We start from the raw sequence: 144,179 nt of genomic DNA on the forward strand, positions 1-144,179 counted from the left end.
AGTTCATATAATTGTATTTTTGTAGATTATTGTCTTAAACTATCCCTAATGGAGGCTTTACAACGAGCCTACCGACATATTGCTGATATCAATTGAATTAATCATGTACGTAACAGTAAACATCACTGCTTAACAGATTTCATGCAGACACAGTGTCTCTACATTTATTTGTGTTGCATTACCTTAGGTAATAAAAGATGGATGCGGCCTTAAAGCTAATTCTACATAAATGAATCTCCATAGTTATTGCTGTTGTATTATTAACCTTTGCGGGAAACAACGGCGCTGTTTCTTTTATTTGCTTTTTGTTTTGCTTCAGTTTGTTGTTGCTTGGAAACTAAACTAAATGAAACGAGGCGAAGTATAAAGAAATGATATAAAAATGAAACACTCCCTTTTTTATAACGAAAATTAATCATAAATGGTTTGCTATGAAGAAATAAGTCATTAATGTGCCATATATTAAAAACATTATAATCTAGTGGTGTTAATTATGCAGACAATAATCTTTTATTACTGTTTTATATGAGCAATTGTGTAAAATTTTCGTTTCTATGAAGAAACAGATTTAAGAATACGTAGTAAAGTGTTTGAGGATGGAAAATTTAAATATGTAATTCAAGTAAAATCTTTAAACATTCAATTTAGCCGTATTGTTCCGTGTACATGCTACAATAGAAATGAATTGCACATTCGGTACTTTGAATATTTGTTTTGCTTCTGATTTTTATAAAACAAGAGATGAGAATCGAGATGCTTTAGAGATGAAAACCACAAAGTATATGATTTATTAATAAACCATTAAGCAGATCAAGTGTACCTCGCACATCTTAAGTCATATTTGAATCCATCACAAATTAAGTTTGTCGTTGGTTTATTGTATCAACTTACTGTATTACATTAGGACGAAACTACAGCATGATAGATCTTACATTTATAATCGGATTTATTTTTCATGATAAAAATGACAGCCCTTGGCGTGTAACATGTGTGCATGAATGTTTCCGATACTACGCAATTAACAGCCACCTTTATGTTAATTTCTCTAAACAAAACGATCTTCTTTTTCTTCTAAAATGTCAGAAACACTTTTTGAGTGAATAACAAAATAGTGATAACATCTAATGCTAGAAAAACATACTACTTGTATGAGTTGTTTTCATGGAATATCAATCAAAACTTTACAACTAACAAGGTTTAAATGATACAACCTAACGATCAAAATAATAAATGTTTACACTGTGTATGCGCTGCAGCACACTTATGATACTGTATCGTATAATGTCTGTAAATGTACCACAATGAACAATGAATTCAAACTGCACGAATTCACAACAAGTAAGTTCAAGTATAAAATAAACACCGCATCGTACTGTCACGTCGTCATCATTATTTTTGCGTTATCATCATTATTGTCGCGTCATCATTATCGCACCATCGTCTTCCGGATTTACAAGTAAAGCAGTACAAATGGACGAGTTAATACAAACTCATTTTGAAAGAGGTCATGCGTTCAAAGAAATACTAGTTTTATTGAAATCGGATATGGTTGAGGGTTGTTTGTTTTGTTCAAAATCATATTTCCCTGCTGAATCCACATGTATCCTTCAGCATGGACCAACTGAAAAAGTGAGATATTAAGTTGTCCCAGATCGATTCGACTCCCCTGAAATGTTGACAGTAAGCTGCTGTGGCAATTCAAGACGGAATGTGCTCGTGGAGTAATGACAAATATTTACATAATAATGGAATTTAGATAAAAATAAAGTCCTTAATACTTTTTCTGATATTGCAAAGGATATTTACGCGTGTCAAGACAATTTTCGTCAGAATTTGAAATTGTGAATTTTAGATTCCTGAAGAACAGACGTATAGGTCAACGGTCCAAGCCAAAACATATCGCAAATTTCGAGCACCTATGAGAACAAGCGATTCTATACGGTAATCAATAATTCGATGATCTAGATCAATATAGACCGTCGCTTGCCTTAGCAATGCATGCGAAACCTGTTTTTGTTTTGTAAAGATTTTGTGTTTTTTTTAAAAAAAAAATAAAAAAAAAATACGTGCATAATTGATTTTGTGAATCGCGTGTTTTGAAAGCAACGTAACATAAAATAATACTTGGCAGCTTGCATTTTAATTATGATGGTATTATTATAAATTATAACTTTTTGCAAGGTTGACATTTGGCAGGCAGTTACTTATAATTCTGTTTATGTTATTTTGTTACAATTCGGTTACAAAAACACTCTTTTATCTCTACATCCTTCTGTTAAAAAACAAGCATAGCCTTTTTAGAATTGTTTTTTTTTTTTTTTTTTAAACAAACAATTTTTTTATAACAGTTCGGGATTTGCGCCCTACATTAAATAAATTAAATGGTGATTTATTGTCAATAAAATGAGCGAATTTAATCATTAAATTATTATATTTGTGAAGTTTAACTTTGAAAGATGTTGACAAATAACCAAAGATGTTTCATACGAAATTTAAGCACTCTTCATGATAATTGTATAAAAACAGCCTAAAATGTTCGGTCTTGGCCACGTATCAGTAGTTTTGTATTTAAATTTTGTTAAATAAGAAAAATCATGCATTGAATTTTCTGAAAGAAAAAAAATCAAACAAGTTGGTATGATATCATGGCGTGTATATGCCAAACATTTGGCCAAGTGTTTAATGTATATGTACCATCTGAAATAGGAGTGCAGAAGCATTTGATTAATGAACATTATATTTCAAACATTATAGTACGTTCATAGACAAGGAATCTCAAAACATTTGTTATCATAAATTGGCTTAAATTTTAAAAATGTTCAATCCTTAAGATTGTTTTATTTGTCAATAATTTACTGTAACACCCTGCACAAATCGAAATACCTTCGGGGGAATCAAGTTTTGCGTTTATATGGCATGATATGCCCACTGGGGCAAATTAGTCCCATCTCTATATTTTGGGCAAATTCACACCCGAGGAAAAGTGCGGGCATATAGATTAAATCGTGTTCAAATGTTCTAGTCATACCTGCTCAAGTAAGATGTGCATGGTAACCCCTTAACGTCCGTTCGCACGTGCATTTTTTTTACAATGGAAAAAAAATTAATAGATATTGGTTGAACTTAAATTGTCATTTAATGATCAAAATGACATTATCAAAAACACTGGAGAATACTTATAGATATTAGAGTTCTTAATGATTGAAACTAGTTGATATTGATTTTAAAGGCCTTAATATGATTACTTATTTCACTAAATGAAAAATGGCATCAAGCAATAAAGCAAGTTGACAATTGAAATATTACTGCAGATTATTTGTTTGGAACAAAAGATAACGAATAGTGGGAAAATTGAAATTATACCATATTCAGATAGGAAATTTATCATACATTATTACGATTTCCTTCCTTTTATTTCGTTATTTTGCATGATCATAATGAGTTGTACAAATAGCAGACGGGTTTTTTTATACCAGAGTTACAAACGGTTATGTTATATTGATAGTCCAATGTAACTCGTAGCTGTTTTGTCCGCAACCATAACACAATTTAGTGTTTAAGTATGAAATAATGATTCAGTAATGCTTTTCGGTAAAATATGGAGTTTTATCAGTGAAAGTTTCAATCAATTGTGTGTTTTTTTCCATTTACAAAAACTGACTACTTCAATTTTGAACAAGTAAAATAAGTAAAATCAATCAATCAGATTGCATCTGTTTGACACAGATTGTTTTACATAACTTAACCTTTATAAGGGAAAAGGCAAAACCATGTTTGAAGCGTCGTTTTTAGCTGAATGATTGATTATTGGGTTTTGTACAAAACATAAAATGTTCAAACATAAATTCGATGTCAAATCAAATGTATATTATCTTTTCAAACTATCTGACTTTTAATACGAACTTTCCGAACAATTAACACAACAAACAGCTTATAAGTGCAAATTACACCGATCCGCTAGTGCCAGCTCATTGTTACATGCCTTATTTCTTTTGATCAACACATGCCTGTGAATCAAAATATGGTTATAAAATCTCAGACCATTAGCTACGTTCCATATTTATAGTTTTTGAAGCCGAATGGTCTGTGACTTCAAAAAGAGGCTGAATATGCTGGATCTACTTGAACTGCCTGTATTGTTTTCATTTTCACCGCGTTGTTTATCTCCGTATACCGGATATTATCATTCTCCAAAATACACAGTAGTTACGTTAAGCCAATGTTATTTAAGGAGAAACGTTTAGTATGCCTGAAGAGCTATATCCCAGTATATGGTGTTGGAGGTCGTGGAGCAATATATTTCAGTGTCATTTTGCATGTAAATTGGTCGATTTATTAAAGAATATATAGGAAATATATTTATTGGTGTCTGACCTATAAACTAAGATACCCTACCACAGGTCAAATCATACTGGAGTCTGTTTTTCCTCCCATCTTGAACACGACCCGTCTACAATGAATAAGACTGATCTCAGACAGAAAATTTGTTTAATGTCCATGTTTCATGAACAAATTATCATAAAACAAATTCTACAACTTTGAACATTTTCTTTAATCAATTGTTTTTCACCATTGTTTTGTTGTTCAAAGAATATTTACACCTCAACTTCCATTCCTTAAATGAACTGCCTTTCGGTGAAAGCAACATCTTCGGATATGTTCGGATCGTAATTCTTTGCATAACAATATACATGAAAGCTATTGATCTTCTTATTGGTTGTTTTGTGTCTGCAGGTCCCGTAAAATATAGATCAACATTTTAAAAGGGTTATTTTATTGTATTTTAAATATATTGGTACCAGAAGTGTTTCAATTTTACGTTTTAAAGTGATTTCAAGTGGTTGATCTTTGCCCGTGTCATTGTGACGTCATTTGAGAAAGAAGTTTCCGGTTTATAGTCGGGTCGTTCTATTTACAGAATGGGTAAGAACGGATTACTGAAAGGTTTTCTTAAATGAAATGAAGTATTTTTTTAACAATTCTTGAAAGAAAAATTAAACTATTGATGTAAATGTAAGGAATGAATTGCAGGGTTGATGTCATTATCGGGGATATAAACGCAATTTGGTTGGTCAAAGTACGCGTGGAGTCCTTCGGACTCCACACACATTGACCAACCCAATTGCGTTCATACCCCGATAATGGCATCAACCCCGCAATTCATTCCTTAAAACATTCAGTAAATGGCGATACATGTAAGTTGGTCAATTTTTTCATGCCATGTGTATTACCTGTTAGACAGACAGACAGACGGACGGACGGAAGGACGGACGGACAGACAGACAGACAGACAGATAAAACATATCAACTTGTTAATGCGTAGTAACAAACGGTAATATACATACAAAACCTGCAAAACAAAAAAAAAGCAATTCAGTATTCCCGGGACTGATTTTATCAGTTCAGTTCTTTGTATTGTAGCATTTGTGAAAACATAATATAAGTACAAACGCAAGTAAAATGGAATTCTGTATATATATAAAGCTTATTGCACACATGGGACACCTGATTGCTTTTTACAGTAGACAATTTGCTGATATAAAGCTTGATACCATCTAAATATTGCTGATGTCAGTTGAATGAAACATGTCAATATCAGTAAACATCATAGATAAATTGTCTTCGTGCAGACGCAATGCCTCTTAATTTAAATGTATTGCAATACCTAAGGTTATACAATAGGGACGCAGGTTTAAAGAAAATCGTACATAAATGTCTACAAAATATGTTTTCAAAACCACTGGGAGGAATAAAGGCACCATACAAGCTATTGCTTTTTCAGCATATTTTTCAGTCTGTTTGAATTATCCTTTTTCCTTGAAGAATGGTTTTATCTATAAATAAAAGATAGCCAACACACTCTACTCCAAACAAATAAATATCGAAGTAAGGAAGTATGAAAAAAGAAAAGAAAACAACAACAACAACTTTTAATGAATTCAGGCAAGTATGCCTATAGCATACAAACAGTTTATGAGCCTTTTTCGCTAAAATCAATTAGTCATAATTAGTTTGCTATTAAAAAAGCCATAAATGTGTCAATTTGTAAAGCATTATACTTTATCATTCTAAGTTACCCCGGGAACAAACATTTTTTTCGGTCTTGAGTTAGCAATTGTGTAAGATTAATGAATCTATAAAGAAACAATTTTAAAATAGTTTTTGAGGAAAGAACATGCAAACAGTTATTAAGAAAATTAAAAATTAAACCTTAATTTTGTCATATTGTTCAATTTCACGTTCTAATTACATGCAATTGAACCAATTGACGTTGTTAATTCAATTCGCTTAATGCTTTAACCACCACCAGCCAATGATATGAAACTGGTTTACGCTTTGGCAAATGTATATTGATTGACCTATACTGAACCATTTCGTTATAATTAAGCAATCAAAACATTGAAATATGGAACACTGGTTCATCCTTCGACTGATTGAACGTCTAGTATATTATTTAAACCGTCCTTTTTAATGTTGAACAAGCTGGAGATATTGTGCGTTGATAATGGTTTACCTATCGTTGTATTAGGTGTAAGGAGGAGTTGACAGTGTTTCACCTATGATATCAGTCGTCGCTGGGGGCGTTGACAGTGTTTCACCTATCATTGCAGTTGCTACTGTGGGCGTTGATAGTGTTTCACCTATCATTGCAGTTGCTGTTAGGGGCGTTGATAGTGTAAACCTATCATTGCATTTGCTTCTAAGGGCCGTTGATAGTGTTAACCTATCATTGCATTTGCTGCTGGGGCCTTGACAGTATTTCAACTATCTTTTCAGTTTCTGTTGGGGCCGTTGACAGTTTTTCACCTTTCATTGCAATTACTGCTGGGGGCGTTGACTATGTTTCACCTATCGTTGCAGTTGCTGTCGGGGTCGTTGGCAATGTTTCACCTATCATTGCAATTACCACTGGAGTCGTTGACAAGGTTTTACCTAGACAAGCAGTTGCCGCTTGGGTCGTTGACAGTGTTTCACCTATCACTGCAGTTGCAACTTGTGGCGTTGACAGTGTTTCACCTATTGTTGCAGTTGCTGCTGGGGGCGTTGACAATGTTTCATCTATCATTGCAGTTGCTGCTTGGGTCGTAGACAGTGTTTAACCTATCACTGCAATTACTGATGTGGGCGTTGATAGTCTTTCAGCTATCATAGCAGTTGCTGCCGGGGGCGTTGACAGTGTTTCACCTATCATAGCAGTTACTGCTGGGGGCGTTGACAGTTTTTCACCTTTCATTGCAATTACTGCTGGGGGCGTTGACTTTGTTTCACCTATCGTTGCAGTTGCTGTCGGGGTCGTTGGCAATGTTTCACCTATCATTGCAATTACCACTGGAGTCGTTGACAAGGTTTTACCTAGACAAGCAGTTGCCGCTTGGGTCGTTGACAGTGTTTCACCTATCACTGCAGTTGCAACTTGTGGCGTTGACAGTGTTTCACCTATTGTTGCAGTTGCTGCTGGGAGCGTTGACAATGTTTCATCTATCATTGCAGTTGCTGCTTGGGTCGTAGACAGTGTTTAACCTATCACTGCAATTACTGATGTGGGCGTTGATAGTCTTTCAGCTATCATAGCAGTTGCTGCCGGGGGCGTTGACAGTGTTTCACCTATCATAGCAGTTACTGCTGGGGGCGTTGACAGTGTTTCACCTATCATTGCAGTTGCTGCTGGGGAAATTCTCAATGTTTCAGGTATCATTGCAGTTGCCGCTGGAGATGATGACAGTGTTTCATCTATCATTGCACTTACTGCTGTGGACGTTGAGAGTGTTTCACCTTTCATTGTAGTTTCTGCTGGAGGCGATGACAATGTTTCACCTATCGTAGCAATTACTGTTTGGGACGTTGACAATTTTTCACCTAAATAGCAGTTACTGCTAGGGCGTTGACAATGTTTCACTTATCGTAGAAGTTACTGAGGGGGCGTTGACAGTGTTACACCTATCGTAGCAGTTGGTGCTTGTGGCGTTGACGATGTTTAACCTATCACATCAGTTACTTGTTGGTCCGTTGACAGTTTTTCACCTATCGTAGCTGTTTTTGCTGGGGGCCTTTGACAGTGTTTCAACTATCATTGCAGTTGGTGCTGGCGCCGTTGACTGTGTTTCACCTATCATAGCAGTTACTATTTGGGACATTGACAATGTTTCACTTATCATAGCTGTTGCTGCTGGGGCCGTTGACTGTGTTTCACCTATCATTACAGCTGCTGTCGGGGTCGTTGATAATGTTTCGCCTATCATAGCAGTTGCTGCTGGGGCCGTTGACTCTGTTTCACCTATCATTGCAGTTGTTGTCAGTGTCGTTGATAATATTCCACCTCTCATAGCAGTTGCTGCTGGGGGCGTTGACAGTGTTTTACCTATCATTGCAGTTGCTACTGGGGTCGTTGACAATGTTTCACCTATCATTGCTGATGCTGTTGGGGACGTTGACAGTCTTTCGTTTATCATTGCAGTTGGTGCTGCTGGCGTTACCAGTGTTTTACACATTATAGCATTTGTAGCTGGGGGCTTTGACAGTTTTTACATAGCATTGCAGTTGCTGCTTGGGGCAGACAGATAGGCAGGCAAGCAGGGAGGCAGACAGGCTGGAAGGCAGGCAGGCATGCAGACATATGTAACATGTTGACTTCTTTGTGCGTAAAAACAAACGGATATATACATACAAAGCCAGCAAAACACAAAACAACACAGCTTTTCCGGGACATTATTGTATCAATTCCATTCTATCTTTGTATTGTAACAATTGTAAACACATTAAATAATGACAAACACAAGTAAAATGCCATAAAGTATGCAGCAATTTTATTGCAGAATTGGGACAACTGATCGCTTTTTCCTGTGGAGAATTTGCAGAAAATAAAGCTTAATGGATACTTTTGTCTTAGTGCTGATCTCAGTTGAATGAAACATTTCAATATCAGTAAACATCATGGATAAATTGTCTTCGTGCAGACGTTATGCTTCTTCATTAAAATGGATTGCAATACCTAAGGTTATACAATAGGGACGCAGGTTTAAAGAAAGTTGTACATAAATGTCTACAAAGTATGTTTTTAAACCACTGGAAGAAATAAAGGCGCCATACAAGCTATTGCTTTTTCAGCATATTTTTCAGTCTGTTTGAATTTTACTTTTTTTTGTTGCAGAATGGTATTATCTATAAATAAAAGATACCCAACACATACTCTACTCCAAACAAATACATATCGAAGTAAGGAAGTATGAAAATAGAAAAGAAAAAAACAACAACTTTTAATGCATTCATGCAATTATGCCTATAGCATACAAACAGTTTATCAGCATTTTTATGAGCATAATTAGTTTGCAGGCAGGGAGGCAGGGCAGGCAGGTGGGCAGGCATGCAGTCAGGCAGGCAGTCAGGCAGGCAGATAAGATATGTCAACTTGCGTAGTATCAAACAAGTATACACATACAAAGCCAGCAAAACACAAAACAACACAGTTTTTCCGGAACATTGTTTGATCAGTTTCATTCTATCTTTGTATTGTAACATTTGTGAAAAAATAATACATTGTATAAGGTCAAGCACATGTAAAATGAAATTCAGTATGCAGCAAGCCTATTAAACAATTGGGACATCTGATTGCTTTTTCCTGAGGAGAATTTGCGAAATAATGCTTAATGGGTACTATCTACATATTGCTGATGTCAGTTGAATGAAACATGTCAATATCAGTAAACATCATAGATAAATTGTTTTCGTGCAGACGTAATGCCTCTTCATTTAAGAGAATTGTAATACCTAAGATTATACAATAGTAACGCAGGTTCAAAGAAAATTGTACATAAATGTCTACAAAATATGTTTTGAACCACTGGGAGAAATAAAGGCGCCATACAAGCTACTGCTTTTGCAGTATATCTTGAAGATAGGCAACACATCCTCTACTCCAAACAAATACATATCGAAGTAAGGAAGTATGAAAATAGAAAAGAAAAAAACAACAACTTTTAATGCATTCATGCAATTATGACTATAGCATACAAACAGTGTATGAGCCTTTTCGCTAAAAACAATAAGTCATAATAATTTTGCTGTTGAAATATAAGCCATTAATGTGTCAATTATTAAAGCATTACACTTAATTATTCCAAATTACCCTAAGAAAAAACATTTTTATCCGGTCTGGAGTTAGCAATTGTGTAAGATTTATGATTCTATAAAGAAACAATTTAAAAAATGTTTTTGAGGAAAGAACATGCAAACATTTCATTCAGAAAATTAAAAATTAAACGTTTAATTTTGCCATATTGTTCAATTTCATGTTCTAATTACATGCTATTGAACTTGACAGTGTTTCATCTATCGTTGAAGATTGAATTATGAATGTTTTTTTATAAACTAAAAAACAACAAGGCAAACAATAGTATCTTCGAACACTCCCCCAATTTCAATACTTCTCAAATGTCTCCCTTTATCTGTATCATCATCTTATAATGATAACGCGAAAAAACGGCAGTGATAACGCGATAGTACGTAAGCGATAACGCGACAAAACGGCAATGACAACGCGATAGTACGTAAATGATAACGCGACAGAACAATAATGATAACGCGACAGAACGATAATGATAACGCGATAGTACGTAAATGATAACGCGACAAAACGGCAATGACAGCGCGATAGTACGTAAATGATAACGCGACAGAACAATAATGATAACGCGACAATACGATGATGATAAGGTAATTTCGTGTATTCATTACCGTACAATCGAGTATCGCGAGCGGTTTAACCAGTAAATATTTTGATAATATAAAATGTTTAGAAACACAAACAATAACTAGTAGACCGATAACAAAAAAGCAATCATGGAAGTCAATATTTGAAAGTATGAGATATCAAGGAATACTTTACTACCAATTAAAGTACATATTTACAGAATTGAGAAGTAAGCGTAAACACTTTTTATATGTTACTGTTTACCATTAAAAAAGTTGGCATTTGGTGTGAAATATCATCGTTGACCTGTTGTCATTGTTGATAAGTAATTCACAAAAGCAATCTAAAGAGGAACACACATACATTGACAATTACAGTGGATGACGTAATGAAGAGACGTATTTTATAATATACAGTGGAACCCCGATGGTTCGAACTCGATTGGCTCGAATATTTCGTAGAATTTTATTTCAAGGACCGATTTCTTTAACCTGAAGGTAACCATTCCCGCTTGGCTCGAATTTGGTTAAGGTTCATGGTATTTTCGCCGGTCCCTGGAAGTTCGAGCCAACGAAGTATGACTGCACAGTCGGAACCCGTTTGCTCAAAATCGCTTGGCTCGAATTTCTGGTTGCATCGAAATAGATGTAATGGTCCGATTTTTTTATACTTACGGTACACATTCCCGCTTGGCTCGATTTTTTCGAGGCTCGAGGTATTTTCGCCGGTCTCTTGGAGTTCGAGCAAACAGGGTTCGACTGTGCATGTATTTCTATACAAGTTTGACATTGTTTTGTATCGCGTTTCAGAACATCACATTTACAGGCAATGGCCCAACGGGATTAAGAAATCATTAACAAGATACTGAAAACTATTGTGTAAGTGTTCATGTTCAGTGACTGTCTCATAAAAGTAACTGTAGTATAATGAAACCTTTGAACATTAAGTTATGCACCAGTCAATTGTAACCACGGCACCCCCAGGTCCGGATGTATACCGGCGATAGCCGGGGAAATGGGTCATGCTTTTATCTACCAGGTGACCCGCAGTGCCGGGTGAATGCTGTGGTTTTGTATTCGCACCAAATATAGCGGGGAATGGGCCTTACCTAGGGTCCCTGGGGTGCGGGGACATTTGGCGGAGGTTTCATCAGCAGTTCTTTGGCGGGGATTTTGCCCGGGCTTGACTGGACCGTAAGTTAAATCCCCGCTATACCCCGGACCTTGGGGGGGGGGGCGTGGTTAAAATTGACTGGTGCATTAGATGTGGATGTCTTGTGGTCTAACATCATGTTGGGCATCATTTGAAAAAGTAATGTAACAAAAGGCAAAGAGTATGTACATTTGTCCGAAAATATATTTCCGATACAACCATTGCAGTTTTTCTGTTCATTTTCATTTTTAACAAAAGCTAAACGCCGATTTTACGACCTTTTTATGTCTTATTTAGCAAACTGGAAAGTTTTGTTTTGATGTTTGAAAAATTAAAATCGAAATGGAATGGACTTGGGGAAATATGCTGATAGAAAAGCCCCCCCCCCTTGTTGAAAATCTACCCCCCCTTATTTTCACCCCCGTTTTCTGTATTCCATTATTTTGTGGTGGCTACAAAACATTTAACACTTTGTGAAATCATACAAAGATACAAACATACAAACATACAAAGAAAATATGACAGCCGATACAGCCGAAATGTCAAAATACATATCAACTATATCGCATGACAGAAGGCTTGGAAAACGTTTCCGATGTTGTGAGTGGTGTGGTAAATACAGTAACATTGACTATCTCTTACTCGTTATGAAAAACTGTGTGTTCGAACATTCCGCGTGTCCAAGCTGTTTTGATAAATAAAACGGCGTTTGTCCTGCTTGTTGGATAAACCACCCGGCACAAAAAATGAATAGAAGAAACATAAAACGTTACTACAAAAGATTGAGTAAAATAAACAATAGTAACTCAGAAGGAAAAGATAATCTGACCAGAATCAAGCAAAGCGCAAGAGAATAGTTTAAGCACAACGTACTGAGATTTGCGTTCTTAAGACTTATGATAACATAAAATAAACATAAAAAAACGAATGCTTTAAAATTGCTTTTTATTGAATTTCGTAATATTCACTCGTAAGTGGCAAAGTAAAGTCATTCATGAAAAATCTTGAGTGTTTTCGTTGAATAGTTCCATACAGGTAGCTTCGTCTAAGGATTGCAGGTTGTCTGTTGGAGATTTCAAGCCCAAAACTTCGACTTCCAATGCCGTGTTATTTTGCTTAAGCTGATTGTTTTCCGCTGTCAGCTGTGACAGATTCAATTCAACTGTATTGAAGTTATGCAAATGTTCTAACTCAGTTGTTAAACGAGTTATTTCATATTGTTGTTCTGTGTTAGTTTGCTTTTGCCGATCGTTCTCTCTGATCAACCTAAACACCTTTTGCTGTAGTGCGCCATATTTCTTGCGATACTCAGTCGTTGCTAGTTTGTTTTGCAGAAACGTTTTTTCGATATTGTCAAGTATTGAGACTATATTTTTGAACGTAGACTCGTTTTTACTCGAGTTTACTGTCATTTTTTTTTTCGATTTATATTATGGAATGCGTTTTACTAGTGAATTATTTTATTCATATTATAAGGGCTGAAAATTTGGTACTGTTCATACAAAATCTAAAACAATTATGTCCAGTCAAGCACCGACACAGCAAACAACGCCTTGTGAGAACACCAGTGAAAACGAGCAAAAAAGCGATTATTTGCGAGATGTTGAAATCGAGTTTATGCAAGATGATAACCCAGACGACGCAGTTTGTAATATGAGAAATTGCTACGTTTTTGACGGTTACTGTTATGGTAGTGATAATTTTGAAGACATTGAGACCGTAGACGAGGAAGTTAAAATTGACGAAATTGAACCAAGCATTTTTGTGAGCGAAAAAAAGACATTAGTTTTTAATTCGCTCAAACATTTATGATACTTCATTAAGTGCTTTCCGAATGAAAAGGTTCAAACAATTGTTTTGATGTTTTAACTTTGAATAAATGCGTTGAAATGTATTTTGATTGTGTATTAAATCTCAATTGAAAAAAAATAGTAGCAAAGTAACATAGTAGCAAGCACTGTACCTAGCATTGTAGATTGCATGGTCCATGGCTTAAAATAATGCAATGAGTTGAACGAATATAGTTAATATAAAAAGCTTATTTTTTTCTTCTCATGTCATACTTGTCAAAATCTTCTGACCAAGTAATTACATTACACATTATGGGATTCAAGAGAACCATCAGATTATGTTTGAGGAAGCTGTGCAAAAGGTCTTCGCGTGACGGAACACCGAAAGAACTTGACAGTGTGCAGAGTCACACGTGTCCGAGACTGCATCCGTGTCTAATATGTTTCAACAAGGGGGAGGCTGAGAAAGCAGAACAGAAAGCCCCAAGTCATCTGTGTCCCGAACTGTACCCCTGTTTGGTGTGTTTGCAAGATTCGAGTGATGACAAAACGTGCTGCAACAAACTTAGCAGAGACTTAGAGATAAATGAGAACCACCAGGCACTTCGCCAGTTCTTCGCCAGGCGTGGGAGACAATTTGTGCCAAAACAGTGTTAACAATAAATTGAGTGATGAACAGACAATGAATAGTAACAAAATAAAATGTATGAACTGTTCGTGTTTTATTGTATTTATCTAAAGTAATCTATTTGGAATCCTTTAAGCCTTAAGAACAACTATGCTTGCTCATAGTTATCAAACGAGTAATGGTCATATAGTCATATATATGTGCAAATCGCTATGCATAACTCCTCAAAGATACACAGAATGTATCGTAAAATGCTACAAAGTTCGATACTTAAGCAAAATAAAACATGGAAAAAAGTAAAACAATCACAGACTAATGTTACGGTTTTCGGTACAAGCTATACTGAGCTGATTATTATAAGGGAAAGTGCCGTATTCACTTTGATACGGTTGAACCCATGTAAACAATACTCTTTGTGTGTAAAATTTTGGGATATTTTCTGTGTTTGAAGGTACGACTTTGGTAGTTATAGTTTCTATAATGTTTTCGCGATTGAATCAAGCCGGGTTTATGCATATACAAGAGATATAAATGATTTTACGAGGTTTTAAACATTTCCAATTTCAGAAAATATTTCTACTTTCGATTTCGTTTTTCTGAAAATGAACAAACATTTTATTTTTTCCTAATGTTTAATTTCATAAAACGATGCATAATACATAATTAAGATAATTTCAATTATTTTTAATGAGTGTATTTTCTTTATTTTCTTAACAGTTTAAAAAATAAATAAATAATGCAATTCATGGAATGATATGACGTGATATGAATGACGTCATATTGCAGAGTTCTCGCTGTGCGCTGGTCGGCCATCTTGAAAAAAATAATTGTGAAGGTCGTATTTCCAGCTATCCTGCGGTAAATATGACATGAATGTTTAAAAGTTTTATGCGAAATTGTGTTTAAATATATGATACATCATATTACCAACAAGTTTTGTCTATGTGTATTGAATTACGTAAAAACTTATGTCAAAAGAAATTGCTCCCAGCTCGTTTTAAAATGTTTCGAACATTCTCGAAGCCGATTTTAGAAACTTTAATTCTCGGCTAGATATGTTGAAAAACAAAGTAAGCAGTGTTAATTCATATCTCTTGTCTTGTTTATGTCACATTTTTAGTGATTTTAACTTTGTTTAGGGACCAAACTGACAGAAATAAGAAATGGCAAATTATTTTTTTTAAACCAGAGACGGCAGTTCAGATGCAGTCGTCCTGTGTGTCAGAAAGCTGGTGATCAAAATGGTTGAAGGCAGTACCCAAGAAAGTACATTTACAAGTAAGTAAAACCACTCAAAATTAATTCCATGAATTGAACTGTCATATCATAATCTCAGTGCTTAGTCTGTTTGTAAATATGCCTTGAATATTTTTTTATAAACTGATATTTTATCTAATAACAGACACTGTGTTTGATTTATTACACTGAACTGCTATTAGATAAATTTTCAGTTTGTGTTTGACATCCACCAATGCCATAAATGCACAATTTCGTTCCTGTTGTGTATGATTATTGATAAGAAATGTTGGAAACATTATACCCCCTGCATGTAAACAGTTTATCTGTTTCTGTTTGTATGTACGAAGTACTTTGTTTTCAGGATTATTTCAACATGATAGATGATCTGGATGAAATGTTCACTTGGCAATGCTTTTAAGAGAATGATTTTTTTTCTAAACTAGCAAGCAATATGTGCAGTTTTGTTGATAAAATGTTTTATTTCAGAATTGTGAGGAGTAACCTAGCCTATATTACCTGAAGCTCACCCAATATGCAGTGTTTTCTGCTCCGTAAATAGCAAGTAAGTAATTTCACCAAATTTCACCAGGAACAAATCTCAAAGTTGCAATGAATAGTAAAGTTAACTCATCTTGGTACTTTGATATATTTTAACACTGAACCAACATAATTTGATTTTGCTCTTTACATGAGTACTCATTTCACATTATGGTAGCAAAATTACAGATTTGTAACATTCAAATTGTGCTTCATTATGTGTTGCTAGAATGCTGTTTTTTCAGATTGTGGATAAATTGCATTTGCTTTGTTTTTTGTTGTTGTTGATATGATGCTTTTTCAGAGCTGTCTGCAGTAACCATGACCAAGCTCAAGCTGCATGCAGTGTTATTTTCTCTGGTGGTCAAAGAAAATGGAAAGCATTGTAAGATTTCTAGTTTTTTAGATATGTTAATATTCTCAAGTTTCTTATAACATGTTGCTACCATCAAAAATAAACTGAATAGAAGTAAATTTGCCAGTGTTCATTCTTAATGCTCATCTTGAAATTTTGTTTAACATATTTTGTAAAAGAGAATTAGTGAGGAGAAGCTTATATTGTTAAGTTTTATTGTATCTCATCTGGCAGGGAAAACAAGATCAGTTAAGATTCATTTTTTTGGTGGTAAACAAATTGAACAAGTATTGTTCTTATTTTACTCATTGAGGTTTTCATTTTTCAATAGAAATGTTTTGTTTTTGAGCTCTGTATGGCTGGTCTGACCTCAGTGGAAGTTGTTCGTTTAAATGGTTTCGGGACATTGAAGTAAAACAATACAAGGTAAAATACAAAGTGCTTATTCATTTTTGAACTTGTTCATCCAGTATTATATGGTAAAAAGTTTTTGAACTTGTTATAATGATGTTCAATGATCACTGAGTTGCGGCTTCTTTGAACAAACATCTGTTCACTTTATGTCCACAGTTTTTTGAGAAACAAACAGGGCATCTGTTTTCCCAGTTTGTAGATTTTCTCGTTTTGCTAAATGTCCCACCAAGAGTGAAGAGCTGCCTGTTTGCTTCATATTCCCAGTCCTCCTCGCTGATGATTTCTGAAGTCCTTACGCAGTCACCCCAGTCTTCAACCTCGGTTTGTTCAGGTGATGCTGTTTTTGAACTACAGTTCATAGTCATGTCATTGAAATTGTTCAGCTGCTCAAGTTCTGACTGCAACTCCGTTTTGAGCACAGCAAGTCTAGCCTCAAGAATGGCAATTCTTTTTAATTTTGCGGTTAATTCTCTTCATTTTGCTGAACATAAATTGCTGTAGGTTTACAAGTTTTTTAATGATATTAAATATGCATGACATTTAGCATTTGTCATACATTTCACTCTATTATTTGTCAAACCAAAAGATGAATGTCAAATTATTTACACATGCTGAGCAGTTTATCATAAATTTTACTCATTTTATTTGTCAAACCAAACGATGAATGTCAAATTATTTGAAGATGCTAAGCATTTATGATACATTTAACTCTTTTTTTGCCAAATCAAATGATAAATGACAAATCGACTCACAAATTTAAGCACACAAAGTGACGATGTACAAATAATTTAGGGTGACGAGCTTTTTGGTTACCTCGCCAACCAAACTCAAAATTCGTCGATTAACCTTCAAATTTTTAATTCGGTTGGGCGAACGAGCCAGAACCTCGTCACCCCAAAATATTTGTACATCGTCACTTTGTGTGCTTAATTTTGAGATTCAACTAAATCGTTCTAAAATCAATGTTAAAAAAGGTTCATAAGGCGGGTACTCAGTGTGAAAAAAAACTACATCGCTTAAACACAAATGCGCTTTGGTAGGTATATAGCTAAAACGCGAATGCGCTATGGTGAAAATCCAAAGTCAAAAATTTTGAAATGTCAAATAAATCATGATTTTAAGCATTTTTTAGTGTACTGCTCTGTCATTTGTAAATCAAAACTGAGAGATTGCTAAATCTGTTCTGAAATTAAGCATTTATCATTTTTGTAAAAATCCAATGTTATCAATGAAACCAAAATTTACCAGAGTAAACATTAATTTGCTATTGTATGTAAGATTGTTTCGTCTTTTACACTGTTCCATTTCATTTTTTTCAGATGTGATGCCATACACAGGGGTTCCGACAGAAGACAGCAGACAGAATTCGTCGATGTATTTGAAATGTCATTGTTTATTTGAAAAAAGTTACCTATCCACACTTTTTCGTTTTAAATTGCTGTTTGTATTATATGTGCGTTGTACCGTTGCTTTTTGTTTTATCAGTAATTCTCCAACACTTGTATTTCGTGTTTTACATGAACATTGAAAATTTAACATATAGTAAATAATTTCAAAAAAATCAAAATCAAATGGAGAAATACTGATTTATCTGCTTGCTTGTTTGTTTGTGCTGTCTTGCTTACCCCACTAACGCTGGTCTTGTTTGCTATTGTGAGTATTGTTGTTTGTTTTTTTGACCATCCAAAGTATTGTTCACGAAAGATAAACCATTTTTTTTCATAAAATTTGTTACATTTTGGTCTCTTTTTCTTTCACTGAAACCACAGTCAAACGGTTTTTCACCATAATTTTTTGATGAGAAACAACCAGACTTGGTCATGGCTGAAACCGAGGAACATTGTGATTGAACAAAATTTCAGCAGTAATGCTGCTTGTAATTCATAAATTTATTAAGCTTTGGTCTTGTCATATTGATAACGATATTGGTTGGAGCATAACTTGGGAAATGGTAAACATTTTGATAGTGTGCACATGTTACAAAACGAGCCGAGAAGTTTGATCTTCGACGGAGTTTGTTCTCCCGGCTTGGTAACAAGAGCAAAATGTGCACTACATTTTGAAATGTTTCATTTTAGCGAAATGCTGTTGACAAAATGATTTGTTTGCTCGTGCCAGCATGGGTCGACGAGATTCGTTTCTCACTGTCCTTTATGCGGCGGTTTAAGATGCAAGCCTGTTGTTTTGTCAATGTCTAAAGTTTAACTTGAATGAAAATTGAAATCAATATTGCAAGATCAAGCACTTTAAAAAAAATGTTAGTCAAAAGTGTTAGAATGTAGATGCGTAGTGAAATGTACTAGGTTCATTGCATTCATAGTTTGGTTTCGAAGTGTTAAACTTCATTCATCACAAACATTCCTCTTGAACGACCGAACATTGATATGTGGCAATGTTTTCGTTCAGCAAAATGATTTGGCAAAAGTAATTTAAAGGCTAGCATGAGTATGGAGATGTCGTTAGACCAGCTTAGTATTGGTGTAAGGAGGTGTACAGTGCCAATACTAGGAACCGCTCATGTTCACCATGTCACGCTACAGGCAATGAAAGATAGGGAGTGGCAACCTCTTTGTATCGCCGTGGTCCGACAGTCCACATAGTCTTTACAATGAGAGGGGAAACATAGGCAATCGGATGCTTCTTCCTAAGTATGCCTTGTCGAGTAACTGCCTTTGGCGTTGCCTTTATTTTCAAATTTGTGAACAAATAAAACTAGGTTAGGACCACATAATAGGGTTACGATGAAAATTAGGTTTCCCTTTTAATGTTTGAAGGTAACAGCCACTGGCGTTTTACTTCAAAAAATGGCTCGCAATACATATCACACGTACATTCAACATTTCAACATTTTGTCAGCAGCATTTTTCATTTTTCAAAAAAAATACTCAGATGTACAAAAATAATGCAAAAACATGAACAGCAAATTCACAAATTCTGCTGTGTTTAAATTTAAAAAAATAAACATGAGATTGTATGAAAAGCTTCAGAAAAATTATTTATTTTTATTTTCAAACAAGTGAATTCTGACATAAGCCATTTGTACAAAAATAATGCAACTCTGAATTGTAATTTCATGCTCTCAACAAAAAATATGCATCGAAAATTGTGAAAATCTAGAAGTTGACGAGAGATCTCAAGATTTCAAAAAACGAACTATAGGCTTTATTTCACACAATATTTCATGAAAAAAAAATCAAATCTTCATAATGTTCAAAATCTAGAAATTAACGAGGGATCTCAAGATTTCATAAAAAAGTTATAGGCACCATTTATTCAAAATTATAGTTTCATGCAACTCCTTCGAAAAAATAACAAATTTCAATAATGTGGACCCACGTCCATGTAGTACGAAGATAATGTTCTTGCTTCAAAATACTGAAACTAGCTCCGACATTAAATTTTCATATTCAATTTTTTTTTCAAACAATTGAGATATCACAATCATAAGCCATATTCACAAAAATAATGCGGCACAAAGTCCATGAAACCTGAAAAATTGATAATTTACTGAAACTGGCGTTCACACAAGATTTCACTAAAAAGTTAAAATCTTCATGATATCAACAATCATACATCACAAGAACTCTGAATGACATTTTTATGGTCTGAACATTCGAATATTTTGAAAATCTAAAAATTAACGTGGGATCTCAAGAAAAATCTTCATAATGTTTTAATTCAACAAATCAACATTTGCAGCAAATCTCACAAATCTCACAATCATAAGCCATATGCACAAAAAAGCACCAAGTCCATGAAACATGAAAAATTGATATCTTACTGAAACTGGCGTTCACAAAAGATCTCATGAAAAAAATAAAATATCTTCATAATGTTGAAAATCTAAAAGTTAACGAGAGATCTCAAGATTTCAAAAAATAATTATAGGCTTCATTTATTAAAAAAAATATAGGCTCATGCAAATCTCACAGATCTCACAATCATAAGCTATATGCACAAAAAAGCACCAAGTCCATGAAATATGAAAAATTGATATCTTACTGAAACTGGCGTTCACACAAGATCTCATGAAAAAAATAAAATCTTCATAATGATCAAATTCAACAAATCGACATTTGCAGCAAATCTCACAGATCTCACAATCATAAGCTATATGTACAAAAAGCACCAAGTCCATGAAACATGAAAAATTGATATCTTACTGAAACTGGCGTTCACATAAGATTTCATGAAAAAATTAATATCTTCAAAATGTTCAAATTTCACCAAGTCCATGAAACCTGAAAAAAAAAATGATATTTTGCTGAAACTGATTTCACATAATCTTCATAAAAAAAAACTACTTCATTCACAGATTTCAAAATCTTGAGCCATTTGTACAAAATAATGCGGAATCAAGTGATTATTATGAAACTACTTCATATGAGCGTATAAATAAAAGGGGTTTAAAAAATTGTCCTAACAATTTATGCACAATTATAATGCGTTGCGCATTAATTTTGGCCATCGGGTAGCTTTACATTTTTCAATATTCGTCATTCCAGTAGCAAGCTCTTAGCTCAGAAGTGCTGTTAGTCTGCTGGGAGCCCAAAGTGGGTTTGAACTTCTCAGATTTCTCCTCGCACTATGAACTTGGTGCATCAGAGATACAGAGAAAATATCTGAGAGGTTTTTTGACCTTCTGGTTTGAACATGAGAACCGTATGTCGCGATACATCATAGTTTTTCGCTCTTGAGTCTGGCCAACTCATGTTGTCGATCACTTTGACATCGCCTGACGAATACGATCATTCTCTGTGATAGCCATTAGATCATATGAAATTTAAAAGCGATTTTGGCAAGTGATTTGTTATTTGCGTCTGGTAGCATGAGCATAGAAGTATAGCTTCGACGAGATTTGTTTCTCATTGCTCAATATGCTACGGTCTTGGATGCAATGCAATGATTTTGTCAACTTCGCAAAAAAATATTTTGGCAAAAGTAAAATTTTAGAGGCTACCATGAGTATGGAGGTTTCGTTAGACCAGCTTAGTATTGGTGTAAGGCGAAGTACAGTACCAGTACTAGGAACCGCTCATGGTCATTATGTCGCGCTACAGGCAATGAAAAATAGGGAGTGGCAACCTCGATGTATCGCTGTTGTCCGACACTCCACATAGTCTTTACAAAGAGAGGGGAAAACACAAGCAATCGGATGCTTATTCCTAAGTGTGCCCTGTCGAGTAGTTGCCTTTAGCGCTGCCTCAGTTTTTCAAAATTCAAAATTCAATCGCTTCTTTGCTCATAAGGTGCGATACAAAAAAGGAAATACTTTCTGAGATCATAGTTATCATTTCCTGCCTGCAAGTAAAGCGAGCAAACTTGCCTCTATGTGCTTAAGAGGTGTGTTTGAAAGTGAACTCTGTAGCCTTCTCTTAGCTCAGAAGAGAAATAAGTCTATGAGTTTTCGAGCCTAGCTTGTGGTTTTGGGTACTTGAAGTTGATTGCATATTTCCAATCGTTCACTGGTCGATCTATGCGGCTGTAGCACTCGATTCTTGCTTCAGTATAGCCATTCATGTATCTGAGATCACTAGTTCGGCGTTGTGCCTACAACGAGTCAGCAATACCCCCGTTTGTTACACCCGAGTAGCCCAGCACTCTACATTATAGGTGTAACAAATTGTAGAAGGTCGCCTGGGAGACCTCTAATGGGTGCTGATTTTGCGTAGTGTATGACACTAGGAAAATAGGTTTCTGGTTCAGAGTTACCATTTTCCGATCTCGCTGATGCCGTGGGTAACCTGACCAATGCCAGTCACAAGTCTGGATGAAAAACAGGGAGTGACCACATTGGATAACAAAAATACTTTTCACATTGAATGATTGATATTATAACAAATGTAAACCTTTGCTTGTGTTTGATTTCATGAAAACAATCGTGTATAATTATGTATATTGATATGTTTGCAATGCTATGCGTGTTTGTACTTTGTTATCTGCTTACATTTTGAATAAAACTTAAACTGAAATTAGAAGCATTAGTTGTATATGAGAAATTTTCAATAGTTATGCAACGATTTAGTGAAACAAAATTTAAGCATCATGAAGACTTTCGTCTTTTTAAATGCTTCAAACTGGAATGATCACATCACTTTCACGAGAAAGCAATTTTTAAATTTCATCTCATGTTTTCAAAATCTTAAAACATAAATTAAAACTCATGTTTCCTTTGCATTATAATTTCAAGCTCTTATAACTCGAATATCAGTCATTTATTCATTCTTGAGTTGATGTCAAACATGTCAGATACAACGTTAAGCTTAATTAGCAATTTGGCAGATCGTGTAAAACACTGTGAATCTGACTTGCAGCAAATAAAGACATTCATTAGAACACGGAGTAGCAACGTGCTAAGAAAATGTCTTTCACTACTTCACAAATGTGTGAAAATATTGCAAAATACAGCGATTTCCATTAAACCTCCAAACAAGATGTGCAAACCGAAACAGAAGACCGGAGACCTATTGTCACAGGTTCAAAAGCTAAAAAATGACTTGAAAAATTTAAAAACAGACTTGAACAACATTTCATAGCGCTGTGGTAGGGAGAAAGAAGTTAACATTTTGGCTGACATGCGATTAGTATCCAAGATATTTCGTAAGACCACCACACTAGGAGACCTTCTCTGGCATCACCTCAGCATGAAAGAAGAAACGCGACAAGAGTTGCAACTACAAAACGATGAAAAAAACATTTGTCAAATTTGTGTTATGGACAAAAAGTGTATTGTGTTTACGCCTTGTGGACATTTGACTTGCCATGCATGTTCAATCAAAACTAGTAAATGCTATTTTTGCAGAACTGTTGTTATTGGAAAATATCAAATTTATGAATAAATTGTAAACAATTATATGTATTTTTACTTTCTGTTTATTTCATTTACATAGAAAGGTGAACTGTGTTAATCACTCAAACACTACCAGTTCTGATTTACACAGTTATGCTGTAGACAGCCACAATACGCTAGTTAGCTCAAATTTCTAACATTGGTTAGCAAAGTTGACGAATGCAAGTTCCAGGAAAATGTATACGCTTTTTAAAGCACTTCAAACTATTTAAACACACAGCGGTGACTGTACTATTCACACTTCACTTACTATGGCAAAACTATATACTGACATCGTTGGGTTTGCTGGACTACAGTACAATGATTATTTCAAAATGTTCTGTTGGGAATGTCAATTGTGTTGTGCTGGAGTCTTTACCGTAGAACTTTGTCAACGACATGAGCTTTTGAACATTTTCCCTCCAGCTGGCTACTTCCAAAACTGTTACAAATATGTGTGGTACTGTAATGATTGGAAGGCTGATGGAACGCCACCAAAAGTGCGAATGAGAAACTATTGTTTCTCATGCTTCTTCCACCGATATGACAATCTTGCAATCTTGGCCGGCTAACCCGACGTGGTTGAAATCAGCAAGATATTTCAATTTCGTTCAAACTTGTCATGATCAACGAATTTGTTTCATTTCATTTCGCCTGAAGCAAATAATGCACGAATTAGTATTTTTCTTTATAAATGACAAATTGACATTTACACGCTACAACATACATGCGAGAAATGTCAAATCAAAATCATGATGTTGATGGATTTGCTGGTTTGTCGTACAATTATTATGAAAAACATTCTGTTGGAAATGTCAACTATGCTATGCAAGGGTTTGGAACGTAGAGCCTTGTGAGCGTCATGAGCTAAGAGATATCTTCCCGGGGGATGGGTACTACAGAAATTGTTTCAAATACTGTACTGCATGCAAACGTATTTCTACTCCGCCTGAAGTCCTGATGAAAAACAATTGTTTGAAATGTTACTTCAACAATCGTAATCTTGGCCTGCTCACCTGACGTGGATGAAGAAAGTTTTCGATTGATTGTATACACATAACAATTATCTTGTTTCATAAAATAAATAAAATAAAAACTTGAAATAAATTGCTTTGTTTTTGTATCTGACAGCAAGACGCTCATTTGTTTTCTGATGATTTGTGATGTTGTTTTGACCTTGCGTAGGTGTACGAGCTAGGGTTAGCGATTTTCATTTTCATTTTCAATTTTCATTTTCAATTTTCATTTTCAATTTTCAATTTTCATTTTCTATTTTCATTTTCAATTTCAAATTTACCCTCGTGGGACTAAACACACTCACCGCCGATATCGGGTTGTATTATTTGACACGTGAATGTTTACTATATTTATTTATATATACATATCATCATAGGCTTGCTGAATGTTATTTGTATATTTCATATATGTATGTTTTTATTGAAAATGTGCTATGTACACGTCGTAATACATAATTGTATCTATCTGTATGTCTGTCTTATAACATTGTGTAGCGTACAAGTTTTGATTTAATTTTTAAAAAATGTTGTTGTTTTTCAAAAAAACCTCTTCATAAAAAACAATAAAAAAATAATTAACCGGGTATCCAATATTCGCAGATTAATTTTCATACCCTTCAAAGGTTTGATAACATTCGATTACATTTTTTAAATAAACTGATTTTTTTTTTGCAAAACAAACATTTTCATGTGATACAAAAATAAAATAGTTGACCAGGTATCCAAAGCTCACATATTCATTCAGAAGCTAATACCACAAATGTTCATACACTTGTTGTTATGAATGATCTCTTATCTCCTATCTTATGATCATTTTTAAAAAAAGGGTTTTCAGAAGTTTCCCTTTGTTTTATAATCGCGGTGTGTCACCTGCTTAAGTTAAGATTTACACAATTTGTCTTGTTCTAAAGCAAAATCCATAAAATGTCAAGGAAAATAAAATAATTATATTATAACAATTCAAGCTTGAATTGCCACGGCTAATTGTTTGTTCTTGTGCAGTCTTTTGCATAACAGATTACGATTAATAAATAAATTGTTTTGGGAAATCAACATTTTATGGCAGATTGATTGACACCGACTTAATCTTGCAATTTGGAAGAAAGCTCTATTATATGGAAACAGAGGAAATTATCAAATTGATTCTGTCTGAAAATAGTTGCCATTTAATTGCTTTTCTTACGGAACAAATATGTTTCTGAATGTCTGCTGCAGATATTGTGAGGTAATTTGTATTCTTTTCATTATCAGCAATTATTATGGAAAAGGTGACCATTTGATACAACTGCAATTTAATCACACATTTGTAACAATCGATGACATTATTTTTTATCACATACCCACTAGCCAATTGAAATATATAAAAAAACTACGGTAGTCTGTATTCCACTCCGGTGCAATACGTTAGTGTTCCACTCTGCTGACGTCACTTTATAGACGTATCATTGCGCGATATAACAATGACGTCATAAAAAATAGTACCTCTTTAAAATGACATTTATTATGAAAACATGTGTCTTATAAGTAATTTTACTAGTAATGTATATATTTATATGTTGTTTGATATTGGATATTTCCCAAAGACATGGTCTGAGGGTTTTATTGTACCATTACATAAAAAGGGAAATGTTAATGATGAAAATAATTATCGAGGGATAACATTGTTGAGCACCATTGGTAAATTATTTACGCGGATATTAAACAATAAGTTGACTGATTGGGCAGAACTATACAATGTGTATATCGAAGCACAGGCAGGTTTCAGGTCAAATATGGGAACTGTTGACAACATTTTTGTATTACATGGTATTATTAATCATATGTTAAACCAAGGTAAACGTTTATATTGTGCTTTTATAGACTACACAAAAGCTTTTGATTATATTGTAAGAGATAATCTTTGGTACAAACTAATTCAACTTGGAATTAGAGGTAAAATATTAAATATAGTTAAATCAATGTATGATAATGTCAAATCGAAAGTTAAACATAATAATTTATTAGGAGAAGGCTTTGACTGTAGGTTAGGTGTACGGCAAGGCGAAAGTTTGTCGCCCTTCCTATTTTCTATGTTTTTAAATGATTTAGAAGATGTTTATATACACAAAGGCCTAGATGGCATAGATGTTAATATGTTTAAAATATTTCTGATTTTATATGCTGATGATATAGTATTATTTGCAAATTCCGAAAATGAACTACAGTTAAGCTTAGATGCTTTGTTTGAATATTGTAATAGATGGAAACTCGTAGTTAATACTAATAAAACTAAAATTATGATATTTCATAAGGGTGGACGATTAAGGGGGGATATGAAGTTTTATTACAACAATGTTGAAATAGAAATTACAAACAAGTTTCCGTACCTTGGCATTGTGTTTAGCAATGGAGGATCGTTTTCTGATGCGCAAACAACATTAGCGGGTCAAGCACTTAAAGCGATATTTCAAATGAACAAATATCTTTATAAATTTACTAGCATATCAGTTAAACATAGACTTGATTTATTTGACAAACTTGTTGCGCCTATTTTAAATTATGCTGGGGAAGTTTGGGGATTTGCTCAAGGCAATCAAGTTGAACGAGTTCATTTACAATTCTGTAAACGTCTTCTCGGTGTAAAAAAGACGACACAAAATGACTTCATATATGGAGAGTTAGGGAGGCTTAGCTTTAAGACAATAAGATACATGAGTATAATTAAATACTGGGTGAAACTATTACATAGTAATGAAAGTAAATATTATAAAAAGGTTTATAACATGCTGAAAACAGATATGGAACAGCATCCAAACAAACCAAATTGGTGTTCACTCACAAAAGACCTACTTTGTAGTTTAGGCTTATATGATGCCTGGTTTTATCAAGAAATTGGAAATGTTAAGATATTTTTGTGTCTTGTTAAACAAAGGTTAAAAGATACTTTTATTCAAGATTGGCAAAGTAGATTAGACATGTCCAGTAGGGCTAGGTTTTTCAAAAATGTGTCAGAATTTAGATTTCAACCATATCTCAACATTTTAAATATTACTAAATTTAGAATGTCGGTGTCCAAATTGCGGCTATCCTCACATAGATTAAGCATTGAAACGGGACGATGGAATAGACCGCAATCAACGCCCCTAAATGAACGTAAATGCACTGTTTGTTCCTTATTAGAAGATGAATACCATTTTCTACTAGAGTGCACATTATTTAATGAACTACGAATGCTATTTATACCTAGGTATTATAGACAACATCCTAGTATGTACAAATTAATTGCGTTGATCAATACAGAAAATGAAACTATTTTAAAAAATCTGAGTATGTTTATATACAAGGCTTTCGAACTTAGAAATGTTGCATTATATCCAACATAAGTATGTGTGTGTGTTATATGTGTATATGTATGTGTGGGTGTTTATGTATATGTATATGCATATAAAATATGATCACATATATACCAGTAATTGTATTGTTAAAATTGTGGTTATTGTATGTTTTGGTATGTTAAATGTTGTCTGTAGTGCACGAAAGGTCATACATATGTATGACTATTTACACATGTTTTGTACTTGTCGTCATTTTTGTAAGATATTCGGCCACATGGGTCTATGATCTTCTGGTAAATAAATGATCTGTCTGTCTGTCTATATATATAAAAGGTTTATATGTACTGTGTTTTGATTCGAAGTGTAATTTTCGACTCTTGTTAATGTTTGGAGATTAAAATTACACACGGTTTGCGGCTCCTGATATCCAAATCTGCAAAAAAAAACAGTCAAGGCGAATACAACCTCTCGAATCGAAACGCAGTACTAATAACCCTATTATATTCAGTTTTCTTAATTTATTTTTTTCAACGAATTATAAGAAAATAACAACGTCGAAAACAAGTGCTTATCTTATTATTTTGTCAATTCTCTCAGTGTTAAAACGTATTAATACATTAAACAAACGTTGGTATTTCTCAAACTAGAGCAAGATTGAAATTAAATAACATTCATAATGAGTTCAATTTTCTTTAATGCACATACAAAATATATAACATTGTTACAACTAAATCCATTCAACTGCTCGTTAATTCTTAGCGAGTGATTCATATTTGATAAGACCTTGTCAAACCCCATTACTTTTTCCAATGAGCCATTAGCAGTAACGCTTAACGGAGGTGCATATAATGTTGGTATTATTTGAAAGTGTAGTGATTGTTTTATTATCAACTTAAATGGAAGGGAATATATAAGATACAGTTATTTACAAGTTCTTTATTTGAACTGAAATCGGACGCCAAATACAACTTACCCGGTAAAAAGCAATAATTATAACCGAATTTAAGTCCATGGCTCTCCAGAAAAGACATTTTTGTACACTTGTTATCGCCATAGAGTCAGAGAAACGCCATGTCAGCGAAATGCGAAAAGGGTCAGTGATAAGCCATCAAGAAAATAATACGCAATAATTTCAACGATACGCCATAATGTCAATGATAGGCCAAAATGTCAATGATACGACATAATCTCAATGATACGCCGTAATTTAATGATACGCCATAATATCAATTATATGGCATAAAGTCAATGAAATGCCATAAGTGCCAATGATACGCCATAAGTGCCAACGATACGCTATAAGTGTCAATGAAACGCCATAAGTGTCAATGATACGCCATAATCGTCAAAGATACGTCATAAGTGTCATTGATCCGCATTCAGTGTTAATGATACGTCATAAGTGTCAATGATCCGCCATAAGTGTCAATGATACGCCATAAGTGTCAATGATACGCCATAAGTGTCAATGATTCGCAATAAGTGTCAATGATACGCCATAAGTGTCAATGGTACGCCATAAGTGTAAATGATTTGCCATAAGTATCAATGATACGCCATAAAAGTGTCAATGATTCGCCATAAGTGTAAATGATCCGCCATAAGTGTCAATGATCCGCCATAAGTGTCAATGATTCGCCATAAGTGTCAATGATCCGCCATAAGTGTCAATGATACGCCATAAGTGTCAATGATTCGCCATAAGTGTCAATGATCCGCCATAAGTGTCAATGATACGCCAAAAGTGTCAATGATACGCCATAAGTGTCAATGATACGCCATAAGCGTCAATGATACGCCATAAGTGTCAATGATTATCCTTAATGTCAATGATACGCCATAATGTAAATGATACAAAGCCAACTACAAGGTCAAGTTCAGTAGGCAACATATTACCATAAACCCTGAATAAAGCCGCACGGCTAATGCGATATAAAGGGCTGTGAATTTTGCATAACGAGAGACATAAAATTCTATTGAGAAACGCAAATAATATTAAATTCCTAGTCTTGGATTTTCGATGAAACAACCCCTTACTAAAACTAACGTCCCTGTAAGTCATGACGTAGTTTTAATGGCCTCTGTACAGCACTAAACGACACGGAAACAGCGATAATCTGCCATGTTGGAGTAAACACCAATACACAGAATGTATGCATGACACATAACTCTAATACTGAATATCGTTACTTATTGCGAAGCGCAGATATTGATATTTCGGATCAAGCGCACATTGGGATGAAAAGTTTATCTCTCGCCCAATCCGTCTGAAAACGCTTTTGACGTAAACACATTTATTTGGTCGACAACATTTAACGTAAAAGCTTATCTGTCTACAGATGTTAAATGCATGGTATGCGCTGTATCATAGACATGTGTTTTTAAATTGCATGGTTTTTTGTACCAGTGTTTTACTCATGTAAATGAAAACAATGCGTCATATCCCCGCTTTAAAAGATAATAAAGAAATTCGGTTAACCGTATTTGTTAAATGAGCGCGTTGTCTTATGATCTGGAGTGTAGTATGTTTTCTTCGAATTTGTGTAATTTCATTAAATGTATCATTAGAAGAGTTAACTTTAGAACATGATGTACTTCGCTCAATGCTATCATGTTAACAATTATATATGCGTAAAGTACATTTTCCAATGCCCCTTGGATGTATAATTAATATGTTTATCGCTATGCTCGTTGTGCTATGTTTGAATGGATGACATGAGATTATTGAATAATCTTGAAACTTGAAACTTGTTAACCTAACTATCCTATAAATCTCCGATAATGAGCATCTGCTTCAAAGTATGTTCATCATGTTTTGAATCAACATTGTGTGAATGCATATTAATAACCATTTAAGCAGTTTAGGGTTCGCGATTATATTTTGTCTAATGGGCCAGCCTCTGTTTAAATCAACCGATTTACCGTATTAAGATCACTAACGGCTGCCATCTAAATTGCGGCAGATTTGGAATTACTTCAATTTACTTCAATGCACAAACGAATAAATAGAACACGGTTTGTATTTACATCCATTCAACTGTTCGTTTTCATTTCATCCATTCAAATGTCCGTTTATTGTATGCGAGTGTTTCATATTTGACAAAGACCTTGTTAAAACCCCTTACATTTTCCAATGTATTGAGTGATCGGCAATAATGCTTAGCGTAGTTGCTTGATGACCGCATTTAATGAAAATAAAGAAATTCGTTTATCCGTATCTGTTAAATGACCGCAATGTCTTATGATCTAGAGTGTAATGTGTTTTTTTAATGTTGTGTAATTTCATGAAATGTATAATAAGAAGAGTTAACTTTAGGATATAATGTACTTCTCTCTATGCTAATATGTTAACAATTATATATGCGTAAAGTACATGTTTCAATGCCCCTTAGATATATTTAGGTGTTTATCGCTATGCTCATTTAGTCATGGATGACATGAGGTTATTGAATACACTTGAAACTTGAAACTTGTTGACTTAAAATACCTTTATCATTTCGATTAAGGTTATCTGCTTGAAAGTGTGTTTATCATTTTTTTAATCAACATTGTGCGAATTACCATTTAAGCAGTTAAGTGTTCGCGATTATATTTTGTCTTATGGGCCGGCCTCTGTTTAAATCAACAGATTCACTTTATTAAGATCACTAACGGCTGACATCCGAATTGCGACAGATTTGGAATTTAAAAAATGTTTTCCCGTAAGACAAACATAATTTCAATCACTCTCTTCTCGGTTTCAGATCATTACATCCAGCACGAACAATTTCAACAGAATGCCTCCGTATGCCTGCCATTATAGTTTTATTCGGTAACAAAATATTTTACGAGGTCAGAAAGGCTTACGAAAAAAAAAAAAGAAGAATAATTCTATACAACAGATAATAATACTATTTTAGTACGCCAACTCGTAATGTTAAATGGTCCATAGATAAGAATATAATTGTGCGATTTTAAAATTAGGACATGAAAACAAAATAATTAGATTTGTGAAATCATTTAAGTTACTTACAAAAATAAGTTGAATATAAACTCAGGAGTTTAAGCTATAAGGTGGCTAGCAGCCTGCCTCAGCTTTTGTTAGATTGTTTTCTCTTTCAGAAAGAACTGCTTGATCTGAAAGGGGTTTAAGAATTTACGACCCTATTATCGAATTTCTTTTAATTATTGTGGCATAATGATAGCATTCGCTTCTGATTCAATAAATTGATTGATGTTTTTACAAATCAAATTAAAACTCAAATTACTTTTAATGTATTTTACGACGGCTGATGAAATGATAACAACAATCTAAAAGCGGTATTTATTCACAAACTAATTTCACAAACCACTTTTCGCTATTCACAAAGAAGATTCAGATATTATAGTGCAGTGGAATTAATCTTTACGGATTACTAGTACGATCATGTGAGTTTAAATTAAAGATGCACTCTTTCTTCCAAATAATATTTACCATAATTAATACTATCTTCTAAATTTACCGTAAAGGATAATTTGATATCGAAAACAATCGTTCTTTCATGAAGAATTCCGTGTCTTAGTACAACGGTAATTCTACCATATGAGACGATAGTTGATCACTGTAAATCTTTTAGCACTCACCAGCCATTTAATATTTCTGCCTTTTTAGCTATTAAATACACGATTACAATCTTATTATCAGTAATAAATGTTTTCCATAAATGCTTTATTTAGTAAGTAGTTGAATATGTATCACTTAAAATGTATGTTTGTTATACATGTGTATGTATTGATTTTGAATAAGAGTGTCACTTTAATTAATATACTTGACAACAACAACAGTAAATCGTTCTTGTTTCCACTGTATTTATTTTACAATGTAGCAAAGAGGGTTTTATTACAGGTTTTCCGGTAGTTAATTGAGATTTATCAGGGGAATTAAAATTATATAATTTTCAGCAATTAATATTTAAAACATTTTAACGCTAATTTATGATTGCTAAAGATGCACTCTGAGTTGAGGTTGGGGTTTCTAATGGCGTTTTATTTTCCTCCAACTTTGTTTCGGCCATGTATATTGTTCGTTTGTAACATTTTTTTCAATTTCCATCCTTGTTTGTCAATTACTCGAAACAAATGAACTCAACTCATACTTTTAAGAGAGTACTCATAAATTGTTTTAATATTTCAAAAATGTTGAATACATGTCGAAATCAATGGTTCTTATGAGGGATACCGAGTTTAATTTGAAAGAAATGAGCAAAAAACGCGGTATTTCTACCTTATGTGACTATAGTATATCACAGTAAATCTTTTAACATTCACCAATCATTTAATATTTTTGCGCTTTCTGCTTTTAGATACAAGGTGACAATCTTGTAATATGAAATTAATATTTTCCATAAATGCATTATTAAGTAAGTAGTTAAAATTGATGTTTGTTATACATGTGTATGTATTGATTTTGAATAAGAGTGTCACTTAAAAAAACACCAAATTGAAAATGAAATTCAATTTGAGACACTTTTAAATGATACCCACGGTTTTGGTCTTAAATTAGCTTTACTATTCACGGTAAAAGAACGTTAGTATCTTTATTAATTAGTTCCGTTTTATTTGAAATGGTAGTTTGGGTATAGGATACTAATTTAAACGCCAGAGGTGTTTTATAACAAATTTAATTGCACCGTAGTTAGAGGCTTGTTTGTTTTGTTTTATCTTCGCGCAAATATAGCGGGGAATGGGCCTTACCTAAGGTTCCCGGGGCGCGGGGGAATTTGGTGGAAATTGTGCCATCAGTTCGTCCCCGCAGGGCGGGGATTTTACCCGGGGTTGGCTGGATCGAAAGTCAAAGTCCCCGCTATTATCCGGACCTGGGGGGGGGCGTGGTTACAATTGACTGGTGCATTACATGAATTTCAATAGCTCTAAATAAACCTTTTATTTGTACCAGCATGGGAAAACCAAATTATGTGAATTCCGGGATAAACATATTCCAAGAGTTTGTTAGCATGTAATACGTGATGATACTGACAGCGTATCCCTGCTTAGTGCCCTAGTAAATCCCGGAAGACGAGCTACATTATTAGTGGCGTAATGCGGTTCATTAAACGTGAACATCTAGATTGACGATCAAACGTGTTTCCTGTAGAGTGATGTTGCAAGCAGTTTACTATTGAACAATTATTGTTATTATAAATAATGAAACACGATATTATTGTGTCAAATGATGTGAAAGGAGCAACCTTGTTGCAATCAATGTAATTTGTTCTGTAATTGTATTGCGACATTTACATTAGTATTCATTGTACGACAATGAGAAAATTCACATAATTATGTCATGCCAAATTTGCTTATGACATTTAAACACATGTCTCGGTGATTGTAGGTTTTTTGCGAATTAAATCAACAACAACAACAACAAAAACACAAAAACAACAGCAACAACAACAACAAAAATAACAACAACAACCGCAGCAAAAACAACAACAATAACTTCTAATGCGGTCAGGTAATTATACATATAACATACACATAGTTTACGAGCAGTCGAACAGTTTAGATATATTAACGTTAACGGCCCCGGTATGATAGATGTCGCAAATTTGTTTGCAATTTGTCAGAATGCTTAACTAGACTATGAAAATTCCTCGGATTGTGCTGGCGGTGAAAAAATGGTATAACCAGAACCAAAAAGGTTTTTAAGATTTATACAAGGTATATCATCTTTGTTACCACAAACATTATCACAAAAATGATGAATAAACAGGTGATACTAAAAGCCATCATGAATAGTTACGGCATACATAACACGAGCTGCACTGTTATTTTTTATCCGCCCGGTAGTTATGGGACGGCTAAGCCCCGCTTATTTGTAACCGTTCCTATATACGAGCTTATTTATCCGTACGGTATTTATGGGACGGTTAAGCCCCGCCTCCCTGTAACCGTTCCTTTATATCACTTTATTTATTCGCACGGTAGTTATGGAACGGTTATGCCCCCGCCTCCCTGTAACCGTTCCATTATGGGAGCTCCTTTATCCGCAGGGAAGTTATGGGATGTTTAAGCCCCGCCTCCTTATAACCGTTCCGATATGAAAGTTAATTTATCCGCATGGTATTTATTGAACGGTTAAGCCCGCCTACTTGTAATCGTTCCGATATGGGAGCTAATTTATTCGCAAAGTAGTTATTAAACGGTTAAGCCCCGCCTAATTGTAACCGTTCCGATATGGTAGTTAATTTATCCGCACGGTGGTTATGGAAAGGTTAAGCACCGCCTCCTTGCAACCGTTCCGATATGGGAGCTACTTTATACACACGGTAGTAATGGCACGGTTTAGCCCCACCTCCTCGTAACCGTTCCGACTTTGGAGCTACTTTATCCGCACGGGATTTATTGAACGGTTAAGACCCGCCTCCTCGTAACCGTTCCGACTTGGGAGCTAATTTATTCGCACGGGATATATTGAACGGTTAAGCCCCGCCTCCTTGCCACCGTTCCGATATGGGAGCTATTTTATCCGCACGGTAATTATTGAACGGCAAAGCCCCGCCTACTTGTAACCGTTCCGATATAAGAGTTATTATAAAGTCGAAAACGAGGAAAACAATCTCAAACACGGTACAATAGCTGTAAAAAATATACTGTATTGGAACTCCTGAAACAATTGTGAAGTAATATACATGTAATACAATTATTCTTAAAAACTGTCCTTTTAAGACATTGTATCCTTGAATCTGATGTAGCTAAAAGAGAGTGTATGTCTATTACATCATAGCAGTGCCGTTGATTTTGACACGCGAAGAGTAATATACCTCATACTGCGCAAACTTAATACAAGCACGCTTTTATATCACATCCGCCACCTCCTTGTCCATTCAAATGTCTGTCGTTCAAAACAATACGCACTCAAAATGTATATTCTGCAACCCCACGGGGAGAGGAGATTGGATTCATTCAAGGCGCTACAGAGATTTATAAAACACGGAACTACCTGGTTGGTATTCGCTGGTTGATTAACACATTGAGTACAATTGTACGACACATACTGATTTGATATTAAAGAAAACTTGATTACTATCTGACTATAATCAATAAAAAATGTGTTTGTACTAACTACTAACTAAATGATTCATAAACACATCGTAGTAGGTCATATTAAAAATAAAATAATATCATATCGAAAATAAGGGGTTAGGAGCTAAAAAGACAAAACGATGAATCCTTCCCTTCCCATCCCCAAATTATGGTTGGAGTAAGGCCGTTCAAACTGTATTATAATAGTAGCCTCTGACATATTTAATATATATGTATAACCAAATATTCTGATACTTGCTCTTTGGTTCGATGTGCTTTACGATGATAATGCAACTGAAAACGTAATCAAATATGTATATAGGAGTTCTTATAACCCACAAATCGGCTGGTGTCCCGGTCCAAATTATATTATACCTGATGTGTAAAACTTTCCCACGGTTTCCTCAATGTATCCTCAATGTTTTGCCGATAATCACTTGAAACTTGGTTATACAAATCGCTTTTATATTTAGCCCCAAGTCTTGGTACCATCCTGAAAAAAACATACCAGCCCCCGATATTAAAAAAACAACAACAAACACACACACACACACACACACGCGCACACACACGCGCACACGCGCGCGCGCACGCACACACACACATGAACAATAAATTAGTGTGACATCATATGTAGAATATAGACACCAGACCATTCCGGATCATTCCTAATTGATAAATATATTTCCACTGCAAAATGAGTTCAAATGAAACTTGGAACTTAAGTCTGTTTATCATGGGATTAACATAGAATGAATCATTTTCTGCTATCAAATGTCAAGAATACTAGAACAAAGTTTAAATCATGTTTTTTACTGATATTTCTCTGAAGTTGAAATTATTGTAAATGGAAATTAAATATAATCGCCAAGATCATTTATCAAATGAAATGTGTTTGGGCCTCTTTACGATCGGGAAGCCCAAAGCCTTTCCGTCCGCGGACGCTAAGCAAATAAACTATTTGACATGGCCTTGGTGTAATATCTCTTTTTACCATTTCTATTAAGTCGAGACACTAGTGTGGTTTAGACCTAATGATTCTCAGCACTTTGCACAAATATACGGGCTTGAATCGATTTGTGAGTGTGACTGCGCTATATAATATTATAGCATGCATCTTTATAATTAAGCCGTAGTACGACATACGAAGCTTAATTCCAGGTATATCTAAACCAATACGACCTCTAAATTCTAATTCTAGTTGAATTCAAGTATTTTTTCGTTTTAATTATCTCTAAAACTTCCACCAATATCTGGATAATTTAATAAATGTGCAAACTGTTCTTGAAACGCCTACTAAAGTTTGAAACTGTTTCCATATGTTCAGATTATATTTTACTGGCAAAACATCTGAGGATGTTTAGCGTTTTGATAAATGATCAAAGATGGTGAAAAGTATCATCGCCGTTTGTAATGGTTAAATATTATGTGTATGTACTTTAAAAAATAAATGGTTTGATGCGACGCAAACGCTTACACTAATTTATTTTTAGCTTTTAGTGATCTACATAATATTGTGTTTACTACTTTCTGCCACCTCAGATAAGTAGATCGAATAATTTAACCATGCTCGAAATTCTTATCTTGCCCACGGGCGGAGATAAAATGCCCGTATGGAACTTCTTTAATTGTCGCCACATTGTAATTACCTCGTTTGTGGAGACTGTCGTCTATAGCATAATGGAAACCTTGTCTTGTGGCAATATTTAGAACGTTTATTCATTATTTCTCGCTTCAAATGTCACCATAAATCAGTTTTCACGCACCTTTTAAGAAATAATGCTTTACTCTCCTTAGAACGATTTAAAGACCGATTTGACTATTAACATAATCTGAATCACTGCGCGCATAACCATAACTACCAAGAATTATCGTATATCCATACGCAATTATTTTCACTTAGCACAAAATAGTTCCAGCAAAAAAAAAAAATTTTACTTAATTTTGTTTTAGTGAGGTGGGAGAAAAAGCATCTACCATAGCCGCACGTGTAAGATAGGTTCATCCCGACCCTCTCACGGGGTGTTTTGCAAAACACCCTACGCTCGGGTCGGAATGAACCTATCTTACACTCTCGGCCATGGAAGATACTTATTTTCCAATATTCAGTCACTGTTAATATCTACCGCTTCACCTTATAAAATCAATAACGGCTGGCTGCTTATTTACTGAAATACCTGTATCGATAATCTTTAGAAATGCTTACCTCTCATTGCGCAAAATAAAATGTTGACAACTTAATACATATCAAAAATATAAACTGGTTGATTTAACTATACGCAACATGAAGAAAGGTCGCTGCGTTCCTAATTATATTTTTTCCAAACTGTTCTTGTAAAATTTAATATAAAACTCTGCGTGAACATTCCCAGGGGATCGCACCATTTTCTGGTGATAATCTTCACACAATACTAGACGGTAATTTCTAGGTGATAAACATGTCATCGGATGATTGTTGTCTATAAAATGGCACCAGCGAATGACATCTTTAATGGATTTCTTCAAAGAGTTATCGCTTCAATTGACGGAACTATCGTAGATGGAGCCATAATTTCTTATGCGCTTCACTATAAAGTGGTTTTCAGAATAGACATTTCTTGCAGAAAACAATATCTTTACATCAAACTGTGAAAGGCTGTAATGAAATCGGAAAGCTTTTTGTTGTTGTATTTTTTCAGCCTTGCTGACGACAGTGTGAGAAAATCGTGCAGGGACAGACAGTAATAATGAACGACCCTAATGTCGCGTTAAAAGTGACAATTTACTGTCCGGAGTGGTGAATTACAAGGAAAAAACGACAAATGATCTTCTGATGTTACTGATAAACATGAACACGAGTACAGTTCTAATTTAGAAACCGTAATCAGTGTATGTAACGGGATTAATTTGTCTAGATGGATTGGATTTGTGTCATAAGGATTTGACAAGAACTCGTTCTTCACAATTCATTAGGAAGCACGAATAGGACAACCTGTTACACATCAGAACATAATTACTTCTCACAAGAGGCGTATCAGACAATTATGACATCAAAAAGACTTTATTATTGTTCAAAGCACCTGTAAAAATAACAGACACTTACATTCTGGATTACCATGCATTTAAGTTTCCAAAACGTTCAGAATGTGTGTAACACAACAATAAACTCAAAGTAAACTGCTCTCGTTATTTCCCTGGGGTAATAATCCTAGGCGTGTGAGCTACAAGGAGTCTAGCTATGTTAACGGAAAACACTATGAGGTACCATTTGGGCCAGAAGTAGATTTTTAACAGTTGTAATGTTTAAAATATAGGTGTACCTCTATATTAAGAGGTGCCTGTTAGAAGATAGAAATACTCTTTTATCTTTATACCCTTAATAAAATGTGTATCACTATGTTATAAATAAGGATCTCCTTTGTATTTCAAAGTGAACCTCTATATTAAAGAGACACTCTTATTCAAAATCACTACATACACATGTATAACAAACATAAATTTTGAGTGATAACCCTTAAACTACTTACTAAATAATGCATTTTTGGAAATTCTGCATCTCTTTTTCAAATTAAACTCAGCATCCTTAATAAATAACATTGTTTTCGACATATATTTAACTGTTTTGGTATATTAAATCAACTATATTAATCATGGTAAAGCTTATTTGGGAGTAAGAGTGCATCTTTAAGAGGCGAAATATGTTCTCATACATATAAGTGCAGCACTAATTTCAAAAGGGCACCGTTATATTTAGACCTGATCTTTCTTCTTTGACTGTTGGCTTTTTTTTAATTAAACGATTGTTGACCCGAATGGTACCCCATAGTTGTACCAGATACTTAAAACAAAAACCATAAGCCGATTAGAGCTGCCAAGTATTCAATTTGTCTTTGTTAATGAGGACGCATACGCTAGGTATTATTATTTTCTCATGCAAATGTAAATGACTACCTCGAGAATTGCCTTGTAAGAGAATTGTAAAGAGGCTAGTGTTTATTAGTTTGTCATGAAGAAAGATGCCAAAACCATTATCGGGACGCGCTAACTGCGAAAGAAACAGGACTTGTCGTTAACTTCTTTCGCCGTTGCTATGGTCGAAGGGATTCCTTTTGTAACCTTAGACACTTAGTGAGAATATCTTGGCTAATGGATGACGGTCGTGAATTTCTCTACTCGCCTGGTGGGCTTCGATGGAATCAGATTATGAATATGATAAAACAAATGTAGCAAGCGGGACCCTATTTGTGAACGCGAACAGAGAATATTGGAATCGATTGGTTTTTGGATCATTTGCAGACAGTGGATTTGTCTGTTTTCTGGAAGAGTGTTATCTTTGTTCCTCTGATGGGTAGTCAAATGTGACTTGATGCGATTGTGATATAACATACTTACACACACTTTAAAACAGGAACGACGAAAATAATAATAAAAATGGAGTTTCAGTGATGAAAGGATATACATGTTTGTGACCGATATTCAGATTTCTTAACAAATCCCAATACGCTATTTTTATGTTTAACGTTGAACCTATAATATTGGAAAGGAACTTAGCGCGCTGATAAGAAGCATAGTTGTGAAGATATAATAAGCTCGGCCGCCTTAATAATTATTACGCCACATGTTACCAGAAATCATTATTTCTCCTCAACTATGCTTTAAAGCTGAAATAAGGTTGTTTTCTGTGCGATTTCCAATTCCTTTTCACTATAAAAGGGTATGCTTGTTAAATTCAAATTGACGTTGTACAAGAAACAGTGTTTGAAAAGGACTGGTAAAAGTTTGTTGTAATACCAACAATTTGTGCTGAAATATTTAAAACGTTTAATTTAAAACTATGAAAATTCATATGATATTAGCAACATTGCTTGCATATTTAACAGAAGCAATATTGGAAGAGAAAAGTTGTGATTTTGAAAATGGATTTTGTGAATTGACACCGAAAAACGGATTTAAAATTTACACAGCCGAAAATATAACGACGCCTGTATGTGGACGTATGTGCACACTTCTGCAAAGGACACAAGGTAAGGCATACCATATAATTAAATAAATAATTTAGATGGGTTTTCCACTGTTTACAGGGTCTAAAATTAGATATTTTACTTCATTTGTATTTTAATCCATTCAATTCAAAACAGCAGTGAATCGTTATCGGAAGCTTAGATAAATGATCTATTTTTCCTATCTATTTGAAAGTATGGCAGCGATTAAATTAGTTCAGGCTGGATTTTGAAAGAGATTTGATTAAAAAAGTATGTGTCTGTTGTTTTAATGCATTTAATCATACATATATATTAATAAAAAGTAAGAACATCTTAAAAATGTCGCCTACTCGAAATCTGTTGCATAATATCTTAAACCATGCTATTAATGTTCAAGCTTGCAGTTGTTTTTTTAATGTAATCAAGTTCTCTTACAGTAAGATGTTCGTTCACATTACAAAATTAATTTTTGCATCATTTTCAATTTAAGAATCATTTCTTACCAATTCCTTGTTAAATATACGACAATATATTGAATGTGTTTAACAAATGTGTACCATAGATATTGTTAAGTTTGGTGACTAAAAACCATTAAGCATATTTTCATCAAATAAAGTCTTTCAGAAATTTAGTGGAGGTTCATGAAACTCCGTTATAAACATGAAGCAAAAGTAATTTAAAATAGATGGAGACGTTTGCCTCTATACTAAGCAATATTAAATCATATTCTAATATTGCTTTGAATATATATACATTTCCTGGCATGTACTACAACTGTCTTAGAATATTTAAAGTACCGCAAGTATCAGAATATAACTGGCAATTGTACACCGGCAAAAGTTATTAAAAGCAATAAGTCACCAATGCATTAATTCTCCATTGAATTTGTCTCATGTAGAGAGGCTATGAATACAAATTAAATGTCACTTGCATTTCTTCTGATTCTGAGTAACATTAAAAAGTGTAAGTGCCCTTTGAAACGAATCGAAATTAGTGATAATTAACGCGAGTTCAACGGCAGTCAAGAACTAAAAGAAGTGAAATTCTCAGAGATAATTACTAGCTTGAAGACAGTATCTTTAATTAGCGTTTAGTGTTTCTACAAACTTCAAAGATATATTGAATCGCATTTTGTTTGTGTGTTTTACAAGCCAGAAGAAGCATGAGAATAACTGTCAGTTAGGCCGAAAAAAAATGTTTGTTTAGGGTAACCTTCCCAAAATTTCTAAGCAGGGTAGGTAGGGATTTTTTTTCAAAATCTGTCGTAAGTGTTTTCTTGCACATGGCAGTCTTTCCTACACAACTGTCATTGCCTGACTTTGTTTTATCATATAAACAATAATTCTGATTAAAATCTGCATTTATCCGCCCTTCGTAACTCTCTGTTCGCTAACAAATATTTTATTTTGCTCAGAAACGGAAAAAATAGTTAGGGTCGGCGCATTTATATAGGTAGGGTCGGGTTACCCGAAACAGACACATATTTGTTTTAGGCCTGATAAGAAAGTAAAGAATTCAATAAGGATAAATATATAGCAAGGATAAGTGTTTTATTTTCTGTGAAGTTAGATGACATAGAACATAATGTATGCCTCAGATTTGCATGGGAAGAGATTGACGCGCATACAATACCTAATGTTGAACTATAATATTTGTTTTCCTGGGTTTTCCCTGCAAAATTATATTATAGTTAATTAAAAATAACTCATTTTAACTTGACTGTGACGAATGCAGAAAGCTTATGTAATCTCCTTCGAGTCCTTTCCAAATGAGCAACCAGTTATGTGTTCTTGTTTGAAAGGCCATGAGAAAATACCCCTTGTTGGGATCAAGCCAACAATGGTAATAATAACATTAAAGCATTAAAGCTTCACTCTCACAGATTTACTGGTTTTAGAATTATTATTGTTTTGCGTAAATATCTGCAAACCAGTGATAAAAGACTGCTGACAAAAATATCAGAACGTAGATGTCCATATTTCCGTTCGAAAATTAATGTTTATGGCTTAAACCGTTACTAACGGTTTAAGAAAAATGCATAAAACATACATTTTTTAACTATATAATTTTTTGTCAGCAGTCTTATATTACTGGTGTCTATGAAGTTTCGAAAAAGTTGGCTCATTCCAAGACAAAATATAAAAAAGCTGTCAAATCGTTCAATCTGTGAGAGCGCAGCTTTAAACTTTTAAAAAAATCCGAACTTTAATATGCCGTTTACATTAAATTTAGCATTGATATTTAGTTTATTCTATGTCAATTTCACAAGGGTTGTAAAGAAAGCTATACATTAACTTAGGCTAAGCCACTCTTTTTAGCACGATGTTGCGAGAGAGTGTGGTCTTGTGTATAAGTATCCGGAGAAAACTCACCTGTCCGTCTCATTGACTACAAATCAAACTCACATGCTCGCTTCGACACGCAGGCCGGGAATCGAGCAAAGCCCACCTTTGTTAGTAGCGATTGTGCTAACAACTGCGTCGATCGGACATCCAAACATTAAAGATGCAATGTTGTTCCCAAATAAGATTTAACGTTTTAATTTCCAAAAAGGATGAATGAATGTCGAAAACAATGATTCTTATGAGGGATATCGAATTAAATCTTAATGAAATGAGCATAAAACACGGTATTTTTACCTTATGAGACTAGAGTAGACCACAGTAAATCATTTAGCACTCACCAATCATTTAATATGTTTGCGATTTCTGCTATTAAATACACGGTAACAATCGTGTTAGCAGTAATTAATATTTTCCATTATGCTTTATTTGTTAAGTAGTTAAAGGTTTATCAGTCAAAACTGATATTTGTAATACATTTGTTTGTATTGATTTTGAATATGAGGGTCACTAACATTTCTGAAAGCTAGACTTTAATAGCCGCTCAAACAAACTGTTATTATCATACCGTAACATATTTCCTAAGGGCCGTAATCCATCGATTTCTTATTATCTTATTTAACAGATGTAGCAAAAAATAAACAGAACAGAAAACTGTTCGTTAATTAATAGCTTGGCAATTCCGATATCCCAGGTGTTTCAGATAACATTTATTTTCGCAGATACCATAATTTTCATAAACATATGTCTTTTAAAATCGTATTCTAGATTGAAATTAAAACTTGACTGTACTGCGTAGTATGTCCATTAAGTTTAATATCCGTCTGATTTTTAGTTCATCTGAAAAATCTTAAAGGCCTAGTTTAAGAAATGGTTGGCATGACAATCCCCTGCTGTGGATCTCCTGCTAATTGCGCTGATGTCACAGTAGGGGCCAATTTCCTGTTTATTGGCTCAGGGCCATTTAGGGTCCATTTCTGTAATAAAACCTCCAAATATGCACAGCAGGATATTCAGATCGGAGATCTGATAGGACAATTAAGCAATTAGATTAAGATCAATACACAGGTTATATGTCGGAGGTCAAAATAATCTATCGGATTATAGAACCATATGCTACTATTTATTTACGTAATATTTACAGTTTTTCGGTCAATGCAACTACTGTATCACAACAAACCTCATTCATGTTAGTTGTATTTTTCAAAGTGTGAAGAATTCTTCGTTTTTACAATTCTTTTCATGTGACAAAAGTAAAAGAGCTGCATAGTGATATATTTGTATATTGTTAAGCCGTTTTAATGTTGAAAACTAGTTCCGTAATCAGACTAGCGAACCCTTTATGAAACTGTTCTTAACTAAAAGGTCTAGTTAAAGCATTCTATAAGTGCCCCCCCCCCCTCAAAAAACCCACAAAAAACACACACACACACACAAAATAAAACACAAATAAATGTGTACAGAACATAACCTCTATTCATTGATCTTAATCTACTTGCCTTGATCCCTCGTATCAGATTTCTGATCTGAATATCCTGCTGTGCAGTTTTGAAAGTTTTATTTTAGAAATTGAACCTAAATGGCCCTGAGCCAATAAACGAATACACAGGTAATGGACCCCTGCTGTGACACGAGCGCAATTAGCAAGAGATGCACAGCAGGGGATTATCATGCCAAACATTCCTTAAACTAGGCCTCTAAGGGGTTGTATTCAATATTCTACTTAAGTCAATCTTATGGTCATACATTATTGATTTCTTTTGTTCTATTGGTTAGTTATTTATAACGAGTAATCCGATTAGTTTCATTGTCTTAAATACATTTAAGCTAAATATTGAAAACCAGATCAATATTTGATTCTGACCGATATATCTCATTTGAGAAATGTGCAGAGGCATAATTCTGCCTCTAAGGCTATTGTTCATTCTTTCAAATCATTGCATAAATATCGTTAGGCATACAGAAAAATAATGTTTCATTATCAAATATTTATCGTATATAGTGTTAAGACAATACAAGTATCAAAATCACCGGTTCTAAACCAAGTATTTGGAAAACGTAATTGCTGTTTGTTAGCGAAATTTATTTCAGAACAGAAATTCAGGAGAAAATTACAAAACAGAAATTAACTATTAATATTTGATTGGCAATTAATCTTCTCAGGGCCACCGATGTTTCAAATTTTGTAGTCTTAAACTAACTGATCTGAACAGTTTGATGTTTAAATTCAGCAGTGGTGAATTGATTACACACCATGATCCCATTTCAAACTAACACAATTAGCCAGGAATTAGTTCAGGAAACTCCGCAATAGACGGGACTTATTAATAAACTAAACTAATTTCTCTCGGGAGCTTTACTTGAAATATTCTCGCTAGGGAATAGATGTATTATAATGTGACAGTCAATGTTATTATATTAATCAAACAGTGTTTTATTTCAAGAAACAATCACAATTTAATTTGATTTATTAAAAAATCGATCGATTTAATAGTTATAAAAATCTTAGAAAAAGATTGCCTTTTTCCACGTTAAGATTGATGGAGAATATTTAACTCAGATTTATTCAATTATAAAAAAACAATGAAATCTGACGAACAGAATGCCGTTTTTTTACATTCAGCTTGATAGAGTAAGAACATTTTAATCAGATTCATCAATATACTAGAACAAAAATTAAATCTTGGAAAACAAATGCCGATTTTCAACATTTAGATTGATCAAGTATGACCATTTTTTTATCATATTATTAAAATGTTTAAACAATGAAATCTTAGAAACAGAATGCAATTTTTTAAATTACTTTATAATTAGATGACCTGAGGGGACATATTTTGTAATTAAGAATCATAAAAAAAATCATTGGCTGAATATGTAGGTTTTGTTCTAAGAATGGTAGTGCATTAACATTGTCTATCGAATCTTCCTCTAGGAGTATCTGATGTGCTTGATATGTATATAATCAGGGTCGGTTTTCACTCACGTTTTTAGTTTGGGTTTCCGACTGCGGGTTCATTTTCGAAAGCTATACTTGAGTCCCCGTTCAAAAAATCTTGTTATTATTATAGTGCAACATATTTCCTAAGGGCCGTAATCCATCGATTTCTTATTATCTTATTTAACAGATGTAGCAAAAATTAAACAGAACAGAAAACTGTTCGTTAATTAATAGCTTGGCAATGCCGATATCCCACGTGTTTCAGATAACATATAATTTCGCAGATACCATAATTTTCATAAACACGTGTCGTTTCAAATCGTATTCTAGATTAAATTTGAAACTTTACTTGGCTTTTATGTCCATTAAGTTTAATATCCGTCTGACTTTAAGTTCATCTGAAAAATCAACTACTGCAGGAAGGAAAATTCTGCTTTTAAGTGATTTCTGAAAACATGCAATTTATGTTTCCATGGAAGTTTAGTGTAAAATAACACTTTTAACACATAAAGACCATTAACCAATGTTATAAATGTGTTTACCGCTTCATGGGTTGGAAAATAATGTCTTTTGTTTTGAAAAGCGGGGTTTTCAATTTGTCTGATTTTGTTTGACATAAGTACAGATATATAAAGTTATTGTTACATCTTCCTTAGAATCTTCCATAAACACTTAGACGAAGGTGCAGTTAACATGTCGAGAGGGGGAAACATGGCGTAGGTTGTTTGTCGAAGGTTAAAATAATCCATCGGAGTATAGAACAATAAGCTTTTATTTACTGATGTAATATTAACAGTTTCTCGGACAATAAAACTGCTGAATTACAACAAACCTTTTGTTAATTGTATTTTACAAAGAGTGAATAATTCTTCATTTTTACAATGCTTTTCAAGTGACACAAGAAATAGAGCTGTTTAGTGACTTATTTGTCAATTCTTAAACATTTTATCTTGTAAACCAATTACGTAGTTATACTAGCTTACCCTTTATTTAAATCTTCTTACTTGAGATCAATACTTGGTTCTGACCAATAAAAGTTTCATAGGCGACTATTTTTTTTATTTCATTTGAGAAATTTACGGGAGCACAATTCTGCTTCAAAGCCTATCGGTTCATTCTTTCAAAATCAAAAGTATTTGAATTAATATTGTTTCAGGCCTGCAGAGAAATAATGTTTAATTATTAAATATTTATCATAGATATTGAATAGAAAATATGAGCATCACAATCACCGATTCTAAACCAAGTATTTGGAAAACGTAATTGCTGTTTGTTAGCGAAATTTATTTCAGAACAGAAAATCAGGAGAAAATAACAAAACAAAAATTAATTATTATTATTTGATTGACAATTAATCTTTTCAGTACGACTGATGTTTCAAATTTTGTTGTCTTAAAATATCTAATCTGAACAGTTTGATGTTTGAATTCAACAGTGATGAAATGATTACAGACCACGATCCCATTTTTAATTAACGCAATTAGCCAGAAATCATTTCAGGGAAATTCGTAAAGACAGCACTTATTGATGAAATAAATTAATTTCTCTCAGGAGCTTTAATTGAAATGAACTCGCTAGTGAGTGGATGTATTATAAAGTGACATTCAGTATTATCATTTATCAGCCAGTGATGTTTTTCAAGAAACAATCCCCATTTAGATAGATTTATTAAAAAAAATAGTGTAATATCGTTATTAAAATCTTAGAAAAAGATTTAGATTGCCTTTTTCTACATTAAGATTGATGGAGTATATTTAACTAAGAATATTCAATTATAAAAGAATGAAATCTGACGAACAGAATGCCGCTGTTTCTACATTCAGGTTGATAGGGTATGAGCATTTTAATCAGATTCATCAGTATACTAGAAGAAAATGAGATCTTAGAAAACGAATGCAATTTTCTAAATCACGTTATAATTAGATGACCTGAGGTGACATTTTTTATGATTAAGAATCATAAAAAAATCATTGGCTGAATATGTAGGTTTTGTTCTAAGAATGGTAGTGCATTAACATTGTCTATCGAATCTTCCTCTGGGGGTATCGGATGTACTTGATTGGTAAATGATCAGGGTCCGTTTTCACTCACGTATTTAGTCTGGTTGTAAGACTGCGGCTCAGAAATGTTTCTATTGGAAATGAAATTGCTCTTGCAAAAGCAATAATACTTAAGTTTCCTGTTACGGTGAATAAGAACCTGTTCTTTAATCAGGCCCAAACTCTCTAGCTCACACTCGAGACGTTAGCATACACGGACCCAAGTCGGGACAAATTTGATTGTTTAATATACTGAGTGTAGCCTTGTTTCGTTTTGACAGTCTATGAGATTATTTGTAATTGTGTTTTAGCTATTCAAGATAATATTGGCAGCTGTAACTAACATGAAATGAAATATAGTGATTCCAATATGTATATGGAAATAAGCAATGCACTATATAATCTTTATTAATGTACATGTGTACACATATAAAGTAAACCAAATAATATCAGATTACTCCTAAATTATGTTTTAAATACTCGTATCACTATTTTTAATTACACATTTGAGGAAAAATCCTATTTTTGTGATTCTTACAATACGTCGGTATTAAACCGCCTGAATCCGGTGTACTATTCTCGTTTCATTACAAACGTGTGCCCTCTCTCAATCTGAAACCATATGGACTAAAATGTTAACGGGGGTCTTGGGGACGCCGCCATAAACCTTTGACGGGTTACGCAAAATACTAATTTCCAATGATTAATCGTTGCATATTAGGGTTTAATCTTAACAGCAATACTAGGGTGCAGGGCCTAGACGTTTTCGGCTGCACCCATCTGCTCTCATGGGGACCAACATGTAAACCCTTTTTCCTTTTTTATATTTCAATGACTTAGATAATCCTTTTTTCTTCTTTTTCTTAAAAGCTAATTACATAAAATAGAAAAAAAAATATATATATACATGGCTGTTTAAACCTAAAGATTCTCCAATTTGACACTTTCCTTACACTTTTTGTCAATATACGTCACAACAATGGTTCGTCACAGCCTGATACAATGAGCCCATTCCGCCATAAGCAATATGTCCTTTTCTGCAGCATCTGCCCTTTTGAAACCTTGCAAACACCATACAGTCTGTGAAATGCTTCGGGGAATCAATACAACGCACATCTTAAATTTAAACGATTTGAAACTCACAACAAATTGTCAAATTGCAATCGATTTGTTCAATTACATTTATACTTAATGAATTACTACTGCATTATTTCGAATTTCAAATATAATTCAAAAAGAAAGAACTCAATAAACTCAAACCTTCAGGTACATTCACAGTTACTTTTTTGCTGTAATTAAATTATATAGGGATGATATAAATGCGTTTGATATTTTGATTTTGTATTCATTAGCCCAAGAGAACAAAACGAGATAGCTTATACAACTACAACTGAACAGCAATCAAGAACTAGAACAAGTGAATGTCTTAGAAAAGTATGTGATTATAAGACAGAGAATCGAACTGTAATGAGCGTTTGGTATGTTTTATAATTTTAAATCTAGGATATCTTGATCTTTTTTAATAATTGATTTAGAACAAGAGTTTAGATTTCCTAGTCCCGTTTAAGTCAAGATGAAGGGTGGTAGGATGCAGACCTTACATATCTTATTTACGATCGGTTTTTACAATTAGTGTCCGTGTTATATATTTAATTTAACGTTTTGATAGGAAAACATTAAATACACATTTCAAAATTCTTATTTTCTTTAAAGAAGTTTATCTCCGAAATATCAAAGACAACAAGGGATCGCACGATACGTGAGATGTTAATCACCGTAACGATTTCGCCCGTTAGTTAACGGGTGTTACCGAACAATCTTAAGATGCGTAGGATTTATGATTAAAACAGAACCCAGGCCCTGACTTATGCAGTTTACCTGATCTCATAGTGGTATGTCTTTGATATTTAGTCCTGCTTGCATATAGTCTTTTAGAGTCTTGTTTGGGTTAACTGCGTTACATAGTATTTATTTTCATGTATTGATGTGTAAAAGAAGATACATCTAGTTATGTTTAAATGTATCATATAAGCCTTTTTCATTTATATAACTGTTACTATCAAATTATATTTCAATACCTTGCATAGCGTAAATGATATTATATTTACACTCCGGTTATATTTCTAAGATGAATGTATCTCCTTTCGATAAACACATATTGTTTTGAACGCATCTGATACTATGTTATGGTCAACTTACTTTTAATGTCGGAACAAAATGAAACTCGATGAAATGAGCAATCGGTTAAATGTTCGAATTTCAACGACCTAAAAATACTTGAATGAGTGAGGTACTTAAAAACTTGGTGCGATGCCATAGCTCTTTGCGAAATGACCTGTTGGTGCTTTTACGTGCTCGGTGTGTAGCACCGATGCATGTGAGTCAACCTTAATGGTTTAAACACGTACGGAGTACACCACTTCTACATTCTTACCTTCAAAGGCCGAGCGCTAGACTGATACCATATGTTAACGTGTTTCGGTTTTATTCGACTGGGGTTTGAACCCCGACCTTGAACTAGTACATCAGAGGTTGTTGTGCTTGGTGATTTAAAGCAATGGAGCAATTTTACATTTTCATCAAAGACAGTTTCTTAGAAATTGAGTAGAGGCTCATGAAACTTCGAAATAAACATGAAGCCAGACTAATTTGAAATACAAGGAGGCGTTTGCGTTTATACTTAGTCTAATTAATATTCATATATTGATTAAATATGTATTTGCTTGCATGTAGTACAGTTTTGGTACAATATATATAGTACCGAATGTAACAGAATAAAGTTATTAAAGTAATAAGTCACCATAGCATGCTCTCTCTTTAAATTATCTCATGTAGTGAGGCTATTCATAAAATTTAAATGTCACTTGCCTTTATTCTGATTTTAGATAACATTTTAAGTGTACATGTCCTTCGAAATAGATCGAATTAGCGATACTTAACGATCAATCAATAACCACAAGAAGTGAATACCTCAGCGACAATTACTTGCTTAAAGACAATATCTTTAATTAGCGACGAGTGTTTCTACAAATATCGAAGATATAGTGAATCGCATTTTATATGTTTTGGCCAGCCAAAACAGGCATGATAATAACTGTCTGTAAACTTAAAGTGTATTTTTAATTGGGACACACATTTATTAAAAACTATTATATTTTTTATTTGCTTTTATGTAAGAAAAACAGGAACATGATGTATGCCTCAGATCTTTATGGCAAGTGTTTGAAGCTTAAATAATTGCTAATGAAGCACGAAGATAATTGTTTCCCTGTGTTTTCCTCGCATCATTGTGTATGTTGTAAGTTACAAGATAACTCATTTAAGCTCGACTGTCACGAAAGCAGATAGTTTTCGAAAGCAATCTCGAGTCCGTTTCCAAATCAGAATCCAGTTCTGCGTCCTTTTTGAAGGGCCATGAGAAAGTACTCCTTGTGGGGATCGAACCAACAATATTAACAATGTCAAATTAGAAAATAAAACTTATTAAAATATCCCAATTTCAATATACCGTTTACATTGAAGGGTTACATATATTTTTAGCATTAATATATAATTTATTTCTTGTTGTAAGGAAAGTTATACATTAACTTAGGCTAAGCCACCCTCTTTAGCATGATGTTGCGAGGGAGTGTGGTCTTGTGTTATGGGTCAAAACCCAAGTACCTGACGACAATCTACCTCTCTGGCTCGTTGACAACAAACCAAACTCACAAACTCACTCTCAAAGCCAGACCGGGAATCAAATCCAACCCGCCGTGGATATAGCGATTGCGCCAACCACTGCGTTAACCGGACATCTAAACTTTTATATTTATGAAAGCTATATTTGAATCCCCGTTCAAAAAATCTTGTTATTATTATAGTGAAACATATTTCCCAAGGGCCGTAATCCATCGATTTCTTATTATCATATATAACAGATGTAGCAAAAATTAAACAGAACAAAAAACTGTTCGTTAATTAATAGCTTGGCAATGCCGATATCCCACGTGTTTCAGATAACATTTAATGTCGCTGACACCATAATTTTAATCAACACGTGTCGTTTCAAATCGTATTCTAGATTGAATTTGAAACTTTACTTGGCTCGTATGTCCATTAAGTTTAATATCTGTCTGACTTTAAGTTCATCTGAAAAATCTTATACTTCAGGAGGCAAAATTCTGCTTCTAATTGATTTCTGAAAACATGCAAATTATGTTTCCATGGAAGTTTAGCGTAAAATAACACTTTTCAGTTTCTTCACACATAAAGACAACGAATGTGTTTTCTGCTTCATGGGTTGTGAAATAATGTTGTTGTTGTTTTGAAAAGCGGGGTTTTCCAATTTGTCTGATTTTGTTTGACATCAGTACAGATATATAAAGTTATTGTTACATCTTCCTTAGAATCTTCCATAAACACTTATACGAAGGTGCAGTTAACATGCTGAGGGGAAGAAATATGTCGTATGTTGTTTGTCGGAGGTCAAAATAATCCATCGGACAATAGAACCATAAGCTATTATTTACTGATGATATATTAACAGTTTCTCGGATGATAAAACTACTGTATTACAACAAACCTCTTCTTAATTGTATTTTTAAAAGAGTGAATAATTCTTCATATTTACAATGTTTTTCCATTGACACAAGAAAAAGAGCTGAAAAGTGACGTATTTTTAAATTCTTAAACATTTAATGTTGTAAAACAATTCCGTACTTAGACTAGCCTACCCTCTATTTAAATCTACTTGCTTCAGACCAATATTTGATTTTGACCAATAAAGATTTAAAGGCGACTAATTTTATTATTCCATTTGAGAAATGTACGGGAGCACAATTCTGCTTGAAAGTCTTTTGTTTCATTCTTCCAAATATTAATATTGTTTTAGGCCTACAGAGAAATACTGTTTAATTATTAAATATTTATCATAGATATTGAATAGAAAATCACAATCACCGATTCTGAACCAAGTATTTGGAAAACCTAGTTGAAGTTTGTTAGCGAAATCTATTTCAGAACAGAAAATCAGGAAAATTGTAAATTAAACAACAGAAGAGATTAAATATTAATATTTGATTGACAATTAATCTTCTCAGTACGACTGATGTTTGAAATTGTGTAGTCTTAAAATATCTATTCTGAACAGTTTGATGTTTAAATTTCAAAATTGATGAATTCATTACACACCACGATTCCATTTTCAACTAACATAATAAGCCAGAAATTATTTCAGGGAAATTTGTAACAGACGGGACTTATTGATAAACTAACCTAATTTCTCTCGGGAGCTTTACTTGAAATGTTCTCGCTAGGGAACGGATGTTTAATAAAGTGACATTCAATGTTATCATTTTAGCAAACAGTATTCTATGTGAAGAAAAAATAACCATTTAATAACCAAAATTGCTCTTACAAAAGCAATCATAAATATGTAAATGATTTAAATTGAATTAAAAACTTATATGATACGACAAAATAAAGTTCAGTATTTATGAAAGCATTTTGACACCAAACTTATGAGTAAGCAAGCAAATGGTGAAATGGTATGAACCGACTAAGTTTGGTGTACTAGTCTCGTTTGGTAAGAATATATTATAGCTCTATAATCCAATGCTGGAATTAAGCCTGGGTTTGGGTAAGAGAATGGCGAAACTTTGAACATGCTCTCTGTCTCTCTCTCTCTCTCTCTCTCTCTCTCTCTCTCTCTCTTCCAGTGAATATTCGTTGTCTATTAGAGTTTAACCTAAAAAAATCTTTAAGAGGGCGCAGAACATGGACATTTTTGGTAGCATCAATATGTTCTCACGGGACTAACACGCAGACTCTTTTGCCTTTTTTAGTATTTAGTGCTTTATATAATCAGATGTTTCCTGATTTTGTTTAAAATTCAATTATATGACAAGGCATACACATTTAATCTTCCTGACTGTTTAAACTTAAAACTACTCAAATTGAAGGCATTTCACACTCTTTTTGTCATATATTTGATAACAAAAGTTCTTTAAAGCCTGATACAATGTGCCCATTTCACCAATAACAATCTGTCCTCATTCTGCATGACCCTGCACTTTGGTAAACCTTGCTAACACCCTACAGTACGTAAGAGCATAGGGGAACCCATACAACGAACATCTATCATTTATAAGATTGAAACAAATTGTCGAATTGGAATCGTTTCGAAAGATACATTAATAATTAAGAAATAACTATTGACTTGTTGCTCAATTAACACCGATGTTTCTGTGTATTAAATGGGTAAGAACACATTTCAAACAACGAGACACCCCTTCGTAATCCAGTTACCCACGTTTACCAAAGACATTAAGCAAAGGTTTCTTATACATGTTCTCATACTGGTATATTGCTTTCAATGTGTCGTTGTATTTACGTTTACAAGTATTTAAGCATATAGTAATTAAAGTTGTAACAAATCACAATTATCGACGCCTATACGCCAAATACGTGTTTGCCCTACAATTTCAGCCAATTAAGGGCGCTATGTTTTTGTGAAGTGTTTAGTTTCTGATCTCGTAAGGATCGCTACTCATTGCTGAAGACGACTCTTCATGATCAAGTAAATTGATATAAGTGCGCATGCTGATATAGCTACGCCTACAGTTTGCAAATGTAAAGGCGCAATTCCAGTGGCAACGCTGATTTAAACGACGTCACAGTATCTTTCAGTTTTTTTGACAGGTGCACGGCTTAATTTTAAAGCTGATGCAGATTAGGAGGGGCTAACACTATGTAAATTTGAATTGATTGAGATTTGTTTGTGACGCCCCGCTCCCGTTGGTTACTTATTCACGAAACAATACTTAATAAACTCTTACCTATACATACGTTCACCATATCGCTATTACTGTAAATCATGTAGGGATAATATTAATACGCTTGATATATGGTTTTATTCGTATTCATTAGCGCAAGTGAACAAATCGAATTAGTTAAATCAACGTCAACTCAACAGCAATCAAGAACTAAACAAATGAATGTCTGTAAGGCAAATATGCGGGGAAGAGACAGGGAATCGATCTTTAATTAGAGTATGGGATGTTCTTATAATCTTAGATCTAAGATATCTGGCTCTTTTAGTTCAGATAGAAGACAAATATAGATAGCATAGGCCCCGTTTTAGAGACAATTGTAAGGATTAAGAGCGTTCATTTGTCGGCGTAGTCCCGTTTTGGGTGTGAACGGCGTTTCAATAGTTATGTCGTTAGGGCAAGTTGGACCAGTTACTAAACGAGCGTAGGAGAGAATAAAGCAAGATCAAGACTTTCAATAAGTGTGCCCGTTTTAACACTTTCCTGGGTTTATCCAGTAATGAGTACACTTCTTTCCCAAAAACTTCCCATGAAATGCCGAGCGCTCTGCAAGGGAGAGCTGCTGGTACCATATTTTATCGTCTTTAGATTTGAACCGTCGCGGATTGAACCCCCAAACCGCGGCGGGCGGTCAAACTGCAGTGCTAAACGTATTTAAACTTGAACAGCGATGTAATTTGTGCAAGTTGTATAGTGACGTTTTATATATTTAGCACTTTTATTGGCCAAAATATTCAAAACTTAAGTTACAATGTTATCAACGTTATCTTTGTTAACTTTCAAATCTGCATTGTTGCACTTCTTGATATCCCCTATCTATAGCAACGGTCATATCATATAAATTCGAATCTAAACAATTACAATAATTAAGTGTGTTACTCAATTAATGTCATGAAAGTCATCATCCAACGGCCGTTGCGTTAAAAAACTGTTTAAAGAACATTGCATAAAATTAATTAAAAAAAACTTGCTTTAATGCAAAACAATGTCTTTTGTTTCGTTAATGCATTTCCAACTTATTCACTTACATTCTGTATTGTTTTTCTTCTAGGTATTTCCTTAAAACGACGATTTTTTTGTTAATGGTATTTTGCCGTAAAACGACATGTCCTTGGTTTTGAAAGCATATTACATAGTTAGTGAACGTTATAAATGTTTTTATTTGAAAAATGGTTACACAATACACATATTCTTGCAAATGATGATTTTAATTGCCACGCAAGCAGATTCAATTCATGAAGAACGCGCATTGCCTTTTCGTATCTTCTCTTCTGAACGAAAGTAATATCCTAATTATCAACCTATGTGTTCAATACAGAGGTTTATGAGTACAAACAAAAGGTATTTAGAATTATATTCTTGCTTGAGCGCTAACGTTTAACTGTGTATGAGGTTATGTTTATGACTTTGAATTAATTTTCTCGTTAATGACCATCGCGAACTATTTTTAATTTATTTTATAGTATTGTACGTAAGTACAGACGCATACAGATATCCTAAAATCGTTATTAAACTCTTCGAGAGAAATGGAAACTGTATTATAAAATAAAACAGAAGTTTCAAGAAAAAACAAGTAGTCTTACATTTAACCTGGTTATGTTTTGTGGTCATCATAATATTTTGTCCAATGAAAAGTCACTTTATTAAAGTTTCCAAATACATTTATTTCAGTAAATCAGCAATGGGCCGTTTTTGATATTAACCAGTTGAAGCGGTAGAAATAAATAATGGCTGCCCCCGTAGTGGGTCGTTTACAAAATATTATGTAGACCATTTAACCACTTCAAGATTGTTAGTATGCACTTGCGTCGCATCAAACCATTTATACTTGTAAGTCCATACGTATGTGAAAAAGTACAGAAACAAGCTCAGTAGCATAAAGTTTAAACATAAACCCGGTTCAATGGCACTGGGTAAGCGCCAAAGACATAGAATACACAAACAAATCACAAACAAGAAACATGGAAGAACAGCACAAAACTCCACAAACAGCACAGTGCATACATACTATATATATATATATAAAACTAGGTATTTTTATCAAGGATTATTAGGTACCTTCTTGGAACGGTCAGTAAAATTACTGGGTGTTTAAACCAGTTTACGTGCACAAACCTCAGTCTTATCCCAACAATCCTAAATAAAGAAAAAACGTAAAAGATAAATCTGATCAAAGTATACATTAACTTGAGGAAACTTAATAATAAAACAAATAAACAGTTAAACACTGACAATCTTTAACCATTACTAAAAGGCAATATGATCAATTCCATTCACACACTATACAAAATATATATTGATGCAAGACATCTAATTCGTCTTCAATCGACACATCATGTACAATGTGATCGACTTTGATGAATCATAGCGATCCATTTTATACCATACCGTTTTTAGCCCTTATTTAAATGAATTATCTTATATAAGGTTACCATTTATACCAAAAATGTAAGTTGGTTCAATAGTTCTTTGAGTGCACAGTTTTCAAAGTCGCAAAATCTATTTAAGAACAGAAAAGCAGATTTCTCCCGAAAATCGTAAGGAATACAACAGTAGTCATTATATTTGAGTGACAATCAGTTTTCTATATAAGACTGATCATTGATTATTTAGTTGTCTTACAAAGATGAGATCTGAGTGGGTTTTTAAGAAATATTCAACAGCAACAATTTGATTATTATCCACCATTCAAATGTATGGAAATTGAAGAAATATAAACATTTCTTTTTTAATCTGGGAAAACTTATATCCTGAAGCCTTAACATTAAACAAGATCCTGTATAAAGGCACAAAATATAAGGCTAAGTATATATACAATTAAATCTTTTCTTGGAAGTCAAATTTGCTTAGCATAGCAAGAAGTAATCAGTTGTTAAATACCTTTTTTATATTCTTTAAGCTTGTAATAAACGGAGTCACTCGTTTCTATTATACATGACATATATTGAAGAAATATATTCAGGAAATACGATGTAAATACTACAGTCAAAACTACAGCAACAAGCCAAGCGGCCAAAAACTGAACAAAGACCCTGTTTCAATGCACAAGGCGTATGCGTACCATGAATTGAAAGAGAGACACAATTTAAACTCTTATATAACCAACGCCACAAATAAATCTTGTGATTCTTTAAATAGCGTTCCCCTAGGTCTGGAGCACACATTCGTCTGATAAGGTTCTAAAATAGCTATTGTTATTTGATGTATTGACGGGTAGTACGTAAGATTGGTTTCCGGTGATTAATCGTTGCGCACACAATTGCTACTAATTGCTGTATGCGTAGTAACTCTATTTTGTGGGAAACAATTTTAAAGCGACCAAAAGGAAGGTTTCAGTTCGCTATTTCAATAAACAACTGCCAAGAGGTGACCTAAAGATTTATCGAGATCCTGTTCAAAGCCACCAGGTTCAGGGCTTATTATATATCAAGAAAGTCTATGTTTTAATTATATGTCAAAAACTAGCCATTGCTTATAAAGAAACAGTTTTGCACTACTGCTTTACTGTTTTACTGTTGTTGTTAATGTTGATCAAACCCTCCTCAGAAATGCTACTGTTAAAAGAAGAATTAAAAGAGGAAGATGAGGATCCAACTCTTGACCATCGATATGCCTTATGAAACTATTGAAGAACATATTGCCAATATATTACGACACATAGATTAATATTATCATATTGCTTCCCAATTGATACCGTTGAATTAATGACAAACAAGAAGCTGAGAATATCTATGGTACCAATTATCAGGATAATTGGAATTTGTTCTCCCAAAGGGTTATATATACAGCTCGACTTTAATTCCTGAAATGAACAGAAATAGAAAATATTTTCGGTTAATATTGTTTTCGAAATGTAACAGAAAAAAAGCGTTTCCACAGATGTGTAAGAAAAAACAAAACAATCACTTATATTTGGTTCACAATAAACCACCTCTAAACAACTGACATTGCAATAGTGCAGAATGATAACATTATGTATAAAAGACTCATGTAAATTCTAATCAACAGTTTAAATTTGAAATACTTTTCTCGATCATTTCGTTACAACACGTACTGGAAATACAGAATGATGTAAATCTCAAAACAACAGAATAATGCAACAATTACTTCTGAATTGGCAATACACATGATTTAATGATGAACTGCACTTATCGTTCAGTTTTATTACACTATTTGGTTATCACTAAGCACTGCTTAGAGGAAATGCAAACAATTCCATTACAATGAAATGCCATCATCATGCACTTGCTTTTGCTTCATTCTTTAGGGGAAAATAAATAAATAATCACCTTTGCTGCAAATTTTCCATCATTCTATCAAAATCATGTTCATGTATGACATTAAATGTCAAGTTGCTTGTACACCGAGGTTGAATTTCTCTCGGATATGTTTGTCACAAAACGACATTTCTAACCATTTATATTCTTTACCACATATTGCCATTCAGATCCTTTTACTCAGATAACAGATCAGGTTAATAGACCATTACCATCGAATGAAATCTAAATCTCCAAATAGTCGTAGTGAAAAAAGGATACATCATTATTAAATAGAGACTGATACATTACGAATTAACAAAGAGTGATGGATCATCTTTTAACTAAGAGAGACCATTAATCAGTTAACGAAAGGAAGCGTTTTTGTTTAACCGTGTTAATAAAACTATTGTCATTGACACGTTTTCCCATTTAGATATGTAAAACACTCTGAATATACATGTTATTATAACCAAATGACAAATACTATAATAATTACCTATTCATTAGACGCGGCCATCTGAATCTGACTTCAACCTGTTCCGCTTCGTCTTACATACTTTCAATCAACAGGTTTTAAGTATTGTTTACTTTGGCAATTTTCCTTTAGTCATTAACATCCTAACACTTATAATTACAATCAAATATAAGGTATTTACGCGCAAGGTAAACTCTATCAAAGTAGTACTTGCAAGAACTTAGGAATGCAGCAAATAATAATTAAGAAGGTATTAGGTAGACCCTTACCCTCACCCAATACCCAGCCCTAACCTATTGCATGAGATGAACAGTTCCTTAACTTTAATAACGACCATGCCCTTGGGATCTGCAAATAGTACAATTGGTTTCTCAACTTTCCGCTACCGCACACGTTATATTGTGGCTTCTAGATGATTCTCTTTCATGTTCTCTTGACACGCAATCCGCTCCTTTTAGGAAGATTAAAGTGGTGTTTTATATGAAATGCTAATGCACTTATAACTTGTGGCTACCATTCAGCTAAAACGTTAATCGGTCAAATGTACATCAAAAAACGATATACCGAACTCTACCAGATAGATCAGACATTGTTTTTGAACGGTTTACACAAAAAACCTTTTATTAGCACGATAATCAGTTTCCTCGTCTCAACTGCCATTCAAATTGTGTAGTCAATTCCACAGAACGGGTAATCATTTACACAATTCAAAATTCCGGAAAATCAACCACCAAACATTTTGTAAGATTGCGGACCACGAGAATAAGATAGAACAGAAGAACAGAACAGAATTTTATTTAGACTTATGCATCTCGTCATACACAAAAGTATACAAATAATTATTACATACAATTTAACAATACAGTGGTCAACAATCAAAATCTGGAACGATGTCAAAGCAATATGGAGAATGTTCATTTGAAAAAAAACATTTAGAAAACATAATTACTATATTAAACAATATAAACAACATAAACTTTAAGTCACTGCAAAAATATTTTAATTATACACGGTCATTAATTAAAAGAGTCCTTCTGTTATTAGCCTGCAATAAATATTTGCACAAATTCACAATAATTGTCCAGAGTTTCTTTTGGCATTTTTATGTTTGTATTTTCGAAAATAATTAAAACACTTATATCCATCAATGTTTATATTTGAAGAAGAATTAGTCCATGTTTCAGAAAGAATAACTATACCGTTTCCATCAATGATATTTAAAAAGTCTTCGTTTGATAATTTGTTTTCAGTGAGTCCATTGCAGTTCCACACAACTATTTTCAGTTCATTCTCCGACCATTCCTAGTTACTTTTACACGGCTTTCCGAAAAATTAACACGTCCATCTTTGTCACGTGACCAACCACTAATAAACGTTAATACAGAGATATTAGTACAAAGCGTGATTTATTGCACATATCCTGAAGTTGCAGCCTTGTAGTATAAAGAAAATCTGATATCTACACTGAAAGTAGAAAAATAAACAATTGCTTCTAGTACGTGTTTAAAGAAAAAACGGGTTGATATGTCTGAATGACAGAAATTAACACTTCAATTTATGCTGTTAACAAATGATTAATTTTAATGGTTTGATTAAATTGACTGTCATTACATAATCTTGTAAATTATCTACTACTTTGTATTGAAGTAGGACGGGAAACAACAAGGTAGTTTTGTTCAAATAAAAGTGTTAACAGAACAGAACAGAACAGAACAGAACAGACATTTTATTAAGACTTATACTAACGTACATTGTCTAATCACATATAATAATTCACTTAAATATGTCATGTTTTGTACAAGGTAAGTTTAAAAGTTGAACAAATATTTGTGTTACAGGAGCGTTATGCAATTATTATTAACTACTATAACGTATAAATATGTAAACGCAGTAGTGTAACAGCTTCATAAACAGGCTATAAAAGAGGATGAACAGAATTATGTATCATTGTTTATAATACAGTTACGGATACATAGTGATTCCTTAACGTATTTACAGAGCTTAATAAGCTCAAATCTATTAACAGAGTTTAATAGTTGGTGATATTTAAACACGGAGGGGCGAACATAATAATGACGTTTAATGTATTTCTGTCTTATAACTAAATAACACGAGCATATACATACAAAATGATATTCATCTTCAATATCAAGATGGTTACAACACATACAGTAGCGTTCATTACGCGGTGTATTATTTCTGGCATATTGTCCAGTTTGTATCCTTAATGGATGTACAGATAATCGTAATCTACATATATAAAGTCGGTATTTCCTTGGTAGTAAATTCAGATATTCTTCATACTGGAATGTATTTTTAAAAACCTTATACATATCAAGAACAGAGCTATTTGGTAATGAACCATGTCATTCCTGCTTAAATGTATCTATAACTCTACATTAAAATTCGTGAACAGTGAGTGATTTACTAACAATTTCAGGCAATTTAATGACTGACACGCCTTGGCTAGAGACACGCCATAAGAAACCTCTTAGAAAATACTGCATGCATATAACGATACTTCCATTTATATTCCTATATTGCTTTTAATATATAACTTTAAACATATTTATTTTACAACGATTGTGACATAAGATTTTACAACATTATGTTAATCACTCTCGTTGGCACGATTTTATGCTAGAGTGTATGTATATACGTAACCCATGAACAGAAAAAAATGACATTTGTACTACAAAATGTTTTAAGCATACAGTTAGCATATTTTTTAAAGGTAAGCTTATTCAATTATTAATCAATCTGTATCTTGTACTTTGATCTTGAGTATTATTAACAAGTGTAGATTTACTTCTAAATATGCCAATTAGCGATAAACAACGAGAATTCAGCGGCTATCAAGGACGAAAACAAGTGAATGTATTAGAGACGAAACAGTTGAGAATAACAGCGAATCGATTTGTTATTAGCAGAAATATTTAAATATCGTATAAAAACGTACCGTACGTACGTCTTTATACGATATTTAGATCTTTCAGGTAATGTATAAACATACCAATGCGGTAAACCTGATCGCATTGACAAGCCTTGGATTTTTGTTTTCATTTTTGTTTTCATATACGTAAACTAGTATTTATGTTTTTAAGTATGAGTCCGGGTTTGGTTTTGTTATCATAAGTAAGGCAATACATAATCCTAAGAGTTTGTTTCATCAATGTCATCATACCACAAATGTCAGTCACAATGTTAGAGTAATCATATATTATTTCCGTAGAGCATTAATACATCGATTTCTTGTTATCATATCTAACAGCTGTAGCAGAAACTTGTTCCGGAATTTATTCATCTCGTTTTTGGTATTAACCTTTATGCATGTATATTCGGTGTGATTACTGCTAGCATTTAATCGACCATTCCGAGTAAAATGTTAGCTCATTATAAAGTTGTGTTTTTTATATAAAAATCTCGGATACAAAATGATCCTTTACGAAAAAATGACCTTGCACGAAAACAGCATCATTTAATCAGATTATAATGTCATTTAAATACCAAAGCACATGTGTAAATTGACATCTTAGAGTCTGGATGCCTTGCAGTAAATTAACAATTGTAATTTCAGTGTGAAATGAATCGTTCTCTTAGCTACAGATCTGCTTGATTTGCAAAAAAATCAAACGGGACAAATTACGCTGTTTATCGTAGGTATATATTTGACCGCGTTTCGCGGGAGAATGTCCCAAACTCCAATGAGAAAATATAAAATTGTGTGTTGAACATTAGCAAAACTGGGCTTATAATTTGGAAGAATTCAAACGATTAAGGATTAACTTTATGTGTGCAAATATGAACTTTATCGAGTAATATCAACTTATTGTAATATTAAATGTTTTAACGAATTTATTCATTTCCATGTTTATATAAACTTTTTTAAATTTCCATGTATATCGTTTTTTTTTATTGTATTGTCTAAATTGATCATCTATTGTTTCTTATTTAAATGAAAATCTGTTGGGCCTGTCCTTCTAGTGTAGGTTAGTTTTTATATACTTTAACTGCATTCCTGTTGCTGGTCGATTTCTACAACAAAACCACGAGAAAAGACAATTATTGACTGCCACACTTCGAGAGTAGTTAGTGCCACTAATACTGATGTGATATTTTATACCGCTTTCGTGGGCTATCGATCATACCTAGGGACTTGGACTAGGCCGAGTGCTGACCAAGCAGCTAGTTAGGTGTTTCATCAAAAATGTTTCTTATAAATACACCGGACTTGTGCTTAATTGAGAGAACTGACACTATGACAAAGACACTCTTTTCATTGAATTGATAATAATTAATTGTTTAAATTGTTCAGAATATTATCATTAAACGCACGAATTCTAACATCACCAACATCTTTAATGAATATTATAATATGAATATATGGCACGCCAGGCCTTTAAAGACCAAGTTTAAGGAATGTTTGGCATGACAATCTCCTGCTGTGCATCTCCTGCTTATTGCACTGATGTCACAGTAGGGGCCAATGTCCTGTTTATTGACTCAGGGTCATTTAGGGTCCATTTCAATAATAAAACCTCCAAAACTGCACAGCAGGATATTCAGATCAGAGATCTGAAAAGACAATTAAGCAATTAGATCAGGATCAATACACAGAGGTTATGTATAAAACACGTTTTTTGTTGTTGTTTTTTTTTTTTTTTTTTTTTTTTGGGGGGGGGGGTCACTTAAGAATTAAACTAGGACTTTTAGGCCTGTCGGGCCGTGCGTGCCTTCCATCGGCAAGGCTAATTACGAAAATTAATGATAACGCCTCGGTCAATATACACCTTTGGTGGCTGACTGGCCGGTCCTTATAAAGTGATATGACCCTTAGTGGTGTGTAATATTTTTTAATTATTTTATTCAAATATTCAGTTTTATGACGTCAGCGGTCCTTATCATATTTTTTGCCGGTGTGGACCTCGCCAAATATAATATGGACCGCTGCCGTCATAAAAATGGCGAGAGAACGACTTGTGATCATCACAACGGCGAACAATTGCCGCAATTTAACATTAATTTCATTGTTCAATGAAATACATTAATAACGCTTTCAAAGTATTGAATAATAATATGAAAAGTTCGGTATAATATAAGTAATATAACACACCACTGAGGGCCATATGACATTATAAGGACCTGCTAGTCAGCCGAAGGTCCATATTGACCTTCGTTGGCTGACTGGCCGGTCGTTATAATGTCATATGGCCATCATCAGTGGTGTGTTATATTTCTTAATTACATTACAGCAAACTGATGATGGTTCTATCTCGTGAAAACAATACGTTTACACAATTAGCGACTAGAAACAGTAAATAGTAATCTTGGTATTAGAATATATTAAAGAGGGGGGCTAGAATGATGTAAATGATCATGCAGAATTACAAAATTAAAAGTAAAAGACCTTTTATCACCACGGACACACCGTAGATATAGTAGATATACTGAATAGCTTTTATATGTAGATTTAAATAAAATTACAATAAACCAAAAGCTGAACTGCATTACGCACATAGATAAAATATCCACGAAGCCAGTGACCTATTTAAACAGAAATTAGAATTACACATGAAGACAGGACCACAAGAACATTATGATTCAAAGTCTTGATTCTGATTCTTATATTTGTTTGTGTGTTATACACCGACTAATATAACTTAAAGAGTAGTTTTCTATATTTTGAAGATACATAAAACAGCCGTTTATTATATGAACTGCTTCTAAAACACAGTTGAAAGGCTGAATGTTACCTAAATGCCTTGGTACATTATAAAACACTTCCAGAGTATTAATAGTAATCAGACATAGATTGGTATTTTACGATGTAAAGCAGCTACATTTCAATAGAACTGTATAGCCCTAACTACAATTGACAAGATGTTTGTTTGATATCCCTGCAGCTCATATTGTATAATGATGTGCACACATATCATTCAACATTGCTGATGAAAAGTACATCTGAATAATGAATTACCGCTTGCTGTGCGCATAACACATCCAGGATGAATATTCGCTGAACAGGAAAATGACATAATAACAACCTTGTGATAACTGTATGTAAGGTATAAGTTTGCTATAAATATGATGGAAATATTCGTTGTATGTATTTATTATTTCAACAGACGTTTATTATTATATGACATTAACCGCTGCGCAAACACATTCAATTGAGGCCACTAGGTTATGCATTGACACTCGTTGACACGCAATCAGCTCTTCTTTGACATAATTAAGTGGTACTCTATATTAAATGCTAATGCATTTATAATCTACGACCTATTCTCAGCTAAAATGATGATCTAATATAAATCAAATAATGATGTACCTACGTGTATAACAAATATCACAGTTGTTTTGAATGGTTACGCACTTGAAAAATCATTTTACCTGCGTCAATATATGATTGGGAGAAAAATAAATCAATTGATGAATATATAATAATTCATTTGTCCTGTATTGCAATATATTGTAAACGACTGGATATAATTTATTTCTACAGAATCAATTCGAATACGATTTAATGGCCTAGCTTATCGGAATAAATTGCTTATGACTGGATGTAAAAATAATTGCGCAATACCGTACTCTTGTTTATAAACTACCCTTCTGTAGTAATGCAATTTATTGTTAACGACTGGATGTAAAACTCACTCCGCGGCTTATCATTTATGCAAACTAAATGTCTTAAGACCGAACCGCCACATATTGTTTTTATATCTTGCATCACGGAGAGAGTAAGACGACAATAAACTCAGATAAATTGAAACTAAACGTAATTTATTGATTCCTGTAACTTTTCCTGATGCTGTAAACGTTTATTTTAAACAAATATAAATTTGATTTTGGAAGGAGGAACGCAAATAATTGATTTGAAATTGGCTTTTATTGTACATAAAACGGGTTAATATATTTTAATCGGTAAAAGTAATGTACAGTTAATAAATTGGGCTAATTACAAAATGAATTAATTTTAACGATTTGAATTAAACCAAATTCTCGTTACACATGTGTTTTATAGATTTTGATTCACAGAAGTATATATTTGCTTGATATTAGCATTAGCAGATTAGTTTTGCATATAGCACGTTCGCTTTTGTCTAACAATAACACAAAACAGAACCCAAAATATTCCGTTAGTGTTTTTAGTGCAAATATAAGGGTAAGTATGATATATTTACCATACCTTATTTGAGGTACAGTAAGGCCACTTGTAAAACATATTAAAAAGTTAAAAAAGTAGAAGGGATATTTTTACTTGCAGATTCAAAACGGATTCTTTCAAAGTATTTTAAAACACAGTCATACTGAGTCTGGTGACCAACGCTCAAACCGCTCATTGTTAATCATTACTTTATGTCAATATTCGAAAGATTTACAAAAGAAACGTTTTAATTTTCATGCGTAGTTATGTATTTTTTTATTCGACTATAATGATTGAAATGCACTTGAATTGTGTACATATATAAATATTAACCTTTACAAATGGGGTTCTCGATTAAAAGCTACGCTGCCATAAAGTCCGTAGTTAAAAGGGCGAAAATATCGCTTATATATTGTATCAATACATAAATCATATGATATTTATTTTTTGAAGTCAATTGAGTTAAACAAAACGCTACATTAAAATTACTACTGTTCTTTTGTGTACCAATCTATGACTTTGTATCTAGATTTCTGTAACCGATTAGTATCAAATAACTTTGAAAATCATCAATAGGGTATTTCGTGGTCTCTTATTATAAAGGATAAATAATGAAATCTATTTTACCACATTGTGATCAGTTACACTAGAAGCCAGATAAAGCAAATCCACTTTAAATAAGCGCCATACCAATTTCTTTGGTTTTTCAAAAATAGTTTTCCATTAAGAACTTTGTCTGTAAAATAGTTCAGAATAGACTTATGTGACTTCCCGGGATTATTAATTATGTTATCAGTAAATTAAAAATGTGTTTTAATAGACCATTTCAAACTCCAATTCTCTGTGTTATATAACATCCTTTATTCCTAACACTCTTGGCGCTCAATTGTTCACTGTGAATTTGTCTTTTGAGCAGTAATTATTAATCTGTTAAATGCTTATTAGTATGTACTATTTATAACAAAATAAAGCGTTTAGTGCGACACCGTCTCATAACATATATCTTTTTTATGAATGAAAACTGATAGCATATGTGTTCGAGATTATAATTATGTCCAAAATATAATTCCGAACACTAACAATCTTTGAGCGATGGATGATAACTTCTATTAAGTATTCTCATGGACATTACGCAAATATGAAATTCTCAGGACTTTGTTAAAATCGTGAGGGTAGCCCACTTAAACCATTCACTGGTCATATAAGTCCAAGATCAAAACAAATGCCTTAAATAACAACAAAATCGTGTTTCGCCTCTATGCTGCATGGTAACATTGCACCAAGCGGCGCGACGAAAACGCGCAAAGACCCTTGGTGGAAAAGAGACAATTATGTAGGTCATTATTGCCCAGTGACTTTGCGCATTGTCGCAAACAGTGTCTAGATTAATCATACCATTTGAATGTAACAGTGCGAAAATGCCAAAAGTGGCGAGGCAAAAAGGTGCGTGTGGCAAAAGTGGCGGGTTTTTGCGTTTTCGCATTTCCCACTTTCGCCTCAAAAAGGTGAAAACATAAAATGGCAAAAGTCAGCAACAATATTTTTTTCAGTATATACTGATAAGAAAACAATTACCGAATGTCTTACTGTTGTGATAGAAATTTTGCCCATGGTGTATTTGGACGGTAATGTCTCTACGTAGTGAGTAATAATGACGTGAGAAAATAATTGTTTTCTTTATGTTTCCGATATTGTTTTCTCTTGGCGTACACGTAAAAGACAACTTGTGCCTTTCTCCATTGATTAATTTGATTTAACGCGAATCTTTTGTTGCACTGGCATTTCCGGTGTATTTGTCCGTGCAGAAAAATCCGCCTGGCACCCCCTGCCAGTTGAAACACGCACAACAACTCGTTAATTTATGAAAAGTATCACATTTCAATAGAATAAAATCGAAAATAGGTTTCCAAGAAATGGAGATAATTTTTTTAAAAACTGGATTTTAGGGGAACCTTTAGATGTCAACATTAAAGAACAAATAGTACTCGTTTTTGAAAAGGTAAACAATGTCATTGGTGTTATCAAGTGAGAAGAACAGAACACAAAATATTAAATCAAGGCATAAACAAATATTCCTAATCAAGTGATTTCGTCCAGATTTTGAAATTTTGTGCTCTGTGCTACTGGAAGCGTTAACGGCTTATACCAGTGCCAATGGGTTAGATTTCTCTATCCGGACAGGGAATTTGATTAAAAAATACTTAGTCAATGTAGAAAGCAAACAATATATTCGTTTTCAAGATGTTAAATTTTAGATATAGCGTGTATTTATTCCTCGAACAAAAACAATGATGAGACCATAATCGAGTGATAAGTTCGATTCGCGCTTTTCAAGGTTAATTTAGTCCTAATCATATACATAACGTTTTCGTTATTTCAGTAAATATTTATAAGGTATTTGTATGTCTACATAAATATAAGTATGTCCTAACATTCAGTAGCTTTAATTAATTGTTTTGATCAAATTCCATGCCTGTATTACTTACATTATTCAACACAGAGACAGGCAGAAACAAAACAACTTAAAATGAAAACTTATATGGAAATAAATGAATGGGATATGACCTATATGCTATCTTCCAAGCTTAAAAAGTGGGATACTGTGGCATTTCTGTACTTTTGCAAAGCTGCTGTATCGAGTTGATTGGTGAAAACGGACAAAAATGGTTGCCAGTCAATATGCAAATAATTCTCAAGTGCTTTTAAAACATATCAAATTTTACGCTAAAAACTACAAATTAAAAGATAGGCTGGATTCTCATAGCGTTCTATGTCCTATGCCTTTTTGCTAAAGTCATTTCCATGTGTTAAGCTATTTGCCCCCTCATGGGCATTATTGTACTTATAAAATTTACAAGCACCATCTGTTGACACTGTAATCGTTTTGAACTAGTCACCGTAACCTTTAAAAATAAAATACAGGGAACAAATAACAGCGTCAGGCTGTTTTTTTTTCGACTTCAGACGTGTATTATTGAATGCCTTCTTGATAATATTTTCGTGACTTCACTTAATGTACATCTGACATTGCATGATTATTTATGTGAGACTTTTCTAATGCAAGTGCAGACTTCCTACAGAATAGTCTACATATAGAAATTATATATGTACAAAGATGAAAATGAGATTGTATGTTATAATACATAAGGCAACTGTTATCAATAGCATGTGGGTACTTTATAAGCTTGAATGAAACAATACAAAACAAGTGATTTTTTCAAAAAGAACCTTATATGAAATGTACATTTGAGTTATGGTTTACCGCTTGCAATGCGCGTAACACATCCAGGAAGAATATTTGCTGAACATGAGAATGTCATAACAACAACCGGGTGTTAATTGTAAGTCAGGAATATGTTTGCTATAAATATTCAGGAAAGTTTTTTTGTATGAGTTTATAATTTCAACAGACGTTTAAAATACCTTGTCACTCTTATTTGACTTACATTTTATTGACCGTTCCAAGGCGATACCAAACAATCCTTATTTTTATTATTAGACATACCTAATTTTTTTATAAATAGTATGTATGCATTGTGCTGTTTGTGGAGTTTTGTGCTGTTCGTTCGTGTTTCTTGTTTGTGATTTGTTTTTGTTTTTTGTGTTCTATGTCTTTAGCGTTTACCAAGTACCATTAAGTCGGGTTTGTGTTTAAACGTTTTGCTATTGCTTGTTTCTGTAGTTTTTCACATAAATATTATACCGCTTCGCACACACATTAAATTGTTGTTACTAGGTTATGCCCTGCCATTTTCACGCAATCTGCTCTTTGTCGTCAGAATTAAGTGGTCCTTTATATTAAATGCTAATGTACTTGTAATTTACGGCCAACCTTCAGCTAAAATGAGGATTGATCTAATATACATTAAATAACGATGAAACTAAGTGTACTACACACATAAGATTCGTTTTGAACGGTTACAAACTAAAACAATCATTTTCCATTGGGCAATCGAATGTAAGAAGAAAGGTTAATCAATTATAAATAGATAATAATTCATGAGTTATGACAGTACTAATTTGAAATTACATCAATGTTTAGTGGTGTTTACAGCTACCATTATGATACTACATTCTGGGCTACATATCTTTCAAAGGTTAAAGTTCATCAATCTTCTATCTCATTTCAACTGCCATTTAAATTGTGTTGTTTAAGCTTATTTCAATATTTGTTTAAGACTGGATGTAAAATTATTTACAAGCCCGTTAATTGTCCATACAGTATAGCGTTCTGGCTCATTGCAATACATTGTAAACGACTGGAAGTAAGTTTATTTCAACAGTACGGTTATCATTAATACAATGTAATAGCCTGGCTTATCGGAATATACTGTTAACGACTGGAAGTAAAGTTAATTCCGCAATACCGTAAACTTCTTTATCAACTAATACTCTGGCGTAATGCAATATATTGTTTACGACTGGATGTAAAACTAATTCCGCGGTATGGTTATTATTTATGCAAACTAATAGTCTGGAGACCGAACCGCCACATATTGTTTTAATACCTTGGACCACGGAGAGAGTAAGACGACAATTCAGAGAAATTGGCTCTAAACGTAATAAATTGATTACTGGATCATATCCTGGAGCTGGAATCTCTTATTTTAAACAAATATGAATTTGATTTTGGAAGGAGGAACAAAAATAATTGGTTTTGAATTGGCTTAAAATTTAAATAAAAGGGGTTAATATATTTTAATCGCTAAAATTAACATACAATTTATGGTTTTGTCCACTTACAAAATCAATTAGTTTTGACTAGACAAACCGTCGTAACACATATGTAATGTAGATTTCAATTCTCAGAAGAATACTTTGTTAAACACGTAACACACTTGTACTGACACTATTTCGGTAAATATTTAAAATCCGCACTGCTTCACTTACAAGTTCTAGCAATTACCTGAGTGACATGTTGTACTTTGTACTTTCGAAGAAAAATAATTTCAGGGTTGCGTTTCTGAAAAAAAAATACCGCTAAGGCGATCGTTGACTTATTCTTGTATTACGACCAATTATCGAAGTTGATGAATTTAGTTAGAAAGTCTGTCCTCACTACGCCCATTCTAAATTATTAAGATTTAACTTCATGTTGTCTAATTATGTAATAGTAGCATTAAGAAACAAACTCATTTGAATGAATACTTATGCTTAATCTCATTTTATTTTTAAATTAAATACAACAACAAAATAGCACATGATCGCATATTTGCCATTCGCAAAAGGTATCATGATAAATCAAAACATTTGCATGCCTAACGGAAGGTACATATGCGATAAAAAATTGCCGAAGGTTACATGACTACAAATGGCGAGGCAAAAAAACCCGCTAAATGTCGAGGCAAAACTGCGAACATGGACCAAGTGGCGTTATTTTTTTAATTTAGCATTTTGCACTTTTATTGAAAAAGTACAAACACATAAAATGGCAAAACCATACTTCTAAATACTGATAAGAAAACAATAACCGAATGTCTAGCTTTTGTGATAGAAATTTTGCCCGTGGTGGTTTTTGGCGGTAGGTTTTGTACGTAGGTGGAGATGATGTCGTAAGAAAATAATTGTTTTCTTCATTTTTCCGATATAGTTTCCTCTTGAAACGCTAGACTGATGCAACCTTTGCATCTCCATTTCGGTTTATTTGATTATATCGAGAATCGTTTCTTGCATAACGGAGATATTTCCGTTTAATTTCGCCGTGCTGATAAAGTCCGTCTGGTAATCTCCATGCCATATGTGTCACAAGGTCACAAGTCGCGGCCACGCTGCGCTGCTGGAAGCAATCCCCGCTACCGGCGTATACGTGCCAACCGGTCGGATTTCACTACCGGGCCCAGATTATTATGAAAAGAGGTGCCCTTTTAGTAAATCACTGTAGTCTGTCCGTTTTGCGCAGTCGCTAGTGCACTCGCTTCTCACCAAGGCGACCCGGATTCGCTTCCCGGCCTGAGCGCATGTGAGTTTGGTTTGTTGTCACCAAGTCGTACAAGTCAGTTTCCTCCGGGTACCCTAGGCTACAACACAAGATCACACTTTCGCGTAAAATGTTGTCAACGAGGGTGATCAATATAATGTTGTTATTGCGTGTTAGACAAGCGTTGTAAAATAATTAAGTTTTACCTTATCACTGTAGAAAGACCTCATTTAATACATACACACTTTGTCAACTTTGTCAACTGTTTTGGTTTTAAAACATTTGAAATATTAAGCTAAAACTAGGATTTAAAATATACCGGCCATTTTAATCGATTTTTAAGCTATGTTTGTTAAAATTATGGCCCTGTGTTTAGATATGGGTCACCTTGGGCAATTTCGTATTGATAAAATTTACAAGCACGATCTGAAGATGCGCTCCTACTGTAAAACGGCCAACGTGACCTGCAAGTAATAAAACACAGGAAACGAATTAAACATCAGGCTTTAGTATTCTTTATTACATTTAGACGTGAGTTTCGAATTATTTCTTGATATCCATATTTAGAATGCTCTATTAACAAAATGTTAGTGTTTTTGAGATTCTGCAATGAGTAAAAACCTATTTAACTGTTTATCACGTCCGAGTAATGAATGCGAAAAACGCTTCTTCTTGTTAAATGAGATATTATTCAGAGCGTTCGTGCGATTCACCGTGTTTACATTGTCTAATGAAACATTTTCTATAGTATACTTTATTAGTAAAATATATATGCAAAAAGCTACAGAAACATGCTCAGTAGCAAAAAGTTTAAACATAAACCCGGCTTAGTGGCAATGGGCAACTCCAAAGGCATAGAACACAAATTCACAAACAAGAAACATAGAACAGCACACAACTCTACAAACAGCACAGTGCATAAATACTATATATATAAATAATTGGTATGTTTATCAAGAATTGTTAGGTACTGCCTTGGAACGGTCAGTAAAATTTTAATTTTACTGGGGGTTTAAACCAGTTTATGTGCACAAACCTCACTCTTATCCCAACAATTCTTAATAAAGATAAAACGCAAAAGATAAATCTTATCAAAGTATGCATTAACTTGAGGAAACGTATCAATAAAACAAATAATAATAAAAAAGAAAAGGTAAACCCCAAATACTTCAATGATTAGAGATCCTAACTCTATCTGCAAACGGAGGGAAACAATTCAGAGCACCTAATGCAAATACTTTTCAAAGATACGATGCAGTCATCGTTAGAAACCAAAAGCTTCACACACAGTCTGCCTTAAGGTATTAGCCATGTAATACAACTCGGGAAACATCGGGTAACATCGACATATATCGCCACTCGCCGTTACAGATCGCGACGAACATCGGGCGTATTCGGCCTGTACCGGATGTTGCTATTTTTAGAAACAGAAGGTATTTCCCGGCTATTCATAGGTCAATAATGGAATTTCTACATCGTAGAATTTGGAAACATTGTGATGTTTTTCTCATGAATATACGTTTAAAATAAATAAACACTAAAAGTACACGCTGACAGTTGATTACGATACATCTAACAATTTGATTCATTACAGTAAAACATGGATTATAAGTGAAATATACGCGTAAGAGAAGATTTTTTCTCGAAAAAACGAACTGTCAACAATCGGCATGGAACTGGGATATTCGTATCAAAGTGCTCAGAATGTAAGTATCCTTGAGCAGTTTTGTACGTTGATGTGTTCAAAAAACGTTTGTTTTTTAATTTATCTTTGGAATTTTTAAATCATTTTTATTAGCTAAATGTTTAGACAGCATGTTCATATTTTACATGTACTTATGTACATGTTACATATTTTTTATATGTACTTATGTACATAACTTATGTTTAAGATATGATATGAGTATGTAATCTTTAAATTGATTGTTTTATCTTAGAAAAATATTAGACTTAAAATTTTGTTTAAAAATGATGTGTTTTGGTACGTGACCTATTTCTAACATACCACAATACATGTACATACCCGTTATTTGTTTACAAAATGCATATTTTCAAAATTAACCTGTGAAAAAAAGTTGTATGTGGTTTGGGGCTTGAAGCCGCATCTGCTAGGATACTATTGACATTCATTGGCTTGGTGTAGGTCTCGTTAAAACCCCATACTGTTGTGAATCATTATCAACCATATGCACAACTACTACACATTTGTGCCTACCAACCCTTACTCTTGGCTAAAACAGATATTAGTGCAGAATGTATAATACTTGTGCATTTGTATTTTACGGTGGTAGTTTCTGCTGGTTGATAATCAGAAGTCTAATTTCTTCCAGGCAGGAAAATGACTGAATATTACTTAGTCAACAACACTGGGTTATGAAGAATTCCAGCTTGCATTAAATACTATGTTGGATCCTTGAGAGCGGATTTGACAGCCATGTCCATCCACAAGGCAGTCGCATCTGATCAAGATGGTGTGAGTATTTCATATAAAACATATTTGACTTGTTTTTTGTTTTTATAAACCTACTGTATTCAATAATCAAGTGGTGGTGGTGGTGGTGGTGATGGTGATCAAGTGGTGGTGGTGGTGGTGGTGGTGGTGGTGGTGGTGGTGATGATGATGATGATGATGATGATGATGATGATGATGATGATGATGAATTTTATTGTTAAATTTAATAATTTTCTTTATATATATATACATGTATGTATCAGCTTGTTGTTGTTTTTTCAAAATAATGTCGAGAAATATTAAACTGTTTATGTTTTATTTTGTATATGTATGGCAGTATAATTATCTATACTAATTGGTTAGAAAGGCTTTAAAGTACAACTTTTTTCCTTTACAGCACTAAACATTCTTGATGGGTAAAGTACCTGAAGGTGCATGAAAACCAAATCAGCATTGACTCAGCATTGAGTAGTTCATCATCTGTGCACACACTACAAGTACAAAGCATGGGAACAGACCAAACTTCAAATGTTGAAGAGTGAAGAATTATTGTGAAAAAAAATAATTGTTAGAATACCAATGACAAAATAAAACAGATATACATCAAATTACCCACAGAGATTGTTTACATGATATAATATTAAAAAAAACATTAGTTGAGAACTTTCACTCTGATATTTTTGGAGGGGCGAGCCCACTTATTGTTCTTGTTTCTTCACATATTTTAGTTAAAAGTACACTTATTTGTTTTAAACTCTGTAGTCTGAGTTATTATCACAAGTAAAATTCATTTATTTGAAACAGTACATTTTATGAATAAGTCCAATTAAGCTTTATAAATTTTTACAAGAAAAAGGTTGATTTTTAAGCATTTTATTAGCTATAAAAATGTATGGTAACATGACATTATGTATATTTTCTTCAAAACTGGACGGTAAACTATCATAAATTGTCTTTTAAATTGTTCAATAGACATCATAGATAATATATAAAATGATTTCAGCAGCTTGCCTTATAGTTAACTATTTTTTATGAATTTTATAAAACTGCTATATATTTTCAAACATCGAAAAACTGCTCTTTTCCGAGGAATCATAAGATCAATCAAAATGATTTTTTTCCATGTGTATCAATAATGTGTTCATTTCAACTTTAGTTTTCTGTTAACTGAAGTTTATTTTACCAGAAACTGTTGTGTTTATTTCGTAATCTCTGATAATGCGAAAAAAATTAAAATATAGACAAAATATTTACTCGTCGCTCTTTGTAGCCCTTGGAGTTTGGGGTGGGTGTAATGAAACATAAATAACTTTTTTAATTCACGGTAAAAAATCTTCAAAATTTGGATAAAAGTCCCATAGTGTACCGTGATTATAACTATGATGCGGTTAAAGCTTTTAAAAAAGTGTGTATTACGCGGCTAATACCTTAAAAGGTTTAAAACTGTGTGATCATAGAGTTTCATAAAAAATAGCATCATTGTACTACAACTGGGAACAAATAAAGAAAAAAAAAAATTAAAAATAAAAGCGACTAGTGTATGCTATTCTCTCCTTCCAAATGATTTGAAAACGTAAAATAATTGTTTTTGGTTTTTTTAAGATCAAGTCAGACAAATACAATTGTCCAAGATAAGTTTGTAGTTGTTATTGTGGCCATGGTAGGAAAACACACACACTAAAACATCCCCATGTAATACTAGTTATTGTAGGGTGGATATTTTTGCATATATTTCTTAATAAAATAAAACCACGTATGCTTAATCCAGGGGGAGGGGAGGGGGGGGCATTTACATTACTGCCACTTCCATTGATATCGATTAAGCCTAAAAGCTTTTTTTTTTCTTTTTTTTGTCTGTCTAACTTTTATTGCTACAGGTCATCCTTTGTCTGTGCTATAACTTTGTAATCTTGAAATGGAAAGACTTGCATACAGATACGTATTGGTTAAACCGAACGGAGAATGCTGATTTATTACCTTCAAAAGACTTGCTTCCGGAATGTTTCTTAAAATTATTTGTTTCCATGGATAAGCACCAGTGTTGGTTTTGATTGCTGTCTCCGGTTCTTTTATTAACACCATGTGTCATTCAATTTCTTGATTTGTTTTGAAATGTCCCATCATAGAAACATTTGTTATGATAGTATTATTTAGCTTACTTATACAAATGAGTGATTTATCAGATTGTTATCACTTTTCTTGAAACAAAACTGATGCATTAATTGCAATATACTTATTCAAATAATAACTCTTTCAGACACAAATTTCGTTTAAGTTCGCCAAATGTATAGTAATAATTATATTTGAAAAAGAACTATCACCATGCTCTGAATCCCTGTTTTTAATGATCGTTACGTGCTCATTGATGACAGGATGTCTTTAATATTTAATCTCAAACTCAAGCAACTTCCTTTAATCTTGTAACCTTGTCATTTCATATTTAGAAAGGTCAGTCTTTGGGATTGTACGAAAACAAAAACCTCAGCATATAATTTTTTTAAACCTTTTAACGGAGAAAAGTGTACTTCTGGTAATGATTAGCCGTTTGTAACGTAAATTCCGAATGGGCAAGAGTCGACTAGGACAACATACCTGGCAGTTAACGTTACAAGTGCTTCTTATTTCGTTATTATCTTTCACTTAATGTCTGTCATTCATCCAAACATGCTGATAGATATCCGTCTTTCTGCAGGTTTATTTATGATTGTGTATTGAAATAAACAAATAAATTCATGAATTGATTCCTGGAGGTGTGTGTAAGCTTATTTATACTCGCACCCGGACCTTGCCCATTCGTTTTTTTAGGTTTTTGGAGCATAGTGCACGAACATAATGTAATCCTGGTTAGAGCTACCCTGGTTCTTTAACGTGCATCAGTGTATAGCACTGTCACACGGGACGCCCATTTAACGTCCCTCCCGGAAGACGATTAGAATTTGTGATGGGACGGGGAATCGAACCTGCGACCCCTGGATTGATAGTCAAGTGTGTTACCACTAGACCACGGATCCGCCACAATTGATTCCTTTATCATTGCTCCCTATACACCCGCCCGTGCATGTATTTAATCTTAATACACACCCCGACAATGGAGCAGTTACATCTAACTGTTTAAGAATAGTAACAGAAATGATAGCAATACAATGATTATAAAAATAATACTACTATACTTATAAAAGTAATACTAATAAAACTATTATTAGATAAATAATAATAATAATAATAATAATAATAATAATAATAATAATAATAATAATAATAATAATAATAATAAAAATAATAATGAAAATAATAATAATAAAGCAGCTTTCATTAATGCGTGTAGATGAAATTTGGAGATTTAATAGTGAAATAAAACAGCTAAGGAGTAAAATAACCATCTTAAGAGCTTAAGAACTACTTTTAAAATCAAGGGTAGCTACTTCCTCTTGAACCAGTAAATGTTGCCAAAAATATAGAAAAATTTTTTTATATTAAATATGGTTGGATATGTTCCATAAGTGGAAAAAACCCACATAAAATACCCTTTATAAGAAAAATAGTAATCCTGTTTTCTTGAACTTGAATCTGAATATGCGAATACGCGAATATTTGCTTGAGTACAAAAAAAGACTTAACTCTAATTCATAGAAAATCTATATTTTGTCGAGGAAATATGTTTACTATGACACTAATGAATTACAATACGACCCAACACTGAAATAAACAAATATTCTTTAATTATGCATTAAAGGTAACACATTTAGCAATGAACATTAGATTAAATACAATATTGTATTCATAAAAAATCAGCATCAAATGCAATCAAACACACAAAAACACAACACTCATATGCACTCATGCACAAGACATACACACCTAACCTTGAAAAAAACCGTTAAAGGAAATAAGGTTATTACAGCAGAAATGAAAGGTTTCAAATGTGGGATGACAATTTGTTATTTAAACCAACCAGATTGTCGATTATGTCAAGGTTAAGATAATTGTTTCAGTATACAGTTTATACATATAATATATTATTGCTACATTACTGCCTTTACGCATCAGTTGTTCACTGTATATGCTTTGAAGTAGATTTGTTTCTATTGTTTAGACGAAACATTGTATTCGTGAGCTGTTGCATCAACAGCATTTTAGTCATTATCAGTAATTAAACATCTACATTAAACAAAAGGTGATTCTACTTGCTTTAAAAGGATACCTATGCCTTAAGAAATTGGCAATGTAAGCGTGTAGATGATATGAGCTTGTACACATTAGAGACACAATACGATTTTGTTGTTTACTGTTATAAACTATTTGTGATGAATTTGATAAAATGTTATCCATTCCAAAGACGTTAATTGCAGATCGCTGACCTCAAACCTAAATTTTACCTGAAATATTTTGTATGGTTTATTATAAACTACAAAACAAACAAAGACCCATTTAAATAAGGATTGATTCTTATTTGTTTGTGTGTTCATCTTAAAACAGACTCAATCCTGGAAACGTCATTTAAGCAGAAAAGAAGATATCTCTTTAAAATGGAGTCACGTTAATGCTATACAATTCCCATACTAAGTTGTTTTCTGCCATCATTGTTATCTTTTACTATAAGGCACGGTATGTTTTTCTCGTATACATAGTTTCATTTGTGCGTTTATGCTCAAAGACCAACCATCAAAATGCCATTTTATATTAAAACAATATATTTCAAAAACGTATGAGTTAAACGCAATGGATTCTAAGACTACATTATTTGTGTTCTAAAAGCAATCAATTTCATTCAAAATGGATATATCTGTCTAAACGTGGATGATGCAGACTGTGAAAGGCAACAAAGAATGCTCATCTTTCTGATGTATTATTTAATAACAAACTTGACAGCCGCATTCGACACAATACACTGTTAACAGAATTACCCGGAAATAAGTTTATCTCGAGTGTTACATAAATGGGACAATATGCTCCCTTGTACAAGACAGTAAACGAAATAACGTTGTCGAGGGTTACGATTATTTTCACTTATCTGTCAAATTAAATACGCACATGTTTCACTTTATAACACACCTGGCCCGGATTTCTCGCAAAAGTCCTTATGATAAGATTAAGCTTATTTCGCTTTTTGGTTTTGGTTTAATTAAGGATATTATAAGATAATCTTTTGGTGTTATAAGACTTCTAAACTCAAAAGTGCTTATGACAATCACGATAACTTTTTTCATTTGCTAATTACATCAGTAAATTGGCGAAATGAAATAAAATACTCAGGATTGTAATGATTTAACATATTCGAGAAAAAGAGTTGTAAATACTTTAATTTTGTAAAGAAAAACGTAAGAAAAAGTCATGCTGATATAATTCATTCGAAAACAATCAGTTTAAATTTAGCGTTATAATTCTGCTCACTCATTCAGTCGTATGCATTCGAGATATGAAAACTTTTGAATATGTAACGAAAGAAATTACAAAAATGTCTCAATTCAGATTCTGAGAATATAAGTATCTTCCATGGCCGCTAGTGTAAAATAGATTCATTCCGACACGAGCGTAGAGTGTTCTGCGGAAACGAGGTTAAAACACCCTGCGCGAGGGTCGGGATGAACCTATTTTACACGAGCGGCTATAGTAGATGCTTTTTCTCCAACCTCAGTTAAACAAAATTAAGTAAAAATATATTTTTTGCTGGAACTCTTTTGTGTTAAGTGAAAATTATTGCGTATGGATATGCGATAATTCGTGGTTGTCAGGGATATGCGCGCAGTGATTCAGATTATGTTAATAGTCAAATCAGTCTTTAAATTGTTCTAAGGAGAGTGAAGCATTATTTTTTGAAAGATACGTAAAAACTGTTTTATGGTGACATTTGAAGCGATAAATACTTAATAAGCGTTCTAAATATTGCCACAAGAAAAGATTTCCATGATGCTACAGACGACTGTCTTCAACAAGGGAGGTAATTACAATGTGGTGACCATTAAAAAGGAGTTCCAAACGGGCATTTTATATTGGACCGTGGGCAAGATAAGAATTTCTAGCATGGTTAAATTATTGGATCTACTTATCTGAGGTGGGAGAATAAAATAAAGAAAAAGTAATTTAACATTGGATTGAGAGGCTCGCACATTCTGTAGGAATCCAATACAATGCAAGGTCATTATAGACGCATTAAAAGAAAAAAAGCCTTTAAAGATATTAACGTCGGGAAGTACAGTTCAAGTTTCAACAATGACCTTAGAATCGATTTCTTATAACAGGTTCGTACTGATAGATGCCCCTTCCTCTTAAGCTGGGATGTCAGTTCACATCTCCTTTTATGCACTTAATCGAAGACTCAATCATCTTGTAGAGAAGGCTTTATTCCTACGTGGTGCCGTTCAACTATATCGTGGTCCTTGTCAGTAGTAATTAAAATCATGTACATCGGCTTAGACATGGGTCCAATAATGTATTACAAACAAGATACCAAGTGTGGTCTTTTTAAACTGCTCTTGTTTACAGCGAGCATTTAACGGTTAAGAAATATATACATGAATTATATTGATCATCTGGTTTTCCATTCTCTTACTAATATATTCAAGTAAGTTTGTTTTTAAAGGCATCTTGATATTCCTATTTTGAATGCATCTAAACTGTATTGAAATTCTAAATAAAATATAACAATTAATTAACGGTATATTACGTCCTAGAAACCGTGCGCTTTTTTATTACATGTCTTTTCGAGCGATGAATATAAAAACATGCTTCTTTTTGTTAAACAAGGAAATCGTTCAGAGTTATTGAGCAACTCAGTCGATTCACCGCGTGTACATTGTCTAATGGATCATTTTCTAGAAAATACTTGTTCAGCTGAAGATCAATTCGAACAAATGCGGTTGCCCAATGTAGGTTTGTAATATTCCCAAAGTTAAGACTTAATGGAGAACACTTAATATATCCAGGGAATTATTTTAATTATAGTGTGGATATTTGCCCTCTTTAACTGGAAATTTGTAGATGCTTACTGAATGCATGAAGGTAACTGATGTTGGCATTAATGTATATAAGGAAAGTTTTGTATTCAAATACTGTGTAAAAATAACATCAATTAAAAGAAAGTTTTATGTATGAAAACTTTTCCTTTTCATCAATAATATTGAAGTCATTTATATTCTGATACCTCAGAAGCAATTGATAATATGGCACAAAAGTTTAATAACTTAATACCGCTGATGCTTGTCCAGGGCGCGTCGGCAGTATTTAAAATATCAATGCTGGGGGATAAAGAGACTATTCAATTGCTACCATTGGTTAATTATGTGTTTTCAAAGAGTATTACTTCCGCAATGTTTGAAGAAGTACAGTGTCCATGTATAGGTATCTTTATCTACTTTAATTTACACTATTCATTGTTTTGGTTTGCCATGTCATGGTGATATAAGCAACGTTTTGTTGAAGATTGTCCTCGGCTTGTTACATAAATGGTTTCAATTTGCTAAGATAATCATTTTTTAATAGAAAACTAAAGTGCAACGTTCAGATAAGTTATTTCATTAAAGCTTTAAAGGTTTCGGAATTTTCATTCTATACACTATAAAGTATAATTCATAGTTTTCCTAAAGGTATGGGGAAATGACCCTTAGACTGCATTAATTGTGTTCTAAAAGTTATCATGTCATTGTCATAGAAAGTTGGTATATCTATCTTAACGAGGATGATGCAAATTGAGAAAGGCAGCATGGGTTGCTGCCCTGTATGGTAATATAGTTTTTACAACAATCTTGACAGGTCCCATAGACACCATACACTGTTAACATTATTAGCCGGAAATTAGTTATTCCAAAGCCAAGCATAACTCGAACAATATTTTATGTTTTACGAGACAGGAAACAACACTGTTCAGGGAAAGTAAGGATCATTTTGTCTTATTTGTCATATCAAATATGAACAGGTTTTAGTCTAAACTATATCAAAGTCTCGGTATGGCTTTTAAGTACTTGGATAGGGTTAAAGAAGACCTTACATATTACTTGTAAATAATTCATCTTACTTCTTTTAAACTGTTATTTTGATGAATTTTCTTTAAAAAATTCTTTTCTCCTATTACGTAATAAAACCTGTAAATTTTTTTGCCTTATTTTCATGTAAATACATTAAAAATGTCAAAAGAAAAACAAAAGTAGTTGTATGTGTTCGACAGATGTTATATAGATTTGAAAAACCATAATTAGATATTAGCCCATGTAATTTAATTGAATAAGTTGCTATTTTAGTCAAAGAAATCCGCTGAAATCGTTTCTGGTATTTGAATCCCGTATCTTGTCCAGTGGGTGTAAGCTATCCCACTGAAAACAAAACTCCTTTTCCGTTAAAACAAAGAACTAAAGATATTCAGTGCAACATCTTATAGTTCTCAATTTCTTCTATTTTTAAAGCAGAATGGTATTATTTACACATTGAACGTTTACAAGAGGGACCTGTCCAGGTGCGTATCAGCCTTCTTAATTCCAGGTAGACCCTTAATTCCTCTGGGAGGATGTTCCATACCTGACTGGCCTCAAAGCGGAAATATTGTTTTCCATATTTAGTTGTTCTTACTGATGGAACGTCTACACAGTTTTCGTATCTCAGATTAAAATTACCTGTCTTAAAAGTTACAAGGTTTTGAACATATTCTGGTGAGATACCATACATACATTTGTAAGTTTCAATTGCAATGTATCTTACCCTACTCAAATGTAATGTTGACAATTGAACTCTATGAAGAAGATTTTCGTAAGTTGAGGTGTAATCATTTAAAACAATTTTTAAAGCTGTGTATTGAATCTTTTCCATTTTTTCTGTGTTGGTCTTGCTACAAAAATGCCAAACGACAGGAAAGTAGTTGAAATTGGATCTGATAAAAGATTTTAAGATAATAAGCTTAGTATTAGTTGTCAAAAATTTGCTTAGTCTTTGAAGAATATTCAATTGTTTAGCAGCTTTTTTGCACATCTACCTCAACACCTCAAATTTCACTTGCTCTTCACAAACAATGGTCTGATTAAGTATATTGAATTGTTTTATTTCTTTAACAGACCTCGAGCCAACTGAAATTGCCTGAACATTGTCAGGGTTAGCCTGCATTTGATTGGAAGAAAACTAGTATATCAAAATGTTACTATCTTCTTAAAGAGTCTCCATCGTTCATCAGACCAGTCAACAGAGACTGTTAAATTCTTACTTTTTAGAAATTTAACTGTAAGTGTGCAGTACTTTTTTTCATTATACCTCATGTGACATGCTCATGTTAAACTTTCATATACCCATCAGGAGCATTTTCGTACTGCAACACACTGACAGTACCGTTTTGACCAGTTGACATGATACAGTTACATAGCACTAGTTAAATAGGTATTTTTGGTTTCCCAAGTCTGAGGTGGTAAGCGTTTATTAAAATGTGTTGTAAATCTGGTTACGTCCGGTGTTTGCTTTATTTCTAAACGACATTTGCAGCAAAATGACAGCTAATGTAAACAAACAATAATTACAGAATAGATTGATTAAACTTGAAAGTTGTTTAATGGTGAAACATCTTTATATATGTATTTTGATGTAACTGTGTTCGGTATAATAAAATAAATATTGCATGGCTTTCAGTGTGAGAGTACACATTGTCAGTATTCGGGTAAATACTGTTACTCTCGGATTCGCCACGGGCAACAGTATTTCCCTCATGTTGTCAAAATGTACTGTCACACTGGAAGCCATGAACTATTTATATAATGTAAATAGTGAGTGAAGAATACCAACCGTATAGACAATATAATAAACCTTTTCCACATTTCTCTTTCTAGGATCATACGCTGTGTTGTCATCAGCAGCAGCAACTGAAAACCCTGATCAGCCGTCAACACTTTCCATCAACCCGGATAACATAACCTCTCAACAAAACGACTCTACTCAGATTTGCGTAGAAGTTTTTGTTTCTCTCAGTTCGGAACAAGATGATGAACAGCTTACATTTTCCGTTGTTAATGAGGATGACGATTCTCAAAACGTTATAGAAAATCTAAAAATCAACACAACCAATGGGTAGGTCTAACAGTTGATTTAAACAATTATTGCATTTGATAAATCAACTTTAAATTCAAGGGAATGGCACGACGTTCAAATGCAATCATTATTGGCAAAGTCATACATGCAAAATGGAATATACTGTTCCGGGGATAATGTGAGAGATCAACTCTCTACAACGTTTTCAATATATTTTTTTCTTTTATATAAGACGTACGTTTGAATCTTTGCAATCAGCACGGAAATTAGACGTTAAATCAATAGTTCCCATTGAAGTACATTTATAATAAAGGTGCATGAAATATTTAAGTTAATACAATTTCTTTTATTTTTCATATGATTTCAATATTGTATATATGTAATGAAATGGTTTTCCTTTAAGGACTACGTGTTTCATTAAAACAAAAACACTTACAACAAATTCCATTAATTGAATTGTGTAGCACTCGGATGTTGATAAATACATAGCAGTACTCGGACGTTGATTATTTTTTAATTGAACTCGAACGTTGACTGACATACATGTGAGTATACAAAACTGTTCATCATATATAACATTCAGACATCATATTAAATACTCGTGTAGTACTTGCAACACGCTATTCCTGGACGTCTAAATAAATCAATATTTTATCTCCTTACCCATAATTTAAAACATAGGAAAATATATATACTTCTCAGTTAATAGTACATAAACAGTGTGTTATAAATTACAAAACACGACCAACCAAAACAAATGGTTTTAACATAAACTATTTTTGTTTAAAGGGTTTTGTTCAAGTTCTATCAAATCAGAATCGATTTTTTTTATTTCGTGTGAAATTCTAAGCAAAACATTTGATTCAACGAAAAAATATATCATCAATTTTTCTATTGTTATTTACTTTTTAAAATGTATTTAAAAATGATATATTTTGCTGAGTATCATCAGTTACCCTTTTGAATATTGAGGTATTGAAGACGTCTATTGAAATTCTTTTTCAATGAGTATATGTCAGTTGCTTTGGTTTATACCAATTTATTTGAGATAGATTCTGACGAAAGCTGATAGCTTATATAGTCTCGCACGAGTCCTTTTTGTGGACAGAAACCAGAACTGTGTCCTTTTAGAGAGGTCATAATCAAGTTCGATTCCCACGACCACATGGGTGAGAGGCAGAGACCAATACCACTAGACCACTCTCACCATTGTGCACTCAGTTGCTTTAAGGTGTTTATTTAAAAAAGTAAATAAAATATCTCAATTATAACTCGATTAATCAAAAATCGCTGCGCTCATAAATCTATTTATCTCCGAGTATTGAACCAAACCTTTGCTAATTCCATTTGTTAGAATAAAACCAAGAAATACTGAAAAGCGTATAGTATTGCATGAAATGTTTGGCGCCGTTGTGAATCTTCTGACAATTGATTCTTAAAGGAAAGAAATGCTAGCCAGAATAAGATAAACAACCTATTGATTTCCCCTTGCGTCTTAATATACCAAACCAGATCACATTGTTCACGCAATGGACCAGTGGTAAACCATACATGACAGAATCACTCAGTAATAATAAATCGCGCCGCCATTTCCCTGTATTATATGCAACCTTAGCCGAAAAAGCAAAGCCTTTCTTTCATCATTCTAAATGTCAGCCAGATTTGCAATTTGCAAATAACAGTTATTATGTTAAGCCCGTTTTTAAATGTTTTGAACGTTCATATAAGAATGCAGAAAACAACAATTACAGTGGCAATGACGTTGCAGGACTATGTGACAACTAATTTTAATATGCAGTTAAATATGTATCGTGACAAATTATATACTTTTATTAATGTCACAGTTGATTATTGTGGCATAAATTTGACCAACGAGTTTAGTTTTTATCTCGTTACAATGATATCCGTATCTCGTTAAAACGTCACAACTCACCAATCAGAATCGCCTAGTAACTGCATAGGAACATGGTTGACGATCATCTCTTGCCTCAACCCTGTTTACAATGCTGCGAATTCGAGTGATATTATAACGCGATAATGATTAGTTTTTGTTGTTGTTGTTGATTGGCCATGGTGTCATATTAACAACATATGTAAGTCGCATAAACGAGTCTTAAAGTCATTTAACAAGTTACGAAAGTCGTTTTAACGATGAAACAGAAGACTCATGTCGACTTAATGCCCCTGTAATTTATATCAGTAACTTTATCATATTAACTTGTCTTTAAACTGTCGTTTAAGCCTTCGAACGTCTGTCAGTGTCATAAATAAATGTGTGCCTAAGTTATCGGATGTTGCACGGTACCTGACTGTTTTTTTCTATATTTACTGACTTTGTTTTATGTGAATCGGTATAATTTTGCATATTTAACTGAAACGTTCGTCTAATAACAATAAACTTTTGGTAATGTTGATTTCTATTTATCTACATGTAGTTATCTATTTACGCAAAATTGCTGTGAGGCACCACGTCAGTTATTGTAAACAACTGGCCAAGCGTTCAGAATTGTGTAAAAGGTAACAACTTTGTTCACTAAATTGTTTTCACTGTATCTCACCCGAATCATAGACATACGACCTGAAAAGAAGATGCACACTTTTACAAAAAGTGATCATTAAACGAATATCAAAATATCTGAAAAGGAAAATGCTTGGGTAAACGATTTGTCGCGGTACGGACAATTGTACAAGAATGGGTTTAAACTTGTTGGTGCCAAGGCTCATTCTTGCGTGAACATTTTTAAACATCAATATGCTATTACATCCCAAGCAACATATAAAGCTATTGACAATCAATCCAATATAAATTTTAAATAAATAAAAGAAATCTACAAAATTATATGTTTGTTTGATATTTTTTTAAAGTATGCTTATATTTATTATTTTGTTTAAGATAAACAACACTTCAATCTTTACGTACATATTGATACATGACGGTTTACACAAAAACTGGTTAGACAATTATTCATTTCACATTGTTAGGTCGATCATTTATTACGTACATGAGTATAACGTATTTCATTTTATAAAACAGAAAGGCCTTTTTTCAACCATGTTAGCCAAAATGCCAGCCTGGTTAACGCAGTATCTAGCGAACATAAACGCTAACAAAGTAATGGAACAGAAAGCCAGCATGTCCTGTAAATCGTTTAATGTTAACAAAGTGGTAATGGAAAAATGTAATAAACTTACTTTTTTCAGTAATAAACTGGCAGGGACCTGCATCATTTCCAGAAACAATTGATACGAACACGCTTAAAAAGAACACAAAAGCATAATTTATTCTGTTTTAAGAGGGGGTAACCCAGTTACCCAAATTAACTTGATCTGTACGATGCTATTAAATTAACGTCAATTATTATGAGATAACTTCTAGAATTACCTAAAACAAATATTTCTTTTCAGATGGCAGATGCGCAGAATACATTTTCTGGCACCAGAGTTTCATAACAGCATTGTGATCGCTGCCAATCTGAAGGGAAAAAACAGTGTTTTGGCACTGACAAACTTCTCCTTGCATGAAACATGTACTGCTGAATCCAATGGTATGTATTTCGTGATTAGTTTTGTTATTCGACGCTTATCGTTTGCCTAAAACCCAAATGTACCGTTTCACTTTACTACAGGAATAACAGCATTAATGTATCAACTGTTCCAAAGTTCCAAATATTGTGTTTAAAAATCGAAACAAATGTTGAAGCTTTGTGACCTTATACTACAGGTTATCTCTAAAACCGATTACGTAAATGACGTAAAACAATAATCCGAAAACCTTTTTTAAAGTAATTGCAATTTAAATTTGTTCCCTGTAATTTTTTACATGTTCCATTTCTATGTATAAAATCATTTCAAATCATACCAGCATGACATGAGTTCACCTGGCATTAAACAGACACATTATTGCATAATGTTTACCTCTTTTTTACAACGACAAAAAGTTTTTTTAAAGAAATCTCAATAACATCGAAATACTCATTTGCCTAAATCATATCAAGGCAGACTTGTTTTAAATTACAATGAGTTATCGGAACTTATTCACCAATTTACATTGGTATTGTCATTCATCTCTACACCAACTTACCAGATATACCATCTACCTGTGCTGAGCAGAAGGAGTTTGTCTGTGCCGATGGAGCCTGTTTATCATGGGACAAAGTCTGTAACTTAAAAGACGACTGTGTGGACGGCTCGGATGAGAACATTTGCGGTATTTCCCTTAAATATGGATTTTTACTACCGACCAAAACATAGCCTTGTGTTACACATTGCATCAATATAAATTGTATTGTAATGCACGGTTTAACATAATAATTAATCTATATTGCGAAATAATCCACATACGAATAATAACATTTAGTCTTAAGTTTTGATATGGTATGTCGTATTCGAGTAAAATTTGTTCGCGAAACACAAGTTGAATGAAATAAAAATATGCAAAAATACATGAATGTCGAATACGATCATAACCCTTTTATTATATATAATACTGATTTTAAGACAGATGGTCTCATAATAACTGTATGCATCATATAAATATTGCGCGAACTTGTTATGACGTGACGATAGCAGAGGAAATGGACGTTTTGTACATTAGTGAAATACAGACTACAGAATTTTGACATTTGTATTGCGTGTAGATTTATGACTGGAATATAATTACTCGAAATATTCAAAAGTTATTCATTCAATGTTTTGAAGCATTTTTATTGACCAATAAGGTTTTTATTCATTCACGAGAATAAAGTAAATAAAATGGAATTTGAATTAATAATGCATTGTAACATTCAGATTCCCTGCCAACACATGCGATGTGCACCTTCGAGGAGGATACGTGTGGCTGGACAAACATGTTTAATGATCCAAAAGCACGGAACGAACATTTCGATTGGACACGACACCAAGGCCCAAGTCCTACACCAGATACAGGGCCAAAAGTGGACCACACGCTTGGAACAACAGAAGGTACAAGCAATTGTATCCAATATAGTCATTCATTTTAAAACCCACATCTTTTTAAACAAGTTATGAAAGACTCCTATGTTGTTTAATGTTGCAACAATACTGTATTTTAAGAGAGGGCCGAATGTGTAGATATTTTTCGTCAATTTAGATAATTTTTATTTTTAAAAGATGAGTACCGTGAATTTTTAAATGTCTTACGTTTTAACAAGAAATACCATTTAAAATCTGTTTACGGCATGCAGTCCAATATATTTACCATCCTATGCGGTCTTGAAAAAAGATAAATTCGCAACTTAAGCTTTTAATGGTAATGTCTAAAGGGAACAAAAAAGAATTCATTAATTGCTGGAAAACACAGCGCATGTTTTTATGTTTTGTATTTTGTTTTTGTTTTTCTTGCCATAGGTATTTTTGTACACTAAAATAAAACTATAAAACTTGAAACATTCTAAATGCATTCTAAGGATAACTCATTTACAATTAATTTATTGCATATATTTTATATCTGTCATTTGCTTCATATATTAAATCAGTAATTAGAGCTAAATACCGATTTTAAATGTCAGGTCTCAAAACCACAAATACTTAACTAGAAGTCATTTCCCAATCATAATCTGGACTCGCACGTGTACTCAACATTTTGATTGAAATTTATTAACTTCGCTTAAGCTTCAAACAACAGTTTAGTTATGCAGACATGCTTGTTATAAATATAATTAATTATGTAAAATATCCGGAATCTGTTTTCTTTTTTCTTATATATACACATTTTGAAAATGTTCTCCGTTGAACTTATATTCTTTTGTGATATTGAGACCATGTTTGGCGAAATCTGATTAGGTTTAGCAATAATTATTTCAGCTTAACAGTTTTAAGGCGTCCACAAGTTTGAGCACACTCAAAGAATACACTTTGATTATAATACTTGACATTACACAGAGCTTCTTACAATGGTGTAAAGACTGTTATGATAATACTGTTTAGAAAATTGACTTGTTGATATAGGATGATACGTTTTATTAGTTTGATGTTTATATAATTGTATACTTTGCTCCTCTATCGAGCTGCTTATGATGTTGTAAAGGCTTTGATGATAATTTTCTTTTTTTTATAATTAACTGGTTTTAATATGATGAAATGTTTAAAACAAACAAATTCACAAAGGTATTATGTAGGTGAAGACTCAATATAAGAAACTAAAAAAAGGTAAAGCAAGTTAGGGAATGAAGCAAGGACATGAACGAAATCTCTGTCAATTTAATGTAGAGCACGGTCCTAGTTCAATATAGCTCACTGTACTAACCATTCATCAAACCAACACTTCGTTAGCAGTTTTCAATAAATTATGTTTTTCACACTTCTTTCAGGATTCTATATGTATATCGAATCAACAAATCGTACAATGCTAGATTTTGCAACCCTACACAGCATGGTTATGCCACCTAGGTCGGAGGACTTAAATGGGAATTGTAAAGTAAGACATGCCTGTATTTGACTTTCGGTTCACCTATGTCAGATTATGTTTGACATTATAAGTTATTTGTATTAACACTAAAATAGCAAAAAAGCTGCTCGCGTTGAGCTGTATTGATGAAAAAAGATGAGATATAAATAAAAGTCTTGTTTGTGTTTTTTTTTTCAAATATTTAAAATAATTTTAATACCTTATAATAATTTCAGTATCAAGTTGTTGTTTTTTCAGCTACGCTTCTTTTTCCACATGTACGGTCGAACTATTGGTGAGCTTGAGGTCAGCGTCGTTGACCTTTGTGCCGAGAACCCACTTCAAAGAGGCCCACATAGACTCTGGCATAAGGAAGGAAAGCAGGGCAATAATTGGATGTATGCTGAGGTTCCAATAGCAAACACAACATCTTGGTGAGCAAGCATATTTGCTTAATAATGATATGGTTTATTTGATGATTTAGTCAGTGCCTCGTGATTAAAGGATTGCCATGAAAACGCTAGGCTGAGTTCAACGGCGAATAGATTAAAAAGAGTCACAATGCTTCAAGGCAGACGTTCAATTTGTCTTTGACAGCTTTGTAAAAAGCATTAAGACATTCAAGTTGCCTCCTTTCTACATACCGCTTGATAATACCTTAATTGAATTGTCAAAACGCATATTTAATGCCAACTACGTTTCTCGTTAACAAGTTTAGTTCTTAAAAACTATAGTTTACGCTCTTATCTTAGCTTATCCAATCATAATGATATAGCATGCAAGTACTGAATCCTTAGCAGAGATTAAGTCAATGATTTACCTGTAATGCTAAACGAAAGTTTTGGACTTGAATAGTTGAGCATAGTTCTATAGGATCCAAACAAAAACTATGTTATGCACCATTTTATCACAACAAACGCAATAATTGTAGGTAGAATGTCTGTGTCTGTGTCTTAAAACTTTTTTCCATGTATTTTAGTGCCATACAAAACAACAATTGAAAATAAAGACGTTTGTTTTCTTAAATTTACTGCACCATCTAACAAATTTAAAAACTCTTCATCTTGTAAAACATTTGTAAAATTCTTTAAAGTCTTAAATACATATTGAAATGAGAATAATATTGTTAGGGTTCCATAAGCAATGAAAATTTAAAATCTTAACGCAACTTATTTTCATAAGTTCTAACATGAGGAATTTTTATATGAGACTTTGTTTAATAAGACAATACAGAAAATGATAAAATCATTTTTGTTCTTTTTAAACATATTTCTACAGTTGATATTACTTGAATGTATCGTTAACATTTCTATACCCAGGTGGATGATAAATATACGAGGATCCGGAGGGTTTCACAGTCACGGAGATACAGCTATAGATGACGTCACATATAGTCCTGAATGTTTCGGTTCGTTGGATTTTCATATAGCTTGTTTTTATATCATTGTATGAGTATGATTATTTTTTTTAACTTAGTCTACATGTTTCTTCTGCGTTTTATAGATCATATCATGTTGCACAAAACCTATATTGTGATTGCATTTATGAAAATATTTGCATGCAATGCCTAAACATATATTATCGTTTCAGGAATCCAGCATAATGCAAGCCATTTTACGAACAAATCTAGCGAACAAGAAATGACATTTAAAACGTTCTTGCTTGATCCAAAGACATACTGCAAGATACGACATACAGGTACATTCATCAAATAAAAAAGCATTCAACTTGATGTTATTAAAGTATTCTTTGCTTTACGGTATATAAATAACAATTAGTGTACCGTTTTGTTTTGTTTGTTTGTGGGACCAAATATTAACTTTTCTTCAACAATCAGTCTTTATATCCTTATTCTGACGATGCATATCAAAGCCAAAAACGTACATATTATATAGCATATCGTCACCATAGGTGGAACACGCTCCGCAAAGGTCACGAGTTCAGATCGGGAAACAGACTTGGAAGGCACAAGTGGTAAGACAGGAACGATAAATACATTAGATGAAAAATCCCTTGTTGTTTTAGGTCAGGCTGATTTATTTGAAAGGAAAACCTTTATTGCAGTCAAAGATCTTTTAGTTACATAGATTTAAATTGACTAGGTCTTTGAAAATAGATGAACTCACCATTTGTATATGCAGGGTATTAGTTGATACCTCACGAAATATGCGTCATAAGATACTATATTGTTATTCTAGGTGACCCAGTCACAGTTGGATTAACATGGGCAAAACACCCATCTCCAAAAATCAGGGTAGAGTACATCATTGTGATAACAGTGTCAGCCGTAACAGTGGCGATCGTCATGGGAACGGTATTACTATGTATAGGTATGTTTATATATATGAATCTATTTATCGATTATCACAAATGACATGATGGTAATATATTTGCTTCTCAGAGCGTTGCCAGTGATGGAACTATCATTGCCTATACACATCTTAAACCAGCAATACAATTTCATTTTTGCTGACTGTTTAAATGCGATAACCAAGTCCTTGATCCTCAGTCCTCAATCCTTGATACACTCCCCACCCCCAGGTTTTATACATTCCATATGTTGTGTTTTGTTTAAGGATGTGTGTATGTGTTTTTGTTCTGTGTTTCTGGTTTTGGCCCTGTGCCGTTAAACGGAAATTATTTTTGAAATTTCGAGTACTTGACTTATTTCCGTATGATTTCATATAAACATTGAATCTAACAGAGACGGCTATGTTCATGGATGTTTCTCATGCTTTCGAAGTATCCCTTGTAATGTGTTACTATTTGATTATATCAAGGAGCTTGCATTAGATTTATTTGTTATATACACTTATCAACGGCTGAAATTTTGTCCCATCTAAACTACTTACCATCTGCTGTTGTATCACCTCCAACTTAACACAAACGGTATTAACTATTTCACTGAGTATACTCGTTGTTGCGCTAGTCAGTGATTTGCATTTATATGTGTTAATGTGGTAAGAGGTGATGGTTTGTATTTCTAAAACAAATTTGTTCTTGCACTTAGTGTTGTGTCAATACAATTTGTTAAACAACTGATCATCATTGAGATTAACTGAAAATGATGGATCCATATTGAAAGAATGCCATTTATCTTCGCAGGGAATAGCACTGTTGTCCGTTTGCGTTGTGTGTAATAATTCAGTAAAACAACTCGATTATTTCAGTTTTCCAGGAATACATGTTGAATAATTTGCCAATCCGATTACAAAGAGACCAATGTGTTCGTTACGGCAGTTGATGTAGCTCAAATGGTAGTCTAAAAACATGCATTTTAATAACTGTAAGTTTGGCATGAACTTTAGAACGACTCTTAAACACGCAAATATACAAGGTGTGTGCAGTAACGTGTAACCCATAGGTCGTAAATCGTAATTATGCCATTTATTATGCATCAATATGACGTCTAAAATGCTTCAATATCTTGGTGATTGGTTTATACTAATTTATTTTAGCTCGATTGTGACGAAAGCTGATAGCTTATAGAATCACTCTCGAGTCCGTTTCCTGGGCAGAAACCAGTATTGTGTCCTTTTTGAGAGGCTATGAGAAAGTACCCCTGGTGGGGATCGAACCCACAACCTCTTGGGTGAGAGGCGAACACCTATACCACTAGACCACTCTCACCTCATAGACCACTCTCACCTCATAATTTTGACGTCTAAAATGCTTTAATATCTGGGTGATTCTGTGGTTGATATCCGTTCAACCAACTCTTAATGATATTTCGATTATCGAGCTACAATCTTCGACACAGGTCTTTCAATTTGTAATGAATTTGAGTTGGTCGGGCTACGATTTTTGACCGAGACCATTTGATTATTTATGTATTGTATATGGATGAGGTTTAACCTATAACCAAGTAATGTTGATGCACTTTAAATGTGAGATCTAGTATCTACGGCCAAGGTAGAGCAATTCTTAATTTGAATTAGTCGAGAAACGATTTACCAACCAGGTCAACTATTCCTAAAATGCATTGTATATCGTCGAGCTTAATAGTTTAGCTACAAGGGATGACCGAGGTCAACCTATTCTAAATTTATCAAATATTGTTGAACATAGGGCTTGGACCTGGTTCCATACACTTTATATTCAATTTAAAAGGTAAGGTTATGGTGAATTATTCAGGTTAACCAATTCTACATGTATATTAGATAGTAGAGTCATGATGCACGACAGTGGTCAAACGATGATCAATGTATTTTAGATGAGCGAGCTACGATCTACGAACAAAAACAAATTGATACACGATATACGAATATCGTGCTACAAGACTTCTTAAAGAATATGTTTGAATGACAAAGTTTAGATATTCATGCTATCTATAATATATGTTTACACACATTACTCACGCACTCATAGACACAAACACTATGTCTCTTTTCAGCAATTAAGAAACATAAGGTTTCAAGTAGCCAGACACCTAGATTGGAATTGGTGACAACCGTCTCAGACGACAATTTCTCATCGCCTGCCGTACATCCATCAACAATAGATATGCAGCTCAGATGTGTCGTGACAGAGCTCAATCCGAATTATGACTTTATCACAGCCAAATATCCTGAACAGCAGCTCAGAGAAATCCCGCGAAATAAACTGCAATTAATTCGGTAATTTTTAGAAGTTCTTAAACAACTTATTAATGCTTCTCGATGCTTCTTGTAGGACCTCTGTTATTGAACAAAAACTATACAAAGAGCTTTATGGTGAAAATAAATTGATATAACGGTATTTGTTAATTCACATTATGGTTTAATTATGTTAAACACACTATTTGGAGCTAAGAGTAAGACTCATGAGAAACTGTTTTATATTGAATTGGATGTTGGATGTTTTTATTAATGAAGCGCGCAAAGCATAAATGACTCTTACAAAAAATATTTTTTTCATAAAACATTATATGATATATTTTCCTCTTTGACAATGAATAACCGCTCCGTGATTGGAATGACAATTAAATGCCGAGTAGTTTTTATTACAAAGTCTTTTACATAGTGTAGTGTGTTTTTCAATGTTGAATCCTCTAGAATTTGGAGTTATGAACATACATAATGAAAGTGAAGAATGCATCCATTGGTGACCTGTTAGAAATAGAATCATAGAGTCGCTGCAAATAACAGTTCTCATGATGGGAATTAAATGTGCCATTTCAGATTACTCGGACAAGGAGCATTTGGCGAAGTATATGAGGGAACACTGACGAACATGTGTGCCAATGTACGCGAGCTTCAAGTAGCTGTCAAGGTTCGTATATTAGTAAATTATTATATGTTTTACTAAAACAATATTTATTATTGCAATTTATACCAATCTGTAAATGCTTGGATACGGTCCGTCGTGATCCTAATGCATGTTTGCTTGTGTACTTTAATGCGTTTCATATAATCAGTAAGCCCACGATATGTGCGCATGCCCACTAAACATATGTGCAATTTCGAGTTTCGCATACAATAGACAATGTATGTGTGCTTTTACATAACTGTGGGTTTGTATCTCATATCGTTAGGCTCAACGTATGTTTGTATGTTCAGACAAAATAGAACCAATGTTTTTTGTCTAAAATTGTGTTCATCGCACAATTGGTAAACGGTAAAATACGAGGGTTGATCCAGAATTACGTGGATTTCTAACATATTTTCTATATTTATCGTCTAAATCAATTAAAAAATTCATGAATATCTTATTCAAAGTGTTCTACATAGACGATATGAATTTTAGGTATGTAAATTTAATGAGTTTTGAAAAATTACGGGTTTTGAAATAACAGAAACGCACGGTCGGCTCGTATGGCTGTAAATTATGTGTTTACCATAAGTACACTTATATCTTTGTTTTTGTCACAAATAATAAACTCAGGTTTGTATTGGTGTATAATTTGAAAGTTATATTTCTGTCAAGTTAATGTTTATGGAACTAATCTATTGAAATATCATGATTATGGGGGGTGCAAGATGGAATTTTCCAGCACGGCTGAATTCACCGGAAATGCCTATCCGGTGTGCTAACAGTTGTTATCTTAAATAAAGTTTTAAACAATCGACCTATTATGTGTTCGACAACATGTGGAACCATAAGTTGCTTTAGCAAGTGTTTTGTCTTCATTTTAAGCTACATTCATTAGAAACAATTAAAGAAAAATATCTGTTCTTTCCATCACACAACTGAAAGTTAATTATATTCAAGATGTAAGCTATTAAAATGTCTTTGAAGAGGAATGTCCATGACAACCACAGCAAATTAAAATTGAAAAACAATCAATAGAAACGTTTTATACAAAAGACACTTCGTCGTAAGTAGTTCGGCCAATTTCAATTTACTTGGTCAGCTAGCTAGTTATCGATGCCATAATGTACCATTTTCTTTTTAATTCAACGCCAATTCAATCATTATTCCATCGATAGACAGATAGAATAAGGTGGGAACATATGAATGCAAAACTGCGATAAATGTATTCATGTAATAATAATAATCCATAACAACTGTTTTTTTATTAAATAGTAAGAATATGAAAGTGTTCGAAAGAACAATGTCAGTATTTTCCTGAGTTATGGTCGAAATTACATTAGTGCGAAATCATTTCAGAACATTGCCAGCTATAACATATGATAAAGTATATAAACCATATCATTCGATTTGTTTCGCTTCAGACATTGACAGCTTTAAGCACTGAACAAGCCGAAACTGATTTCCTAATGGAAGCTGTAATAATAAGGTAAGAAATGGACACTGTTGATTAAATCTAATATGATGTTAATAACACAAAAATACATCTTGTATGCTTAGATTTGGCTTATATTCCAGTAATCACTGCGTTTAAGATTATGTAAAATGTCATAAAGCAGTACCTTTCAGTTTTTGCCATAGTCGTATGTCCATCAAAATATACAAGCCTCCCTTTGTATACTTTTGACATAGTTGGTATTTTCAGTGCAATAAGTTTATCATACAATAAGAGTTTTTGTAGCAGTATTTCATAAGTTTTTATTTTCGAAAAGTATTATGGACCAACTATCATAACGTTTTCTTAAAATACTAGCTGAATATTTAAAATAGCTTTAATCTTTATATGTCATTTATGTCAGTTGATACTCTGATTGATTTCCAAAAGTGATTAAATGGCAAACATGTAAGTATGTGTAAACTATGCCTTTTGTTGTATAATTTCAGCAAGTTTATGCACAAAAATGTCGTGAAGTGTCTTGGTGTGTGTTTTGAGGAGCATCCAAGATACATAATCCTTGAGCTGCTAGAGGGAGGCGATCTTAAAACCTTCCTGAGAGATTCAAGGCCGAAAGGGGTATGTTTTGCAACTTTTTGTTTTCGATTGCAGAAATATTGTCATTATGAGTCATCGTGTTGCCATAGGCGACGCCGTAAAGATTGGGTCATGACAAGCACACGGCGCTCATGTTTGCTCTAGAATTAGTTCATAGTTATGAATTGCAAGTCCAGTAAATGTCCAGTTTTGTCAAATATTATGACTTTTTTTAACTTGATGCCCTTTAACCAAAACATAAAATCGTGGGGTACCGCTTTTGGTGTATTTGTTGGATTTATTATAGTATATTACACCTTATCTTTTGCCAAAATCGCCAATCAAATGATTTAAATTACTGCATGGAAGGCATTCTAATACGTCTAGCAAATTCTTGCTACGTAGACAGACCTGCAAACACTTCATCAAGGCCTTAGTAAAGTTACAGCATATTATATGCTCATAGCTTTATTTCCAATTCTATCTTGTCGTTTGATCATCTCTAAAACAACCGGAACGTTCAGAGAACGCCTTTTTGGTTAACAATGAATAACCCTTATGACGTAATATTTTCGTAACCAGGCAATTTAGCGCATGACAAATCAATAAGATTAAAAGGTCAATAAATGTTTAAGGACCCGCAAACGAGTTTATACGAATGCACATCATGTGACTACCTTTGAACCATTGGGAATCGCAAAATCAATAAAATTGAAAGTTTTTTCTGTCCTGATGTATAAACAGTTTTTGTCTGTTTTATTGTTTTATTTCTGCAAATATTAAAAATCATCTTTTTTTTTCTTGTAAACTTTTAAACCTTTGCCTATTGTAAGAAGATCTTCAATGGCACCTCGATGATATGAATGAGTGAATGGTCTTGCTTATTTTATAAAATCAGATGATGTTATTTAATTTTATGATTCAATTATTTGCATTTTTTAAACTTTGACAAAAACCTGATATGCAATAGTTTGTAAACAATGATGTAATAAACACAAAACATAATTACTTTGCAGGACCAAGCTTGCACGGTATCGATGGAGGAATTGTTAAAGCTGTCGTTAGATGTCGCTAACGGTTGTAGGCACCTGGAAGAAAAGCATTTTGTCCATAGGTAACATCATGTGATTAAAAGAAGCTTTAATAAATATGTTTACAGAGTATATACACATTAAATATTACTACTGACGAATATATACTTATACTCAAACTAACGCCATTTGGATGTATACACTGCCATCACTATATTTATCGAAGATATGACGTTGTAGGTAATGATCTAGGTATGGAATTAGTAAATAACTTATTATATTAAGACTGATTTTGACAGAATCAACCTTATATAAGCTTGTTTTATATTAATATACTTATGCTGTGATAAAGAAGTATCGTCGACTTTTTATCTGTGTATAATCAATAGGTTATATTACGGCAATGTGTAAAAAATATTTCGTATTATTCTATTCTAAACTGCATTGGTCGACAATAAACGTTTAACGGATAATGTCGGATTGACAAAATTGTGTATATACAAATGTTATTCTGACAAAATATAGGTCAGCATGTCTAGTTTGAACAAAATTGTACTACTAGCGCCATTTTCATATAAGCTTTGATATCAGTATGTAATAATGACACTTTTACATTTTCAAGGGACATAGCAGCTAGAAATTGCATCTTAACAACAAGAGGTCCAGGAAGAATTGCCAAAATAGCAGATTTCGGCATGTCCAGAGACATATACAGGTTTGTGAAAGAAAAGCTGGTTTCTAGTTTTGGCCTCGTACTAACTTATTATGTATTACATTTAAAATGGGTTTATTGATCATTTTAAAGTTACTTCACATTTGCTTAAAATATATTGAAATCGTCACATTTTGATAATAATATATTTAAAATTGCAGGTCAAAACGTGAACAACATGTATTAAACGTACTAAACACACCGTCACATAACAAGAAAGACTGACATAACAAGACATGTAAAAAATATATGTTCTAATAAATATTTGGATGAATGCCTCGTACGGTCATCGAGACAGAAGTTAACTGGGGTTAATACTGGGGTATGAGAACAATTTAATTATAAAATTTATAAAAAATATAAAAATAATAGGAAAAATGAAAAAACAAACTTTATCGCAGGCAGATGCTACTTAGTTTATACCAAGAATTAAACAACACACACATTCATAAAATATCGTTTAGCCACGCTGTAGGCTTACAATACAAGTATCCAATGTGCTATAGAACCATGCATAGCTTTGGGACTTTCCCGGTATAATTTAGACAGAACATATGAATAAATAAATCCACATTCAGAAACAAAGTAAAATCGATGGCTCATTTCGTACGAAAACTAGGATTGTCGTATTCATTTTAAACGTTTCTTGGATTTTGGAGGAGAGCGTCTCGACAGTTTACCATTCTAACTAAATAAGATAAACACAGTATGAGATTATATGTCTTCATTCTTAACATATCGCATTCTAGACAGCTTTATCATTTATCCGTTTTTGATAAACCCCTTTAGAGCGAAATGTAACATTGTTGCGTTTTCCTAGTTACTGAATTAAGTTAATTTTATGTGTTTTATCCCAAAGAGGAGATATAAACGTACAGAATGTGTTTTCGGGCAGGATTACAAAAACAGGCCAAGGGCTCGAGCCTAAGCCGGTAAAGCATCAATGTGCCCGAGTGTCGGATTATTGCTTTTCTATTTGTACCGAAAAATTATTGCGTTCCAAACAAATATTCATATCTTTAAAAAAAGATCAAAATGAAACATTTGACCCAAAGCACGCTTGCGACGTTATTTAATTTTTAGAGGATGACCTCATTGGACTGGAAATAATATACATTAAAATAATACAATCTATATATATCCTTATTATTCAGTGCGGACTACTATCGGAAGGGCGGGAAAACAATGCTGCCAATTAAGTGGATGCCTCCTGAGGCTTTTTTAGACGGTGTTTTTACCTCAAAAACGGATGTCTGGTAAGATCTGACAGAACCACACCACAAGGGTATTTATGACAAAAATCTTGGAAACTGAAACTGACAATAGAAAATAATCTTATGCTTTACAACTGTTGGAATGTCGTGGTTTATTTGAATCATTTTGACTGAGTCAGTAACTAAACAAATTGAAATTGAAATTGGTGCAGGATAATACATACTAGAATTCAGCTGAATCGAGCAAAACATAAACATAATTACTGAAATACACATATTTCTTTTTACTATTTCAAAATCATATCACACACAAACACACATTATTCATGTCAAGAAAAAAACGCAGCATTCACATTTTCAGGTCGTTTGGTGTTCTTCTGTGGGAGATATACACGCTTGGCTACATGCCATACCCAGGGCAAACGAACAGTGACGTCATGCATTTTGTGTCGTCAGGCGGTCGTCTGGATCCACCAGAGCAATGTCCCGGTAGATTGTAAGTTTATATAAAAATGAAAAATAAAACTGGAAGAAAGTTCTGGAGTTCTAGACAGAAGTAATATTGCTGGAGTATATTTGAACCTCTGGAGTTCTGGAAAAAAATATTATTGATGGAGTAGATATAATGTTTTGAAGATCTGAAGAGTAATACTATTGCGCGAACTCAAGAAAGGACTTGTTTACGCACAAGAACGTCAGATTTTATTGTATTTAACAGGCTTTTTAAAATACCACCACAGTGAACCTAACCTTAAGTTCACGCGTTGTCATATGGCAATTTGGTAATTTATTATTTTACTGCAAAAACGTGAAAATTGAATTAAGTAAAAACACGTTTTAAAGGACATTTGTTTTGAAGATGCTCCATCATGATGTTCAAAGGCAGATACCTTATATGCATTATATATCTTTGATTTATGTTAAATAACATGAACATTTGAGTAAACGCTTTTTGCAAAAACTATATTTATATAAGCACATGCACATGCCAGCAGCAAAGGTTACTTTTCTTCATATTGTAATTTCAATTATAACTTCAGGAATAAGATAATGATCCTATGCTGGAACTCTATAGCGGATATTCGACCGTCCTTCAGTGAAATTATCGAGCTTCTAGACATGTGCCTTCAAGTGAGAATATTACTTAACTATCTTATGCAATAACAACTTAAAGTGTACGTTAGCGAGGAATGGCATAAAGTAACATTTAATGATTAAGAAAGGGCAGAATGGGGTTAGCGAGCTTTTCTTGTTCATTCAAATAATATTTCGGGTATTCTTATTGACTTAGAATGTCTTCCATTGGCTGAGACATTTTCAATATAAAGTCTGACGCAGTGAGTAACTATCGGATGGGCGACAGTATGCGGACCTTTATACAAACGCGAATGTTAATTTTTGATATGAGCCAATCACTTAATGAATTTTGAATTCCATTGGCAAACAAATATAGATTTCCTTCTAATTTAAGCTATTGATTAATTGTAAAGATTTGTCCTTCAAGTAGGAATTGATTTGTTTATGATAACTTAACTTCAACGATGGACATGTGTTTGAACAGCTTTAAATGGTTATATTAATTTGATGCGTGACTATTTTAAGACATTGTATGTATGGACACGTTTTATTTACACTGAGTGATAATTACAATAGCAATCAAAGCATAACCGTGAAAACCAAATGGTATACCATTCTATATCAACATTAATTTGTACATGCCATGTTTTTCAAGGACAATGAAGTTTTAGATGCCCCAGTCGGAACCTGCCAGTTTCTCACGGCGGAGTATTTCAAGGATGCCTCGACTCTTGCCAATTCTGTTACATGTGAGGAAGATAGCGTGGACAAAAGCACTGAAACACTTGACTCTCCTACTAATATGATCGAGAACAGAGACCAAATTACAGACACACTTGATTCGCCCACAAATGTTGCCGAGTTCCGATCAACAATGGAGTCAGAAAGTCGGGAGCCGCTGCTCCTGTCCTCACCTGATTATTGAGTCTCAATATCAATGGTGCAAAATATCTCTAGAACAAATAGTTCATACATGTTTTCACCTTCCTGGTTTTGTGAAGTTAAGGAAGTCGTAGTGTGGGTTCAAACGATGGTTTAAAGGGTATTTCCTCCATAATAGGGCATGTTACTTGTCGGTAGTAAATATTTCTGCTCCAGAGATGTAAATTACTATTCTCTAATATATTTATGGTTTATTAGTTATGTGTTTGTTCCGTCAAACGCAGCTGAAGAATATGGTAAAGGTAAGTTATCACCGTTCACCTTGCACGAACCTTCTCATATCCGTACGGAGTTAATCACAAATTAGGATATCGGTCAAACGCTTAAAATGTTTTCAAGGTATGCATACCTTGATCATATAGCACTCAAGAAGCAGTCCACACGTACACTTTCCCGAACAAGGTGTTTCTAATCTATCATCTGTTCGATTAAAAGTCGTCTTAGATTTGCTTTGGTCTGCTTCATTTTGTAAAGATTAATTAAATTTGGAATTTGATAAAACAATTTGAGACTGGTACTTTTTCATGCTTGAGTTATTTATGTTTTCTGTTTTATATCATTATTTGTGAATGTTCCGGGTATGTTAGTGAAGCATATCGTATAAGATTGTTTGGAAGTTGCATATAGGCAACTCTTTGAAACGGATTACACGAAACGGAATAAATGTTAGAAACGACCACCCTTAGGAGAAAGAAAAACTGGTCTCCTAAGACAGGTGGTCTCTTAACTAAGGATTTGAGTGTGATATATATACAAAAGAGAACTATGATGATTTCAATCCATTTTGTATGTGTGTTTAAACGTAATTATCAATGAAACAGTTATAAATATAAGAACAGATAGTTGTACTTCATCAGAATTGTATTATTTTAGCAATAATAGTTCCTAAAACAAATTCCATTATCTTGTTTATAATTTTTAAAATGTTCCAAAAGTATTTCTTAAACAACTTCAACAAAATCAGATATGTTACATTGTTTCTGGTTAAGTCTGGTTAAAATAAAATGTTCTTATCAATATCAAACATATGCTAAATAATAGCAGAGTTGTCTTTACAAAAGCTACATAATCATCAATATAAATTCCAGTTTTCGTTTACTGACGGAATTTGAATTTGCCAACTCCCAATTTATTTGCCATTTTACGACAAGAATGCATAAAGTTATTTCTTACTTGTATTTTCTTTTCTTCTTAGATTTAAACTTGACGTTTTGCCGACAATTTGTATTACTATTTGTACACAGCCAATATAAACAATACGTCCAATAAACGTTTCCACAACTGCTCGGCACGTAGAGATAACAGCTTTTCGGCTGGCTAATTTACTCGATAGAGGTCACGTAACACATATGCAATAGGAATGTACACTCGGTCGTTAGTCGCGTTTGAAAGTTGGAAGCTAATTTATGTTTAATTAACGTTTAGAAACGGTTAGAAGGAATTTAGAACGGACGAGCAACGCATATAAGCGCTTGTTAAAAATGGTTGAAAGGAACAGATTTCACTGTACATGTATATACATCTGACTTATGTGCCATTTATTCGAAAATTGAAAATTCTGACATGTTTGGTTTTATATCTGTTTTATGTTCCTTTCATTATAGTATGTAACATATTATAAGAAAACTACTGTAGTTTTCTCTGTGTTTAGTTTCAAATGTAATGAAATATGAGTTACAATTAATCAACAAATCTGCTCAATGGTCCCGTGAAAATGTTTATGTATTGTTCTTTTTTGAAAATCTTCCTTGCAGTTAAATAAGATAACAATGTAAACTGTCTGTATGTGAATTTCGAATGACTGGTGACCCCATATTGTGTTGGTATCATTTCAAAGGGTTTTTACGTGTAGAAAGAATAATGTATAAAAAGTATCGATCAAATTTTCTGCATTTTTAGCCTTACATAATAACATGATTGGTAGTACTTGGTTGATTCCAATTTAAACAATAACAACGAAATGCAAACTGCCAATTCTTTATTTGTAATGTTTTGTTTTTCAGTCATTCACTTTTGATTTAGAAATCGAGCAGTACCCTTAAAATGATACCAATGCTACAAGGTAGCAAATTAATTGAGGAAATTTTTTATATGTACCTCATATACTTAACAACAAACTTCAATCCCTGCGCTAAAACATAAAAATGATAATCTCAAATATTCTTTAGGTTTTTGTAAATTTCTTTATTTGTATAACAGAAATGTATCTATGCAATTATGTTCCAGTAGTATTGAAACAACTATTCTTAAAGGCACATGTAGATTGAATATAATTAGGGACAGAGGCTGTTTGTAGAGCTTAATGCATTTAATAAATGAAATTTGAATGTAGAAGGGCACCTAAATACGAGTTTGATTCAAGGTAGTATTTATAAACGTTCAATTAGTATTTGAACTAAATAAATGTAGCAACAGTTAAAAATATTTCAAAACATTGTGTTAAAATAAGGCTCTGTTACGTCCTGATATTGATGACGAGGACAGACTATTTTTCTTGGTGCTTATAAAGTTAATGTTTGTTTGTTACCAGATGGTATAAACATTTGGTCAATGTTATTATTGATGTTATTCCATATGATTTATATCATTCCATTGTTATGTTATGTTTGTTACATTGTTTATAGAACAAATGCACACCGGTGTTTGCATGATATGTCATTTGATTTATGACATGTGGTCATATGTCATACGTATAACCGTAATGTCAAGAATATTGTGAATAAAGTAAAAATATGAATATAGTTGCTGTTTTTTATGACTAGTCCATGGTTTATTGTTCTTTTCATAGAGGTTTGATACATTGTATGACCTATCCGACCGAGACAGGAGCAAAGTTATATTTTTATAAAACTCCTTTTCTATGTTGATGATGGCAATATACCCATAGTAGATCTGCAACATTATTCATCTCAAAACATGCTTGTATTCTGAAAATATAATACGTAGAAGATAATTGGTTGTTTACGTAAAAATTTGTTATATTTTTCACCGAGTGACCATTAAAATATTTTTTGAGTAGCAAGGACACGTGTAAAGTGTAAGTGTAAGGTGAAACACATTGCTAACTTGCACTGAAGTAAGTACTTTTTATTATATACCAGGTAATGCCAAGTTAATTATAGTTAATAAAAAGCCCAAAATTGTATACGAACGAAGCATTTCGAAAATGACATCGTTTAGGGTGTAACCAAACCATGTGTGCGCTGTCGTTTGTTTGGAAGAAAGAGCGGGCTAAATATTAACTCAGAGTAAAACATCAAATTGTTACTTCAATGCTTGTGACAGAGAAACACCATTTTATGTTTCACTAACGAATATCGGATACTTTTTGAGATCATTGCGATTGGTGTTAAATATATAATACGACAAATATATAATTAAAAAATATACTTTGAAGCAACGTTGCTTGTTTTTGTAACAGAATGAATACTTATAGGCAATGATTTTGGAATTAAATCTTGTAAATTGACATCAAATTTTACACACCATAATGTATAACGACGCCTGTATGCGGACGTATGTGTACAGGTCTGAAATAACGCAAGGTAAGGCACGCCATATTATGAAATAAATAATTTCAAGAAATGGCTCTCTGTTTATAGGATCAAAAATCTGATATTTTACTGTATTTATATTTTGATCGATTCATTGGAAAGTACAGTACATGTAACAGTGATGAAAAGTTATCGGAAATACTGATAATTTATCTATTTTTCCGAAATATTTGTGAATATTGCAGATACTTAATTAGTTCTGACAGGAATTTGAAAATGATCTTATCAAAAGGGTATGTGTCTGTTGTTGTAAGGTATTTATATGTATTCATATAAATCAATAAAAAGTCCGAACGTCTTAAAACTATCGCTTACACGAAATATACTTGAAATTCCCTTTAACCATGTTATTTTCTTACAGCTTGTGGGATTAAGTTCTCATTCGGTCAACGTTATTTCGATGCCATGTCACAAAACAACGCTCACTTTTTGCATAATTTTTCAATATTAGTAGAATATTGTTAGAGGTTCCTTATTTAATGAACAACACAAGTACATATCGATGGCATTAAAAACATACTTCAGTCATATAGTTTGTTATACTTTTAGTTATAATGTAACACTTTAAGCATAAACATATAGTTTATTCTCGTAGAGTGGACATCAATGAACCCGTGAAAGATTAACCATGCTATAAAAATTGAGCTGTTCAAATTTAAGATAAAATAATACATTTGCCTTCGAGAGACACCACAATTATTTGAGGAATGAATTGCGGCGTTGATGACATTATTGGGGTATAAACGCATTTAGGTTGTTCATAGTGTGTGGAGTCACGCAATTTATTATTTATATTCACACCAAAAGTTCATTATTTCATTAATTTTCAAAATTCCAAGAAATATTTTAAAAAAATACTTAATTATATTCACTTACAGTTCGTTCTCACTCATTCTGTATCTGAAAAACTAACTGAAGCACATTCTGCTTCTTGCGAGCATAAAACACGGTATTTCTACCTTATGAGACTATAGTAGACCACAGTTAATCTTTTAGCATTCACCAATAATTTAATATGATTGAGCTTTCTGCTATCAAATACACGGTTACAAACTTGTTATCAGTAATTAATATTTTCCGTAAATGCATTATTTGTTAAGTAGTTAAAGGTTTATCAGTCAAAATGGATATTTGGTATTCATGTGTCTGCATTGATTTTGAATAAGAGTGTCACTTTAACATTTATGAAAGCTATACTTTAATAGCCGCTCAAAACAAACTGTTATTATTATACTGTAACACATTTCGTAAGGACCGTAATCCATCGATTTCTTATTATCTTATTTAACAGGTGAAGCAAAAAATAAACAGAACAGCAAACTGTTCGTTAATTTATAGCTTGGCAATGCCTATAGCTCACGTGTTTCAGATAACATTTGATTTCGCAGATACCAGACTTTTCATAAACACGTGTTATTTAAAATTAAATTCTAGATTGAATTTAAAACGTTACTTTGCGTATTATGTCCATTAAGATTTATATCCGTCTGATGTTTAGTTCATCTGAAAAATCTTAAAGGCCTATTTTAAGAAAAGTTTGGCATGAAAATCCCCTGCTGAGCATCTTCTGCTAACTGCGTTGATGTCACAGTAGGGGCAAATGTCCTGTTTATTTGTTTATTGGCTCAAGGTCCAATTCTGTAATAAAACCTCCAAACCTGCACAGCAGGATATTCAGATCGGAGATCTGATAGGACAATTAGTCAATTAGATTGAGATAAATACACATAGGTTGTGTACAATACACAGGGTAGGGGTTGGTTATTTGAGGGGGGGTGGGGGGCCATTCACTTACAGAAGGATTAATCTAGGCCTTTAAGCTGAATGAGGCACCATTCTGTATCTAAGTGATTTCTGAAAACATGCAATTTATGTTTTCTTGGAGTTTTAGTGTGAAATAGCAATTTTCAGGTTCGATATACATTGACCAACGTTAAAAGTGTGTTTTCCGTGTCATTGGTTGGAAAATAATGTCTTAAATATATTGAAAAGCCTGGTTTTTCATGTTATTTTTACATCTTCCTCAGCGTTTCCCATAAACAATTAGTATAGACTCTGGGTGCAATTAATATGATTTATTTCAATGTTTTGCATTTTGGCTATGAATGTTATGTCATTTAATGCTGAATAAATGTTATGTTATGTTTAGAATACCAGATCAATATTTGATTCTGACCGATATATTTAATTTGAGAAATGTACGGAGGCACCATTCAGCCTCTAAGGCTATCATTCATTCTTTCAAATCTTAATGCTCTCCATTGTTGGAGGAATAAAATAATTTATCTATCTATCTGCATAAATATTGTTAGGCCTACAAAGAAATAATGCTTAATTATTAAATATTGATCGTAGATATTATAAAGACAATACAAGTATCAAAATAACCGGTTCTAAACCAAGTATTTGGAAAAAGTAATTGCTGTTTGTTAACGAAATTTATTTCAGAACAGAAAATCAGTAGAAAATAACAAAACAGAAATTATCTATTAATATATGATTGACAATTAATCTTCTCAATACGACTAATATTTCAAATTGTGTAGTCTTAAAATAACTGATCTGAACAGTTTGATGTTGAAATTCAACAGTGATGAAATGATTACACACCACGATTCCATTTTCAACTAACATAATTAGCCAGAAATTATTTCAGGGAAATTCGTAAAAGACGGGACGTATTGATGAACTAAACTAATTTCTCTTGGGAGCTTTACTTGAATGTTCTCGCTAGGGAATGGATGTATTATAAAGTGACATTCAATGTTATTATTAATCAAACAGTGGTTTATTTCAAGAAACAATTTCAATTTAATTAGATTTATTAAAAAACGAGCGGGTCAATAGTTATAAAAATCTTAGAAAAAAATTGCCCTTTTCTACATTAAGATTGATGGAGTATATTTACTTCAGATTTAATCAATTACAAAAAAATGAAATCTTTCTAACAGAATGCCGTTATTTCTACATTCAGCTTGATGGAGTATGAACAATTTAATCAGGTTCATCAATAAACTAGAAAAGTCTTAGAAAACGAATGCCGATTTTCAACATTAAGATTGATCAAGTATGACCATTTTTTGATCAGAATATTAAAATGTTTCTCAAATTTAACACATTTCTGACACTTTTTGTCACATATAAAATAACAGAAGTTTATTCACAGCCTTACACAATGTGCCTATTTCACCCTAATCAATCTGTCCTCTTTGGGTAGCTCCCTGCCCTTTGTTAAACCTTGCTTTTACTCATACAGTAGGTACGATTCATAGGGGAATCAATACAACGAACATCTATCATTTATACGATTGAAACAAATTGTCGAATTGGAATCGATTTGTTACATAAATAAGTTATTCATAATTAAGAAATAACTATTTCCTTGTTTCTTAATTAATCATCGATGTTTTTTTTGTTGTTTTTTTTAAATGGGTAAGAACAAATTTCAAACAAAAGGAGACCCCTTCGTAATCCAGTTACCCACGTATACCAAAGACATTAAACAAAGATTTCATATACATTTTCTCATACTGGTATAATTGCTTTTAATGTGTCGTTGTATTTACGTTTACAAGTACTTAAGCATATAGTAATTAAAGGTGTAACAAATCAGAATTATCGACGCCTATACACCAACTATGTTATCAAAATTTAGTCTTTGTCCTACAATTTCAGCCAATTACGGGCGCCATGTTTTTGTGTTTAGTTTCCGGTCTCGTAAGGATCACTACTCATTGCTGAAGACGACTCTTCATGATCAAGTAAATTGATATAACTGCGCATGCGCATAAAGCTACGTCTACAGTTTGCAATTCCAGTGGGAACGCTGATTTAAATGACGTTGGTTACTTATTCACGAAAACAATACTTCATAAACTCTTACCTAAACATACGTTCATCACATCGCTTTTACTGTAAATCATGTAGGGATAATATTAATACGCTTGATATATCATTTTATTCGTATTCATTAGCGCAAGGGAACAAATCGAATTAGTTAAATCAACGTCAACTCAACAGCAATCAAGAACTAGAACAAGTGAATGTCTTTAAGGCAAATATGTGGGGAAGAGACAGGAAATCGATCTCTTATTAGAGTATGGGATGTTCTTATAATCTTAGATCTAAGATATCTAGATTGTTAAGTTCAGATAGAAGACAAGCATAGATAGTCTAGGCCTCGTCTTAGAAACGGTTATAAGGATTAAGAGCGTCATTTGTCGGCGTAGTCTCGTTTTGGGTGTGAATGGCGTTTCAATAATTATGTCGTTCGGACAAATGGGACCAGCTTCTAAATGAGCGTGGGACAGAATAAAGCAAGACTTTCAACACTTTTCTGGGTTTAACCGGTAAGGAGTACATTATTTCAAAAAACACCCTTTAAATGCCGAGCGCTAGGCAAGGGAGAGCGGCTGCTACCATATTTTATCATATTTCTGTTTGTCGCGGTCGTGGATTGAACCACCAAACCGCGGCGGGCGGTCAAACTGCAGTGCTTAACGTATTTAAAGTTTAAATAGCGATGTAATTTGTGCAAGTTGTATAGTGACGTTTTATGTATTTAGCAATATTATTGGGCAAAATGTTCAAAACTAAAACTACAATTTTGTCAACGTCATCGTTGTTAACTTTCAAATCTGCATTGTTGCACTTTTTGATATCCCCTATCTATAACAACGGTCATATAATATAATTTCGAAACTTAGCTATTAAACAATAAGTTCATGAAAATCATCGATCAACGGCTGTAGCTCTTAAATCTTATTACTGTTTAAAGCACATTGCATAACAATCACTTACTTTGATACTTTGATGGAAAACATATCCATGTCATTTCTTTTGTTTCGTTAATGTATTTCAAACGTCTTCACTTACATTCTGCATTCTTCTCCTCCAAGGTATTTCCTTATAAGAAATATTGATTTGTTAATGGTATTTCGATGCAAAATGACAATTCCATGGTTTTGTAAGCATGGACATCGTTAGTGAACGTTATAAATGTTTTATTTCGAAAAACGGTAACACAATACACATTTCTTTGCAAATAAATATGAATTGATGATTTTAATTGCGGCGCAAGCAGATTAAATTCAGGAAGAACGTGCATTGCCTTTTCGTATTTTCTCTTCTGAACGAAAGCAATAGCCTAATTATCAACCTACGAGTGCAATACAAAGGTTTATGAGTACACAAAAAGTATTAAGAATTATATTTTTGCTGGAGCGCTTAATCTCTCAGTAAATCTGCAGTCAGCCGTTTTTAATTTAACCAGTTGAAGCGGTAGGAATAAATAATGGCCGCCCCCGTAGTGGGTAATTTACAAAATATTATGTAGACCACTTAACCACTTTAGGATTGTTAGTATGCACTCGCATCAAACCATTTATTTCTGTAAGTCCATACTTACAATATTTAACCATCACTTAAAAGCACTATGATCATGTCCATTCACACACTAAACAAGATATGTAGTGATGCAAGACATCTAAGTCGTCCTCAATAGACACAACATCTACGATTTGATCAACTATGATGAATCATAGCGAACTATTTATACCATACCGTTTTAAGCCCTTGTTTAATGCCTTATCTTATAGAGGGGTATCGTTTGAATTATACCAAAACGTACTTATGTTCAATTGTTCTTTTAGTACACATTTTTCAAAGTCGCAAAATCTATTTAAGGACAGAAAGAAAAGCAGATTTCTCCCGAGAATTGTAAGCAATACAACAGTAATCATTATATTTGATTGACAATATATTTATATAAGACTGATGTTTGATTTTTATTTGTCTTCCAATAATGAGAGGTTTTTAAGGGATTTTCAACAGCAACAGTTTGATTATTTTCCACCATTCAAATGCATGGAGAGTGAGAAAATACAAATATATGTTTTTTAACTCTCGGACAACTTAAATCCTAAAGCCTAAACATCAATCAAGGCCATGTATAGAGTGTCACTTGTTTCTATCATACATAACATACATTAAAGAAATATATTCAGGAAACACGATGCAAATACTACAGTCAAAACTACAGCAACAAGCCAAGCGGCCAAAAACTGAACAAAGATCCTGTTTCAATGCACAAGGCGTATGCTTACCATAAATTGAAAGATAGACACAATTTAAACGCTAATATAACCAATTCCACAAATAAATCTTGTGATTCTTTAAATAGCGTACCCCTAGGTCTGGAGCACACATTCGTCTGATAAGGTTCTAAAACAGCTATTGTTATTCGATGGTTTGACGGGTAGTACGTAAGATCGGTTTCCGGTGATTAATCGTTGCGCACACAGTTGCCATTAATTGCTGTATGCGTAGTAACTCCAAACAATTTTGAAGCGACCATAACGAAGATTTCACGACATATATTACGACACATCGGTTAATATTATGATGCTGCTTCCCATATACCGTTGAATTAATGACAAACAAGAAGCTGAGAATATCTATGGTGCCCATTATCAGGATAATTGGTATTTATAACACCCAACTGGTTATATATACACCTCGACTTTAATTCCTGAAATGAACGGCAAAAGAAAATATTTTCGGTTAATATTGTTTTCGAAATGGAACAGAAAAATTGGTTCACAATAAATCACCTCTAAACAACTGACATTGCAATAGTGTAGAATGATAAAATATGTATTAAAGACTCATGTAAATTTCAATCAACAGTTTAAATTTGATATACTTGTCTCGATCATTTCGTTTTAACAACTTCTGGAAATACAGAATGATGTAAATCACAAAACAACAGAATAAGGCAACAATTACTTTTGAATTTGCAATAGACATGATTTAATGATAAACTGCACTTATCTTTCAGTTTTATAAGTCTATTTGGTTATCGCTTAGCTCTGCTTACTAGAGAAATGCAAAGAAGTTCATTGCAATGAAATGCCGTCGTCATACGCTTGCTTTTGCTTTCTTCTTTAGGGGTAAATAAATAAAGAATAACCTTTGCTGCAAAATTTTCATAATTCCTATCAAAATCATGTTCATGTATGACATTAAATGTCAAGTTGTTTGTACACCGAGGTTTACAAAACAACATTTCTAACCATTTATATTCTTTTATCAAATAATGCCATTCAGGTCCTTTTACTCAGATAACAAATCATTTTAATGGACCATTAAAATCGAATAAAATCTTAATCTCCCAACATTCGTAGTGAAAAAATGATACATCATTATTAATTAAACTAATACCCAACCCTAATCCAATGCATACAACGAACAGTTTCTTAACTTTAATAACGACCATGCTATTGGGATCTGGAAAAAGAACAATTGGCTTCTCAATTTAATTTTCCGCTACCGCACACGTTCTATTGTGGCTACTAGATGATTCTCTCTCATGTTCTCTTGACAAGCAATCCGCACCTTTTCGGAAGAATTCAGTGGTATTTAATATGAAAAGCTAAAGTACTTATAACGTGTGATCACTATTCAGCTAAAACAATAATCGATCTAAGGTACACCACATAACGATATACTGAACAATACCAGACACATCAAACATTGTTCTTCAACGGTTTGCACAGTATATTAGTTTTGTTTTTAAACATGGTATTCAGTTTCCTCGTCTCAACTGCCATTCAAAGTGTGTAGTCAAGTCAACAGATCGGTAATCATTTATACAATTCAGAATTCTAAAATAAAAAATAAAAAAATAAATTAAGTTCTCAAGAATTAGCCAAACGTGAATACAGAAAAATTGGTACTTAGGGTGATTTATTGATCCCTGGACACGTCCTGAGGTTGCAGCAGTGTAGTTTAAAACAAATCTGATATGTACACTGGAAGTAGAACAATAAATAATTGCTTCTAGTACTTGTTTCAAATTAGAGCATAAAACGGGTTGATATGTCTAAATTACCGAAATTAACACTAAGTCTTATCAATTTATGCAGTTAACAAATGAGTTAATTCAAATGGTTTTATTAAATTTATTGCCATTACATAATCTTGTATATTATATACTACGTTGTATTGAAGTAGTTTGGGAAGCAACCAGGGGATAATATTCAAATGATGTGTTAACAGTGATTCAATAACAATTTCGGGCAATTTAATGACCGACACGCCTTGACCACCGACATGCAATAAGAAACTACTTGGAAAATGCTGCATATATATAACCACACTTGCATTTATATTCCTATATTTTTTCAATATATTTATATACGTTACCCTTGAACAGACAATAATGACATTTGAACAACAAAATGTGCATAGGCATACAGTAAGCATACCAATAGTTAAAATCAGGCTATACATTAAATTATTGATCCATCTGTATTTGTACTTTGATCTTTAGTAACATTAACAAGTGTAGATTTACTTCGAAATAAAAAGAATTAACGATAAACGACGATGACTCAATAACAGTCAAAAACTAAAACAATTGAATGCTTTATTGAAGAAACGATGGAGAACGACAGCAAATCGATTTGTTATTAGCGTTTGGTACGTCTTTATACGATATTTGGATATTGCAGGTAATGTAAAAACATACAGATACGGTAAACCTGATCGCATTGACAAGCCTTTGATTCATTATTTCATATATATATAAACAAGCATTTATGTTTTAAGGTATGAGTCCGGGTTTTGTTTTGTTACATTTATGCATGTATATTCGGTGTGATTACTGATAGCATTTAATCGACTATTCCGAGTCAAATGTAACCTCATTAACGAGTTGTGGTTGTTTATATTGAAATCTCGGATACAAAATGATTCTTTACGATTAGGTGACCTTTGCGCGAAAACAACATCATCCTATCCCATTATAATGTGATTTCAATACCAAAGCACATGTGTAACTTGACATGTACGAATCTGGATGCCTTTTTTTTGTTAATGAACAATTTAAATAGGAGTGTGAAATGAATCGTTATCTTAGCTACAGATCTGCTTGATTTGCAAAAAATCAATTCGGGACGAATTACGCTGTTTATCGTTCGTATATATTTGACCGCGTTTCACGGAAGAATGTTCCAACCTCCCATGAGAAAATATGAAATTGTGTGTCAGCTCTGGAGGTGGAAATCGGTAGCTGTTTCTGAATGCAAATTAAACAATGCTGAACAGAGGGTATGCATTGAAAATTAGCAAAACTGGGCTTATAATTTGGAGAAATTCAAACGATATAAGATTAACTTTGTGTGTGCAAATATGAACTAAATCGAGTTATATTAACTTAATGTTATATTGAAAGTTATAACATTTTTTTTTCAATTCAATGTATATAAAAACTATTGAAATAACGATGTATATCGTTTTTTTTTTTTTAATTATGACACGCAATCCGCTCCTTTTCGGAAGAATAAAGTGGTATTTCATATGAAAAGCTAAAGTACTTATACCGTGTGATCACTATTCAGCTAAAACAATAATCGATCCCATGTATATCACATAACGATATACCGAACAACACCAGACACATCAAACATTGTTCTTCAACGGTTTGCACAATATACTTAGTTTTTTAACATAGTATTCAGTTTCCTCGTCTCAACTGCCATTCAAATTATATAGTCAAGTCAACAGATCGGTTATTATTTATACAATTCAGAATTTTAAAAAAATCAACCACCAAACTTTTTTTAACATCTCGAGAATTACCCAAACGTTAATACAGAAAAATTGGTACTTAGAGTGATTTATTGAACCTTGGATACGTCCTGAGGTTGCAGCAGCGTAGTTTAAAACAAATCTGATATGTACACTGGAAGAAGAACAATTAATAATTGCTTCTAGTACTTGTTTAAATTTAGAGCATTAAACGGGTTGATATGTCTGAATTACCGAAATGAACACTAAGTCTTATCAATTTATGCAGTTAACAAATGAGATAATTTAAATGGTTTAATTAAATTAATTGTCATTACATAATCTTGTATATTATCTACTACGTTGTATTGAAGTAGTTTGGGAGGCAACCAGGGGATATTATTCGAAAGATGTGTTAACAGTGATTCACTAACAATTTCCGGCAATTTAATGACCGACACGCCTTGACCACCGACATGCAATAAGAAACTACTTGGAAAATGCTGCATATATATAACAACACTTGCATTTATTTTCCTATATATTTTTTTTAATATAAAAATATACGTTACCCTTAAACAGACAATAATTTGAACAACAAAATGTTTTAAGCATACAGTATGCATACTAATATTTAAAGTTAGGCTATACATTAAATTATTAATTAATCTGTATTTGTACTTTGATCTTTAGTAACATTAACAAGTGTAGATTTACTTCGTAATAAAAACAATTAGCGATAAACAACGAGGACTCAATAACAGTCAAGAACTAAACAATGAATGTTTTATTGAAGAAACGGTGGAGAACAACAGCGAATCGATTTGTAATTAGCGTTTGGTACGTCTTTATACGATAATTGGATATTGCAGGTAATGTAAAAACATACAGATACGGTAAACCTGATCGCAGTGACAAACCTCTGATTCATGTTTTCATATATAAAAAGAAGCATTTATGTTTTTAGGATTGAGTCCGGGTTTGGTTGTGTTATCATAACTATTTGATATTTTAAACTGAAGTTTTCCGTTTATAAGAGTAAGGCAATAGATAATGCTAAGAGGTTTTGCTAAAGTATTTTGTTTTCAGGATAAATGATTTAAAACGATTCAACATTCGACGAGTAGATTTAAAGCATAAAACACAAATATTCATCAATGACATCATACCTCATGTCAGTTTTAATGTCAGATACATCATATTATAGCATATTTATTTTCGTAAAGCATTAATACATCGAATTCTTAAAATCCTATCTAACAGCTGTTACAGTAGCAGAAACTAGTTCTGGAATTTATACATTTCGAACTTGGTATTAACTTTTATGCATGTATATTCGTTGATTACTGATAGCATTTAATCGACTATTCCTAGTCAAATGTAACCTCATTATGAAGTTGTGTTTTTTTTTATTGAAATCGCGGATACAAAATGATCCTTTTCGATTAACTGACCTTTGCACGAAAACAGCATCTTTTATTCAGATTATAATGTGATTTAAATACCAAAGCACATGTGTTACTTGACATCTTAGAATATGAATGCCTTGCTGTAGTTAATTTACAATTGTATTTACAGTGTGAAATACATCGTTCTTTTAGCTACATATCTGCTTGGTTTGCAAAAAATCAAATTCGGGACGAATTTCGCGGTTTATTGTAGGTATATATTTGATCGCGTTTCGCGGAAGAATGTTCCAAACTCCCATGAGAAAGTATGAAATTGTATGTCAGCTCTTGAGGTGGAATTCGGCAACTGTAATTGAATGAAAATTGAACAATGCTGAAAGGAGGGGATGCTTTGAAAATTAGAAAAAACTGGGCTTATAATTTGGAGAAATTCAACTACTGAAATAACCATGTATATCGGGGTTTTATTTTATTTTTTAAATTAAACAACTGTTATTTCTTATTTAAATGATACTCGTTTGGGCCTGACCTTGAAGTGAAATTAAGTTTATTCTTCTTTAATTGCATTCTTCTTGCTCGTCGACTTCTACAACAAAATCACGAGAAAGACAGTTAATGAATGCACTACTTCGAGAGTTGTAAGGGCCACTTATACTGGTAGTAATAATTTACACCGCCTTCGTTGGCTATTGAACCTACGTAGGGACTTGCTCTGTTTTGGCCGAGTGCTGACCCAAGCAGCTAGTTAGGTGTTTCATTAAAGAATGTGTCCATAAGTACAACGGACTGGTACTAAATTGAGAGGACTGATACTATGATAAGCACACTCTTTACTTAAACTGATAAAGTAATAGATATTCAAATTGTTTAGAAATATGATCATAAAGGCATTCATTCTAAAATCGCAAGCGTCTTGAATAAATGTTATACTATGAATATATGACACGCCAGGCCTGTTAGGCTTGTCGGGTCCAACGTGCCTTCCATTTGCAAGGATAATTACCGACATTAATGAAATTACGATATTTGTATCAGGCATTCAGGATCGACGACTGCTAGAACGCTTGTCAGTAAAGATTAAGCTTTATCACAACAGGAAGGTGTGAAAAACACCACTGTCGTCATTTCGTCCCTCCTCATTATACTAACCTATGATTGCGAAATTAACAGTAAGTGTTTGTTCACTTGTTTTACATAAATTGTGGTTGATAGTTAATTAAAGTCTCATCAGTGCAACAATATAAACATTTCATGATAACATAACAATAAAAAGTATTGCAAGTCAAAGTAAGAGATAAAATAAACTATAGTTAAAACACAATTATATTACAGCAAACTGATGATCTATCTATATTGTGAAAACAATACATTTACACAATAAGTGAGAAACAAATAGTAATCTTGGTATTAAAATATATTAAAGAGGGTAATAAGAGTGTTGAAAATGAACGCGCACTATCATGCATAATTAAGAAATGGAAGTAAAATACCATTTATCACCACGGACAGAACGGAGATCAACTTATTAGCATTTATTTGTGGCTTTAAAAAATGCAATATACTAAAAGCTAAAATGCATTATTCACGTAAATAAAACACCCTATTATTAAGAATAGTGTTGCAGGTTTTGGCAGAAATTTTTGAACATGTTTTGTTGATAATAGAGACACATGGGTGATGAAAACATGATACCTATCATCGTTCTACTTATTTTTTATTTATTATGCGAACTGCTTCTAAATCACAGCTGAAAGGCTGAAGGTTAGAAATAGATCGGTATTTTACGATGCAAAGCAGCTACACTAAAATCGGCCTGTATAGCCCGGACTACAATTGTCATGAAGTACTAATGTTATTCCTTGTATAATGATATGCACACATATCATTCAACATTGCAATAAGATGAAAAGTACATATGAATAATGGTTTACCGCTTGCTGTGCGCATAACACATCCAGGAGTATTATTCGCTGAACAAGAAAATGACATAACAACAACATTGTGATAACTGTATGACAGGTATATGTTTGCTATCAGTGTAAGGGAAATTTTCGTTGTATGTAGTCATGATTTCAACAGATGTTTACTATTATATGCCATTAACCGCTGCGCAAACACATTAAATTGAGGCCACTAGGCTATGCCTTGACTTTCGTTGACACGCAATCTGCTCTTTCTCGACATAATTAAGTGGTACTTTATATTAAATGCAAATGTACTTATAATCTACGACCAACCTTCAGCTAAAATGATGATCGGTCTAATATACATCAAAAAACGATGTACCCAAGTGTATTATCACATCACAGGGGTTTAGAACGGTTACACACTTGTAAATTCCTTTTTACCTGGGTCAACTTATATGTAGGAGAAAAGTAAATCAATGTATGAACAGATAATAATCTATTTGTCCTGACATTAGTCATTTGAAATTGCAGCAATGTTTTGCATTGCAAACCTGTATTATTAAAATACTACATAATACATAGTAATACATAATACTAAATTATGGGCTACCCAACTTTCAAAGGTTAAAGTTTATCAACCTGTTCATCAATCATCTTGTTTCAATTAACATTCAAATTGTGTTGTCCAAGCTAATTTCAATAATTGTTAAAGACTGGATGTAAAATAAATTCACAAGCGCGATAGTCGTCCATACAATATAGCATTCTGGCGTATTGCAATATATTGTAAACGACTGGAAGTAAGTTTATTTCCACAGAACGGTAATCAATAATACAATTTAATAACCTGGCTTATCAGAATATATTGTTAACGACTGGATATTAACGTAATTCTGCAATACCGTTCTCGTGTTTATAATTTACCTTTCTGTAATAAGCAATTTATTGTTAACGACTGGATGTAAAACTCATTCCGCGGTACGCTTATCATTTATGCAAACCTATAGTCGGAAGACCGAACTGCCACATATTGCTTTAATATCTTTGATCACGGAGAGAGTAAGACGACAATAAACTCAGATAAATTGACACTAAACGTAATTTATTGAATCCTGGAACTTTTTCTGATGCTGTAAACTCTTATTTTAAACAAATATGATTTTGCATTTTGATGGAGGAACACAAATATTTGGTTTTTAATTGGCTGAAATTGTACATAAAACGGGTTTATACATTTCAATCGGTAAAAGTAATGTACAATTCATAAATTGGACTAATTACGAAATGAATTAATTTTAACGATTTGTATAAACCAAACTCTCGTTACACTCTTGTTATTATAGATTTTGATTGTCGAAGATTACTAAGTTAAAAATTTAACACACTTGTTTCTCCATTGTTTCGCTAAACATACATATTTTACAGTGATTCACTTACAAGTTCGAGCAATTCCCTGACTTACATGTAGTATTCTCAAAGAAATATAATTCCAGGGTTGCGTTTATGTAGAATCGCTAACTTATTCTGGTAGTACGACCAAACCAAACAAGTGATAGCTTTTGAGAGACGCAACTTGTCCATGCATTATTGTTAATTGTCCTTTGTCCTTCGACCGGCTAGAGGTTTTCGTAAACGTAACGCTGAAGATGGCGCATGATGGTTTCCTCTTCATCAAATTATATATTCGCTTGCTATAAGCATTAGAAGATTAGTTTTGCGTATAGCACGTTCGTTTTTGTAAAACGTCTAACTAGAACACAAAACAGAACCAAAAATATTCCGTACGTTACGCGCGTTCTTTGTCGTATAAGTAAGAGTTTATTAAGTAATTTCTTCGAGAATATGTAACCTAAGGGAGCAGACGAAGCGAAGCGATGAGAAGCAGCCCTGGTTTCTTATTTACGAAGAAATTCTAACAGAATTAGTGTAGTGCATCAGCTTTAAAATTCAATTCATGCGCATGTCCAATATACCTGTCAATCACTTTAAGATAGTGTGACGTCATTTAAATCAGCGTGGACACTTACATCGAGCCTTTGCATATGTAAACAGTAGACGTGACTATATGCGCATGCGCAGTTATAACAATTTACTTACTTTATTAATGAAGAGATGTCAACAGCAATAAGTAACGATTCTTCACAAATAAGAAACTGAACATGTGGCGTCCTGATTGGCTGACAATGTAGGGCAAACACTAATATAACATAGTGATAATACGATCAGGGAACGCACATGGACACACAGTACTGGCAAGTTGGATCAAAGAAGCGGAACCGAGCGTGTTTAAGTTGTTAGCTCCCTTCACAATCCCTACACAATCGGGCTAAAGAAACTTGGTATTAACTAAAGTAGTCATATTGGCTGTTTATATTTTTGTTCGGTACAAATGAGATTAATCAATGAAGGCCAATACTTTGTCTTAGTGTAGCCTTGGACACTTGGTCATTGAACGTTGGTTCTCCTGTTTGTTCGGCAATTGTTGCGTTATAAGCCCTTTAAATTGTTCAAACTGTGTTTAAAGGTGAACTGAACTGTAATTTCTAGTTCTTAATTTTATTCATTGTTTCTACTAAACGCGCTCAAGTTTAATATACAAAGCGTAATTTTTGCTTCTACGGTTTACCGTTACCACGGAATCCGGCCTCTGTTCTGCCCATTCTATGGTTGCTAGATGAATTAATGCCCTTGAAATGAATGGACACTGTGTTGTCTCCCTTTGTTTTAAGTGCGCATGCCCAGCGAGTACCACAATGCATTGCACCATTTACCGCAATGCACTGCTTTAATTTCCCGGAAAATGTTAGAAATTTCTGGGTTTCTGATATCGCCTACATATTGATATAAGAATTAAATCTACAAAATCTACGTAGACGGTTTGAATAGCGATACGAATTGTTTTATATGAAGTCAGTCTGTATCCTTGCGATAAATATAAACGTGTTACTTCCCTTGGATTAAAATAAGCCATTTAAAATGGAGGCCATGGCAACACTAAGTACTTTCAGAAACCGTCAATGACAGAGAAGTCAGTGGCACAAAATAAGGTAGCGATAATGAAATGCAGACGATCTTAAACTTTTACGACCGTGCTCGTATATTGGGGCAGCTGGTTGAAATGGATTGATTTACCAAACAATAATTGCAGTGCCATTCAATCGTAATACTCGCGAGGACTTGGACAGGTTATACACATTGGAGATTTTTTGATACAAGGAAATTGGAACAACCAGCATTCCATAATATTGCTTTACATTTGGCTGTTTTAAGTCAGCATTTTTAATGGAATGCTGTGTTGCACTCTACTTAGGAAGATAAAATTGTGAGTGATAAAGGTGAGTGATTTGATAATTACTTGTATTTTATCAAAGAATGACCTCCACAATAACAGTTAACAGTAAATCTGTGAGGAAAAGTGGGCCCAATGATGGGCTTGAACCTATGATCACTAAAACACTAACCGATGCCCCATGTTCGTATAGGATTACCCACAAACTTCACCCCTCTCCCTTTTATCTAAAGACTTATCAAGACACCCTTGCATTTAACATAAAAGTTAACCTTGGATGAACAGTGTGTCCAGTGTTGGACTCTAGCCAAAAAACACTCAAAAGTTAGGATGGAATTCTTATTAACTTAACTAACCAAGCTGCTGCTTCCCCAAATACAATGCACACTACAACAATAAGGCAACTATCAATTCATTTCTGGATTTCCATACCCCGACATCCTTTTTTTTTGCCGCCACTTTCAAATATTGACTCAAATAAAAATGTTGATCTAGTGTACCGGTATGTATTTGCATATCGGTCCAGAACTGTCTATGAACTGAGTTTATTCTTCAATGTAAAACATTGACTTATAAAAATGGACAAATGTTATGATCTTGATTGTGGTTCGTCTAGAAACTCATGTTTATGGCATGCATTTTATGTTTATGCATTAAGAAAGAGCATGAACATTCATCTAATGAACAACAAAATACCCCCATTTAAAAAAATGGTTGAAAAGCAATTAATTTATATTGGCCAAAAAGAGACTTTGAGATTTTAAAGACCGTCATTCACATTTTAAATACAACAATGGTTGGTTTTCATTTAAGTGATACTCACTTATTTTGCCTATTTATTGAAAGTATGTTGTAAAATAAATCCGTAAAAAAATCATTGAGCTAGAGTTATGGGCCTTTATTCCCCATAATCACATGATTTAACACTTTTAGGAACCGCTTAAAAGGGAGTTATCCATAAAAATAATAAAAGAAATAAAAACAAGAAAGACTGAAAAAAAATCATAAATCAACAACTTTAGAGTTTGTGGAAAGTTCAGTTCATAATTCTGTATGAAAATAAGGTTCAGTGATTGTAATAGAAATTTGTACTATTTACAGTCATCAAAAGGCTGTTGATCCTAGCTAAAAGGCTGTTGATCCTTCAATTGTGCAATTTTTAATAGAGGCTCGATTTACAATGGGAGATTCAAGGGCCGATTCAGTATTTGATACTGGGAGGCATAATTTAGGGGCAAAAACATTTAATGTGCAGCCCTCCATCAGAACTGAAATGTATTTAGTTAAAAGCATTGGCAGTGGTGATCGAAATGGTGCATTTGGGGGATATTATTTTATTACTCTTTTTCCTTTTTCTACTATATTGAAACAAAACTGATCTTAGATATGGGGGGGGGGGTGTCCCCATCCCACTGGATCTGCTTGTGAAATTCTCTATCAAATTGTGACAAATCAGAAAACTTAAAATATTAATGCTTTAAGACAAACTTCTTATCATTCTAAATTTTTGTTGTACAGCAGACTGAAAAATCTTTGGGGTTTTTTCTGAATTATTTTAATTAAACCCCACACGAAAATATATATGTAACGTTTACCATATTTACAAGTATACAAGTCATTTTGTGAACAAAAAGCAATCAGCTGCTATAAATGCATTGAGTACAAAGAGTGAAATGGACAATGGCTGTATTCTGTCACTCCCAAATAATAACATTTATCTTTTTTATCGAAGAGGTTTACACTTTAATTTCTGTTGCAATGAATTATTATTAAGTTTGTCAATTTCTTCATTGTCCTGATTATTGAAAACAATGAAAAATCTTTCCTGAAAATTTAAAAAATAAAACTGCTTGTTGAAATGCATTTTTTGTTGTATTTGTTGTATTCATACATAAAATAGAGAATTAATTTGATAAAACTTGTGTATGATTTTTAATAATACTACATGTATTAAATACATGGTATTAAGATACTGTTCAACTTGTGCTCATAGAAATATAAGTTTACACTTTTCAAATAATTAATAATAGTAATGTTTCATGACCATTTGATTCACTGTCATTCAGAATAACTAAAATAAATCAAAGTTTAAGGACATTAAATCTGTATGCTGTATGTCAAATTGTGTGTTCAGGTGGAGATTCGTTCTTTATGTACATGTTATGACCTACTGTTGCTTTGTTTATGATTTTATTGGTGAAATATTCTGTATTCAGCATTTGATGTTTACTTTTATTTTACTGCTTTTTGTCCTTAAACTGTAATTTTATAGGATTTAAAAAATACCGTAAGGTTAAACACTGAATCAAATTTCAAACATATTAGAGTATTGAAAATCAATTACATGCAATATTTTTATATCAGTATCTTTTTCAACATTTAATATAAGTATAAAAACAAGTATCAGTTATATTGTTTATTGTGTATAATTTTGATTGGATATCATGGAGATGAATCAACTTAAATAAGTCAACATCATAAAATGCTCATGAATACATGGAATACTCATATGGAAAATCAGTATTGTGAATAATGTTTTTTAAAGACATTATCTAGATCTGCGCTAAAAGCATTAATCAATGAAATTTATCATCATATCATAAAATTAAAACTGCACTCTCACAGATTGAACGTTTTGACAACTTCTTATTTTTTTCTTGAAACGAGCCAATTTTTGCGAAAAATGCACTGAAACTAGTTATATGACTGCCGACAAAAAAAAAAGATCTCCGATTTTTATATTTAAGTTCAAAAATTGATGTTTTATGCATTTTTATTAAACCGTTAGTAACCATTTAACATGGATTTCCGAATGGAAATATGAAGTTCTATGATCTGATCTTTTGTCAGCAATCTTTTATCGTATATTTGCTGATACCTACGCAAAAATTTGCTCTTTCCAAGACAAAGAATAAAAAAGTTGTAAAAATGCTATATGTGTGACAGTGCAGCTTTAACATGTCTTGACCACTTTGATGTTCAGACTCTAAAGTTGCAAGTTTGTCCTTAATCTTTCCACATGACTTCATTCTTTGAAATCGTATCACACTTACCTTAATTTATCTAGTTAATTTGTATAACTCTGTCAGATTCCGTGAATGGCAGATTGTGACTAAGCATCCCATAGACTACAAATGCACTGGTTTGGAACTGCCAGTGCATAGTACATTCATGGCATACTAATCATGTTCAGATGTTTGTAGTAATTTCACCAATTTCCTATGTAGAGAATACATGTGTTTGGTCAAAGCCAGCATGAACCATGATGAAGTTCTCTCACCTTTAGAATGAACAACATATGCGCTTCTTTGCAAATTTCACAATAGATAATTTTGCAAAATTAATGTTATAAATAGATGCATACTGTACATTTGAAGTTTCTGCTACATGATTTAACATTTTGTGCAGGTTTTATCTAGCTAACCTTGATGTAAAATTTGGTTGACATTTGAGAACTTTTGCTTAGCAAATAATCTATTCCATGGCTAATTTACATAAAAGGGATGTTACTCTTTAGTCAAGCCGACGGTTAGAGACGGCCTTTCTTTAAATACAAACTTTGATAGTACTCCATCAATACCTAGGTTTTTAAAGCCATTTTTGTTGTAACATAGCACGACATTCCTTTTGTCAGTCAAATGACTGCCACTAAATCAGCTTGGCATTGCCATCGTTTTGCGTGTCACTACTGTTATGCCAAGTTTTTCATGAGAATTTAAGTGCCTAAATTTGTAATGGCTGGCAATTTTTTTCTTGGTCTTTCAACATCACATCTGGTCTGGATTGGACAGAGGCAAAGCTGTTGCCTATTTGGGCAAACACACCGATCCCCAATTGAAATTGTATAACCGTCCCTGCATATTATACTGATACTGGTACACTAAATTATTCACAGATTCAGACTTCAGCCGGTTCAGGAACACAGGATTTATTGTCAGTTTGAAACTGTTTCAAACTTTCTGTGTTTGACTTGGTTGAACATATTGATTCGTTCCATTTCTTCTGTTAACTTTCAAATTAAAAGCGTCTACTTCGGAAGATTAAGCAAAATCCATATGTTTTACTCGTTATTTTGGTGATAAACCATGTAAGTGGATCGGAAACCTCGGAAAGTCCATGTTTTTTACTGAATTTTCGCGGACGCGGAAGTTGATATGTCGATTGACTGGCTCCCGTTTCATCTTCATTCTCTATCAAAACCGAGAGGCAGTACCAAGGGAAGCAACTACGCATGTATAGCAACGCCAAGGGAAGCAAGTCAGTTGAGTTTTTCGGAAAATGCGGAACAGGGGGTAGTTTGTAACAAAATTGCCAGCTTATGAAAATGATTTGAACTGAATAACATATCGTATCAAACTTGAAAATTATCAATCTTTTATATCGTTATGTAATAATTAAATGTCAAATATCAGTTCAGTTCTACTTTAAACATAAGCATTGTGATAGCTATATCTTAAACAATTTTAAACAGTATATTACGCGAAAGTGTTAAGAAACCGAAGTTTATCACTGACTTGCTTAAACAAACTCATCCAAATCGACATTTCCTTAATGTCTAACTTGATGACATGAAAGTATCTGATGTTAGTGTTTTTAGTGCAAATATAAGGGTTAGTTTGATAAAAGCAAAATTTACCATACATAGTCTGACGAACAACAGTAAGGCTACTTGTAAAACATATATTAAAAAGTTAAAATAGTAGAAGTGATATTTTCACTTGCAGATTCAAAACGGATTCTTTCAAAGGATTTTAAAACACAGTCATGCTGGGTTAGGTGACCAACGCTCAAACCGCTCATTGTAAATCATTACTTTATGTCAATATTCGAAAGATATACAAAAGAAACGTATTTATATTCATGCGTAGTTATGTTTTTTTCTCAATCGACTTTAATGACTAAAATGCACTTGATGTGTGCACAGATTTAAATATTAACCTTTACAAATGGGGTTCTTGATTAAAAGATACGTTGCCATAAAGTCCGTAGTTAAAAAGGCTAAAACATAGCTTATATATTGTATCAATACATAAATTATATGATTTTTATTTTTTGAAGTCAAATGCGTTAAACAAAACGCTACATTAAAATTACTACGTTTTTTTGTGTACCAATCTAAGAATTTGTACCTAAAATCCTGTAACCAATTACTATCAAAATCGCTATGAAAATCAACAATAGGTAATTTCGTGGACTCTTATTGTTAATGATAAATAATTCAATCTATTGTAGCAGATTGTGATCAGTTACACTATAAGCAATAAAAAAAAATAAGAAGCAAAGCCACTGAAGATAAGCGCCATACCTTTTCCTTGGGTTATTCAGAAATAATATTACATTACGAATTGTGACTGTATAATCTTCCAGAATAAAATTGTGCGATTTTCCGATCTTATTAAGTATGTTCTAAGTGTGTTTTAACTCTGAAAAAATTGTTTCAATATGATTATAAAGGCCAATTTAAACTCTAATTTTCTGTATCATACACTTCCTTAAAATCTAACACTTTTAATAGACTTAGGGCTGCATTGCTCAATTTGTCTTTGTCTTTTTACCAGTCATTATTTTATGCTTAAATTCCTTTCATTATATACCTTCTAAAACACGATAAAGCGACACTGTCTCATAACAATGTTTTTATAAATGAATAACATTTGCGTTTGATATTTTATTTTGGCTACATGCCCTGTTTCTTCTTAACTGTACCAAAATATCTGATTAAAATCATCAACAGTTAATTATTGAACTACCAAATACATTGTACAGTATATTTCCAAAAGAAAATGGCAAAACATTAGTCTCACTATAATTTCAAACAAACTTTGAGCGATGAATATTTACTTTTAATTAGTGATTGCAAGATCAATATTACGTTAATATACACTTTTTAGTATTTCGTTAGGAATGCGAGGGTAACTTTTTTCAACCCTTCACTGGCCAAAGTAGTCCAAGATCGACACAAAAGCCGTAAATCAAACCAAAGTCGTCTTTTTGCGGCAGGGTAAAAATGCAAAAATGCGCCGGCAGCGAGAGTGGCGTGTTTTTTCATTTACGCATTTCGCACTTTCGCCGCAGATAGGTGAAAACCTAAAGTGGCAGAAGTCAGCAACCATATGTTTCTGTCTTAAAACTGATAAGAAAACAATAAGCAAATTTTTAGCTACTCTGAAATTTTACCCATGGTGTATTTGGACGGTAAAGTCTGTACGTAGTGGGAACTATTGTCGTGAGAAAATAATTATTTTCCTCATGTTTCCGACTTTTGCCTTTCCCCGTGGATTAATTTGATTGTAACGCAAATATTTCTTACTCTGGCATTTCCGGTGAATTTGTCCGTGCAGAAAAAATACGTCTGGCAACTCCCCTGTCAGTTGAAGCACGCACAACAAATCGCTCATTTATGGAAAGTATTGCATTTCAATAGAATACAATCGAATATAAGTTTCCAAGAAATGGAAATAAATTCGGTAAAAACTGGATTCTAGAGAAACCTTTAGATGTCAACATTGAAGAACAGTTTGTACTCGTTTTTAAAAGGTAAACAATTTCTCCCACCTCAGATATTAACTAGATCCATTAATTTAACCATGCTAGAAATTCTTATCTTGCCCACAGGCGAAGATAAAATGCCCGTATGGAACTTCATTTAATGGTCACCACATTGTAATTACCTCCCTTGTTGAAGATTTTCGTCTGTAACGCATCATGGAATCCTTGTCTGGTGGCAATATTTAGAACCCGAGGTAATTATTTCTTGCTTCAAATGCCACCAGAAAACAGTTTTCACGCGCCTTTCAAGAAATAATGTTTCACTCTTCTTAGAACTATTTAGAGACCGATCAGACCATTAACATACTCTGAATCACTGCGCGAATATCCATGACAACCACGACTTATTGCATATACGTACGCAAATATTTTCACTAAGCACAAAAGAGTTCCGGCAAAAAAATACATTTATACTTAATTTTGTTTAACTGAGGTGGGAGAAAAAGCATCTACCATAGCCGCTCGTGTAAGATAGGTTCATCCCGACCCTCGCGCAGGGTGTTTTGCGGAACACCCTACGCTCAGGTCGGAATGAACCTATCTTACATTCTCGGCCATGGAAGATACTTATAGTCATTGGTGTTATCAAGTTAAAAGAACAGAACACAAAAGTTTAAATCAAGGCATGAATAAATACTCCTAATCAGGTGATTTCGGTCCAGATTTTAAAATTTTCGTTAACGGCTTATACAAGTGCCAACGGGTAAGATTTCTCTATACGGACCATGATTCTGATTAAAAGAACCTTTTACTTAGTCACTGTACAAAACAAACAATTATAATTCTGTTTCAGATAAAGTAATTCTAGCTTTAGCGTGTTTTAATGCTCGAAGAGAAATAATGTTTAAGCCATTATCGAGTGATAAACTCGATTGGCGCTTTTCAAGGTTAATTCAGCCCTAATCACATAATTATATGAATGTTTTCGTTATTTCAGTAAAAATATAAGGTACTTGTATGTTTACAAATATAAAGTAGAAGTGTCCTAACATTCAATAGATTGTATTAGCTGTTTTGATCAAATTCTATGCCTGACAAACCTTTTATTATTTATATTATACATCGGAGAGTTAGACAGAGACATAGCAACTAAAATGAAAACTTATATGGAAATAAATGAATGTGATATGACCTAGATGAGACTGTATATTCTTATATATTAGGCAATAACATGTGGGTACTTAAATGAAACAATACAAAGCTAGTGATCTTTTAAAAAAAGATCCTTATTATGAGAATCGCACATGAAAACAGGGCATAAAGAACATTCCTATTCAGTATTAAATATATTCCTTTTACGTTTCTTTCTTGTAAAATACTGACTAACATTGTTCGAGTAGCCTCTCAGCTTTCTGTATTTCGTAGATACTAAACAAAGACATTTAATATATGATCTGCTTAAAAAAAACACCGTTCAAAGCCTGACTGTACCCAATTGCCTTGATACATTATATAACAATCCCAAAGTAGGTATAATAATAATAATAAAAAAAATAAAACAGTATTCTCGAAGAAAAGAAGCTACACAAAAATTGATTTGTATAGCCCTTACTAAATCAACTTGATTTCAGCAGACGTTTGAAATACCTTGTCACTCTAATTTGACTTACATGACCGTTCCAAGGCGGTACCTAACAATACTTGATAAACATACCTATTTTCCATACATAGTATGTATGCACTGTGCTGTTTGTGGAGCTTTGTGCTGTTCTTCCATGTTTCTTGTTTGTGAGTTTTTTGTTATATGTCTTACCCAGTGCCATTAAACCGGATTTTATGTTTAAACTTTTTGCTACTGAGCTTGTTTCTGTAGTTTTCCACATAAGTACTAAACCGCTTCCCGCACACATTAAATTGCTGTAACTCGGTAATGCCTTGCAATTTTCTCTTGACACTCGTTGACACGCAATCCGCAATTTTTCGTCAGAATTAAGAGGTACTTTAAATAAAATGCTAATGTATTTGTAATTTACGACCAACATTCAGCTAAAATGATGATTGGTCTATTAGAATATATATCAAATAACGATGAAACTAAGAGAATTACCCATATCATATTGGTTTTGAACGGTTACACAATTAAAACAAAAATTGTGCAATCAAATGATTGGAGAAAAGTTAATCAATTATATTTAAATAAAACTTTAATAGTTCTGACATAAATCATTTGAAATTGCATCAATGTTAAGATTAAACTTTATTCAGTTTTACAACGGTTGTGATATATCTGTCTAAACGGTTGTGAAACACGCTATTACAACTTGTATTAATCACTCTCGTTGGCACGATGTTGCGCGAGAGTGTGGTCATTTGGGGGAAACCGAAGAACCGAAGAAAACCCACTTGTCCGGCTTGGTTACCACTAAACAAACTCACATGCACCCAGGCCGGGAATCGAACCCTTAAGGTTGAGAAGCGAGTGCGCTAACCACTGCGCTTACCGGACAACCAATGCATCAATGTTTCGTGCATTTGGAACTACTCGGCCATTTTATCGAAAACGACCTCGGATGTATGCAGGTACATCTGTTGAAGCAGTTCGTAATTTTTTTTAATTAAAAGTATTGTTTTAGAGTTGTATTTATTTTATAGCGCGTAGATGAAAGGAGCTTGGAAACATTAGAAACACAATACGATGCTGTTGTTTACTGTTATAAACTATATGTGATAAATTTAATAAAATGTTATCAATTCCAAAGACGTTAATTGCTGACTTCAATCCTAAATTATACCTGAACTATTTTGTATGGTTTATTATAAACTACAAAACAAACAAAGACACATTTAAATAAGGATTGATCCTTATTTGTTCGTGTGTTCATCTTGAAACAGACGCAACCCTGGAACTTAATTCACGCAGAATAGTGGATATCCCTTTAAAATGGAGTAACGTTAATGCTATACAATTCTTATACTAAGTTGTTTTCTGCAAAGGAAGAACGTCCGTAAAACACAAATTCGCAAACTATAGCTTTTACTATTATAAAGGTACGGTAGGTTTTTCTTGTACACGTAGTTTTGTTTATGCATTTATGCTCTAAGAACAACCTTCAAAACGCCATTATATATTAAAACCATATATGTCACAAACGTATGAGTTAAACGCAATGGATTTTACGACTACGTTATTTGTGTACTAAAAGCAATCAATTTCATTCAAAATGGAATCCCCGCTACCGGAAGCAATTCCCCGCTATCGGCTTATACGTGCCAACGGGCGGATTTCTCTACCGGGACCAGATTATGATCAAAAGAGGTGCCCTTTTAGTAAATCACTGTAGGTTTTCCGTTTTGCGCAGTGGTTAGCGCACTCGCTTCTCACCAAGGCGACCCGGATTCGCTTCCCGGTCTGAGCGCATGTGAGTTTGATTTGTGGTCACCAAGTCGTACAAGTCAGTTTCCTCCGGACACCCTAGGCTACAACACAAGATCACACTCTCGCGTAAAATGGTGTCAACGAGAGTGATTAATATAATGCTGTTATTACGTGTTACACAAGCGTTGTAAATATTTCAGTTTTAACTTATCACTGTATAAAGACCTCATTTAATACATACACACTATGTCAACTGTTTTGGTTTTAAAACATTTGAAATATTACGCTAAAACTAGGATTTAAAATATACCGGCCATTTATCATCTATTTTTAAGCTATGTTTGTTAAAATCATGGCCCTGTGTTTAGATATGGGTCACCTTGGGTAATTTAGTATTTATAAAATTTACAAGCACGATCTGAAGATGCGCACCTATTGTAAAACGGCCAACGTAACCTGCAAGTAATAAAACACAGGACACAAATTAAACATGAGGCTTTTGTTTGCTTTATTAGACGTGAATTTCGAATGATTTCTTAATATCCATATTTAGAATGCTATATTACCAAAATGTTATTGTTTTAAGACTCTGCAAGGAGTATTAAAAACCTATTAAACTGTTTATCACGTCCGAGTGATGAATGCGAAAATGTTATTGTTTTTGAGATTGTGAAAGGAGCATGGAAACGTATTAACAAGGTTTTATTGTTTTTGAGATTCTGCAATGAGTATTAAAAACCTATTAAACTGTTTAAGTTCGAGTGATGAATGCGAAAACATTCTTCTTTTTGTTAAATGAGATATTATTCAGATCGTTCGAGCCATTTTGCCGATTCACCGTGTTTACATTGTGTAATGAAATATTTTCTATAGTATACTTGATTAGTAAAAGATCAATTCAGACAAATGAAATTATCCAAGATAAGTTTGTAATTGTAATAGTGACCATGGTAGAAAAACACACACTTAAACATCCCCATGGAATATTTGTTATTAATTCAGGTTGGGGGGGGGGGGCGTTTACAGTATTGTCACTTCGATATTGATAAAGCCTAAAAGCTTTCTTTTTTCTTTCTCTTGCCTGTGTATGTTTTATTACCTTTAAAAGACTTGCTTCCGGAATGCTTCTAAAATGATATGTTTCCATGGATAAGCTACAGTGTTGGTTTTAACTGTTGTCACCGGTTCTTTTATTAACACCATAATTATGTCATTCAATTTCTTACTTTGTCTTGAAAAGTCCCATCATAGTAACAGTTTTGTTGAAAAAAATATTAAGCTTACTTTTACAAATGAGTGTTTTTTTTCAGATTGTTAACACTTTTCTTGAAACAAAACTGATAAATAATCTGAAATACACTTATCTGAAATAATAACTGTTTCAGACACAAATTCCGTTTTAATTCGCCAAATGGTTAGTAATACTACTACTACTACTACTACTACTACTACTACTACTACTACTACTACTACTACTACTACTACTACTACTACTACTACTACTACTACTACTACTACTACTACTACTACTACAAATAATAATAATAATAATAATAATAATAATAATAATAATAATAATAATAATAATAATATCTCCTTTTAAAATCAAGAGTAGCTACTTCCCTTTGAACCAGTAAATGATGCCCAAAAAAATGTGAAATAATATTTAATATGGTTGAATATGTACCATATATGGAAATAATAAATAAAATCCTGTTTTCTTGAGCTTGAATCTGACAAAAAAAGAACTAATATATTTTCACGAGGAAAGGTGTTTTAATACTATGTCTATGACACTCATGAAGTACAATACGAAAATGCACTGAAATGAACAAATAATGTTTATTTATACATTGAAGGTAACACATTATTGCTGTGAACATAACATTAATTACATTATGGTTTTCAAAAAAAATCAACATCAAATGCAATCAAACACAAATACACAACACTCATATGCACGCATGCGCAAGACATACACACACGAACCTGAAGAAACATTCAAAGAAAAGAAGGATATTACAGTAGAAATGAAACATTTCAAATGTGGGATGACGATTTATTTTAGACTTTCAACCAGATTGTCGTTTACGTGAAGGTTAAGATAATTGTTTCAGTATATTGTTTGTACATTAAGCATACATTTTCTTTGGATTACATATTGCTACATTACTGCATTTACAACACAGTTGTTCACTTTATATGCTTTGTAGTAGATATGTGTGTATTGTTTGAAAAAAAATCCTATTTCGTGAGCTGTTGTGTCAACTGCATTTAAGTCAATATCAGTAATTAAAAAACTACATTAAACAAGAGGTGTTTCTTTTCGCTTTAAAAAGATAACCAATATCTGGAAAATTGGCAATATTAGCGCGTAGATGAAAGGAGCTTGGAAACATTAGAAACACAATACGATGCTGTTGTTTACTGTTATAAACTATATGTGATAAATTTAATAAAATGTTATCAATTCCAAAGACGTTAATTGCTGACTTCAATCCTAAATTATACCTGAAATATTTTGTATGGTTTATTATAAACTACAAAACAAACAAAGACACATTTAAATAAGGATTGATCCTTATTTGTTCGTGTGTTCATCTTGAAACAGACGCAACCCTGGAACTTAATTCACGCATAATAGTGGATATCCCTTTAAAATGGAGTAACGTTAATGCTATACAATTCTTATACTAAGTTGTTTTCTGCCTAGGAAGAACGTCCGTAAAACACAAATTCGCAAACTATAGCTTTTACTATTATAAAGGTACGGTAGGTTTTTCTTGTACACGTAGTTTTGTTTATGCATTTATGCTCTAAGAACAACCTTCAAAACGCCATTATATATTAAAACCATATATTTCACAAACGTATGAGTTAAACGCAATGGATTTTACGACTACGTTATTTGTGTACTAAAAGCAATCAATTTCATTCAAAATGGAATCCCCGCTACCGGAAGCAATCCCCGCTATCGGCTTATACGTGCCAACGGGCGGATTTCTCTACCGGGACCAGATTATGATCAAAAGAGGTGCCCTTTTAGTAAATCACTGTAGGTTTTCCGTTTTGCGCAGTGGTTAGCGCACTCGCTTCTCACCAAGGCGACCCGGGTTCGCTTCCCGACCTGAGCGCATGTGAGTTTGATTTGTGGTCACCAAGTCGTACAAGTCAGTTTCCTCCGGACACCCTAGGCTACAACACAAGATCACACTCTCGCGTAAAATGGTGTCAACGAGAGTGATTAATATAATGCTGTTATTACGTGTTACACAAGCGTTGTAAATATTTCAGTTTTAACTTATCACTGTATAAAGACCTCATTTAATACATACACACTATGTCAACTGTTTTGGTTTTAAAACATTTGAAATATTACGCTAAAACTAGGATTTAAAATATACCGGCCATTTATCATCTATTTTTAAGCTATGTTTGTTAAAATCATGGCCCTGTGTTTAGATATGGGTCACCTTGGGTAATTTAGTATTTATAAAATTTACAAGCACGATCTGAAGATGCGCACCTATTGTAAAACGGCCAACGTAACCTGCAAGTAATAAAACACAGGACACAAATTAAACATGAGGCTTTTGTTTGCTTTATTAGACGTGAATTTCGAATGATTTCTTGATATCCATATTTAGAATGCTATATTACCAAAATGTTATTGTTTTAAGACTCTGCAAGGAGTATTAAAAACCTATTAAACTGTTTATCACGTCCGAGTGATGAATGCGAAAATGTTATTGTTTTTGAGATTGTGAAAGGAGCATGGAAACGTATTAACAAAATTTTATTGTTTTTGAGATTCTGCAATGAGTATTAAAAACCTATTAAACTGTTTAAGTTCGAGTGATGAATGCGAAAACATTCTTCTTTTTGTTAAATGAGATATTATTCAGATCGTTCGAGCCATTTTGCCGATTCACCGTGTTTACATTGTGTAATGAAATATTTTCTATAGTATACTTGATTAGTAAAAGATCAATTCAGACAAATGAAATTATCCAAGATAAGTTTGTAATTGTAATAGTGACCATGGTAGAAAAACACACACTTAAACATCCCCATGGAATATTTGTTATTAATTCAGGTGGGGGGGGGGGGCGTTTACAGTATTGTCACTTCGATATTGATAAAGCCTAAAAGCTTTCTTTTTTCTTTCTCTTGCCTGTGTATGTTTTATTACCTTTAAAAGACTTGCTTCCGGAATGCTTCTAAAATGATATGTTTCCATGGATAAGCTACAGTGTAGGTTTTAACTGTTGTCACCGGTTCTTTTATTAACACCATAATTATGTCATTCAATTTCTTACTTTGTCTTGAAAAGTCCCATCATAGTAACAGTTTTGTTGAAAAAAATATTAAGCTTACTTTTACAAATGAGTGTTTTTTTTTTTCAGATTGTTAACACTTTTCTTGAAACAAAACTGATAAATAATCTGAAATACACTTATCTGAAATAATAACTGTTTCAGACACAAATTCCGTTTTAATTCGCCAAATGGTTAGTAGTACTAGTACTACTACTACTACTACTATTACTAATAATAATAATAATAATAATAATAATAATAATAATAATAATAATAATAAGATCTCCTTTTAAGATCAAGAGTAGCTACTTTCCTTTGAACCAGTAAATGATGCCCCAAAAAATGTGAAATCATATTAAATATGGTTTAATATGTACCATATATGGAAATAATAAATAAAATCCTGTTTTCTTGAGCTTGAATCTGACAAAAAAAGAACTAATATATTTTCACGAGGAAAGGTGTTTTAATACTATGTCTATGACACTCATGAAGTACAATACGAAAATGCACTGAAATGAACAAATAATGTTTATTTATACATTGAAGGTAACACATTATTGCTGTGAACATAACATTAATTACATTATGGTTTTCAAAAAAAATCAACATCAAATGCAATCAAACACAAATACACAACACTCATATGCACGCATGCGCAAGACATACACACACGAACCTGAAGAAACATTCAAAGAAAAGAAGGATATTACAGTAGAAATGAAACATTTCAAATGTGGGATGACGATTTATTTTAGACTTTCAACCAGATTGTCGTTTACGTGAAGGTTAAGATAATTGTTTCAGTATATTGTTTGTACATTAAGCATACATTTTCTTTGGATTACATATTGCTACATTACTGCATTTACAACACAGTTGTTCACTTTATATGCTTTGTAGTAGATATGTGTGTATTGTTTGAAAAAAAATCCTATTTCGTGAGCTGTTGTGTCAACTGCATTTAAGTCAATATCAGTAATTAAAAAACTACATTAAACAAGAGGTGTTTCTTTTCGCTTTAAAAAGATAACCAATATCTGGAAAATTGGCAATATTAGCGCGTAGATGAAAGGAGCTTGGAAACATTAGAAACACAATACGATGCTGTTGTTTACTGTTATAAACTATATGTGATAAATTTAATAAAATGTTATCAATTCCAAAGACGTTTATTGCTGACTTCAATCCTAAATTTTACCTGAAATATTTTGTATGGTTTATTATAAACTACAAAACAAACAAAGACACATTTAAATAAGGATTGATCCTTATTTGTTCGTGTGTTCATCTTGAAACAGACGCAACCCTGGAACTTAATTCACGCAGAATAGTGGATATCCCTTTAAAATGGAGTAACGTTAATGCTATACAATTCTTATACTAAGTTGTTTTCTGCCTAGGAAGAACGTCCGTAAAACACAAATTCGCAAACTATAGCTTTTACTATTATAAAGGTACGGTAGGTTTTTCTTGTACACGTAGTTTCGTTTATGCATTTATGCTCTAAGAACAACCTTCAAAACGCCATTATATATTAAAACCATATATTTCACAAACGTATGAGTTAAACGCAATGGATTCTACGACTACGTTATTTGTGTACTAAAAGCAATCAATTTCATTCAAAATGGATATATCTGTCTAAACGTGGATGATGCAGATTGCGAAAGGCAACAAAAAATTCTCACCTTTCTGATGAAGTATTTAATAACAAAATTGACAACCGCATTCGACACAATACACTGTTAACAGAATTACCCGGAAATTAGTTCATCTCGAGTGTAACATAACTGGGACAATATGCTCCCTTGTACAAGACAGTAGACGAAATAACGCTGTTAAGGGAAGGTAAAGATTATTTTAACTTATCTGTCAAATTAAATGTTTTACTTTATAACACATCTGGCCCCGATTTATCGCATATGCAGAAGTTCTTATGACAAGATTAAGCTAATTTCGCTATTTTGTTTTGGTTTGATTTAGGTAAAATTCTCTTTTGGAGTTTACCCTTACCCTAACCCTAACCCTATATGACCTATGAACTAAATAATGTTAATGACAATCAAGATTATTTTTTCGTTTGCTAATTTCATAAGTAAATTGGCGAAATGAAATAAAATACTGAGGATTGTAATGGTTTAACATATTCGAGAAATATAGTTTAGTTTTTAAATGCTTTAATTTTGTAAGGAAAACCATAAGGTGAAGTCCATCTGATATAAGACATTCGAAAACAATCAATTGAACTTTAGCGTTGGAATTCTGTTCACTCATTCAGTCGTATGCATTCTAGATATGGAAACTTTTAAATATGTGACAAAAGTAATTACTAAAATGTCTCAAGACAGATTCTAAATATAATAAAGGACAAAGTATTTTAACATTGAAATGAGAGGCTCGCACGTTCTGTAGGAATATAATATAATGCAAGGTCATTATCGCCGCATTAAAAGAATAAACGCCTTTAAAAGATATTGCCGTCGCTAAGTACAGTTCAAGTTTCAACAATGACCTTGGAAACAATTTCTTATCATAGTTCGTACTGATGGATGCCACTTCATCTTAAGCATGACGCATATTTAGCATCTCGTTTTACTTCCTCTTACTAATATATTACAGTAATAAGTTTGGTATTGAAGGCTCCTGTATATTTATATTTCGAATAATTCGTCATCCAAACTGTATTAAAATTCTGAATAAAATATAACAATTAATTAACGGTATATCACGTCCTAGAAACCGTGCGCCTTTTTATTACCTGTCTATTACGAGCGATGAATATAAAAAAAACATGCTTCTTTTTGTTGAAAAAGGAAATCGTTCAAAACCTTTAAGCAACTCAGTTGATTCACCGAGTTTACATTGTCTAATGGATCATTTTCTAGACAATACTTGGTCAGTTATAAACCAGTTTGGACAAATGAGAGCCCAATGCAGATTTGTAATTTTCCCAAAGATAAGACTTAATGGAGAACTCTTAATATATATCGGGAATTATTTTAATCCTACTGTGGATATTTGCCTTCTTTAGACATTTTGCACATGCTTAATGAATGCATGAAGGTAACTGATGTTGGCATTAATGTATATCAGAAACATTTTGTATTTAAATACAATGAAATTAACTAACAGAAAGTTTTATTTATGAAATATTTTCCTTTATATCAATAATATTGAAATCATTTATAGTCTGATATCTCAGAAACAATTGATAATATGGCACAAAAGTTTAATAACTTAATATCGCTGATGCTTGTCCAGGGCGCGTCGGCAGTATTTAAACTTTCAATGCCGGGGGTCAAAGAGACTGCTCAATTGCTACCATTGGTTAAGTATTGTTTTTTAAAGAATCTTACTTCCGCAATGTTTGGAGAAGTACTGTGTCCAGGTATCAGTTGAAGATTGACCTCAGATAATTAAATAAATGGTTTCTATTTGCTAAGAGAGTCTTTTTATTAGAAAACTAATGTGTAACGTTCAGATAAGTTATTTCATAAAAACATGTTTCGCAGACAATTTGTTTTGAAATTTTATGTACGAAGTGTCCTAATGGTATGAGGAAATAACTCTTAGACTATATCAATCGTGTTCTAATAGTTATCATGTCGATGTTATTGAAAGTTTATGCATCTATCTTAACGAAGATGATGCAAATTGAGAAAGGCAGCAGGGGTTGTTACCCTGTATGATAATAAAGTTTTTAACAACAAACTTGACAGGTCCCATAGACACCATACACTGTTAACATCATTAGCCGGAAATAAGCCATTCCCAAGCGAAGCTTAACTCGAACAATATGTTATTTTTACGAGATAGGAAACAACACTGTTCAGGGAAAGTCAGGATCATTTTGGCTCATTTGTCATTTAAAATAAGAACAGGTTTTAGTCATAACTATATTAAAGGCTCGGTATGGCTTTTAAGTAACTTGATAGGGATAAAGAAGACTAGACAGATTGCCTGTAAATAATTCATCTTTGAAAGCTTAAGTAAGATAAGTCCCGGGTTAAATGAATATTTGTTGTCGGAAATGATGCTGTTCTTAAAAATTTCACTATCTAAATAAACCATAACCTGTGGATTCATCGCCTTGTAAAGTCAGGCCATTTAACGTGTACCCCTAGTGAATCTAGAACCAGCCGATCCATCGTCCTCAAACAAGTAGAACAATATGTAATTTGCAATGTCTAGCAAACCATGAAATTGCGGACTCAACGCGTTGAAACAGTTAGGCCACTGGATGATATATCTTTTATGAATCAACAATCTGTGGGTCCATCGCCTTGAAACACTGGAAGTTTATTCAGTGAACCTAGAACCAGCAGGTGCTAATCTTGAAACAATCGCTGGATATTTAACCCCATTGCATGTATAATAAGCGGGTGTATCCCATTGAAACAATTAGATCAGTGGACGTTTAGCCAGAAGTAAATCTAGAGACGACAAGTTCTAGCGTCGTAACGTCCAGATGAATGACGAAAGTTTTCGCCCGTCTTATGAATCTGGAAGTAGGTTGATCCCACTTAAACAGTCAGATCACTAGAGGTTTAACAATAATGCGTCTAGAACAAACAGGCGTAATGCCTTCAGACGAATCGATACAGGTTTATCGCCATGAAACAGTCAGATCCCGGATGTTTAACCATAATGAATCTTGAGTCTGCTGATTCATCGCATACTTACAGTGAGATCACTGGATGTGTTACCCTTATTAATCTCGAATCTTCTGGCTTATCGCCATAAAACAGTCGTTCCCTATGAGATTGAACCCTAATGAATCTGCTAGTTTATTGCCTTAAACCAGTCATAACACAGGAGTTTTAGCCCTAATGAATCTAGAATCTGTTTGCTCATCGACTTGAAAGACTCTGGCTATCAGATTCTATACAATAAATGTAAAAACCTGAGGGTTTTAGCTGTGAAATAATCAGATAACTAGTTGTTATACCCTAACAAATCTAACACCTTAGGATTTAAGGCATGAAACAGTCGGGTCACAAGTGGTTATACCGTTAAAAGTATACAACCTTGAGATTTTAGTCGTAAACAAGTCGAATGACTAGAGGCTTCACTCTTACAAATACATAGCCTAGGGTGTTAGTCGTGCAAAAGTCGAATGGCTAGAGGTAATACACGTATTAATCAAGAACCTTTGGGTTTTAGCCGTGAAGTGTCTGATCACTAAAGGTGGTACCCGTTTTAATCTAGAATCTTAGGGTTTTAGCCTTGAACGTATCAGATCACAAGAGGTTATACCCTAACAAACTTAGAATGTTAGGGTTGTAGTCGTGAAGCAGTATGGTCACTAGAGGTTCTACCATAACAAATCTAGAACATTAGGGTTTAAGCGATGAAACAGTCAGTTCATTAGAGGTTATACTCTTACAAAATCAAGAACCTTAAGGGTTTAGCCGTGAAACAGACCACTTGAGATTTTACCCAAACAAATCTTAAACCTTAGAGTTTTAGCCGAGAAACAGTCGGATCATTAGAGGTCATGCCCTAACAAATCTAGAACTTTAGGGGTTTAGCAGTGAAACAGACAGATAACTAGAGTTTATACCTCTACAAATCTAGAGACTTAGGCTTTCATCCGTGAACCAGTCAGAGCATTTGAGGTTTAACGCGAGCAAATCTAGAAACAGTCAGATCTCTTGACGTATACGTATAGGGCAGTGGAATTTAGTTTTGTAAAACTACGCGTTTTAACAAACAAAGCCTTCCTTTATCTACACAATGTGGTTTCCTTATATCTAATTTAAGTTAAGTGTTCCCATGGTGACATTTAATATCAACGAAATACATAGTACAAGGGTTCAATTGAGATTATCAGAAAACATATTGCTTCCTGTCTCGTTAACATATTAGACAAATGCCCTACACAATGAAATAATCTAATTGTTCGCTGAAAGTTTGCTGATCCAGGGACTTTAAAGGAAATATATTAGACCCATTAGGCCATCAATTGATGCAATGCCAATTCTATATATTGAAGTGGAATGTGCACTTTCCCATTAACCCTCTAGCATTGCGTCCAAAGCCGTAATGTAAGGTTTATCAAACACAAAATTAATTTTTCTATGCATTTTAAAGGACAATCAATTTAAGTGAACCATTCTTTTTACTGTAAAGGCATGATTTTTTCCACATTACTCAAATATTAATCATAGGCGATCTCCCGTGACATGAATATTTAATTCTGACAAGAGGATTCAAATATTTCATATCATGAGCAAATATGTCTATCAAATTTAAAAGAAGAACAAGTTAATACTCTGGCA

General features: G+C 33.2%; 1 protein-coding gene and 2 long non-coding RNA genes across 5 annotated transcripts; all 3 read left to right on the forward strand.

The window, feature by feature from the left end:
* Positions 1 to 14,625: 14,625 nt before the first annotated feature.
* On the forward strand, positions 14,626 to 16,058 carry LOC128207616 (uncharacterized). Its single transcript, XR_008256735.1, has 3 exons — positions 14,626 to 14,708; positions 15,447 to 15,535; positions 15,983 to 16,058. It is a non-coding gene; the product is annotated as an uncharacterized LOC128207616 (long non-coding RNA).
* A 960-nt stretch (positions 16,059 to 17,018) lies between these two features.
* LOC128207322 (uncharacterized) lies at positions 17,019 to 18,220 on the forward strand. Its single transcript, XR_008256680.1, has 2 exons — positions 17,019 to 17,133; positions 18,122 to 18,220. It is a non-coding gene; the product is annotated as an uncharacterized LOC128207322 (long non-coding RNA).
* A 13,985-nt stretch (positions 18,221 to 32,205) lies between these two features.
* Positions 32,206 to 106,706, forward strand: LOC128207306 (uncharacterized). Of its 3 annotated transcripts, XM_052910148.1 has the most exons (24): positions 32,206 to 32,368; positions 38,683 to 39,244; positions 39,810 to 40,444; positions 40,697 to 41,007; positions 85,141 to 85,378; positions 88,745 to 88,884; positions 89,424 to 89,546; positions 90,128 to 90,301; positions 91,669 to 91,775; positions 92,004 to 92,179; positions 93,065 to 93,153; positions 93,336 to 93,443; positions 93,657 to 93,719; positions 93,944 to 94,075; positions 96,139 to 96,361; positions 96,905 to 96,995; positions 98,399 to 98,463; positions 98,919 to 99,048; positions 100,023 to 100,120; positions 100,660 to 100,752; positions 101,904 to 102,005; positions 102,325 to 102,459; positions 103,004 to 103,094; positions 103,696 to 106,706. In XM_052910148.1, the coding sequence occupies exons 4-24, from the start codon at positions 40,818 to 40,820 to the stop codon at positions 103,963 to 103,965; spliced, it is 2,838 nt and encodes a 945-aa protein (XP_052766108.1). In that variant the 5' UTR covers positions 32,206 to 32,368; positions 38,683 to 39,244; positions 39,810 to 40,444; positions 40,697 to 40,817; the 3' UTR covers positions 103,966 to 106,706. The 3 variants fall into 3 exon arrangements, with proteins under 3 accessions (XP_052766108.1, XP_052766109.1, XP_052766107.1); XM_052910149.1 differs by lacking the exon at positions 39,810 to 40,444 and having other exon boundaries at positions 38,683 to 39,182; XM_052910147.1 differs by lacking the exons at positions 32,206 to 32,368; positions 38,683 to 39,244 and having other exon boundaries at positions 39,750 to 41,007.
* The last annotated feature ends 37,473 nt before the right edge of the window (positions 106,707 to 144,179 follow it).

Source organism: Mya arenaria, chromosome 11 (genome assembly GCF_026914265.1).
Source record: "Mya arenaria isolate MELC-2E11 chromosome 11, ASM2691426v1".
NCBI classification, from domain to species: Eukaryota; Metazoa; Mollusca; class Bivalvia; order Myida; family Myidae; genus Mya; species Mya arenaria.

What these genes read in the sequence shown, in the direction of transcription:
- LOC128207306 (XM_052910148.1), top strand. Translation starts at nt 40,818, where the DNA reads ATGAAAATTCATATGATATTAGCAACATTGCTTGCATATTTAACAGAA. An exon ending in AAAATCAACACAACCAATGG is followed by an intron (nt 85,379 to 88,744) that starts GTAGGTCTAACA and finishes ATTTCTTTTCAG; the next exon opens with ATGGCAGATGCGCAGAATAC. An exon ending in GAGATTCAAGGCCGAAAGGG is followed by an intron (nt 99,049 to 100,022) that starts GTATGTTTTGCA and finishes ATTACTTTGCAG; the next exon opens with GACCAAGCTTGCACGGTATC.